This window comes from Oncorhynchus tshawytscha, linkage group LG07 (assembly GCF_018296145.1).
Source record: "Oncorhynchus tshawytscha isolate Ot180627B linkage group LG07, Otsh_v2.0, whole genome shotgun sequence".
NCBI classification, from domain to species: domain Eukaryota; kingdom Metazoa; phylum Chordata; class Actinopteri; order Salmoniformes; family Salmonidae; genus Oncorhynchus; species Oncorhynchus tshawytscha.
This window is the reverse complement of record NC_056435.1, coordinates 45,624,234-45,743,148: the sequence shown is the minus strand read 5'-3', so window position 1 is coordinate 45,743,148 and position 118,915 is coordinate 45,624,234. Positions and strand designations below refer to the sequence as shown.

General features: G+C 43.2%; 2 protein-coding genes across 2 annotated transcripts; both read left to right on the top strand.

Annotated features, from left to right (window-relative positions):
* Positions 1-7,751: 7,751 nt before the first annotated feature.
* On the top strand, positions 7,752-93,727 carry LOC112254637 (guanine nucleotide-binding protein G(i) subunit alpha-2). Its single transcript, XM_024427362.2, has 9 exons — positions 7,752-8,573; positions 72,920-72,962; positions 77,281-77,422; positions 80,592-80,752; positions 88,417-88,545; positions 90,600-90,729; positions 90,922-91,075; positions 92,408-92,622; positions 92,798-93,727. The coding sequence occupies exons 1-8, from the start codon at positions 8,456-8,458 to the stop codon at positions 92,596-92,598; spliced, it is 1,068 nt and encodes a 355-aa protein (XP_024283130.1). The 5' UTR covers positions 7,752-8,455; the 3' UTR covers positions 92,599-92,622; positions 92,798-93,727.
* Positions 93,728-105,274: 11,547 nt separating this feature from the next.
* Positions 105,275-109,036, top strand: LOC112254636 (PAK4-inhibitor inka1). The gene is made up of 3 exons (XM_024427361.2): positions 105,275-105,437; positions 105,541-105,578; positions 107,933-109,036. The coding sequence occupies exons 2-3, from the start codon at positions 105,576-105,578 to the stop codon at positions 108,902-108,904; spliced, it is 975 nt and encodes a 324-aa protein (XP_024283129.1). The 5' UTR covers positions 105,275-105,437; positions 105,541-105,575; the 3' UTR covers positions 108,905-109,036.
* The last annotated feature ends 9,879 nt before the right edge of the window (positions 109,037-118,915 follow it).

Below are 118,915 nucleotides of genomic sequence, written 5' to 3'. Positions count from 1 at the left end.
TATATTTTAATACATTGCTGGCATTTATTGTACTGTAAACAATGTTGCAATAAAAACAATATAATAACATTATTATTTTTAATCATCATGATTTTGGAACTTCTAAATCTGTCCTATTGCACCAAATCTGTCCCTCACTATGACGCTATCTACAATAAAATGTATAATACACATATTGCTTCATACTGTGCATGCCAATCACGGCCGGTTGTGATACAGCCTGGAATCGAGCCAGGGTCTGTAGTAACGCCTCTAGCACTGAGATGCAGTGCCTTGACCTCTGTGCCACTCGGGAGCCCCATCCAGATTACATTTTCAAATTCAGTTCTCTGGTACTTTGCCAGCCAGGAAAGGTAGAGAAGATCAGTTAGAATGAAAGGGTCTCTGTGGTAAAAATAAGCTTCCGGCGGTTTCTGAAGCCAATGTAGCATGTTGAATGTCACATAGCATTTGAACCGTTTTGGCTATAAGCTATTCCTGAACGTATAGACTCTGGAACATGGACGTGCCTTCTGTTCCCCTCAAAGGCTGCACAGGACATGTTAGAAGGGAGTGTCACAAAAAGGGCAATTTGGCCCCCATAAGAAAATAGTTGAATAGCCCTGTCATCACTCCCTATTTAATCTTGCTCTTGTGACTGACTGGGTTCGAACCAGGTCTCCTGCATGTCACAGCACCAATATAACTACCTGGGTTCGAAATCAGGCCTACTGCAGAACAGTAAGAGTTTCTGTGGCAAACAAAGCAGACAGATTTGTGCACCCCATTTAATGAAAGTGCAACAGAGGTAGATTGGGGATCCATGCACTTGTGTCCCAGAGAGTCTAAGAATGCAGCCAAATTCATAGAAAGAAAATAAATGAAACATGCCACATTGGCTTCAGAAATCAAATCTATTATTAGGGTTATGGCAGGATGAAGTTGGTGAAGAGTAAGCCTCAAATATCAGCCTCAAGTATATATTTAGTGTACACATGAATCTCAGCCAAAAAAATGTTTTGTGTAATGATGTAGGCTAATCTTTATAGTTGCTGTCATATCATAGTTCCAAAAAAAGAACACTACTTTGACTGCCTGTCTGTCTCCTGAGTCGCTTAGCCAATGTTTGCTATGATGATGAAAAAATAACATTCAATCACTAATTAGACAGCGTGTCTGTGGGCTTGTTCGACATTGCAGCCGACAGTGCAGGCAACTGCCGACTAACTGATCTACGAATCACCTTGCATCATAAATAATGACTTATTGGTATTTGTAGATCAGTCAGTCAGTCATAATTTAGCCATGATACATCACGGTTGTGATGCTCTGGAACACAGCCTGTGTCTTGCTGTGTTCCACATCTGGGCAGCCGAACATTCTAGGCAGCCGAGCGTGTATCCGGACCAGTGAAAAGAGTCTGACAATGGGTGTTTCTTTTGCATTGCCGGTGCCATAGTTATGCCATATGCTGATATCATGGTGAGAGTGAATAGCTGCATGTAACTCAGCAGCTGAGAAGAACATGAAATCCCTAGACTGCCTGTTTATGTTTGCAATACTGACAACTATGTTTGTACCAACATATTGATAGTGTATTTTGTGTAAAACATGTACATAGCTGCATGTAGCCTACTCCCCTCCTGAAAAAAGAAAAAAAGCAGAGCACTCTACCTAGACAGTTGAGTGGGCACTCAACTATATAAAAAAAATCCTGCACATTCTCAGAAATATCCATATTGGGATACAGAAACTCTCTATCAGTAGCCACTCCACATATTTAATATAAGGTACAATCATTACCGTACTTTGAAATGTAGGTGGCGGCAATGTGCTGGCGGGGATTCATTAGCATATGTGGAGGCATGGTCTAAAATATCTTGTATTTCTGCCAACCATTAATGAAAGTGTTTTTATCATTATGGTTTTATCATTATGTTGATGAAGATTGACCAACTTGTTTGTCCACTCCAGTTCTACAATTGTTGTAAAAGCTTGTGAAAATCAAGAGCTGCACTCTTAGGTAACTGTGTGTAACAGTTTCCTTCTGTGGACGAAGGATCGGACCAAAGCGCAGCGTGGTTAGAGTTCAACATGTTTAATAAAGACCATAAACGTGAACACTACACGAAAACGAAACTGTCCTCTCTGGTGCATAGACACAAAGACAGAAGACAACCACCCACAAAACCCAACACAAAACAGGCTACCTAAATATGGTTCCCAATCAGAGACAATGACTAACACCTGCCTCTGATTGAGAACCATATCAGGCCAAACATAGAAATGGGAAAACTAGACACACAACATAGAATGCCCACTCAGCTCACGTCCTGACCAACACTAAACAAAGAAAACACAGAAGAACTATGGTCAGAACGTGACACTGTGCCTTTTCCAGTAATTTAATAGCAGTTGGCGACAGGAAGTTCCTGGTTATTTTTCAATAAGTTACTGTCAGCTTGCTGTAACTAATTATTGTAAAATTCACAGTAACTTACTGTGGCTGATCTCTGTCACACACTGACCTGATGGTGTGGCAGAAAGGTCAGTTTGCTGTCAACCAAGAGGTTAAGGCCAAGTCTGGCAAAGAATGCTTAGTAGTTGTCAACTAATATTAAGCTATCTTGTAATCAGAAATGTTCAGTGAAAGTAAAGTCAGTTGGGTATCGTCGGATGGGGCCACAGTGTCTCCCGACCCCTCCTGTCTCAGCCTCCTAGGATCAGTCTGTTATATCTGGAGTATTTCTCCTGTCTTATCCGGTGTCCTGTGTGAATTTAAGAATGCTCTCTCTAATTCTCTCTCTCTCTTTCTTTCTCTCTCTCGGAGAACCTGAGCCCTAGGACCATGCCTCAGGACTACCTGGCCTGATGACTCCTTGCTGTCCCCAGTCCACCTGGCCATGCTACTGCTCCAGTTTCAACTGTTCTACCTGTGGCTATGGAACCCTGACCTGTTCACCGGACGTGCTACCTGTCCCAGACCTGCTGTTTTCAACTCTCTAGAGACAGCAGGAGAGGTAGAGATACTCTGAATGATCGGCTATGAAAAGCCAACTGACATTTACTCCTGAGGTGCTGACCTGTTGCACCCTCTAGAACCACTGTGATTATTATTATTTGACCTTGATGTTCAAATTTTCATAGATGACCAGCTTGGCCATGTTCTGTTATAATCTCCACCCGGCACAGACAGAAGAGGACTGGCCACCCCTCAGAGCCTGGTTCCTCTCTAGGTTTCTTCCTAGGTTCTGGCCTTTCTAAGGAGTTTTTCCTAGCAACCATGCTTCTACACCTGCATTGCTTGCTGTTTGGGGTTTTAGGCTGGGTGTCTGTACAGCACTTTGTGACAACTGCTAATATAAGAAGGGCTTTATATATATTTTGATTTGATTTGATATTCCTTTCGTCAAAGATCTCAGTGTGCAGAAATATGCTTCACTCACTTTCAGATACAGTACCTGCCATATCAGTTAGCTAAGAGGAAATGGAGTCACCTGATCAGTAGGCATACAGCAGTGTAGAATATAGCATCTAATTGATATGATCTTAATAGCTGACATTCAATGTCTTAAGGTTTTGAGTTCCGATTCACTGATTAAGGTCAATAATGCATCCTGAGCCAATTAATAAAAAATTGTTCTTTAAAAAAAAAAGTAATTTCATTCTGATCAGAATCGTGTGCACAGCCAAGACCACAAGGGGAGACTCAAGAGCCATAAGTGGGTTGCTTATGCATACTCTGAATAAGAGCTTTGACAGTAAAAGAAATGATTCTTTCTCTACTTGCTTTTTACAAATGGTAAACAGTGAGAGCAATGTTGACAGGTCTCTTAACATGATGAGTTAGTCTTTAACAAGCTGAAAAGTATACTGAACAAAAATACTGTATGAACGCAACATGCAACAATTTCTAAGATTTTACAGAGTTATAGTTCATGTAAGGAAATCAGTCAATTGAAATACATTAATTCGGGCCTAATCTATGGATTTCACATGACTGGGAATACAGATATACATCTGTTGGTTACAGATACCTTTTAAAAACAAGGTTTGTTGCATGGATCAGATAACCAGTCAGTATCTGGTGTGACCACCATTTGCCTCATGCAGTGTGACACATCTCCTTCGCATAGAGTTGATCAGGCTGTTGATTGTGGCCTGAGGAATGTTGTTCCACTCCACTTCAATGGCTGAGCAAAGTTGCTAGATATTGGCGGGAACTGGAACATGCTGTCCAGAGCATTGATCCAGAGCATCCCAAACATGGTGACATGTCTGGTGAGTATGCAGGTCATGGAAGAACTTGGACATTTTCAGCTTCCAGGAATTTTGAACAGATCTTTGCAACATGGGGCTGTGCATTATCATGTTGAAACATCAGTTAATGGTGGCAGATGAATGGCAAAGAATCTCTGTGCATTCAAATGGCCATCGATAAAATGCAATTGTGTTCGTTGTTCATAGTTTATGCCTGCTGTCATGATCGTCGTATTGAGGAGACCGGCATGACAGGCGGCTCTGGCAGCTCCTGGTTGGCTGACGGCTCTGGCGGGTCCTGGTTGACTGACGGCTCTGGGCGGGTCCTGGCTGACTGACGGCTCTGGCGGGTCCTGGCTGACTGACGGCTCTGGCGGCTCCTGGCTGACTGACGGCTCAGGACAGACTGGTGGCTCCGATGGCTCAGGACAGACTGGCGGCTCCGACGGCTCAGGACAGACTGGCGTCTCCGGCAGATCCGGACTGGAGGGAGACTCTGGCAGATCCAGACTGGTAGGTTCCGGACTGCGACCCGTCGTGGTAGGTTCCGGACTGCGACCCGTCGTGGTAGGTTCCGGACTGCGACCCGTCGTAGGAGGTTCCGGTCTGTAGACTGTTGCTGGACGCTTTGGACTGGGTACTGTTGCCAGACGCTCTGGACTGGGTACTGTTGCCGGACGCTCTGGACTGGGTACTGTAGCCGGACGCTCTGGACTGGGTACTGTAGCCGGACGCTCTGGACTGGGTACTGTAGCCAGACGCTCTGGACTGGGTACTGTAGCCAGACGCTCTGGACTGGGTACTGTAGCCGGACGCTCTGGACTGGGTACTGTAGCCGGATGCTCTGGACTGGGTACTGTTGCCAGACGCTATGGACTGGGTACTGTTGCCAGACGCTCTGGACTGGGTACTGTAGCCGGACGCTCTGGACTGGGTATTGTAGCCGGACGCTCTGGACTGGGTATTGTTGCCGGACGCTCTGGACTGGGTACTGTCGCCAAACGCTCTGGACTGGCGAGGCGCACTGTAGGCCTGGTGCATGGTGCAGGCACTGGTGATACTGGGCAGAGGACACGCACCTCAGGGCGAGTGCGGGGAGGAGGAACAGGGAGTACTGGACCCTGGAGGCGCACTGGTGGCCTGGTGCGTGGTGCCAGCCCTGTTGGTACCGGGCTGGAGACACGCACCTCAGGGTGAGTGCGGGGAGGAGGAACAGGGCATACAAGGCTCTGGAGACGCACAGGAAGCCTGGTGCGTGGTGTTGGCACTGGTGGTACTGGGCCGAGGACACGCACCTCAGGGCGAGTGCGGGAGAAGGAACAGGGCGTACTGGACTGCTGAGGCGCACTATAGACCTGGTACGTGGTGCCGGCACTGGTGGTACTGGGCCGAGGACACGCACCTCAGGATGAGTGCGAGAAGAAAGAAGGAACAGGACACACCGGGTTGGGAAGGTGTACTGGAGACTTGGTGTGTAGAGCCGGCATCAAATCTTCCGGAACTTTAACACAAGTTTCAGGATGAGTACGAGGAACTGACACAGGTGGCATCGGACAGCTAACACGCTCCTCAGGGCGAATGCCGTGCATACTACGACAAAACAACAGCTCTCTCTTCACTCTCCTCCAATTTTGTCAACAACTCATCGAATGTCTCATAATCTCCCCTCCGTTCACTCTCCTCCAATCTGTCCAATAACTCCTCGACAATCTCCGACTCAACCCTCAACTTCCCCCCCTGCCTCTCGGGCTTCCAGCCGCGCTGCCATGCTGCCTCCTCATACCGGCGCCTCTCTGCTTTCGTTGCCTCCAGCTCTGCCTTGGGGCGGCAATATTCCCCTGGTTGTGCCCAGGGTCCTTCGCCGTCCAGAATTTCCTCCCAAGTCCACGAGTCCTGCGATCGCTGCTGCTGCCTTTTACCACGCTGCTTGGTCCTTTTATGGTGGGTTATTCTGTCACGTTCGTCGAATGGAGGAGACCAAGGCACAACGTGATATGAATACATGTTCTATATTTAATGAAGAAAGAACACTAAAACAAACTTACAAAACAACAAACGAACGTGACGCTATGTATAAACAGTGCAGACACAGGCAACTTGACATAGACAATAACCCACGAAATACCCAAAGAAGATGGCTGCCTAAATATGGTTCCCAATTAGAGACAACGATGAACAGCTGCCTCTAATTGAGAACCAATCCAGGCAACCACAGACATACATAAACACCTAGATGGTAAAAAAAACTAAACCTACAAAAAACCCTAGACAGTACAAAAACACATCACCCATGTCACACCCTGACCTAACCAAAATATATAAAGAAAACAAAGAATACTCAGGTCAGGGCGTGACACATGCCCATGCCATAACCTCACAGTCACCATGGGGCACTCTGTTCATAAGGTTGACATAAGCAAACCGCTCGCCCACATGACGCCACACACGTGGTCTGCGGTTGTGAGGACGGTTGGACATACTGCCAAATTCTCTAAAAAGACATTTGAGGCGGCTTATGGTTGAGAAATAAACATTCAATTGTCTGGCAACAGCTCTGGTGGACATTCCTGCAGTCAGCATGCCAATTGCACGCTCCCTCAAAGCTTGAGACATCTGTGGCATTGTGTTGAGGCACAAAACTGCACATTTAAGAATGGTCTTTTATTGTCCCCAGCACAAGGTTCATCTGTGTCATGATCATGCTGCTTAATCAACTTATTGATATGCCACACCTGTCAAGTGGATGGATTATCTTGGCAAAGGAGAAATGCTCACTAACAGGGATGTAAAGAAATGTGTGCACTAAAATTGAGAGAAATAAGATTGTTGTGCGTATGGAACATTTCTGGGATCTTTTATTTCAGCTCAGGAAACATGTGACCAACACCTTACTTGTTACATTTATATTTTAGTTTAAATACTCCACTGAAAAGACTTGTTAGGTAGACCTAACAATGTGCGTCTAAAGAGTCCATCAAATGTTTTTTTGTTATAAAGCCTTGAATCACTAGTTTAATTTGATTTCCCCTACAATAATGTATTATGTTTTCAAGACTAACTCAATCGATTTGTCCTTGTAGAAACGTTCACCCTAATGAAATTGGCCTTATACTATCCATTGACATGAGCAAAATGTAATTGGCAATAACGAATAGGCTGTGATAAATTAAATGAGATGAATGAGTAAATTAGATATTGTATTAATACTGTATTAATCATCTTTTAAATTTATCACTGACGACAATTTCATTAAACACTACATTTCCCATGAAGCAAAGTAAGTGGGTGATTCGCACTGGGTCGTCACTAGTTAATACAGCCATAAAGTAATAAACCCCGCCTATTTTTACAATGTTTCTTCTTAAAATCTGATTTTAAACCTAACCCTAATCTGAACACTAACCTTAATCACACTGCTAATCGTATGCCTATCCCTACATTTAAATTAAGACAAAAATCACATTTTTAGCATTTACTTTGTGGCTGTGTTATCTATAGTGGAAACCCTGGCACTTTGCTGACTTGGGAGGTGACTGAACTGTCTTCGGTTTGTTGGGCAGAGAGGAACTTCACAGCTGCTACGGGTGTGGTTTTTAACGTCATAAATCTTAACGAAGAGAATAGTGCATAACATCACTCACACACTGAACGACTAAATTATAACTCAGAGGAAGAGGAGCAACATAGCTCTGCGTCACAGTGGTTTATTGAATTTTGGTTCATTGCAAATTGGCATCGGAAATCGATCTGCTCCGCGGTCTTCACAGCTGGAATACTTTTGCTGAGGTTCCGTGACCCTTTTTCTTGGTCTAAAACGTGAACTTAACTGATTTTATTGACGCGCCCTCAAAATAAATTGTTGTTACTCAAAGTTTGTGTCCTCGTAATGACAAACGACATTTTTTCTGTCGGCTTGGATAGAATGTTCAAAAATAGGCCTTAAACTTGGTTTACAAACGAGGAAACATCTGGAATAGAAAAGTGAATTCGGATTAAATTTAATAAATCATTTGGATGCTGGTTTGTGGGTGAATCAAACTTATTTTCCAGTCGTATTTCTCAAAGAGGAAGTTGCATTTCTCAACCCCACAACACTGGACTGGGAACTATTTAAAAAAAAAAAACCACTCACAGAAATAGAGCCCTAAATAGGCTACATCATTTTTGTGTGATATCGTTCCGATAAACAGCAGTCCTGAAGCGTGCACTTGGAACCATGGGGTGTACAGTGAGTCAGGAAGATAAAGCCGCGGCCGAGAGGTCCAAAATGATTGACAAAAACCTTCGAGAAGATGGAGAGAAGGCGGCGAGAGAAGTGAAACTGCTCCTTTTGGGTATGTACCACCAAACATTATATTCCTTGTCTAAATCGAAATCCATTCAATGAAGATTCGCATGAACGTTGCATTGTATCCAGCTTTACGATCGTGAACTGGTAATCTAATTTGTTGCGAGACATAGAGGAAATGATTCATGGTAAAAGCTTTGAGGTAGAGTGTGTGTGTGACGAGGAGTAGGCTAGGTAAACTCACTAATCTCCCTCATTAGCCATTTTGATGTAGCTACATGCCCGAGACTTTGTCCCATTTCAGTGGAGGTTCTCTAGCCTCCAGTGCACAACTGGAACAGATTAATCAGAACCAGTAAACATAAATCTGAGCCTGCGCTGCTGCTTCTGTTATAAATCAGAGGATTGCCTCTCACCGCGGGAATTGTCTTAACTCTCCAAGTATTCAAAACAGAAAACTTGCTGTCAACGCACAATAGGCTACTTAGGCTATGTCAATGTTTAATTACACTCAAGTAGCAGGCAATACAATCTAGCCTATCATAAAATGCCTTCAAAAAAAGTGTTTGCTGATTGATTCCCATAATGAAGCCTAAAGGTGTAATCAATCACTAGCCTACAACTAACAACTGGATCGTTCCATGTCATTTCAGCAAGCCATGACACCACCAATTCAGATTGTTCTGAAATCGTTTCTGTAGTTAGAAACAGATAAAATAAGCATTCTGGCAACATTATTTTGATGAAATATAATCTGATCTCTGAGAAATTACACTAATTGCTTGCACCCAAATTGGCCATTTTATTTATAAAATGTATATAATATTCAGTAATTATAGTACCTAATATTTGGACCAAAACGTTTTCTAACAATGAGTAAGAAATTAGGAATATATATCTATGGACATCCCACCCCAACAACGAGTATATAGTATCAGTTATCTGTCTGACAACCCTCACGAAAAAAGATTGCATTATAACTGCAGTATGATGCAAATGTTGTGTCCAGAATAACTGCAGTTCAAATGTAGTATGCAGCAGATATTTTCCAATTATTGCGTCCAAAATTCCACTGTCGACTGCAGGTACTGCACATTTTGTTTGTTTGTAGGGAAGTAGAATGGGGCTGCGGCTCTGTGTGTTTTCATTCATCCAATATAATGTATTCTCAGTGAATTTGTTAGTTTTTTTCCGTCTTGTTCAGAGAAATGATTCATTGAAGTTGTTAGGTACATCTTGATATTACCAGATTCTGACCACTAGATGGTGCTTTTCCTGCTATTATGGTGATTCATAGGGATAGTTAACCAAAATTACAAAAATGCCATATTTATTTTCTTACCCTGTAAGCATTTCATGGAGCAGGTATGATGGCAACCAATGCTTTGGTTTTGTTTACCTGGCCACAGTTTCAAATGCAATTTTTTTGTTGCAATTGTGGCACTAGTCATTTGTACCTAATTTGAAGTATTTTTGTGCTTCATATCCAAATAATCTATAAGTAAGATAATTGAGCTACACAATACATTTGTAGATACTTTAGGATGATTTGGACATGAAGAGTAAAAATTCTAATATAGGTACCATTGAATTACATTGGATTTGTGCCACAAATGCTAAAAACCATATACTCGTTCTTGGGGTAGTATTTTTGGGGATTCCACATGTATAATTCGTTAGGAAAAAAAAAAGTTTGGTCCAAATCGGATGTTAGGTACTATATTTATATGGGGCGGCAGGGTAGCCTAGTGGTTAGAGTGTTGGACAAGGTACAAATCTGTCGTTCTGCCACTGAACAGGCAGTTAACCTTGGCCGTCATTGAAAATAAGAATTTGTTCTTAATTGACTTGCCTATTTAAATAAAGGTTCATTTTTTAAAAATCCAATAAATTAAAATGAAGAACAATTGTGCAATCAATTAGCTTAATTTCTCAGAGATCAAATTATATTCAACAAAATGATGTTGCAGGATTGCTAATCTGAGATGGTGGGCGTTGAAATACTCTTTCTCGTGCTTTTTGTGGTGGAACGACCCCATGAGGTCTGGCCTCCCCTCAACATTTTAAACTAATGAAGAGAATATTCTAAATTGCTTTCATAGCTCTCTGGCTGTGCCTATTAATGACGAAGCCATTACATCCATAATGAAGTTTTCAGACCTCTCCAAGCAATGGCAGATCATTCACCTTATGTTGTCTATGTTGGTCCTATTAATTAATGATTAACGGCAAGCAATAGACTCTGGCTAACAGTATTGCAGTCTGTAAAGTGCTCACTAAGTCAGAGAATTGAACCATTTATAAGTCACTTTAATTTAGGCAAGATTTTGTAATGTTGTCTGTACCATTGTTCTGTTCAAGTTGCCTCTCTAACTCATAACACCACCACTTGTTGCAATCAATGTGAGCCGCATGGTTTTAAAGTTGTGTGTCAAAGCTTATTGACAGTGACTTTGGTGGTTGCAGGTCAGGTGCTTCGGGAATTACAGAGTGAAATAAAGCTGTGGCCACCTTGGGGCACTGTAATAAAATATTTCATTAACGATAAGTGAGTGGGTGTGTTTGCTGGGTGTGTTTGCTGTTGAAAGGACTTGAACTCCTTTATCCCCTTCATAGAGGACTTTCCTGAGCGTGACAGAGTAGGGACTGTCGTGGTTGACAAGTCATTTGGATCCTCTTTTGAGTCAACTTTTGCATGACTCTGCTCTGAGAGGTTTTTGACAGAGGTCATATCATAGCCACCCTCACAACCCCCCATGCTGAACAGTGAAGTCTTGCTTGCTGTGTACTTTGCTCCCTTTCTCTGTATTGCTTTGACAGAAACACAGGGCTCCTGTTGGGAATGTTTTGAATAAGCTGGAGCCCAAACAGCCGACCAAATCATGTGCTTGAGCCAAAACAAAATACTCTGTTAACATGGTGGCATGAGCCCCAGAAAATAGGCGTATAACTCAAAATGCTTCCTGGGAACTGAACACTGAAGTTAAAGGGCATCCTGGGATGTTGTTTAGCAGTAAACTAGAAACAAGGGGTGGTCCCACTGTATTCTTCTGCAACTCCCATTTTCAACCAATCATAAAGTCACATACTCTTTTTTAAATTTTTTATTATTTTTTAAATATATTTTTTATGAAAGCCATCTGACCAATGAGAATACATGACAATATGAAAAAATTAATAGATATTATCATCCACATACACTTCAATAATGGTGCACACGTGCTTTAGCATAAATACCCTCTGGAATATCAACATGTAAGTCCACACGGGATAAGAAACTTCTGCTTTCCCGTACCCTGATGAACTAATTCGCTCTTGAACCCATCCCATTGCCCGTCAATTCTCTGAATTTTCTAAGTGACCCCAAACTTTTGAACGGTAGTGTATGTGCTTATCATAAACATTAACCGTTTGCAATGTCTTATTATTGATATAAGGCATGTCTTTAGATCATTGGATCCATCATCACAGATGGGATCCCGCCCTCTATGAATTCATAGATTTCAACAAATATTTGTAACCATGTTTATAAATGACATATAATCTACATATGAACCTTGTGTCAAATCAGTCCATTAATGGTCGGTGGATGTGTGGCTAACTGCCACAGGGCATGGGCAACAGTGCTGTTGTATAAGACATGGCTGTTTGTGCCTGGATGATAATGACTGCCCTGATTATGACTGAGTGGGCTGCTGTTTGTATACTGTTCCCAGCACTGACTGTAGCCCCAACACATGTGCAGACCCACAGACAGACACACATGTGCAGACCCACAGACAGACAGACACACACGTGCAGACCCACAGACAGACAGACACACACGTGCAGACCCACAGACAGACAGACACACACGTGCAGACCCACAGACAGACAGACACACACGTGCAGACCCACAGACAGACAGACACACACGTGCAGACCCACAGACAGACAGACACACACGTGCAGACCCACATGCTTGAAGACGCCAGGGAGAAACCTCTTCCGCCTGTCTGTCCGTGATATGTCTTCTGAACTACCCTCCCCCCGTCTATCCCATCCCTTCCCGTTCCCTGAAGCAAACTTTTTGAGATTAGGAGAGCTGTGGGGCTGGAGATGAAGGATGGAGCCAGCTGCTATTTTTGGATCTATGGCAGATAGAACAAAATGATGGATCTCTTTTCTCCTAGAAGTGGGCATAAGGGCTGTGGAGGAAGCAGGGATCGCTAACCAGACACTACTACGTTACTAAAGAACCTCAGCTGTGACATGGGTGTTCGCATGCATGATTTAATGCAAGAGAGAGGAGTTTATGCCTCTTCAAGGCTCCAGTGTTCATTAACAGGAAGCACACATTTAATGACTTCCCTTCAGATTTTGGACTTTGATCGACGTTCAATCTCCTCCCTCCAGCAACATGAGCCTCTGTGAATTCTGTCATTCTCTCTCTGTTTATTTTTCTTGTACTTTGATTTTTCTAACCTCATATTTTCAGTTCAACTGGGATGGACATTTCCCTTGACAGATTCTTCCTCTCCCTTAAATTGTGTGTGAGAGCGGCAGCTTGGTCTTCGTGAACATCTGTACAATTCACTGGCTTGACTGTAGACACAAACACGGTTCTCTCTCTCTCGTATTTATTTATTTATATATATATATATATATCACACACACACATTGCTTATAGGCATGCTTAGCCATGAATTTATGTAAAAACAGACACATGGTTGCATGCCCACACAATATGGGCAGGGTATAGTAAGTGATGTCATGTGTATTTAATACTCAAGAATGTTTAAAAAGTGTGTGTTTGTGTACGTCAGAGAAAGATGCAGGTCTGAAGTTGTGTACTGTGTACATCCATGTTCCTCCCCAGCTGTCTGCTGAACAGGGATGATATGATAAATGAAACAGGGCAGAAACAAAGGATGGCTTCTTTACAGGAAATGACAAAAGTTGTTTTATTGGACTATGGGACGAGGAATGCAGATCACGTTCTCGAGGCAGAAACCTTGTCTATTTAGAGTTGGGGAAAAAACTGATTATGGCAGCCCTGTTATTTTTTTTTCCATTGGTAATGAAAGGATTGTTACTTTTATGACATGATACACGTTAACATGGCAACTAATAGTAACGATGTAAGGTTGCTATACTGTATTGCCTCTGCAATGACACTACATGACTCAGTGCTCATTAGTTATAGTAAACCATAAGGACTGAAACTAACTTGACCGGGCTTTTGTGCTTCTAGGCCAAATGTATCAGGCCTTCTGTTCTGTGTGCGAGTACTGTGGTGATGGGACTCAATTTATGATGCAGCGCTGATCATCCATGTTTTAGAGATGTGAGTATGCACCGGTGCTGAGCCTTTTTTACAGACCACCGTTGCTGCTCAAGAAGGAGGGGACATCTGATGTAAGCTTGCTTCAAGCAGCAATTACTTCTCTCTTCCTCCCCGGCCCTGACTCTCCTGCCCACAGACAGGGAAAAAAACACATGACACCAAGTCAGCATTCATTCTCTCTTCCTATTTTTATCCAGCCTTTCACAACATCTCTGGGTTTCTGAGGCTTTCTGATTGGGGAAAAAAACATGATAGTAGGCTAACATTACATACATACCATTTCTATTTTATATTTATAAGCTTTGCCTATTCGATCTGGTTACTAACATAGGCCTATGCTATTGCACCAAATTCTTGCCTCAAAACATCCAATCTGTGCTTCAGAACCAAAAAGTTGTGCGTCTTGACTTTAGACCAATGACGGGTGCGAATATCCCAATTAGTGACCAAAAAGCACTTGTTTCATTTTATCCAGTTTAGTAAACTGCAACGGACACATCTGTGCCAGAACAATAGGCTGCCAGGCGATTTCATTGATCATTTTTCATATTTCAGATAGGCCTAGTTTGGGTGGCTACTGGCTATTTCAAAAGATAGATACAACATCACACTGCGGCAGGTAGCCTAGCTGTTAGAGAGGTGAGCCATCAACTGGAGGGTTGTGTGTTTGAATCCCGGGTCTGATGTGAAAAACTCTGGTGGGAACTGAGCTTGCAACCGAAGGGTTGCTGATATCAAATCCTAGATGCTATTGTGCCCTTGAGCAAGGCACTTAACCCCTCACAACAGAACCTCCACTGGGTGCCCAATGTGGCACCTCTCCAAAAAAACAATGTTTATGTATGTGTGTCTTTTGTAGGGTTTAGGTTAAAAGCAGAAGTCAGATTTCAGTTGGCCCTCGTGTACAATTGACGAATAAAATGATCTTAATCTGATCTCTTAATCTCCTGCTTGCTCTGGACTCCAGAGACGTAGCATGATATCCATAGTTGCTTATTGGCTGTTAACATGGATGGCTTTCTGCTAAAATGCAGGTGTAAAACACAGTTTATTTCTGTATCTTGCATTTTGAAAATGCATCACTATTTACGTCTGTAAAGACAGGCTACAGTTGTGTGTGCTTCCATTTGCTTGAGTAGGGGGTCACAAGCTTTGAACAATTCCTTTTTGGGGAGTTTTAAAAGTGTGAGAACCACTAAGTCATTGATTTCTAAGGAAGCCTAATGATCCAGTTGGGGCTTTGAAATGGACTTATTATTAAATGGACTAACCCTGAGCAGTTGACCTGCAGCACTGCCTGACCTCACCAACCCATTAGGTAAACCTCTGTTTACAGCACAATGTGGATTCATGGGCTCTCTATGGGCTCTTAAGAGGCCAGGGCATCTACGTTGAACAAAAATATACATGCAACATGTAAAGTGTTGGTCTCATGTTTCATGAGCTGAAATAAAAGATCCCAAAACTGTTCCATACACACAAAAAGCTTATTTTCAAAAATTGTGCACAAATTTGTTTACACCCCTGTTTTTGAACAATTTATTCTTTGGCATGATAATCCATCCACCTGACAGGTGTGGCATATCAAGAAGTTGATTAAACAGCATGATCATTACACAGGTGCACCTTGTGCTGGGGACTATAAATGGCCACAGATGTCTCAAATTATGAGGGAGCATGCAATGGGCATGCTGACTGCAGGAATGTCCACCAAAGCTGTTGCCAGAGAACGTTGTTTTAGAGAATTTGGCCGTACGTCCAACCATCCTCACAACTGCAGACCATGTGTAACCAGGCCAGCCCAGGACCTCCACATCTGGCTTCTTCACCTGCGGGATCGCCCTTTTGTGGGGAAAAACTCATTCGGACTGGCTGGGCCTGGCTCCCCAGTGGGTGGGCCTGATAGTTTGGTGTTTTTCTAGATTGCAAGAACTGATATTTATAGAATGCAGAACGGTGTAAAACTAGCCTACATCTTGGAATTCCAGATCACTGATCAAAGTAATCTAAGGACAACCCTGGACAACCTAGAGGAAATCCCTCAAGCCTAATACCAGAAATAGTTGCCACTTTCTATGCCTCAGCAGGCATTGATTTCTGCCCTCAAACTGATTTACAGCTTGAGCTGACATTTGCATGTGGCTTATTTCCCTATCTATGACCAAGTCCGTGCACTCCCTTATCTATCGCTGTGAAAACACTACACCAGCCAAGTACCAAAGTTTGACGCACATACCTCTCCCTCTCTGGGAGTGCTTTCCCCCAGAACGTGACATCAATTGTTGTGGCTGTTTGTGTGTGTGTTCTTCCTCTTAGAGAATAAAGGAGAAAGCCGACTGCTAGAGGATAAGATGTTTGCTGAGCAATTTCCTCCTGTAGGATAAACGGATGTCATTATTTCTCTAAATGTTTTGATTTGAGTCTCTTCTACAGACCTACTCCCAGGAAATAATATTGATCACAGTGAGGGGCTGTATTGACCTGCCTGCTGGTGGTGAGAGCTAGCATCAACTGGAGCAAGGCCCAGGCAAGAATCTGAGAAACGACATTGGTGTGATCTTTTGAGCAGAGTGGTAGTGACTCAGAGGCATGGCTGCCATCCTCATTTGGGACCATAAACCTGCAGACTATTGTGTATGTATTATACAGAGCCTTCAGAAAGTGTTCAGAATCCTTGACTTTTTCCACTTTTTGTTATGTTACTTCCTTATTCTGAAATGTATTTCCTCATAGATTTTTAAGCAAATGTATTAAAAATAACAAACATGCCGTCTTTACATAAGTAGTCAGACTCTTTGCTATGAGACTTGAAATTGAGCTCAGGTGCATCCTGTTTTCGTTGATCATCCTTGAGATGTTTCTACAACTTGATTGGAGTCCACCTGTGGTAAATTCAATTGATTGGACATGATTTGGAAAGGCACACACCTGTCTATGTAAGGTCCCACAGTTGACAGTGCATGTCAGATTTAAACAAACATGTCTGCAGCTTTGAAGATCCCCAAGAACACAGTGGTGTTTGGAACCAACAAGACTTTTCCTAGACCTGGCTGCCCGGCCAAACTGAGCAATCCGGGGAGAAGGGCCTTGGTCAGGGAGATGACCAAGAACCCGATGGTCACTCTGACAGAGCTCCAGTGTTCCTCTGTGGAGATGGGGGAACCTTCAAGAAGGACAACCATCTCTGCAGCACTCCACCAATCAGGCCTTTATGGTAGAGTGGCCAGACAGAAGCCACTCCTCAGTAAAAGGCCCATGACAGCCCGCTTGGAGTTTGCCAAAAGGCACCGAAAGACTGAAGCATGCTGGTGGCAGCATCATGTTGTGGGGATGTTTTTCAGCAGCAGGGACTGGGAGACTAGTCAGGATAGAGGAAAAGATGAACGGAGCAGTACACAGAGATCCTCGATAAAAACCTGCTCCAGAGCGCTCAAGACCTCAGACTGGGCCGAAGGTTCTCCTTCCAACAGGACAATGACCCTAAGCACACAGCCAAGACAACGCAGGAGTGGCTTTGGGACAAGTCTCTGATTGTCCTTGAGTGGCCCAGCCAGAGCCCGGACTTGATCCCGATCGAACATCTCTGAAGAGACCTGAAAATAGCTGTGCAGCGATGCTCCCCATCCACCCTGACAGAGCTTGAGAGGATCTGCTGAGAAGAATGGGAGAAACTCCCCAAATACAGGTGTGCCAAGCTTGTAGCGTCATACCCAAGAAGGCTCAATGCTGTAATCGCTGCCAAAGGAGCTTCAACAAAGTACTGAGTGTAGGGTCTGAATACTTATATAGATGTCTAAAAAACTGTTTTTGCTTTGTCATTGTGTGTAGATTGATGGGAGAAAAAACTATTTATCAATTTTAGAATAAGGCTGTAACATAAAATGTGGAAAAAGTCAAGGGGTCTGAATACTTTCTGAAGGCACTGAACCTGTTAGAGCCCTTCATAAACCAGGTTAGTCCCCCTCATTACAGTTGGTAGCAGAGTTCTGTGGGCTGGAGCGTAATTACAGGACACTGATTACACAGATGGAGCAGTATTTCTCTGGAAGGAGTCGGTCGGGGTCTGTTTGCCGACATCAACAAAAGTCCCTCAGTATGTCTGCTGCTCTCAGAGACTCAGCCATGACTGCGAGCACCAGCAGAGATGGCAATAAAGATCTAGTAAAATCAGTCTAATCTAATGTTACATTAATACTGTTCACAACCAGGCGCTGAAATTATAATGCTTTAGGGGAAGACCTGTTCACCATCAAGTAAGCTCCAGAAGGGATACAGTGCAAGCTGTAAGAATAAAGCCTGGTCCACACTAGGTCTCAGTGTGGGTCCACTAGGATCTCGCAGGCAGCACCATCCACCCTGCTCCCTCTAAGAGCACTGATAACAGGATGGAAACATTACAGCTGAATCCCCTACTCTCTTCTCCTCCTTCACCCTCAACTTCTCCTTCCCTCTCTCTGCCTCAACATACACCATATCCTCACTGGTCTCCCTGGCTGCTTCATAAGAACACCAGAATAACATCCTCGCTATTTCAGTTTGGAGAATAGGCCACAGGGACAATGTGGGCTTGCTGTTTAGCCACTATGCAAAGACATGAGAAAGCAGTAGCAGGATCTGTACTAAACACACGCTCTGGTCACACTGGTATGTGAGGTGGTGTGAGAGGAAGGAGCAAGCAGAGACAGATCACAGGGCAATGCCCTTTATCTCTGATACTGTTTGTGTGAGGGCACACACAGACAAGCCTGTACAGGAACTGTTGAGTCAATTCTTCCCATGTAATGTGCTGTTTTCTATTGTCAGAAAATAAACTAACAATCAACTGGGACCGCTGGTTGGCATTCTTCTATATTATTACACAACGCAAGAGAGAGTAAAGATCACATCTGTTACAAGAGCAAGAAGAGATTTTGTTTGGCCCATAGGCAACGCTCTACTAAAACTCTGCTTTACTCCACTGTTCTGTGTTCTGTCATTGGCCCTAGGACGAAATAAGCATTTGTCTGTTCCAGATATATCCCTGGCTGCCCTGCCTGCCACCATAAACTAGCATGACTCTTTCAATCTGTCGACCACTCTGAAATCAAAACAGATTTGCCAATAGCTGCAAACCACCATTGAATCCCAAGTCCAAGACCTCTTTAGCATCACAGCAAACGTTTCCTCATCAGATTGTTTACATTCTCTCGCTCTCTCTGCATGCGTGTCCATGCCATTAAACACACGTAGAAACCCCATAAGCTCCCTCCACTTCCTCCCCTCATTGGATTAATATCATCACAGTTTGATATCCTGCATGGAGATATGATGTAGGATGTTTAATGTGGTCCTGGGTTCCCCTCAGGTCACACTGCCCTCTGTGTGCTCCTCCATGCCTGTAGAAGTGAGAGGAGTGGTCAGTACTCCTGTGTATAGCTCCTGGGCCCGGGGTGTGAGCTGCACTGTTTTATCAGCAGGGTGGCTTTGCCAAACTGCTGCCATTGTTCACAGCTCTGGCCTAATCTGATCTCCTCTAGTGTTGTCTTTTTTCCCCTCCAACACAATCACTCTGAAACTCCTTTAAATGTGTGTGTGTTCTGTGTCAGAGAGAGCTAGAGGGAGGGGAGGTTGGAGAGAAAGTTTAAGTAGCCGCCAGGCTGCGTTCTTTCTGTCGACTTTATAATGGAGCAGAACAGCTCACTTAGATAACCTCTGGAAACATTTTAAAACATGTGTTACTGTGAGTGTATATCTGTTCTTTCCCCACTGTCTTGGTGGGCCCCTGATGCTGATGAACCTGTCAGAAACCTAACAGAGGAGTTAGTAATGTGCTCTCTCTCCTCCTTCCCCTCAACCCTCTCTGAGGGAGCATTTTAATGTATCCGGTAGAATAACTTTAGCCCCACCCGTAACCCTAACCTTAACCTTGATGAAACTGTGCCACCTACACCTCTGCTCTGAGAAGTCTTTTGATCAGCTAAAACCCTTCGCTAGTGTCTAGTATGACTATTATAACTGTTTTATAATGACTTTTCCTGGTCAGGTCACATGGTCAGGAAAAATCCAGGGCACCAAATATTATGGGGACCACTTTTCCAGTCTGTGTTTTGTTTCTAGAGCTCTCATTGTTCATACTGTGCGGATACATAAAGCAAGTTGTGTCCATCTTGTACCAGTGAGGCTCCACATTGCTTCGGACAGGCTTGTATGGTGGTGGTAGATGATGGTAATAGCTGGGCTGTCCCTGGGAGGTATGCTTGGACTGCAGCAAGACAGGGGGCCTAGGTGTTAATGTTGTGACAGCTGACCCATCAGGACGGTAATTGAATGTCAATTTAGTTTTGATAGTGCAGTCCTGTGGTAGGAGATCCTAACATGACCTACAGCTATCCAATGTCTGGCAACTGGACCAGTTAAGACCATTGGGATTAATACAGGAAGGAAGTTAGCCACTCATCATACCTTTCCTTCCAGCTCATGTTAACCAGAAGAATCCCTTTCCTGACTTGTCACTTTCTTCTGTTTAGAAGATTATAGTATAGGACACTGGAGCTGTGGGGCTGTGTGTGCTCTGGCCAGTGTTTCCCTCCTTGTGCTAAACACCTACTGGTTATGCACCCCTGCCAAATGACCTAATCATTATAAATATTCCCCCGAGGCTGCAATACATCCATTTAAGGGCACAACATTTTACTTTGGTTGAAATTAAATATGGGATTTTCTATGTGTAAATTACTTGCTACATCCAAACATTATGTTGGCCTTCCAAAAGGAACCAAAGCTCCCCTTGCACTGTGAATTAAGGTCCTCCCTGGATAGTTTTCAATTTCATGGTTGTAGAGTAAGATGTGCACATATGGAGAGGAAAAGAAGCCCCAAACCATCCGCATGCATGAGCACATCTTTTCACTACGTTCTTTTTCTGTTCGCCTTGACTCACATGGAAGCTATTTTAAACTCTTAATTAAGGTTGTTTTAATATCTTCCTAGGCCAGATGCCGATAAGAAAGCACTCTGCTTTATTACCTGAATATTCATCTCAAGTAGTAAGCTTCCTCTACATTCCCCCCTTCATTTGGATTTTCTTTTTGATCAGCCTTGCATACCACCTTCAAGGCTTTTCACTCTCTCTCTGTTCCACATGAGATTTAAAGGCTATAGCCCAAAGCAGAGTATTTTGTGGAGCCGGTGGAGTGATGTCATTTCCTGTCCCAACCCCCCTCCCCCATGTCTGACTTCCTCTTTCGGCTGGCTGCAGTAACGAGAAGTAGATGCTTATCCTTTGTTCCGCTGGCTCAGGAAACCAGCACACCCATCCTGTGTCTGTTGGCTGAGCCATGCAGAGCTACAGGCTGGCTCTGACTGACAGACACAACTACAATTAAAAGGAGAAAGAGTGTTTTAAGTGCCATTAGCTTTTTAGCCCTCACATAAAACACCCAATGACTCAGTCTATCCAGTCTGAAACAGCTGTCTGGCTTCTCTTCCTTAGTGTCTGTTTTACTCGTTTCTATTCTCCCATCTTTGGAGTAGACTATCATTTGACATGTCAACCCCAAACATCTCTTCCTCTTTGTCAGCGTTGTCACTGCCCGTCTGCCTCGTTTCCAGTGTTGATATGTGTGTGTATTACTTAGGGTCAATGGCCGGACCACAGCTGGATAAACTTCCTAGATGTGCTTTGCTAAACTCTTGACCCTGAGGTCACACAGAACTCTCCTGTCCCCTGGTCTTTTGCACTAATTGTTTTTCACTGCCTCCATGCGCTCGCTCATGATTCATGAACTATGTCATATATAGCCAGGGCTGTGGGCAGTACTGTATGTATAGGGTTCTCCAGTCATTTTGTGTATAGAACCTAACATGAAGTTGACTCCTATTTGACAAGTGAGCAGTCTACTAACAAATCCTCTTTTGCCCATAATTGAGACCTTAGTCTTTAGTTAGTTCCTTTAATGAGAACTCCCCCCAGGCTATTGATGATTTAGGAAAGAATGTGGGGACCCTAAGAGTTTTTGTCCTTGGGTTTGCTCTTTTGTTTTCCACCCCATAAAAGCAGCTCTTAAAACGGTGGGGAGCCTGTAGGGAGCTGTGTGGGAGGGCCCCATGCTGGGCCTGCTCCCCCATTTGGCCCAGCCCAGAGTGTGTAGTGTGTGTTTGGGAGGGTCGGATGGCAGTCTGACAGTGACTGATCCAGACAGTCAAAACTCCTCCACACATTGCATGGTCAGTATTGGCCTGAGTTCTGGACATCTGGAGATGCAACAGAAAAGTCCCTCTGAGTCTGAAGCATGTGATGCCTAGTGTAACACACACACACACACTTTTGTTGGATGATGTTGAGTTGGTTAGAGAGACATTTTTAAGGAGAAGCAGTGCTGATAATTGTGTGTTATTACCTGAGTTTTGGTGGTGAAGAGAGAGGTAGAAAAGGCTGAATCTGTGTCTGAATAGCAGCGTTATCTACACGGATTATGTGTTGTCCTAGGAAGGCTTTAATTAGACGAGCTGGCAGGCAGGGGGCTACAGGTACTCTGCCAACCCAGCTGTGTGTGTGCCTGTCCCCCGCTAGCGCCACCCAGAGGTGTGTAAGGGCCACCCAGAGGTGTGTAAGGGCCACCCAGAGGTGTGTAAGGGCCACACAGACAAACCCCTTTTCTGTGTGCTCCGGTTTATCGGTAATGTCTCCTCTTTGATCTCAGCCTCAAATGGACACACACAGAAACCTTCCAACCCAGGCTGGGCCCCTGTCCTATAGGCCCCAGGTTGAAACCTAACCCACTTCTTCTCGTTTGCCATGGATAGGAGGTGAAGGGGTCAGAACTGTGATGGGAAATCCACTGGAGATTGACACGGACTCTGAGCACAGATCACTACTAGTACTCACTCCCTCCAAAACAGTTGAGAGCTACTGAAATGTGATCCACTACATGTCATGAAAACTATGCGTCATCCTTTAAAGTAGCTGAGCTCTTTGAATCTGGACTTTGCACTTGCTTTTCTTCCATAATCTAGATGTTGGCGTTTCAGGATTACAACCAACCATGAAATGCCTTTCTCTCACTTACTCGTTATACTGCAGGAGTTGACTAACATCGTTGAGTAACATCTTGAAAGCCTCCCCCTTTTTCCTCCAAACATAACAATGGATATTATGGCCAAACAGGTCCAGTTTTGTTTCATCAGACCAGAGGACATTTCTCCAAAAAGTATGATCTTTGTCCCCATGTGCAGTTCAAACCGTAGTCTGGCTTTTTATGGAGGTTTTGGAGCAGTGGCTTCTTCCTTGCTGAGCGGCCTTTCAGGTTATGTCGATTATAGGACTCGTTTTACTGTGGATATAGATACTTTAGTACCTGTTTCCTCCAGCATCTTCACAAGCTCCCTAGCTGTTGTTCTGGGATTGATTTGCACTTTTTGCACCGAAGTACGTTCATCTCTAGGACACAGAACGCATCTCTTTCCTGAGCGGTATGACGGCTGCGTGGTCCCATGGTGTTTATACTTGCGTACTATTGTTAGTACAGATGAACGTGGTACCTTCAGGCATTTGGAAATTGCTCCCAAGGATGAACTAGACTTGTGGAGGTCTCACATTTTTTTTTCTGAGATCTTGGCTGATTCCTTTTGATTTTCCCATTATCTCGACCAAAGAGGCAGTGACTTTGAAGGTAGGCCTTGAAATACAGCCACAGGTACACCTCCAATTTACTCAAATGATGTCAATTAGCCTATCAGAAGCTTCTAAAGCAGTGACCTAATTGTATGGAATTTTCCAAGCTGTTTAAAGGCACAGTCAACTTAGTGTATGTAAACTTCTGTCCCACTGGAATTGTGATGCAGCGAATTATAAGTGGCAGCATCATGTTGTGGGGGTGCTTTGCTGCAGGAGGGACTGGTGCACTAAACAAAATAGATGGCATCATGAGGCGGGAAAATGATGTGGATATATTGAAGCAACATCCCAAGACATCAGTCAGGAAGTTAAAGCTTGGTCGCAAATGGGTCTTCCAAATAGACAATGTCCCCAAGCATACTTCCAAAGTCGTGGCAAAATGGCTTAAGGACAATAAAGTCATGGTATTGGAGTGGCCATCACAAAGCCCTGACCTCAATCCCATAGAAAATTTGTGGGCAGAACTGAAAAAGCGTGTACGAGCAAGGAGGCTTACAAACCTGACTCAGTTACACCAGCTCTGTCAGGGGTAATGGGCCAAAATTCCCCCAACTTATTGTGAGAAGCTTGTGGAAGGCTACCCAAGATGTTTGACCCAAGTTAAACGATTTGAAGCAAATGCTATCCAATTACTAATTGAGTTTATGTAAACTTCTGGCCCACTGGGAATGTGATGAATGAAATAAAATCTGTGTTCTTTTTTCTCTCTTCTGTTATTCTGACATTTCACATTCTTAAAATAAAGTGACCTAAAACAGTAAATTAATACTAGGATTAAATGTCAGAAATTGTGAATAAATGAGTTTAAATGTATTTGGCTAATGTGTATGTAAACTTCTCACTTCAACTGTATATTTCCATGTTAAAATGTTATGCAATGCATTTTCTCCCTTGTTTTTTTATGGTAGCTATCTCTGGTAGGCCTACATTATTATCAAATAGCCACAGTCGCCTACTTTGCCATTGTTGAAAGTTGTGAAAATCTGTGCAACTTTCAGCGTGCATTTACTGTGAACACACCGCTTTAAGTTACAGATTTTTTTCACAACTTTCAACATTTTTTGAGGGAACATTGGTAACAACTCAGTATTGAGCCATTCCAGGCAGGCCGTGTGTGTGTGTGTGTGTGTGTGTGTGTGTTTACACAGGCAGCTCAAGTCTGATATTTTCCACTAATTGTTTTCTACACATCAGATCTTTTTTAGAGCTGATCTGATTGGTCAATTAGTGAAAAAATATCAGAATTGGGCTTTTAAGTGCCATCATACTCATTCACCACTCTCCTCTCTGCTCGCTTATTCTAACCCAGCCAGCATATACATCATCGTCCCCCAGGCATCTCCAGACTAGTTACCCCCATTGAGCAGACTTTAAAGTATGACGTCTCTCTCTACACATAGCTCTGTCTCTACTTGTTCTAAGGAGATGTTACTAAACAACGGGTCATCACTTGGAACTAACATTTTTAGACAGGTCAACATTCACAAGGCCGCAAGGCCAGACGGATTACCAGGACGTGTACCGCGAGCATGCGCTGACCAACTAGCAAGTGTCTTCACTGACATTTTCAACCTCTCCCTGTCCGAGTCTGTAATAACAACATGTTTTAAGCAGACCACCATAATGCCTGTGCTCAAGAACACTAAGGTAACCTGCCTAAATGACTACCGACCCATAGCACTCACGTCTGTAGCCATGAAATGCTTTGAAAAGCTGGTCATGGCTCACATCAACACCATCATCCCAGAAACCCGAGACTCACTCCAATTTGCATACCGCCCCAACAGATCCACAGATGATGCCATCTCTATTGCACTCCACACTGCCCTTTCCCACATGGACAAAAGGAACACCTATGTGAGAATGCTGTTCATTGACTACAGCTCAGCGTTCAACACCATAGTTCCCTCCTAGCTCAGGACCCCTTGGACTGAACACCTCCCTCTGTAACTGTGACGCCCCCAGGTGGTGGGGGTAGACAACAACACATCCACCACCCTGACCCTCAACACAGGGGCCCCTCAGGGGCATGCTTAGTCTGCTCCTGTACTCACTGTTCACCCACAACTGTGTGGCCGCGTATGACTCCAACACCATCATTAATGACGACATGATGTTGGTAGGTCTGATTACTGATGACGATGAGACACTCTATTAGGAGGAGGTCAGTGACCTGGCAGTGTAGTGCCAGAACAACCTCTCCCTCAATGTCAGCAAGACGAAGGAGCTGATGGAGGACTCCAGAAAACGGAGAGCCAAGCACACCCCCATCCCCACTGTAGTGGAGAGGGTCGAGAGTGTTAATTACCTCTTTGTCCACATCACTAAGGAATGAACGTGGTCCACACACACCAACACTGTCGTGAAAAAGGCACAACAACGCCTCTTCCAGTACATCACTGGGGCCGAGCCTTAAGACTGCTAAATAGCTGCCCCGACTATCTGCTTTTACCATTTTTGCACTAAATCTTTTGACTCCTCACATACGCTGCTGCTACTGTTTATTATCTATCCCGTTGCCTAGTCACTTTACCCCTACCAATATGTACATATCTACCTCAATTACAATGTTTCACGGCACATTGACTCTGTACTGGTACCCTGTGTATATAGCTAAGTTATCATTACTCATTGTCTATACTGAACCAAAATATAAACGGAACATGTAAAGTGTTGGTTTCATGAGCTGAAATAAAAAGTCCCAGAAATGTTCCTTATGCACAAAAACTTTTTTTCTCATATTTTGTGCACAAATTGGTTTACATCCCTGTTAGTGAGCATTTCTCCTTTGCCAAGGTAATCCATCCGACCTGACAGATGTGGCATATCAAGAAGCTCATTAAACATCATGATTATTGCACAGATGCACTTTGTGCTGGGGACAATAAAAGGTCACTCTAAAATGTACAGTTTTGTCCCACAACACAATGCCACAGATGTCTCCAGTTTTGTGAGCGTGCAGTTGGCATGCTGTTGCAAGATAACTAAATGTTAATTTCTTTACCATAAGCCGCCTCACCTCCAACGTTGTTTTAGAGAATTTGACAGTACGTCCAACCGGCCTCACAACCGCAGACCACATGTAACCACACCAGTCCAGGACCTCCACATCCGGTTTCTTCAGCTGTGGAATTGTCTGAGACCAGCCACCTGGAACACTGAGGAGTATTTCTGTCTGTAATAAAGCCCTTTAGTTGGGAAAAAGTCATTCTGATTGGCTGTACCCTCCCAGGCCCACCCATGGCTGCACCCCTGCCCAGTCATGTGTAATCCATAGATTAGAGCCAATTTGTTTTATTTATTTTTATTTTTTTTAATTGCTTGATTTCCTTATGAACTGTATTGGCCCTCAAACCATCACGGTCACCTAATAATCCCCAGTCAAATAATTTATATTTTGGCGTTTAGATTTTTGTTCAGTATATTTATTCCTTTTTCTCTCTGCATTGTTGGGAGGGCCTGTAAGTAAGCATTTCACTATTAGTCTGCACCTGTTGTTTACGATGCATGTGACCAAATAAAATTAGATTTGATGATTTGATCAGTTCTCTGTTTGACAAGTAGTATGGAGCTGTGGCTCAGGCTATTGTTTCTTCATCCTATATAATGTACTGTATTCTCAGAGATAAAAAAAACGTATTTACTTTCTTCTGTTCAGAGAACTGATTCATTGAAGTTGATGGGCCAGCAGCATACCACCCTGCATACCACTGCTGCCCTGCTTCTGAAGCAAAGCAGGGTTGGTCCTGGTCATTTCCTGGTTGGGATACCACATGCTGCTGGAAGTGGTGTTGGAGGGCCAGTAGGAAGCACTCTTTCCTCTAGTCTAAAAAAATATCCCAATGGCCCAGGGCAGTGATTGGGGACACTGCCCTGTGTAGGGTGCCGTCTTTCGGATGGAAGTTAAACGGGTGTCCTGACTCAGGTCATTAAAGATCCCATGGCACTTATCGTAAGAGTAGGGGTGTTTTAACCCCGGTGTCCTGGCTAAATTCCCAATCTGGCCCTCAAACCATCACAGTCACCTAATAATCCCCAGTTTACAATTGGCTCATTAATCCCCCTCCTCTCCCCTGTAACTATTCCCCAGGTCATTGCTGAAAATGAGAACGTGTTCTCAGTCAACTTACCTGGTAAAATAACGGATGGATAATGGGTTTTTGTCCTGTCCTACATTCTGATTTTACCAGGTTCTGACCACTAGATGGTGCTGTTCCTGCTGTTAGGTGATCATTTTTTTTAAAGAATCCCCCCCAATTGTTAAAGGGATAGTTACACAAATTACACAATTATATATTTGTTTTCTTACCCTGTAAGCAGTCTATGGCCCAGGTATTACAGAAACCCATGCTTTGGTTTTGTTTACCTGGCCACTGTTTCAAATACTAACTTGTTTGCATTTGTTACAAATCCAATACAAGTCAATGGAACCTAGTATTAGCATTTTTCACACATTATGTCCAATTCATCCTAAAGAAACAAAAATGTATTGTGCCACAAATGCAAAAAAGTTAGCATTTTGAAACAGTGGCCAAGTAAAAAAAAATATAAAACAAGCATGGGTTTCTGATACTTGGTCCATAGACTGCTTACAGGGTAAGAAAACCAATAAGTAATTTGGGAGGACAATCCCTTTAACAAAAATCACCTAATGGCAGGAACAGCACAATCTAGTGGACATAAACCCAACAACTTCAATGCCAAATGTATTTGAACAGGGGGGGAAAACATCACCAAATTCACTGAGAATATGCTACATAGGATGAAGAAACAATACTCCAAGCCACAGTTTCATACTACTTGTCAGACATAGAGAAGTTATACTATGTAGTTGTTGTTGGGGTGGGATTGGCGTGGGGGGTTCTGTGGATGGCTTTTGACCACTTCTTTGGATTCCTCATGTCTTACTCATTGTTAGAAAAAGGTTTGGTCCAAATAATATAATTATTGAATATTATATGAACCCTATAAATTTAAAATGGACGATTTGAGTGCAAGCAATTAACTTAATTTCTCAGAGATCAAATTATATTTCCCCCCCAAAATATATACTGAATACTTATCTTATGTTTCTAACTACAGAAACAATTTCAGAACAATCTGGTGGCTGTCATGGCTTGTTGAAATTAAATTGAACGACTCTGTGGTCACCTCTTTGGCCTCCTTTCCTTCCAGTTCTCTGCTGCCAGTGACTGGAACGAATCACAAAAATCGCTGAAGCTGGAGACTTATATTTCCCTCACTAACTTTAAACATCAGCTATCTGAGCAGCTAACCAATCGCTGCAGCTGTACATAGTCCATCTGTAAATTGCCCACCCAATCTACCTACCTCATCCCCATATTGTTTTTATTTACTTTTCTGCTCTTTTGCACACAGTATCTCTACTTGCACATCATCATCTGCTCATGTATCACTCCAGTGTTAATCTGCTAAATTGTAATTACTTTGCTACTATGGCCTATTTATTGCCATACCTCCTCACGCCATTTACACACAATGTATATAGACTTTTTTTCTATTGTGTTATTGACTGTACTCTTGTTTATTCCATGTGTAACTCTGTGGTGTTGTTTGTGTCACACTGCTTTGCTTTATCTTGGCCATGTCGCAGTTGTAAATGAAAACTTGTTCTCAACTAGCCTACCTGGTTAAATGAAGGTGGAAAAAAAAAAAGGTTTTAAATTAACCGGCACCAGCCTTGGCTCACATTGAGACAAGAGAAAGAGGCAGCTTTTGTGAATGGAAGAGAGAGAAAGGAGGGGAGAGGAGGGATAAAGGGGGCAAGTGTTGGAGCGGGGTAGGGTGCAGCTGAGCTTCTGGGTCAGGCAGGCACACATCACCGTGGGCTTTATTGTGATTCGTAATCATGTGGTTTTACTGTTTGCTGCTCTCCCACACTGGGGCTATTTTTAGCAGGAGGATACTGGGAAACCCAAAGAAGGGGGGAACTAAGAGAAAGGAAGAGCGAGGATGGGGGTGGCTTTAACTCTCCCAGGCAGCTTCACCCTTAGAGAGAACAGGGAACACTACAGACACTTTTTCTGAATTCCAAATGGACCTCTAGCCTGTTGTGTAGAGGCCGGTGTATCCCAACTACCTTATCAGGGGGCAAGATGGAACTATGTATTGATATGTTGCTAATATTACCTATCCAACCTCTTTCATGAAGTACCTAGGGTTAGTGGGTAAGGTTAGGGGTACATTTGGAATTCCGCATCGGAGTGTGAGAGTGAAGGGATATGGGGTACCAAGGTTTAGTTTAGAAGACAGAATAGAGTTGTCACCCACTGGTTGTGATGAAGTCAGATATGAAGGTTATGAATTATGTTGGCATTCAGTTAAATTGGTTCTCCTGTCCATAAGCACAGACACGTGCTGTATGACTTGTATGTTTTATTGAATGTGTGTACTGTAGAGCCGGACGGCCCCACTGAGTACTATAGATCTCCTGCTATGCTTGGTAAATCTGCTGCATTCTCCCCATCGGGACTGTAGGACTATGGCGCTGACACCTGATATCAACACAAATCATTAGCCAGCTTAACGACCACATTGCTTACTGTTTGTGTGTTTTGTTACAGGCTTAGTTTTTTTTCTCTCCAAATATAGGATATATTTGTTGTCTTAAAGGGGGAAGGGGTTACAGGCTTAGTTTTTTTCTCTCCAAATATAGGATATATTTGTTGTCTTAAAGGGGAAGGGGTTACAGGCTTAGTTTTTTCTCTCCAAATATAGGATATATTTGTTGTCTTAAAGGGGGAAGGGGTTACAGGCTTAGTTTTTTTTCTCTCCAAATATAGGATATATTTGTTGTCTTAAAGGGGAAGGGGTTACAGGCTTAGTTTTTTTCTCTCCAAATATAGGATATATTTGTTGTCTTAAAGGGGGAAGGGGTTACAGGCTTAGTTTTTCTCTCCAAATATAGGATATATTTGTTGTCTTAAAGGGGGAAGGGGTTACAGGCTTAGTTTTTTCTCTCTCCAAATATAGGATATATTTGTTGTCTTAAAGGGGAAGGGGTTACAGGCTTAGTTTTTTTTCTCTCCAAATATAGGATATATTTGTTGTCTTAAAGGGGGAAGGGGTTACAGGCTTAGTTTTTTTTCTCTCCAAATATAGGATATATTTGTTGTCTTAAAGGGGGAAGGGGTTACAGGCTTAGTTTTTTTTCTCTCCAAATATAGGATATATTTGTTGTCTTAAAGGGGGAAGGGGTTACAGGCTTAGTTTTTTTCTCTCCAAATATAGGATATATTTGTTGTCTTAAAGGGGGAAGGGGTTACAGGTTTTGTTTTTTTCATTTATTTTTTGAGGTTGGACTTTAGCACGTACAGCTCGTTAGCATGTAGAGCGCACCGACTGGTGTCACCTTGTTAGTCAGTATGTGTTACACCTGTGATGGTCCAGGTGGCACAGTGCTCCAGTTGTCTTGAGCGATGTGGAGGGTAACGCCTTGAGTTGGCTTTCCCTATTTTGATTTCTAGAACAACAATCCTTTATTTGGATTTCCCTGTTTTGCTCCACCTTTTTGTTTTGCTTCCAGTCTTTAAGTTTGGTGTTGTTTTTTCTTTTGTTTACTTCTTCTTGGGCAAATTTAGTGGGTGCTCATGGTGGGTGTCTTTCAGGTTCCAGTTGTTGTTGCTAGTGAACTTTCAGAGGACACCCCCATGAGTGTCTTTCAGAATCCCTCTTAATATCCCCCACCTGTTTTGGTTGTTGGTCAGTGACTGTTAGTTCCCTCTTCTGTTTGAGTGACATTTTTGGTGTTCTTGGAATGTTTTCTGTTTATTTATTTGCATATCTACATGTATGTGTCTGAATAGATTTGTATTCATTTGCATGCATTTGTGTGTGGGTGCATGTGTGTGAGGCAGGACAGTGAACTGAGTGGGTCAGGTCTTGTGCTGTCTGTGAGTGTTTGTTTGACTGATGGAAGTGCACTGGCCAAAGGCTCTGGTTTCCCGGGCCCATGCTGACTGAGAAATGGCTCTTTCATTCTACTTCCTTAGGAGACCCACACAGGCATCGCCTTACCACCCTGCGAGAGAGCGACTGAGGGTTTGAGAGAGAGCAAGAAATATGGGGAGGGAAAGAGGGGCCAAATCAATGTTCCCCAACTGCAAATAAACAGGAAATAGAGAGGGTGGAGGAAAGACTGGAGGGGAGTGGAGGAGGGGCCATATGGCTTGCGGAATGCTGGTTTCTTGTGGTGTGGTCTGTCTTTTTGTTGGTCTGTCTGTCAGTGCTGCCAGCTGTCTTGAGGCAAGTGGACAGCTGGTCTCCATGGACTTTTCCAAAGTCCTGTCTCTGGCTTCAAGTCCACTCATGCCAGTCTAATTGTGGTCCGCTGGGCTTCATAGCCAAAATGTCCTCTATGTTCTGAATAGCTGCTCCATTTGTTCTGCTCTGGACTGGCTCTGTGGTCTGAAGTCCCACTGACCTCCATCATATATTCAACTGCAGTATTGTATCAGTCTGTGAGGCAGTGTTGTATCCTACAACAAAGCCATTCATTCAGCTAGTGAGTGCGTCAAAGGTAAACTGATAATCTGATGTGAATAGGCTCCATGTAAACGTCTGGATTCGATAATAAAGCGAAGTCCAGACAGATGCAGTAGTATGCATTGAGTGTAGTGTAGTCTGTCTGCCAACCCCTGGCAGTTGTAGATGTTTGATTTCCTGTTTTTCTTCAGTTCTGTGGTTGTAGTGCCTATCGTACCTGTTTTGAACTTTTCAGACAGTGATTGAAGTGCGTCTGTTTTCTCTGTTCTACTAAACTTTCCAACTTAATGCTGTTGCGTGAGACCTTCTGCTAAACGCACACACAGACCCACAAATGTGCACTACTTCACAGCCGGTGATGTGGTTTATTTCTTTAGAGTAGATGATAGTACATTTTCTGAAGTGCTGATGTGCGGTTATCATTGATTCTATGTGATGGAGACACACAGCCGTGCAGTGTCACTCTGACCCCACCAGAACAGAACCCTGCGTTAGGCCAGACACACAGGATGACAAATTAACTGCTCTTTGCACTGGAGGTTGATTTAAAGACTGAGAAATGTACCATTGAGGTAATTGAGTTAAAGCTATACTAGAGTTAGGGAGTACCTCTTCCTCTCTTCTTCACCTCCCCAAACATCATCTCCTCCCTTCCTCGTCTCCCCCTGCTTCTAAATACAGGCCGCCTCCTCCCTACAGCCGGAGTGTTTTGTTAACATTGTCACCATGCAATTACAGCCCTGTGCATGCAGTTCCACCCAGGCAATGTGTAACCCTGATGTTTTTCAATGCTCTGTCTGCCTCAGAATTTCAGAAGATGAGATGAGCCACGTGGTGGTTTAGAAGCGAAGGCTAGGTGGTTGGGAATTGGACGTCCGAAGGCAAGGGAAGCAAGGGGCTAGAGTCCTGTTTTAACTACCAAGGCTAGGGGGCTGTGGTGTTGGGCTGGATCCTACCTCTATAAGTAGACCAGAGAGAAGGCTACAGTATATAGTGTTCACAACTGTTAATGATACAGGAGTGAAAGTAGAAAGAACTCATGTAGATTGCAGAGAAATTGAGGGAACTAGGAGAGAACGTGAGAGAGGAAAAAAAGAGGAAGCGAGACAAGTATGACAGTGGTGTCTGACTGAGCCGTGGAGCAGGAAGAGCAGGGCTGAGCCGAGAGAGAGTGCCAAAGTGAAGTGGATCATGTAAATATGTTTCCCAAGCCAATAAAACCCTTTGAATTGAATTGTAAGTTATCGCTTGACACCCTGCTGACGCTTGACCCATCGCTCTCACTTGACTTAAACACTGACTGAACCCAAAGAAAGGGGAGGGAAATGAGCACACGGAGAGACTGAAGCCATTCATATTAAACAATATTACTTCAAATGTTTGTTCACCTTAAAGTGGTTTGACACATTCCCTTTGATTGTACGTACTGCTGAGTTCACTTGATTCTGACGGGGAGCCACAATGATGCAACAGTATGGCATCCCACTGAGACCCAGGGTCTATTAGGAGTGATATTAATCAATAGGCTGATCCTGGATGATGCCAGGTCTACACCACACATCTAGGGGTGGCAGTGGCACACTGATTTCATTTGGCAACACAAATACAATTTATGTATTCATTCCAGTGTGCTCACTTTAGGCCTACCGCATTAACATTTCACCACCTTTTGACAGAAATGACACTGTCAGTAGGGATCTAACTTGACATTAGTTTGTTGGCGGATCAAGCTGTCTGTGACCTTCTGAATGAAAGTAGAGGAGGAGGGAGAAAGGAGGAGGAAGGAAGGAAGAGAGCAGAGATTACTCCGATGCTTGGGACTCAGATGCTTACTTGACATTAAATGAGAGAGACAGACACACACACACACACACACACACACACCAGACCAGAACAAGTGTGTGTCTGACAGACAGAGAGATTATGTGCTGAGAACTGGAGTACGTTTTTGGAATATGTGTGCCTTGGCTCAATAGCTTCATGCACTGTTTTGTGTTTTACATGAAGTTTGTCAATCGAAACGGTGATCTCAACGTTGTCTTAGCATGTGTCATTTACGAAGGTGGGAGTGATAGATATAAGTTTGACTTCTTTTTCCCCATTTTTCCCAGGACAATTACATTCTGTTGCGAGAGATCTGGAGTATAGATACTTACTGTATTGTAGACGTATATTCCCTTATTTATTTTGGTGAACATACTTCTCTACTCCCTTTCTGAGAACTGTTTGTAACTAATGAATATGTTCGAAACTAATATGGGGTAAAACCTTTTAAGAGCTCTCCATGGATGCTGTGAGGGGTTGCGGTTGTATCATAATGTAAGAGAAGGATATATGTTGCATGTGAAATCTCATTCTATCTGACCTGCTCTTGCTGTCTGTTGTGTCGGTGTTTAAGCAATGCCCAATTTAAAGTCCCACAGAGGGACTGCTACTGCAGTGTACTCTTCTTCCTGTTGACTATGCCAGAAAAGGGAGGGGACGGTTGGAGAGTGTGTGTCTTAAAACTCCATATCACTCAGAATGACACAAGCTTGTCTTATAATTTCTTCTCCAATTCATCGGTCTCACACAAGCCTATTGTAAACCAGCTCATTTATTAGAATGTCATATTTTATTTTTTATTTCACCTTTATTTAACCAGGTCGGCCAGTTGAGACCAAGTTTTCATTTACAACTGCGACCTGGCCAAGATAAAGCAAAGCAGTGCGACAAAAACAACAGCACAGGGTTACACATGGGATAAACAAACATACAGTCAATAACACAATAGAAAAGGTATATGTACAGTGTGTGCAAATGTAATAAGATTAGGGGGGTAAGGCAATAAATAGGCCACAGAGGTGAAATACTTACAATTTAGCACTGGAGTGATAGATGTGCAGATGATGATGTGCAAGTCGATATACTGGGGTGCAAAAGAGCAAAATAAATTAACAATATGGGGATGAGGTAGTTGGGTGTGCTATTTACAGATGGGCTGTGTACAGGTACAGTATATTAGCTGTTCTGAAATTTCATTTGATATATTTCCTTAAGTCAAATCTTTAGATTGATGTTGGCATGTGCTTTATGTCCAGGCTTCTGATACATTCTGAACTGTGCTCTATCCATGCATAGTTTCAAGATTTTGCCAAAAATGTATTTATTTGACTTCTGTGTTATTTCTTTTCCAACCTCCACTTCCCCTCAGCAGTGAGATACAGTGTGCCAGGCCAGCACTACAGACTGGTCTGTCTTCCTCTTGAAGAGACACAACACCAACTTTAGAGGATGTAGAACTACATAGACTAGAGCCTCTATGACAAACTCTCAACTGACGTACAATTAAGCCTCTCGGATAAGTTTGTTTGGGGCCACTGAGGTGGTGTTCTGAAAAATAAAGTGGGCTGAGTGAGTGTTCTGTAGCAGAGCTGGCAGAACGTGTTGACTTCTTCAGTGTTGTAACTGTGTATAACAGTATCTTCATGTAAAACCAGAGACAATTGAGATGAGTACTTCACTTGTCTTTGTTCACTTTCCTATCTTCTCTCTCTTTAAGACTACTGTACAGTTCACTCACTCCTTTGTCCTACACAGTATCAGGCCTATGGAACCTCTAGGCTGTGCAGCTCATTAGGAACACTGATGAACAGTATTGATAAGGCTGTCAGTTAAGGACAACAAAGATGTCTCTTATCACAGCCTTTCTCTTACATGTTCCCCTCCATGTGTCCAGAATGCTCATAGTACAGGTTGTCAAGGAAGAATACATCTGCTTTGTCCGCCCATCTGTTCTTCAATATTAGAGTGCTAGCTGACCGTGCCTGTGTGCAGTCTCCTGTTCAGTGGGGTGTTATTCTGGAGGTGTGGAAAGGCTTTGGCACCAATGGGTTTCACTACATGTGGTTGCCATGGCATTTATCGCTGTGACTGATTTGTGTTTTGAAAGCAAACGGGTCTGTTTTGGCCCTCACCAGCGGAAGGGTAAGAAGGTGACAGTGGGACAGTTGTTTCATGAAGATGTCTGTCTCTGTCTGTCAAATCAAATTGTATTTGTCACATGCTTGGTAAACAACAGGTGTAGACTAACAGTGAATTGTTACTTACGACTCTTCCCAACAATGCAGAGAGAAAAATATACAAATAATAGAAAGATAATAGCACAAGGAATAAATAGACAATGAGTAATGATACTGAGTCGATATGCAGGGGTATGAGGTAATTGAGGTAGATATGTACATATAGGTAGGAGTAAAGTGACTAGAAGGAAGCGACACTACAGTAGACTTGATGACCAACAACGACGAGACGGCCTACAGGGAGGAGGTGAGGGCCCTCGGAGTGTGGTGTCAGGAAAATAACCTCACACTCAACGTCAACAAAACTAAGGAGATGATTGTGGACTTCAGGAAACAGCAGAGGGTAACACCCCCCTATCCACATCAACGGGACAGTAGTAGAGAGGGTAGTAAGTTTTAAGTTCCTCCGCGTACACATCTTGGACAAACTGAATTGGTCCACCCACACAGACAGCATGGCGAAGAAGGCGCAACAGCACCTCTTCAACCTCAGGAGGCTGAAGAAATTTGGCTTGTCACCAAAAGCGCTCACAAACTTTTACAGATACACAATCGAGAGCATCCTGTCGGGCTGTATCACCGCCTGGTACGGCAACTACTCCGCCCACAACCGTAAGGCTATCCAGAGGGTAGTGAGGTCTGCACAACGCATCACCGGGGGCAAACTACCTGCCCTCCAGGACACCTACACCACCCAATGTCACAGGAAGGCCATAAAGATCATCAAGGACAACAACCACCCGAGCCACTGCCTGTTCACCCCGCTATCATCCAGGAGGCGAGGTCAGTACAGGTGCATCAAAGCTGGGACCGAGAGACTGAAAAACAGCTTCTATCTCAAGGCCATCAGACTGTTAAACAGCCACCACTAACATTGAGTGGCTGCTGCCAACATACTGACTCAACTCCAGCCACTTTATTATTGGAAAAATTTATGTAAAAAATGTTTCACTAGCCACTTTAAACAATGCCACTTAATATAATATTTATATACCCTACATTACTCATCTCATATGTATATACTGTACTCTACCATCTACTGCATCTTGCCTATGCCGTCCTGTACCATCACTCATTCATATATCTTTATGTACATATTCTTTATCCCTTTACACTTGTGTGTAAAAGGTAGTAGTTGTGGAATTGTTAGGTTAGATAGATTACTCGTTGGTTATTACTGCATTGTCGGAACTAGAAGCACAAGCATTTCGCTACACTCGCATTAACATCTGCTAACCATGTGTATGTGACAAATACATTTGATTTGAGGTAACAGGGTAGATGATAATAAGCAGTAGCAGCAGCCTTCAGAAAGTATTCACACCTCTTGACTTTTTCCACATTTTGTTGTGTTACAGCCTGAATTTAAAATGGACTAAATTGAGATGTTTTGTTATTGGCCTACACACAATACCCCATAATGTCAAAGTGGAATTATGTTTTTGAACTTTTACATTTAAAAAAAAATAAAAAATATAAAGCTGAATTTTCTTCAGTCAATTCAACCCCGTTGTCATGGCAAGCCTAAATAAGTTCAGGAGTGAACATGTGCTTAACAAATTACATGATAAGTTGCATGGACTCACTCTGTGTGCAATAATAGTATTTAACATGATTTTTGAATAACAACCTCATCTCTGTACCCCACACATACAGTTATCTGTAAAGTCCCTCAGTGGAGCAGTGAATTTTAAAAACAGATTCAACCACAAAGACCAGGGAGGTTTTCCAATGTTTTGCAAAGAAGGCCACCTATTGGTAGATGGGTAAAAAAAAAAAACATTGAGTATCCCTTTGAGCATGGTGAAGTTATTAATTACACCTTGAATGGTGTATCAATGCACCCAGTCACTACAAAGATACAGGCGTCCTTCCTTACTCTGTTGCCGAACAGGAAGGAAACCGCTCAGGGATTTCACTGAGGCCAATGGTGACTTTTTAACAGTTAGAGTTTAATGGCTGGGATAGGAGAAAACTGAGGATGGATCAACAACATTGTAGTTACTCCACAATACTAAACTAATTGACATAGTGAAAGGAGGAAGCGTGTACAGAACATGCATCCTGTTTGCAACAAGGCACTAAAGTAATACTGTAAAAAATGTGGCAAAGCGATTCACTTTTTGTCCTGGATACAAAGTGTTATGTTTTGGGCAAATCCAATACAGCACATTACTGAGTACCACACTCCATATTTTCAAGCATAGTGGTGGTTGCATCAAATAATGGAAATGCTGGTAGTTGTTAAGGTATTGGGAGTTTTTCAGGTTAAAAAATAAAAGGTATGGCGCTAAGCACAGGCAAAATCCTAGAGGAAACCCTGGTTCAGTCTGCTTTCCACCAGACACTGGGATATGAATTCACCATTCAGCAGGACAATAACCTAAAACACAAGACCAAATCTACACTTGAGTTGCTTACCAAGAAGACAGTGAATGTTCCTGAGTGGCTGAATCTATGACAAGCCCTGAAAAAGGTTGTCTAGCAATGCTCAACAACCAATTTGAGAGCTTAAAGATTCCTGAAAATAATACTGTTCAAATGTTGCACAATTCATGTGTGGAAAGCTCTTAGTGAGTTACTCAGACTCACAGCTGTAATCGCTGCTAAAGAAACTTTGAAAAAGTATTGACTTGGGGGGTGAGAATATTTAAATGTTCAATACATTTGCAAAATCGTTCTCACCCATCTACACACAATACCCCATAAGGACAAAGTCAAAACATGTTTAGACATTTGCAAAAATGTCTAAACATGTTTTGACTTTGTCCTTATGGGGTATTGTGTGTAGATGGGTGAGAATTTATTTTTTAATTTTTTTACCCATTTTGAATTCCAGCTGTAACACAACAGAATGTGGAACAGGTCAACGGGTGTGAATGATTTCTGAAGGCTCTGTATACTCCAGAATTGTATGTTTACTGTTCCGATATTGTCTATTCTATATGATGTCTATGTGGACTGTATTCTGTTTTTTTTGTATTGTCTATTGCAGGCAGCACCTTTCACTAAGGCAAATTCTGGGTATGTGTAAATGCACTTGGCAAATAAAGGTTATTCTGATACATCTTACTGTTGTCACAGCTGATAGGCTTTAAACACAACACACACACACACACTTTTTTTTGTAGAATGTCGTAGCTTTACTTTTGCCACGTGACATTTCATAGCCATGCCTGTTCCACTTCCTCATAACATTTCAAGATGTACCCTTGTGGTCACACTGAGTCACACAGCCACTAAAGGTCAGCTGCAGGATGTGTGTAAGAATGGACCATACTATCCTCTCAGCCCTTGGCCTTTGTAGTTAAAGTGTAGAGTCCCCATCTGCTCCTCAGCCCAGAACACATCTGGTATTAGTTGTGTGGAGAGCAGGCAGTAGCTAACAGCTATATAACAGCCTAACGGTCTGGAGCTTCAAAGAGCCCATGGTTACTTGCACTGAAATCTGATCTGCATTTGGGATATTTTTACACTCCATGTATTCCACCGTAGTCCCTGTGCTGTGGTGTCTTTTGTAGTGAACCACTGTCCTAAACTTTGGTGTGCGTTAGAATTCACCATGGACTGTGTGTTCACTGCCTTGGCTTTTCTACGGAGTCCATCTCTGACTCTGTCTGAGGCCAGGGCCAGCGTTACAGCTGCAGGTAGAGAGGGATGTCTAAAGTAAGTGGAAGGAACAAAAGCAAATCAAACAAAGATGCAGCTAGTTAGTGAGGCTTTAGAGGTCCAGGCGGTTCAGGGGCAGTGTGCTCAACACAAAGAGCTCTCTGTCAGAGTGGTGGCACAACCCGCTCCGTATTCCTGTAGAGTACTCACACACGCCGCAGGGCTTACACACACACACGTATTCACTCGCTCTCTCTCTCACACACAGACATGAAATTAAACATTGAGTAACCAGAGACGAGCACGGTGAAAGATATTTGTGTTTCAGTGTTACATATCACTAATATGTGAACTATATTTTTTGATGAACAAATGTTTCATTTTGTCATTATAACAAGGTGAACATCGTTGTGGAAATCTGTTGAAGCTCAAGTCGATTTCAAACCCCACAATGCATTGCTCTCTCTGGGCTGGTTAGCTAGCTAGCAAACTTAGCTACACATAATAATACCATAGTCAATATCAGCACGTGTAGTAGCTAGCTAGCTGTAAAATTGCCTAAACAGACTCCTAAATTGATAGTGCAGTTCATCTCACCGGGTTCAACTTGCAGTTCCTCTCTACCAAGAGCGAGTGTCGAGTACGTTGAATAATTTGGTACAATGTTTAGATTGAGTACATCTAAGTCAAATATATACTTTGTTATGAAGGGATGAATGTGTTCTCGACATTTATGCACATACCGTCTATTGACTGATTTGGTGATCTGGAGTGCAGGTAATTGTTTTAAAAGTGTTATGAAATGTGTTATTGTGTTATCTCCAGTGACGAGAACCATGTATCTATGACGCGTTCCTACAGGATTTCCTGATTTCACAGACAGACACTTAGAAGTTAAATCACTGATAGAACATAGGCTTTCACCAAATTGACAGGGATTTCATGATTTGTATTTCTGGGGGTGGATTATCTGAATGACCAACACAGCTTCTTATACTTCTTAATTGACACCTCTCCCTCTGTCCATTAGCAACACACTTACCGTCAGGCTACTTTAAGTGTTATTACTCGTTTAACACTGATAAGTTGTCACTTCCTTTAAGGGCAGCGTGTTTCCCTGATCACAGCTGTAATAAAGGCCCCAAACTTAACCTAAGCTGAATTACACCCTGGCTTCTGTTAGCCTAATATGCTGCTCTGCTGAGCTAAGCTCCTCTCTAGCCCTGGACTGGCTCTCCCTTCCTCCCTACTGCTGGGGAATCCACCAGTAACTCCTAGTATTGTTGATGCAGGTGGCTAGGCTTTCACACAGCACACATGCTAAAGCTCTGCGTCATCCTGCCCAGCTGGGAAGAGAGAGGACTATACTACTGATCCTGGATCTGCTATAGTTGTATCTCTATCCTGCCCCCTCGGGGCTCCTCTTCGAGCACTTAATCGCTCGCTCTCTCGCTCTCATGGACCGGAGGGAACAGTAACGGGGGCTTATCCATAAACACTAACCTGCTACCGATGTTTGTTTTATTCCACTCTGCTTTATTACTCCAACCACTAAGCCTCTGTTGGGCCCAGAGGGCAGGTATACACCAACTAATGACCAGGAAAACACCAGCCAGGAGACTGCCTCAGAAACCAGTCTCAAAGTTCACAAAACAAACTTTTCTCTGAGGCTGAGAAGATGACTTAAGTGCAGTTTTATATCTTGAACCACGTCTGTGGGGTGAAATGAAATGGACTTTCTGTCTGCGAGAGGATTGGTTGCCGTTGGAATGTGTTGCATCACGGTTGTGTTGTCAGGGGTTTAGTGCTGTGCAGTTGACCCAGTGAAAATAGGAGTGGGAGTGGAGCATATGGTGTTACTGCTGTTGTTGTGGAGCCAAGTGTGGGCCTGGGCCCAGGAAGGGAAAGGGGATGAGGCAGGCAGAGTGGGGTGGCCTGGCCTGAGGGGACAAAGCCAGGCAAAACAGGGCAGCCCAGCAGTGTGACTGAGCCGTGTGCCCAGTCGGGGCCTCGTAGGTGGAATGGACCTTTTATTCTCAACCCCCAGCCTATGTGACGGAGCAGGCAGGGGAGACAGTCCAACAGTCTGGGACTGCAGTCACACACCCCGCTGCTTTGTCCTGCAATGCTGTCTGCAGTCACGCACAGATCTGATCTTGGAGGGTGTCCATTCGGATACATGTACATGTAAGGGTCAACTGTGATGGTTGTGCATGCTGAAGAGCTGTGCCATGATCCAGTTGGGTACTGTGACATTGAAATTGTGAACTCTGAGAAGCTATTTTCTAACACTGACATTTTAGTCATATTTACCACCATGACAAGTGTTTTATGCTTCTTTGAAACAAAGTGGTCATGATGTGTGTTTTAAGTCAGGGTCGTGTTCAGAAGGAAACGGCATCATAGAAAGTTCAGATAAGAGCATATTGCTCTGTGTGTAGACAAGCTCTCTCCTTGACATGTCTGTCTGCAAAGTTGTGAACATTGCACCCTCCTGAACATGACACACGATGAAGGAGGGATAGAGGGTTTCAAACCCACTCAAACGAAAACTCACTGAAACAGCCCTGGAGGATAGATACTGCAGAGAGAAATATCTAACTCCTCTGTCAGTTCAATTTGACCTCATGATTTATTGACCAGACTTATGCTATTTCATTCAGTGGCTTTGGCTGGCCCTGCGCAGCTTTCATGATGTTGACACGTCTCAACAATGAATTATTTAATTCAGCAAAATGTGTTAGTGAGCCCCCTCAGTCCTGTGTATTCTGAGGGAGATGTTTGAGCCATTTGAAAATCTTCCCACCCTCTTTTTATTTCCTGTGTTTTTTTCAACTGACTTCACATGGAGGGTGTTACCATGGCAACACGCAGTAAAAAAAAAAAAAAAAACTTCCTGTCTGTGGTAGGGCTGTTACGGTGATCGTATTACCGTCACACCAGCGGTCACGAGTCATGACTGCAGTCAAATTCCACGTGACCGTTTAGTCACGTGGCATTTAGTCACGTGGCAACTAGGCATCTCCAAGCTCTGATGCTGCTGATGGTCATTAGTAGCCTACCAAACGTGTGAACTGCCTGGTACTCAGCACTCTATTGTCCCTCTAATCACTCTGACATCAGTGCAAATGTATCAAAAATCAAATCAAACCCTTTATGAGAGCCCATGAGCTCATGTTGCACAACATTTCTATAGGCTATGCAACTGCGTGAGCAAACAGAGTGATGGCCTCTATTAAAAAGAGGAGGATCTCATCAGCTATTTATAAACTATGCCTACTATATTTATTTTTCAATGTTCCTAATATTTAAGCACATTGCATATATTTACAACAGGAGTATAGCCTACCTGGCTGGCATGAAAATGAACCACAGGAAAAGCGTCCTCCATTCGCTATTTAGGTGCAAAGATGACATGTATTTTTTTCCCCTGCCCCTGTTTCGACACCGGTGCATGATAATGGTCCATTCTAAATGAAAACAAATTTCACACATTATTTAGTATATGTAAAGACCAGATTAAATCAAGAATAGTCTGATGGGTGACAATATTAGCCTATCACTTGTGAATGATGCCCAGCTTGTGTGCAGTAAGACAAGAAATAGTCCAAAATGATTCTGAAATAGACTACATTTTCTTCATGTCATGTTTCTTTAGACCTGTCTAAAATAAATAATGGGTTTATTGTGATGGTGTAGGCTATATTACATGGATTTATTAGACTTTTTAAAATGTAGATGTTCCAAAGGTCTGCATCAGTGGTTTGTGGGCTAACGGAAACATGCAGACTCTCCTTCACTGCAGCCGAGGTGAGTAAGACATTTAAACGTGTTAACCCTCGCAAGGCTGCAGGCCCAGACGGCATCCCCAGCCGCGCCCTCAGAGCATGCGCAGACCAGCTGGCCGGTGTGTTTACGGACATATTCAATCAATCCCTATACCAGTCTGCTGTTCCCACATGCTTCAAGAGGGCCACCATTGTTCCTGTTCCCAAGAAAGCTAAGGTAACTGAGCTAAACGACTACCGCCCCGTAGCCCTCACTTCCGTCATCATGAAGTGCTTTGAGAGACTAGTCAAGGCCCATATCACCTCCACCCTACCTGACACCCTAGACCCACTCCAATTTGCTTACCGCCCAAATAGGTCCACAGACGATGCAATCTCAACCACACTGCACACTGCCCTAACCCATCTGGACAAGAGGAATACCTATGTGAGAATGCTGTTCATCAACTACAGCTCGGCATTCAACACCATAGTACCCTCCAAGCTCGTCATCAAGCTCGAGACCCTGGGTCTCGACCCCGCCCTGTGCAACTGGGTACTGGACTTCCTGACGGGCCGCCCCCAGGTGGTGAGGGTAGGCAACAACATCTCCACCCCGCTGATCCTCAACACTGGGGCCCCACAAGGGTGCGTTCTGAGCCCTCTCCTGTACTCCCTGTTCACCCACGACTGCGTGGCCACGCACGCCTCCAACTCAATCATCAAGTTTGCGGACGACACAACAGTGGTAGGCTTGATTACCAACAATGACGAGACGGCCTACAGGGAGGAGGTGAGGACCCTCGGAGTGTGGTGTCAGGAAAATAACCTCACACTCAACGTCAACAAAACTAAGGAGATGATTGTGGACTTCAGGAAACAGCAGAGGGAACACCCCCTATCCACGTCGATGGAACAGTAGTGGAGAGGGTAGCAAGTTTTAAGTTCCTCGGCATACACATCACAGACAAACTGAATTGGTCCACTCACACAGACAGCATCGTGAAGAAGGCGCAGCAGCGCCTCTTCAACCTCAGGAGGCTGAAGAAATTCGGCTTGTCACCAAAAGCACTCACAAACTTCTACAGATGCACAATCGAGAGCATCCTGGCGGGCTGTATCACCGCCTGGTACGGCAACTGCTCCGACCACAACCGTAAAGGCTCTCCGGAGGGTAGTGAGGTCTGCACAGCGCATCACCGGGGGCAAACTACCTGCCCTCCAGGACACCTACACCACCCGATGTTACAGGAAGGCCATAAAGATCATCAAGGACAACAACCACCCGAGCCACTGCCTGTTCACCCCGCTATCATCCAGAAGGCGAGGTCAGTACAGGTGCATCAAAGCTGGGACCGAGAGACTGAAAAACAGCTTCTATCTCAAGGCCATCAGACTGTTAAACAGCCACTACTAACATTGAGTGGCTGCTGCCAACACACTGACACTGACTCAACTCCAGCCACTTTAATGATGTAAAATATATCACTAGCCACTTTAAACAATGCTACCTTATATAATGTTACATACCCTACATTATTCATCTCATATGCATACGTATATACTGTACTCGATACCATCTACTGTATCTTGCCTATGCTGCTCTGTACCATCACTCATTCATATATCTTTATGTACATATTCTTTATCCCCTTACACTGTGTATAAGACAGTAGTTTTGGAATTGTTATTTAGATTACTTGTTGGTTATTACTGCATTGTCGGAACTAGAAGCACAAGCATTTCGCTACACTCGCATTAACATCTGCTAACCATGTGTATGTGACAAATAAAATTTGATTTGATGTGTGGAAGCCAGGAGATGCTAAATGTGTTTGTTAATTAACTGTCAATTACTGTGAGACCGGCAGTTATTTGCTTGACAATCACCAGCTGACAAAATGTCATGACCACCACTGCCCTACCCTGTGGTTGACTGCTTCCCTTGGGCTCCTCTTGTGATCCTTCTCAGAAGCGTCTTTGTACTCTTCTAACATTGATTTCACACTGTATGGCTCATCAGCATCTCCATCCTCTGTCTAGTGTGTGCTTATGTTATGATTATGCTACATACTTCTGCCTCACCATGAATGTGCACTGTGCCGAATGCATTGGTTAGACTCTTGTGTTTTGCTTTTGATGAGTATCAAATGGATAGATTCGCTCTTGATTCGCTCTACATGACCCCAAGGTCAGTACCAGTAAGACAGCTTGACCTTCTTTTCATATATCTCTATTTAATTTCATGGTGGTAGCCTACAGTTAAACGCCTGCAGAAGATAAATTATCTATACTTTTCAGTATTGTCTTGGGCTACAGCGATGGAGGGGGCTTTTCCGATGTAGTCTTTCTGTTAACAAACAAGCCTTTTTTTATACATCACAGGTCCTCTCACTCAGCTTTGTCACCAGGCCACTTCCCACTGTTATTTCTCCAGTATGAGACTTAATGATATGACCGAGAGCGTTATGTTAAGCACTGCCAATACACCTTTCCTGTTTCAGAAAGGGCCACAATGTGTGGGCATACTGAGTGTCTTATCTAAAAATAGACCATTAGACTTTTTCATTTTCCATGAATTTAATCCTGCCCCCTCGTCCTGCCAGTTTACAGCAGTGAACACTGGCTACTGCGCTGCTTTAAACCACTCCCAATGTCAGGCACAATGTCACACACTACTTTGACAGAGGTAAAAAATAAACACCTAGCTCTAGCTAGCCGATTTAATCTGAGAAATAACAGGAATGACGATGATGGAGGAACAGAGGTCCGATTGAGTGCCCAAAGTGACATCTGTCGGTAAGGCATTGTGGACTATTTTTATTTTATTTAACCTTTATTTAACAAGGCAAGTCAATTAAGAACAAATTCTTATTTACAAAGACGGTATACAGTCATTACTAAGGAAGACCTGAAGGGAATCTGCAGGGAATGTTTTAGTCAATGCCCTGCCCTTACAGCTGTGGGATATTTAATTAACATGTTGATTTGAACTTTCCCTCCACAATGGCCATGAAAAGGTTCATGGATAGCATTGAGTTAGGGATTATGAAGAGTTTTATATGGCGAATGTGAGCGGGTAGAAGTGTGGTCTTTCCTAATAGCTTAACTCCAGTCTTTATATCATACAGACGGGTCCTTAATCTCATCTGACCTCTTTCCTGACAGAGACAACCATGGTGTATGTCTGGTAAACAGATGATATCGCCTCTCACTAAGCCTACTCTGACTGTCAGCATATACAAACCTACTGTAACACAATTTAGTACCGAACACAATGTCTGCTGTCACACAAAATTCTTAACACATGGTCCGCTCCTGTTATCAAATAAAATAACTGGTTATTGGTCACATACACATATTTAGCAATAGTGCAGCAATATCTAACAATTCACAACAATACACACATCTCAAAGTAAAATAATGGAATTAAGAAATATATAAATATTAGGATGAGCAATGTTGGAGTGGCATTGACTAGAATACAGTATATACATATGAAATGGGTAAAACCGTATGTAAAAATGATTAATGTGACAAGTGTTCCATGTCTATGTACATAGGGCAGCAGTCTCTAATATGCAGGGTTGAGTAACCAGGTGGTAGCCGGCTAGTAGGGCAGGCTGTGCACCCCTGGTGATGCGTTGAGCAGACTGCACCACCCTCTGGAGAGCCCTGCGGTTAAGGGCGGTGCAGTTGCCATACCAGGCAGTGATACATTCTGACAGGATGCTCTCAATGGAGCATCTGTAAAAGTTTGTGAGGGTCTTAGGGGCAAAGCCACATTTCTTCAGCCTCTACACTGTGTGGGTGGACCATTTCAGATTGTCAGGGATGTGTACGCCGAGAGACTTGAAGCTTTTCACCCTCTCAGCTGCCACCTGTCTACCTAAGTGGAGTAAAGGAAGGCGAGCTCTTATTATTGCTGACAGGATTCCCCCAGTCTCAAAGGCATGTCAGTTTTCACCATATGTCAGATTTGGCCTCTTCTGGTAGATGTTGTCCTAACATAAGACAACATACCGGTGCCACTTTAATGTCAGATCACATTTCTGGAACTACCTTGCATTAAAGTAGCAACAATTTCTGATATGTGTTCAGGTGGGCCTTCAAACTTCAACAGACAAATGACAAAAATCATGAGAAGTGCTTACCAAGAAAAACTCCCAGAAGGACTAGTTTGAGCTAAAAAGGGAGTTGGAGCACTCAACAAAAGCTCACTTTAATCCATTGTACAGGATGCAAACAGGCAACTGACGTTTCAACTCCAAGCTGACATCTTCCTCAGAGTGACCTAACCATTGCACTTAGCTCTTATTTATAGCCTAGTGTCCCATTGAGACGCAACAATGTAAGAAAATAATAATGATATGTAAATAGGTAAATTCCAAATTATAGCACACAATAATATTTATAATAAGATAAATAGCGTGTCTGGTTAATCAATAGGCCATGTCAAAATATACATGGGTGATATTTGGGTGTCTGTGAATCTGGAGACAGGCAACAACATTATAGAAACGAGGACAGTAAACAGTCAAAATTTAGCACCTTATGATCCACAGTCTGAGTACTGCCAGAATGCCTATCTTTTGTTTTAGTTTTCTGATAATCACTGACGTCAGTGGGCCATAATGTTTAATACGCACTTTATACGATATGTCTTTGGACTATTCTGGAGTTTGGCCTCAGAGATCAGGCGCCCTTTCACACATTTTTTTAACCTTTATTTAACTAGGAAAGTCAGTTAAGAACAAATTCTTATTTTCAATGACAGCCTAGGAACAGTGGGTTTAACGGCCTGTTCAGGGGCAGAACGACAGATTTTTTGGGGATTTGAACTTGCAACCTTCCGGTTACTAGTCCAACATTCTAACCACTAGGCTACCTTGCCGCCTCAAATAAACTACCTTCAAAACATGAGTTTACAGCATTAGGGACCTGAAGGTCTCATAGAAGTGACTGGGTTTTAATATCACATTTGAATAAGTTCTGTTGAGATGGTGAGGGATGATGTCTTCTCTTGGACCACCTTGGGCGCATCAGCCGGCGGCTCCTTTTTTCTTATCGGTCTTGAAGGTGACCATTTTCTCCGGTGGTGCCAGGAGAGGTTCTGATCGGTGGGCTGTGAAATCCTTGATGGAGACCACTGGCAGCCTCTGTTGCCTTGTCTGACCTTTGATCAATGACCTTTCAGTTTAGAGTACTTAGTGTGTGTGTGTTTGTGTGTGTGTGAGAGAGAGAGAGAGAGGCTCGTGTTGTGCACTATGAATGTTTGAATAGTTTGAACTCAATATTAGGAAGGTGTTCCTAATGTTTATTACAGTCAGTGTATATTAGAGTGGATTATCTGTAGAAGACTTTGAGACTAGAACGGGTTTAGTATTCTGACAGGAAGAGGAGCATGATTTAATAGTCAAGACTTATTCTGCATATCTGCGTGTCCAACTGAGAAGTTGATCTAATACTATCCCTCCAGTTCTCTGCCTAGCATGTGGCAATGCCATGGCAGCTTTTGTTTTCCTCTTCATTATTGTGCCAGTTACAGAACTGCAGGGTCTTGGAGTTCAGTTCAGTGTTCACCATTACTACGCACTCCAACGTCAAGGTATTACACAGTTGATTGACTGATTATCAGAGAGCTTATCTGAGCTCTAGAGTAATTTGAACTGGTTACACTGTACTGTAGGACAGGTTATTTGTGTTTTGATGGGAAATGTTGTCATATGAGCCAAGTGTAATCACCATAGATCATTGCCTTTTGAAGAGATATACCCATGATGGTCTCTTGAGAGAGAAAAAGAGAGACTGCTAATGGAGCTATGCATCAGTTGTACATTATCTGCCGAAATTGTTGCCACCCCTATTACTAGCCTGTTCAACCTCTCTTTCGTGTCGTCTGAGATTCCCAAAGATTGGAAAGCAGCTGCGGTCATCCCCCTCTTCAAAGGGGGGGACACTCTTGACCCAAACTGCTACAGACCTATATCTATCCTACCGTGCCTTTCTAAGGTCTTCGAAAACCAAGTCAACAAACAGATTACCGACCATTTCGAATCTCACCATACCTTCTCTGCTATGCAATCTGGTTTCAGAGCTGGTCATGGGTGCACCTCAGCCACGCTCAAGGTCCTAAACGATATCTTAACCGCCATCGATAAGAAACATTACTGTGCAGCTGTATTCATTGATCTGGCCAAGGCTTTCGACTCTGTCAATCACCACATCCTCGTCGGCAGACTCGACAGCCTTGGTTTCTCAAATGATTGCCTCGCCTGGTTCACCAACTAATCAAATCAAATCAAATCAAATTTTATTTGTCACATACACGTAGGGTCTGCTGTCCGGACCTCTGGCAGTCTCTATGGGGGTGCCACAGGGTTCAATTCTTGGACCGACTCTCTTCTCTGTATACATCAATGAGGTCACTCTTGCTGCTGGTGAGTCTCTGATCCACCTCTACGCAGACGACACCATTCTGTATACTTCCGGCCCTTCTTTGGACACTGTGTTAACAACCCTCCAGGCAAGCTTCAATGCCATACAACTCTCCTTCCGTGGCATCCAATTGCTCTTAAATACAAGTAAAACTAAATGCATGCTCTTCAACCGATCGCTACCTGCACCTACCCGCCTGTCCAACATCACTACTCTGGACGGCTCTGACTTAGAATACGTGGACAACTACAAATACTTAGGTGTCTGGTTAGACTGTAAACTCTCCTTCCAGACCCATATCAAACATCTCCAATTCAAAGTTAAATCTAGAATTGGCTTCCTATTTCGCAACAAAGCATCCTTCACTCATGCTGCCAAACATACCCTTGTAAAACTGACCATCCTACCAATCCTCAACTTTGGCGATGTCATTTACAAAATAGCCTCCAATACCCTACTCAACAAATTGGATGCAGTCTATCACAGTGCAATCCGTTTTGTCACCAAAGCCCCATATACTACCCACCATTGCGACCTGTACGCTCTCGTTGGCTGGCCCTCGCTTCATACTCGTCGCCAAACCCACTGGCTCCATGTCATCTACAAGACCCTGCTAGGTAAAGTCCCCCTTATCTCAGCTCGCTGGTCACCATAGCATCTCCCACCTGTAGCACACGCTCCAGCAGGTATATCTCTCTAGTCACCCCCAAAACCAATTCTTTCTTTGGCCGCCTCTCCTTCCAGTTCTCTGCTGCCAATGACTGGAACGAACTACAAAAATCTCTGAAACTGGAAACACTTATCTCCCTCACTAGCTTTAAGCACAGGTCAGGTCGCTTGGCCAGGTCGCAATTGTAAATGAGAACTTGTTCTCAACTTGCCTACCTGGTTAAATAAAGGTAAAATAAATAAAACATTTGCAGTGGCCCATCATGCATCAGCAGCCTCCAGTGAACACATTTCTCTTTTCCTCTGTCTCTCTCTTCATTTACATTACATTTGAGTCATTTAGCAGATGCTCTTATCCAGAGCATAGTGTATCATCTCCTTCCTCTCTCTCTCTGTCAGTTGATGTGCAGTGTTGTTACAGTAGCTTTACCTGTCCACCCCTCCCAGACCAGACAGAAAGAGGAAGCTCAAAGTCAGATCACTCCTGATGCATAGATGACAGTGGAACATGTTCAACCCTTATTTTCTTCAATGAACTATCGTTAAAAGGCTTCTATAAGCGAGGGAACAATCTCAAGGTATGCACTTTTTTTTTTAAAGCCCAGCACTCACAATTGATTAAAGGTTTTTGGGATCTCATGATTGTGAATGTCACAGAAAGCACAGTGGTCTTTTACAAAAGCATGCACGTACGCACTAACACCTTCTTTGTTGTGATTGTGACATGTTGTGCTGGGTTCTTGGGTTCTGTGCCAGAACATGTTGTCCCCACTGTATTTGGTAGTAACACTTTACCCTGAGATGAAAGTTGTCTATTTGCTGTAGCAGGCCTCCAGGGCCTACGTTGGCCTGAAATGCCTGCTCCAGATGTTTATGTTATTACTCCAACAGGGCCGTTCTCACAAACAAACATTGAGCTAGTCAGCATCCATTATGGATGAATCTTTTCCATCTGTTTCTCTCCAATTAGCGGTGTGGTCTTACATATAGGGTTGATAAATCACATCACACTTCATTTGTCACATGTGCCAAATACAACAAGTGTAGACCCTAAAGTGAAACGCTTACTTACAAGTCCTTAACCAACAGTGCAGTTCAAGAAGAGTTAAGAAAATATTTACCAAATAAACTAAAGTAAAAAATAATCAAAAGTAACACAATAACATAACAATAACGAGTCTACCGGTACTGAGTCAGTGTGCGGGGCTACAGGTTAGAGGTAATTTGTACATGTAGGTAGGGGTGAAGTGACTGCATAGATAATAAACAGCGAGTAGCAGCAGTGCACATAACAAATGGAAGGGGGGCGGGTGGCCAATGTAATTGTCCGGTGAACATCAGCAGTCTTAGGTAGAAGCTGTTCAGGAGCCTTTTGGTCCTAGACTTGGTGCTCCGGTACCGCTTGCCGTGCAATAGCAGAGAAAACAGTCTATGACTTGGGTGACTGGAGTCTCTGACAATTTTATGAGCTTTCCTCTGACACCGCCTATTATATAGGTCCTGGATTGCATGAAGCTTGGCCCCAGAGACGTACTGAGCCGTACGCACTACCATCTGTAGCGCCTTATGGTCAGATGCCAAGCAGTTGCCACACCAGGTGGTGATGCAACCGGTCAGGATGCTCTCGATGGTGCAGCTGTAGAACTTTTTGAGGATCTGGGGACCCATGCTGAATCTTTTCAGACTCCTGAGGGGGATACGGTTTTGTTGTGCCCACTGTCTTGTTGTGTTTGGACCACAATAGATCGTTGGTGATGTGGACACTAACGAACTTGAAACTCTTGACCCGCTCCACTACAGCCCCATTGATGTTAATGGGGGCCTGTTCAGCCCGCCTCTTCCTGTAGTCCACGATCAGCTCCTTTGTCTTGCTCACATTGAAGGAGAGGATGTTGTCCTGACACCACACTGCCAGTTCTCTGACCTCCACCCTATAGGCTGTATCATCATTGTCGGTGAGTACAGGAGTGGACTAAGTACACCGGTCAGGTACACACCCCTGAGGGGCCCCAGTGTTGAGGATCAGCGTGGCAGATGTGTTGTTGCCTACCCTTGCCACCTAGAGACGGCCCGTCAGGAAGTCCAGAATCCAGTTTCAGATGGAGGTGTTTAGTCCAAGGGTCCTTAGCTTAGTGATGAGCTTCGTGGGCACTATGGTGTTGAACTCTGAGCTGTAGTCAATGAACAGAATTCTCACATAGGTGTTCCTTTTGTCCAGGTGGGAAAAGGCAGTGTGGGGTGCGATTGAGATTGCGTGATCTGTGGATCTGTTGGGCCTGTATGCGAATTTGAGTGGGTCTATGGTATCCGGGAGGATGCTGTTGATGTGAGCCATGACCAGCCTTTCGAAGCACTTGTGCTACGGGGCGGTAATCATTTAGGCAGGTTACCTACGCTTCCTTGGGCACAGGGACTATGGTGGTCTGCTTGGTATTGGACTCAGTCAGGGAGAGGTTGAAAATGTCAAGGTCAGACACTTGCCAGTTGGTCCACGCATGCTTTCAGTTTTTTAAATTTATTTAACTTGGCAAATCAGTTAAGAACAAATTCTTATTTTCAATGACAGCCTAGGAACAGTGGGTTAACTGCCTTGTTCAAGGGGCAGAAGGCAGATTTGTACCTTGACAGCTCGGGATTCGATCTTGCAACTTTTCAGTTACTAGTCCAACGCTCTAACCACTAGGCTACCAACCACCCCGAGTACACGTCCTGGTAATCCAAATGGTCCCGCGGCTTTGGGAATGTTGACCTGTTTAAAATGTCTTGCTCACATCGGCTACCGGCTACAGTCTCTCGTGCTTGCTTCAGTGTTGATTGCCTCGAAGCGAGCATAAAATACATTTAGCTCATCTGGTAGGCTCGCGTCACTGGGCGGCTCGCATCTGGGTTTCCCTTTGTAGACCATAATAGTTTTCAAGCCCTGCCATATCCTACAAGCGTCAGAGCCGGAGTAGTACGATTCAATCTTAATCCTGTATTGTCGCTTTGCTTGTTTGATGGTTCGTCTGAGGGCATAGCGGGATTTCTTATAGGTGTCCAGATTAGTGTCCCGCTCCTTGAAAGTGGCAGCTCCAGCCTTTAGCTTGATGCGGATGTTGCCTGTAATCCATGGCTTCTGGTTGGGATATGTACGTACGGTCACTGTGGGGACTACGTCGTCAATGCACTTATTGATGAAGCTACAACACTGAGATCACTGTAGAAGTTATATCGTACTTAACATTAGACCTGAGGGCACAGGGTAGAGCTGGGCGATATGGACAAAAAGTTACATTGCGATAAATTGACACCATTTTTCTTTAAATATAAATACATATGTTTTGTCACATACACCGGTATGGTGCAGTGAAATGTGTTGTTTTAACAAGGTCAGACATAGTAGTACGGTGCCATTGGAGAAAGTTAGGATTAAGTGTCTTGCTCAAGGGCACCTCGACAGATTTGTTTTTTTTGTCTGCCAGGATTAATTAGCTGCTGTCCTGCTCCTCTCAGACTTCTATCAGCACCCTCTCTCTTCCCCTCTACCCCCCCTCTCTAAAATCTCCTGTTTCTCCCCAGTCCTTTACCCTCTCTCTCTTTCCCTGCCTTCCCGATGCCCTTGCCCCCTCTACCCACTCTCTCTCCAGTGGATAGGAAGGCAGGTGGTTTAGAGAGATGACCTCCTTCACATCCCCCTCTGTCTCCCGTCAGTCTCTCTAATTAGACTAACACCTTGTTTCCTTATTATTTTAACAGGGCCAGCAGAGAAAGAGGGTGTACTTGTTTGTGTGTGTACGTGTCTGTGTGTGTCGGGAAGGGCCAGGGGAAGGGCCAGGGTAGCTGTAAGACCGGGGGCCCGAGAGGAAAGGCTGTTGACAGGGGAACTGAGAAAGATTGCTTTAGGAGAGCACAACTTAAAAACTAACTTTAGAATACTTTGGGCGATGACAAGAAAAAGCCAAATGTTCCAGTTTGATATGTTTATATTATGTCATTAATGAACAGAGATGATAGACTGGCACCTGCAATTTCAGAAATTCGGAAACACATCCGGAAAGACATCCGATCTCATCTCCTTCTTTTTCTCCTTCTACTTTCACCACCCTCCCACTTTCGTCCACAGTTCCAGGCACAAGTGACATAAGCGGTTGCTTAGGGCCCCCAGCCACTTTCTATCTCTGTGACATTGCTTTTGTCTAATAAACCTGGGTCACTGAAAACCTGACAGTCACTCAATTAGCCATGTCAGATTACAATTTTCAGATTGGTTAATTAGTCTAGCCAGCTATCTAAACTTAATCATGGCTGAATACCGACCGGGCACTCAGGGCACTTGCCCAGGGGCTCTGAGCTCCAGGAGGTCCCCATTTGATTTTGTTTGTCATTCTCTCTACCATATTAACACGGCATAAGTCATTACAAAATGTGTAGAATTGCAGAAAACTTGCTTTACAACAGCGACATTTTCCCTACACCCCATGGCAATATGTGTAGAATTATAGGAAATGAACTTTAAAACTTAAATTTATCCCTCCACTGTCAAGAAGGGGGCCACCAAAAGCCTAGAACCGGCCCTGTCTGTCCATCTTGTGGACTTTATGAGATGGGTGGGTGTCGTGTTTTGACTGCTCCAGAGTTGTGAGGGAGGACGATGTCTGTGGTTGTCTGTGTTTTACTTTCTGTTGATGACCAAACATTACTGTCAGGAGTGTTGCATGTACAGTCACATATACATCATCTTTCTCTCTCTTCTTGCTTACTCTCATTTACACCCATTTCCAGTCCCTCTCCTGTCATCCTTCCCAGCAGCAGTTGTCAGTGTGCTGTCCAGACTTGCTCTCTGCTGGCCCGGGGGGTTGTAGCCATCGGAGGAGAGAGAAGGTCTCCCTCCTTCTGGCCCTCAGATGGGTCATAGCAGCCACGCCCCAGCCCTGTGTGTGTGTGTATTGATGCCCTACAGCATAGATTCAACAAAGGATCTCCCTCCCTCCATTTTCTCCCTCCCTGCAGCCTGGAGTAGGAAGTGGCACTGAGCCATCCATCCAGGCGGGGAGGGAAGCAGGGAGAGAAAATGTCTCCCTCACAGGTCTGCTGCTGCTGTATGCCTCCGGTGACTTCACAGACCTCCGTCCACTCTGGGCAGGAAGGTACACAGCCTGTGCTAGAGAGAGGAACTTACTAGTTTCTACTGTGGGTTCGATTTGATTTAGTCCAACGTATCGATGCGGTTCGATATGACTCAATGCACTTAACAATTGTTTCATGAACCAATTCATTTTCCATTCTAAGTGAATATCTGATACTGATGGATTTAGGAGCTGATCTAGATCTGTCTGAGCTGAATTCTCTAAGCTGAATGGCCGTGTGTGTGTGCAATTTCTATTTTTGTCCCCTCACTTTTTATCAGAAATTCTCATCACCCACTGACTAACTTATCATATAACAGATTAAAATATTTTGAGCTATTCATGTCATTATTATTATTTATTTTTAAATTATCAATGACATGCATAGCCAATTAATATAACACAGCTTTGGATTTCAGCCTGTCTCAAAAGCCTGTTTGGAACTTTACTGGAGAGCTGCTCTCTTCTCCCGTTCTGACCAGGGGAGAAAATATTATTGCTGTCCTTGTTATGAAATTACACCTTTACCCTGTTCATGTAAAAATGACTAAATGCACTGATTTTGTTTAAAGCAGAACTACCCAAAATATTTAGTACTGTGAACATGGCAATCGAAAAGCCCCAATCAGCAGATAGATGTGCAATCAGCAAGATGTGAGTTGTGTCCACTCCGGTAACCTGCCCTACACAGCTCCACTGGTAAAATACAGCTCATTTGATAACAATGCCACAGCAAATTATATTGGTTGTCCATCAATTAATAAAGCCTATAATTTAATATTGCAAAGCCATTTTACAAACAACTGAATGCTGAAGGTGCCGTGCAGATGTAGCCTCTGAATATTAGAACAGGGATAGGGGGTAGGCCTACTGTACCTCTCGTTGGCGTAAACAGCTGCATTTCACGCAGTGTGCACACAGTTATCTGACTTGTAGATCAATGTCATATGCAGTTACCGATATAAGAGTTTGGTAGGCTGAAGGAGAAGACTCATCAATTCAGCCACAACATATTAGAGGTATTTTCGGAATAAAGCAGAAAAATATAATAGGACAAAATAATTAGTGAACCGGCGATTCGTAAAGTTTGAATCAGTTTTCTTACGGATGCATGCTTCATTTGGATCGGATTGGGTTCCCGCGTTAAACATTTGAACCTGGGCCCGATATTGGTGAATCGTTAAATCCTTAGATAGCACATCGCTTGGTAAGTAAAATATGACATTCAAATATCACTCCCCGCAGAGACGCCAGTATTCACCAGTCAGCGCTTTAGAGAGGCACAATAAATGGGCCTCAGATGAGCCTAACAGCATTCAGTCCTCTCTCGCGTGGATATTGAGGTAACACTTCATAACCCTGGGGCTTTCTTTCTCTCCTCATCCCTCTGATTGATTGGTTCTTTGAATCACAGGGCATTTGAAAGTAGCTATAAAATATCATTGGAGGTGTTCCATGGGTCAGCTAGATGCTGCAGGTCAGATATTGCATTCACCATATCTAATCTCATTACCCATCCTTTAGATGCTGCAGGTCAGATATTGTATTCACCAGATCTAATCTCATTACCCATCCTTTAGATGCTGCAGGTCAGATATTGTATTCACCAGATCTAATCTCATTACCCATCCTTTAGATGCTGCAGGTCAGATATTGTATTCACCAGATCTAATCTCATTACCCATCCTTTAGATGCTGCAGGTCAGATATTGTATTCACCAGATCTAATTTCATTACCCATCCTTTAGTTTTAGAGTAATCTCCTTTAGGAGTGCTGGGCTTCTTTACAACCAGAACCTGTACATTCACCCCCAGTTCTGAGACAGAAATGATAGGACCGAAGGGAACCTTCATCCCATAGTTGATTCAAAGGAAATAGCGAACTAGTGGCTCGCCAATATTCAAGTCTGTTTTAAGCTATTGCCTTACTGTGTGTCTGTAATAACAAAGATCTGTGTCATATTAAAACATGAAGATTGAATAACTGCCTCCATCCAGCCTTCGTTCCTTGTGGCACTAATTATTTGACCAACAAGAGTCTAGGTTTTATTAACTATCCAATCCACTGTCCCCGAGCACTGCAGAACTCATCTCTACTGCTACTACAATAACAAGCCAATAACACACTCAGCTCAGCTGGCTAGTCCTGTCAGACAGTATAAAGATTGTTTAAATACTGTAAATGGAAGAACCATCACAGTGTATTTAAAGGGCTGGGTAAAAAGGATCCCATATCACGATCATTTACACAATACCACAGTATGCGCTAAGGATGAGAGACAAGCAGCTCTTTTGTTCAATAAATTGTCAGTTTGAGAAGGTTAGCTCTTGTTTGCTGTAAGGCAACCTAGTAAATATTACTCAGGTAAAGTGGTTACAACAACATTAGGCTTAACATGTTTGGGCATGTCGAGAGAGTGTTGTGGAATTTTGAAATCCAACTGTTTATTGTTCACATCCATAGGGATAACAAACACATTACATATCCCAAGCCTAACAGTATTGCTGCATAAAAACTACCAGCTTTTAGTATTTAGTATATTGGATAATTTGACTGAATCCAAAGAAAAGCCTGATCGAATAACTGATCAAATCAGAATTAGAAAATGCCTCTGAACTGAAAGTATTGTGGGCGGGAGGGTTAGTGTTGGACTAGTAACCGAAAGGTTGCAAGTTCAAATCCCCAAGCTGACAAGTTACAAATCTGTCGTTCTGCCCCTGAACAGGCAGTTAACCCACTGTTCCCCGGTAGGCCGCCATCGAAAATAAGAATTTGTTCTTAACTGACTTGCCTAGTTAAATAAAGGTTAAAAAAAAATTAAAAAATTCCTCTTAGAAGTTATTCAATCTACAATGGGAAATTGGTTTGATCGCATAAACTTGGATAATGTCAGATGAAAACAGATTATATTACCAGTGCTATCACAGTAGTACAGTTCATGCTAAAAATCCATGGTTTCTTTTGTATTTGCATTTATTCTTTGTTTATACAGGTGATCCCACTGAAAACGTTTCACAAGGGAGAGCTGTAACAAGAAAGACCGAAGCAATCAACAAAAACTATAGTGCTGCTACTTCCAATGCCATTCAGATTATAATGCTGCTTCATTTTAGGACCGGTGTCCCTGACATTGATTTGGGGTGGCAGGTAGCCTAGTGGTTAGAGTGTTGGACTAATAACTGAAATGTTGCAAGATCAAATCCCCGAGCTGACAAAGTAAAAGGTAAAAATCTGCCCCTGACCAAGGCAGTTAATCCACCGTTCCTAGGCCGCCATTGAAAATAAGAATTTGTTCTTAACTGAAGGAAAAATACATTAAAAAAAAGCCTAGGACTACAAAGTATACTAAATGGAGATTCTCTATTGAAATAGCTTTTTAGTCCAGGACTAGGCTTAATCTATGTCTGGGGAAACTGGCCCAAAGTCAACTCATTGCGCTCCCTGTTCCAGACTTGTAAATAACTAATATGTCTTGTCCACCTCTGTGTCGGCCACTAAGTGATGCAGAGTCATTCGGCGAGGCTGCTTTGTTAGTCACAGATGAGGACAGTGAGGGGATGTGAGGTGACTGAGGGGATGTGAGGTGGCGGTGGCTATAAAGGCGTTGGCCTAAATGACAATCAACAGTAGCATGTGCCCCCACACTGCTGCATTTGTATGTCCCTCTCAGTTCCCACAGGACACACAGGCCAGAGCCAACACCAACATCCTGCCATGGGAAGCAAACACACTCAACCAAGGCATCATTTGAATGTTGGAGGATATAAACTCAGCAAAAAAAGAAACGTCCTCTCACTGTCAACTGTGTTTATTTTCAGCAAACTTAAAATGTGTAAATATTTGTATGAACATAAGATTCAACAACTGAGACATAAACTGAACATGTTCCACAGACATGTGACTATCAGAAATGTAATAATGTGTCCCTGAACAAAGGGGGTAACAGTCAAAAGTAACAGTCAGTATCTGGTGTGGCCACCAGCTGCATTATGTACGGCAGTGCATCTCCTCCTCATGGACTGCACCAGATTTGACCGTTCTTGCTGTGAGATGTTACCCCACTCTTCCACCAAGGCACCTGCAAGTTCCCAGACATTTCTGGGGGGAATGGCCCTAGCCCTCACACTCCGATCCAACAGGTCCCAGACGTGCTCAATGGGATTGAGATCCGGGCTGTTCGCTGGCCATGGCAGAACACTGACATTCCTGTCTTACAGGAAATCACGCACAGAACGAGCAGTATGGCTGGTGGCATTGTCATGCTGGAGGGTCATGTCAGGGTGAGCCTGTAGGAAGGGTACCACATGGAGGAGGAGAATGTCTTCCCTGTAACGCACAGCGTTGAGATTGCCTACAATGACAACAAGCTCAATCCGATGATGCTGTAAAACACCGCTCCAGACCATGATGGACCCTCTACCTCCAAATCGATCCCGACCCAGAGTACAGGCTTCGGTGTAACGCTCATTCCTTCGACGATAAACACGAATCTGACAATCACTCCTGTTGAGACAAAACCGTAACTCGTCAGTGAAGAACGCTTTTTGTGGGTTTGTGCCCGTAGGCGACTGTTGCCGGTGATGTCTGGTGAGGACCTACCTTACAACAGGCCTACAAGCCCTCAGTCCAGCCTCTCTCAGCCTATTGCGGACAGTCTGAGCACTGATGGGGACTGTGCGTTCCTGGTGTAACTCGGGCAGTTGTTGTTGCCATCCTGTACCTGTCCCGCAGGTGTGATGTTCGGATGTACCGATCCCGTGCAGGTGTTGTTACACGCGGTCTGCCACTGTGAGGACGGTCAGCTGTCTGTCCCGTCTCCCTGTAAGCTCTGTCTTAGGCGTCTCACAGTACGGACATTGCAATTTATTGCCCTGACCACATCTGCAGTCCTCATGTCTCCATGCAGCATGCCAAAGGCACGTTCACGCAGATGAGCAGGAACCCCGGGCATCTTTCTTTTGGTGTTTTTCAGATTCAGTAGAAAGGCCTATTTTAGTGTCCAAAGTTTTCATAACTGTGACCTTAATTGCCTACCATCTGTAAGCTGTTAGTGTCTTAACGACCGTTCCACAGGTGCATGTTCATTAATTGTTTATGGTTCATTGAACAAGCATGGGAAACAGTGTTTAAACCCTTCACAATGAAGATCTGTAAAGTTATTTGTATTTTTACAAATTATCTTTGAAAAACAGGGTCCTGAAAAAGGGAAGTTTCTTTTTTTGCTGAGTTTAGGATGGTGATACAGATATGAGAGAAAGCAGTTTGTGTTAAGCACAACTCTAAATCCTCTTGCCTTGGAATAGTGGGACAAAAAGGGAAGAGCTTTTTTGTTTCCTTTGTGCCCATGCCCTGTGTTACATCATCCCTCTCTAAATAAACGGAAGCTCCGGCACTTAACTCCTAATGCCTGGCCATACTAAACACAACTCTCTGGGTTACATATAAGAGGGCCCAGAGTTTTTTTTTTCTCTCCTGACAACCTGACTTGACCAAAAAAAGGCTTGGAGCTTTTCCTGCCCTATTCATGTAGTAATGTGCTGTTTAGACAGAGTATAATGCTGTGTCACACTAAACAACAGACAGAGGATGCATGGGACCAGTCACAGTACAAGAGTATTGAGGGAACCTGGCTGCCCTGTGGCAGATGTGGAGGTGTTCAGCTCCAATTGTCACCACCCTCTAATCATGCTGCAGAGCTAGCTACATGCCAACACACCCACCGGCATATAGGCATCATTCACTGAGCTAGTGAAATGCTAGGCTAACAGGCCCACAGTTAAAGCTTAGTATAGGCTTCATTCACAGGCAGTGCCAAGTGAGGGTTCAACCCAGTCCACTACAGAGTTCTGTACAGAACAAAAGAATCCCTTATAAGCTCCTCTCCTGCTGACTCAATCACAACCATCTTTCCATCTGAGATGCTCTCTGCTATACCAATGGAATAGCGAGGCAATGACCCCAAAACATGACCCTCCCCTGAAAGATCTGAGAGATGAACAACTCAATCACATTCTCGCTGCCTCGAAGTGAAAACCTTTTCCCAGGCATATTGTTGGATGCGATAAATAACTATAGTAGTACTTGCAGGTGCAGTATAATGTCGAACAAGTCTTTGAAAAACACTTTTCTCAGAGCTTGAGGAAAGTCTCCATCGATACAATACTTTCCCCCACAATCATTTGTCTGTTAGCTCTTGGTAAGTTCACTAGACTGAACAGACAAGCAGGACAGACCGTGTCTCCTTGGTACATCTGGCATTGAAACTACATCACTGCTATTATTCCTCCTTTCATCAAACCTGTGAATTGATTTTAAGTGCTGTTGAGTAATTCACTGCCCTCTATTAACACCCATAGCAATGAACTATTATTAGAAACCTTGTGGATATGGATGTTCTGAAATTAATCCAACGCTGGATGCTTTGTTACAGAACAAAACCATCAGCCTGTTGGTAATACCAGCAGTCAGTTAGAAATACCAGCAGTCAGTTAGAAATACCAGCAGTCAGTTGGTAATACCAGCAGTCAGTTGGTAATACCAGCAGTCAGTTGGTAATACCAGCAGTCAGTTGGTAATACCAGCAGTCAGTTGGTAATACCAGCAGTCAGTTGGAAATACCAGCAGTCAGTTGGAAATACCAGCAGTCAGTTGGAAATACCAGCAGCCAGTTGGAAATACCAGCAGCCAGTTGGCAATACCAGCAGCCAGTTGGTAATACCAGCAGCCAGTTGGTAATACCAGCAGCCAGTTGGTAATACCAGCAGCCAGTTGGTAATACCAGCAGCCAGTTGGTAATACCAGCAGCCAGTTGGTAATACCAGCAGCCAGTTGGTAATACCAGCAGCCAGTTGGTAATACCAGCAGCCAGTTGGTAATACCAGCAGCCAGTTGGTAATACCAGCAGCCAGTTGGTAATACCAGCAGCCAGTTGGTAATACCAGCAGCCAGTTGGTAATACCAGCAGCCAGTTGGCAATACCAGCAGCCAGTTGGTAATACCAGCAGCCAGTTGGTAATACCAGCAGCCAGTTAGCAATACCAGCAACCTGTTGGCATTACTAGCAACTTGTCATTAATTACAACGGGCAACATATTGGTTATACCGGCAGCCTGTTGGCAGTAGCGAACCACAGGATGGCAACACAAGTGGCCATATTTTTCTTGACTTTTCTAGCTACAGTTGCTCCTATGATATAATCCTTATTTACCAAGACCTGAGGCCTCATCAGCCCTGCTCTTATTGCTGTTCATGGCCAATTACTGTTATTCAGCATCATCAGAGCACTAATCAATGAGTCCCATGTAGGCCAATAATAAGGACCGTAGCCTCTTCCTAACCACCCAGTGTAAACACTTTCATTAATGAAAGCCTGCTTCCTCCCTCCCTTGGGTCAAATACATAGATTGTTGTTGATTTCTTCCTCTACCTCATGGATAGGGCTGCGGGTGTCACGAAATTTCATCAGTCGGTGATTGTCAAGCAAATAACTGTCTGTCTCACGGTAATTGACCGTTAATTAACAGAAACACATTTCGCATCTCCTTGCCTACAAGACACGAATGCAGACCTTTGGAACATCTACATTTGAAAAAGTCTAATAAATCCATGTAATATAGCCTACACCATCACGATAAATCCATTATTTATTTTAGACATGTCTAAAGAAACATGATATGAAGAAAATGTAGTCTATTTCAGAAGAACAGAATAGCATACTCTGAGTTGTCCTTATGTGAGGTCCTGATCTGGCTATGCCATATGGCTGTGGGCTACACTAGGTCTTTTAGCAGACAAGATTTGCTTAGAATTCTGTGGCATTATTTTATAGTACAAAGAATACAATTGAACATAGCTGAATAAAATAGAAAGGATATTTTCTCCAAATGATTTGAGTGAGTGCGCACATGTAGCTATTATGTGTTGAGCGGTTAACAAAGAAATAGGTATTCCTATATGCTTAATTTATAGATATTAATGTAACTTTAGTAGTTCTACAAATGTTAATACATTGTAAGGCTGTATGATGCTGTAAGTTGTTTAAAAGGCATGAGCTCTGCTTTGTTTTTTGCGCAGGCTGTACACACTTCATCAGTCACTCATTCACAATTTGACCAGCACTTGATAATGCCTTAAATTTCATGGAGGAATCCCCTTTGTGTGGCCGTAATGGACCATAAAAGAATCCATGCCTTTTGCGGCCAGTGGCCGTTGTGCCCTTCTCCCTAAGTGCGGCACGCTTGGAAGCACCTCTCTCACATGGCTTTCCATCACATGATCGGGTCTTTCTCACAGGCTACAAGTGAAGACAGACACATTATCCAATTCCAAGGTGCATATTGAAGATATTGGAAGAACTGTCCACATTTTACTTTTCACCAGCCAACAAGATGAGTAGGCCTAATGAACAAGATAAACACTAGCCTATGTTAATCTACTATCCCCCATAGTACAAAAGTCAACCTATTCTATTCTGTGCAAGAAATAAATATTCCAAACATAGTCTGGGACAGTTGTGGGATGCGATGGATCCCAAATTAATACAACCACTAGCATCCCCACAAAAATGTATGAAATGTGGCTGACGCAACAGATCAGAATGTTTAGCTTAAAATGTTGCTAAACTATTAGGCTATTTATTCACATTATAAGTGCAGCAATGTGCACTATAGGCTATAAGTGTGAATGTTCCATTAGAGGAAAAACACCATTATCAAAAGTGACCGCAAATGTGATTATGCATGTAATGCTTTTATTATAAAGGTGCATTTTTATGGTGAAAAATGATCTTCCCCAAAATTGAAACTTGTGCTGCTTATGTATGCCAGTTAAGCTCTACACCCCTTGTAAAGCGGATTAATGTGCTTAATTTTAAGAAGTTATTTGGCCACTGTAGTTGTGATATGAACCTTATCAAAACATATAGGCCTATGGGCTGGGCTAGGCTAGATGAGGTGTGCAATTATGATTCACAAAAATGGTTATTTCTTATGCTAGGCATCATTCACAAGACCTATATAAGTGATATGCTAATATTGTCACCCATCAGACTATTCTTGATTTAATCTTGTCGTTACATATATACTTTACATATACCTTTACATATACCTTTACATATACATACACCTGTATCGAAACAGGGGCAGTGGAAGAAATGCATAATCTATGCACTTAAATAGCAAATGGAGGACGCTTTTTCCGTGGTTCATTTTCATGCCAGCCAGGTGGGCTATAATCCTGTTGTAAATATAAGCAATGTGCCTAATATTAGGAAAGTTGAGTAAAAATATAATAGGCCTAGCTTGTAAAAAGCTGATGGGATCACTCTGGCCATCACTCTGTTTGCTCACGCAGTTGCATATCCTATAGAAATGTTGCACAACATGAGCTCATGGGCTCTCTAAGTGTTTGATCAGATTTTTGAAAACATTTGCATTTATGTCAGCGTGATTAGAGGGACAATAGAGTGCTGAGTACCAGGCAGTTAGCAAGTTTGGTAGGCTGCTAGACTAAACGGTCACGTGGAATTGACTGCCTTCATGACTCGTGACCGCCAGTGTGGCGGTAATACTGTCACCGCACCAGCTCTACTCGGGATCAATGCGTTCTCCCCTTATTTTGCGATTAGTGGTGTAGCTCTGTGGGCTGGGTGCTCATAGGGGACCTGTGTGCTATCAGGTACCTCATGATTTAAACATCTCCTATATACAGACAGCTCAAGTTCTTCTCCTAAGACATGGATATTTGTTTTGAAAAATATACAATATTAGTTTCCCCCCCCCAGGACAGATGATTTAAGTGGGTGTGTGAGTATGAGCTTGTTTGTTTGTTTCTGTGTGGTGGGGCTGTTTGTATGTCTGGATTGTACCCATGTTCTGTAGAACAGCTCCTAGCTAGACTAATATTTTCAGAATGAAATGTGATTGAAACTGGTGAGCTGCCTCTCCCTGGCTGCTGTGGTAATGTCAGTGTTCCGTGTTGTTTTCTCTCTACCCTTCATAGATCTGGCCCTGGGTTTGTACTGCTGCGGCTGGGTCTCATTTATTCCAGTGGGCACCCTGGCGCAGCCACCCCTGGCATAGCACATCCACCCCTGGCACATTCTCCTCTGTTGGTTGTGCTCCCTGCTTCTGCCTCTGCACCCTCCTCTCCTGCCAGTCCACACTGGGCCTGATTGATAATGAGGCAATTTCCTGGGTCCTGGTCCGTTTTCCTCACCCCCAACTCTTATTTTCCCCTCTTTCATGCTTTTTGGAAAAGGGCCTCCCTACTCAGCTTCAGTCAATGGATGTAACCACAACTATCTCCTCCATTGCCTGGTTGCTAGGCAGCGGGCAGTATTTGTTTTGCTCATATCCCTGGAATTTTCTGGCCTCTGTAAGTGGAGCTTGATCCCACTGTTCTCCCCCCTCCATGGGAAACTTATGTTTACATTGCCAGAGCATGTGAAATAGATACAGTGAGGGGAAAAATTACATTTGCCCACTGACAAAGATATGATCAGTCTATAATTTTAATGGCAGGTTTATTTGAACAGTGAGGAATCAGCCCAGAACTACACGGGAGGATCTGTCAATGATCTCAAGGCAGCTGGGACCATAGTCACCAAGAAAACAATTGGTAACACACTCCACCGTGAAGGCCCGCAAGGTCCCCCTGCTCAAGAAAGCACGGCCCATCTAAAGTTTGCCAATGATTCAGAGGACAACTGGGTGAAAGTGTTGTGGTCAGATGAGACCAAAATGGAGCTCTTTGGCATCAACTCAACTCGCCGTGTTTGGAGGAGGAATGCTGCCTATGACCCCAAGAACACCATCCTCACCGTCAAACATGGAGGTGGAAACATTATGCTTCGGGGGTGTTTTTCTGCTAAGGGGACAGGACAAATTCACCGCATCAAAGGGACGATGGACGGGGCCATGTACCATCAAATCTTGGGTTAGAACCTCCTCCCCTCAGCCAGGGCATTGAAAATGGGTCATGGATGGGTATTCCAGCATGACAATAACTCAAATCACATGGCCAAGGCAACAAAGGAGTGGCTCAAGAAGAAGCACATTAAGTTCCTGGAGTGGCCTAGCCAGTCTCCAGACCTTAATCCCATAGAACATCTGTGGAGGGAGTTGAAGGTTCGAGTTGCCAAACGTCAGCCTCGAAACCTTAATGACTTGGAGAAGATCTGCAAAGAAGAGTGGGACAAAATCCCCCCTGAGATGTGTGCAAACCTGGTGGCCAACTACAAGAAATGTCTGACCTCTGTGATTTCCAACAATTTTGTTGTTGTTATTCTGTCTCTCACTGTTCAAATACACCTACCATTAAAATTATAGACGGATAATTTCTTTGTCAGTGGGCAAACGTACAAAATCAGCAGGGGATCAAATACTTTTTTCCCTCACTGTAATAAACAATAAAACATGAACAGTAAACATTCTTTTGGAACTTTTGTGAGTGTAAAGACATTTCAAATGGCATATGTCTATACAGTTTTAGCAAATAGTTAAAGTAAAAAGGGAAAATAAATAAACATAAATATGGATTGTATTTACAGTGGTGTTTGTTCTTCACTGGTTGCCCTTTTCTTGTGGCAACAGGTCACACATCTTGCTGCTGTGATTGCACACTGGTATTTCACCCAATAGATATTGGATTTGTTTTTACATTTTTTTGGGTCTGTGTAATCTGAGGGAAATATGTGTCTCTAATATGGTCATACATTTGGCAGGAGGTTAGGAAGTGCAGCTCAGTTTCCACCTCATTTTGAGGCTACAGTATGTGCACACTGTAATGAATACTCAGGGAGAAAAAGGTGTAGATTCACGTGCAGAGCGTGGCAGGTGTTTATTTCGCCTTGGAACCGTGGGCACAGGCAATGTTCATACACAGGTAGGCAAACAGGCAGGTGAATCAACTAGGACTGAAGGCTATAACTGGTTCTCACAAACGAGCTAGGAAAGGCACAAACAAAGTGAACTGAACTAACAGAATGAACTGAACTAACAGAATGAACTGAACTAATTAAGGAGCTGATGAGACCAGGTGAGTAACCAACACAGGTGAAATCAATGAACAAAAATGAAAGACAGGGCTACGTTCCAGAACACAAAGAAACAGGGCTACGATCAAGTACACAACATAACAGAACACAAGGTTGACTAAGAAAATAAATACAGAACTTTACACACACTGCCCAGTCTTCTCTTGAGAGCCTGGTCTGCCTACAGCAGTTTCTTTACCTAATTGGTATGTCAAATTTGATATTCCTTTTGATAGCATAGGATGCCCGTTTTGCCTTGTCTCTCAGATCGTTCACAGCTTTGTGGAAGTTACCTGTGATGCTGATGTTTAGGCCAAGGTATGTATAGTTTTTTGTGTGCTCTAGCGCAACGTTGTCTAGATGGCATTTGTTTTTTGTGTTCCTGGGAACTGGACATTTTTTGGCACACCATTATTTTTGTCTTACTGAGATTTACTGTCAGGGCCCAGGTCTGACAGAATCTGTGCAGAAGATCGAGGTGCTACTGTAGGCCCTCCTTGCTTGGGGACAGAAGCATCAGATTATCAACAAACAGTAGACGTTTGACTTCGGATTCTAGTAGGGTACTGTAGACAGTTCTAGTGCCCCCACCAATTTGTTGATATATATATATATATATATATCAGCTGAAATAGACAGCAGCCTTCAATATGGTAGACCAATCCGAACTCTCCTCTCGGCATGTCCAGCCCACTCATTATCTCCAATCATGACTAGTGGGAAGGTTGCTAGCTTTTTCTGTGCCTTATTAACCAATAAGGTTTGTAATTTAACAATCATATTTGTATTTACAGATGGCATACAAGTTAGTTATTAATGCAGATGAAAGTTCACATGTTCCAGAAGGCATTTCTGCCCAAAAAAAGCATTTTGATAAAACATTTTTTTCCGTTCAAACATCTCTCCTGTGAAGTCGTGACTTGCGCCTAGTTTCCTGAATTGGGTCACATTTGTCATTGTTGTTCATTTTCTGAGGTTGTCTGCTTGACATTTTTAGGTTTGATAGGGAAGCTGAGAGGTCAAATATACTGTTCAGGTTTTCTACTTCCAAGTTTACAACTTCAGTATTACTGGGGAGGGTATGCTGTCACCTCCGGTTAGGTGTTTGTCCCCCTGCGGTTCAGAAACCCTACACGTGTGTCAGCTCCCCTAGCTCTTGAAAATCTTCATTAGAGCAGTGGATGAATGGACTGTTTTATAGTGATACAGTACCTCTCAATCTCACACCATAGGAGGTTTTCCTTGTCAGTATGTGAGGTCAAGCGATGCACCCTCAGTCTTACACTCAGCACACAGTGAACAGTTGTGCTGCCCTGCAGGGAGAGTTTCCACACTGTGTCTGGAAGGATTCTGGGCTGTGGAAGCACCATATGGGGGATACAGTGTGTGTCTGTGCTACTGTCATCATGCTTTTATTACAGTGGAGGGACGCTCTCAATGGCCCTATATCCACTCACACTTATCCTCCAGTCTGAGTTCCTCTGTCAGGCAGGAAGACTAAACATCCTCCTCATAATAGCTTTCCTCTGCACAGCTTTAATCTGCTCAAATACCAAAGGCTGCTGTGTTGAAAAGAGGCGGTCAGAACCCAGGCTCAGATTGTTTCCTCTTTGTAGAGTGAAAGTGAATATAGTCGGAATGGGATGAAGGCTGTTTGTTGTGTTAGAGAGAGGGAGTAGTCCCCTATTGGGGCTGTCCCTGGCATTCCATCTGGAGAGGGGGAGGGGGAGGGGGAGAGATGGGTAGAGCAATGATATCTGCAGGCCAGTCTTCAACAACAGCCATAACACAGCTCTGAGAGTCCGTGCTGATAGAAGCCCACACTTGAATCTGTTGAATTTGATGCAATTGAATTCTATTAAATTGTACCATTTAAAAAGACCTGTTCTAGTTGAAAAATCAGATACCACAAGGCGTGAATAGGTTGATGTGGCTTACAATGTAGCACAAATTACTTTGGTTAAGTGTGTGTGTTTGCTCTAGTCTAATGTATTATTTTGTTTATGTGTGTACATTATGTGCTTGCACGGATGCCTGTGTATGACTCAACTGCATGTGTGCATGCAACTATGTGCTGTGAACATCATAGTGGTCTTTTGCATGTTGGCAGGTACATGAAATATTCAAGGTCTTCAGTGCAGTGCTGGCTCGCCTGCGCATGCGTCCGTACATTATTAATGCAGGGGAATGGTTTAGGAGCAGCAGTGTGATAACACACCACCATGTCTGAGAGTGTGTGTGCAGGAACTAGCTACCTCCAGCTTAACCAGTTAGGCAGTTTTTCATTGTCATCAACTGGCATTCCCTGTAGGCAATTTGGCTGTTTTTCCACATAAGCAAGTAAGGCAACGTAGTGTGAGTGTTATTTTTTTTTTTTTTTGGGGGTTAGCTCCGCTTTAATGTTGCAGATAGATTGTAATTGTTTGCATAATTTCTAATTTATGTTTCTCAATCTTGTTTTCCTTTACACTACCACCCCAACCCAGATTGGAGTAAGCTAACAGACAACAATACTTCTACTGCCACTTACAGCTATTTTGGCTCACATCTACAGTACCTGTAGTTAAAGAATTGACATATTCATAATTTCCTCTTCAAGTTCTGGATTTTCACCCACTGCGGCCAATACACCATTCATTCTGATCTTAACTACAACCCTCTGATGTCCACAGATGAACCCATCTTTCCTAGTATAGTGCCATTTTGCTATTTCCTTTTGCATTACATCCCTCCATTTTACTATGATGTGTTATGAGGATCCTGAACCTCCCTATTTGTAAAATTTCTGCCGATATTGCCCTAAAAAGAAATACTTGACCCAAGAGTATAATGATATTTCCCATTGACTGATCGTGGTTTTTAAGATCCCCTAACAATACAGTTTGCAGATCTGAACCCTGATATTGTGACATAAAAAGCAAGCAACTATGGACAGTACCAGAAAATATGTTCTATTGATTCTGTTTCCTAGCGGCAGAGTCTGCACAAGGCTGACTGTTCAATGCCCCATATATTGAGCATTCATTTTATAGAATAGCTTAAATTGGAAAGAACCGATTGATGTGTCAATTGTTGTTTTATGTCAGTTTATAGAGCCTATATGCCAAGTGATCTTGATGGGCTTGGTCTTTTTCACAATGTATTGCATCTTAACGTTACCTTCACATATCAATTAGATGTGTATATATAAAGCACCTTTTACATCAGCCGATGTCACAAAGTGCTATACAGAAACCCAGCCTAAAACCCCAAACAGCAAGCAATGCAGGGGTATTTTAGCAGGAGGGCACGCACAATCTATCAAACCCACACACACACACTTACTAACCTCGTACTCATATACAACAGAGGTCAGTATGGAAGGTATCCGTCTATAGGAGATACTTGTGTGTCCAGTCAATAGATCTCCTCTCTTGTTGTCATAAACCTCAGTGTTGTACTGTCATTACAGCTCATAATGTTCTCTGCTTTACTGGACAAACTCCAAAGGTTCTATTTACCATCGTCAACATGGCGGCAGGGAGAGGGACAGCGTGAGAGAAAGAAATGGGGCAAGAGCAAGTGAAGGGCGAAAAATATGTTGCGTGTATTTGTATGTGTGTGTGTGTGTGGGGGGGGGGGGCTAGCTGGGTTCAGTCACATCACGCCTCTGTGTTAACAGGTCTATGAACTCTCTGGGAGTGTGTTTGCAGCTTGGCTCTATGTAACCACTGGACCCACAGTCTGTAGCACTCTCAATAGGCAACCTGGTAGCATTCTGTCCCCCCCATTTATTTCTATAGAATATCCTGTCGAAAAATCAACATTGGAATCGGCTTTTTATAAAGTTTCCTTACAGTGGACTGTATAGTGCCTGCCTGTGTACAAAGCCTGTGGCTCTAATCTACTCTAGACAATATGTTATTGTTGAAGGATTGTGAACATGCTCAGACAGAACCATGGGTTATGGGGCTCACATCTCATATGATTTATTCATAACGTATTATTGCTTCAACCCCACCATGCACTTGAGAAAATACAGATATGAATCAGTATAGAGTGTACACACACAATGGGCAAGTGCCCAAACATGTGTATACACACGCACACTTTCCACTGTGTCTCTGAGTCACTTCCCTCTGTGTTCAGTTAGGAATAAAATTACAATTTCAATTCTCGCTCAAGGCTTGGAGCCTCCATTTCTCCTCCTCTTTCTTTATTTCAGCTTATCAACTCAGCCCACATACTGGAGCAGATCAGTGCAGGGTGACTTTCTAACTGTTGGGAGCTGAGAGAGTGGCTTCTTTAGAATGGGTAACGGAGCAGAGGATGTGTCTCTTAGATTGGCCGGTTAGCATGGGGACTATAAGGAGGTTTTAAATGGAGAGAATTCACCCAGTCTGACTGTGTGTCTGCTCTGTATTCACATCACTGTTGTGATGGAATGGAGAATGTCAGTGGCTTGTGTTGTTGGTGGGAGATTATGGTTGCTGTTGGGTAATGTGCGATCTGACACACAGACACACACTTCATATAAACAGTGAGTGTTGTTGGGTCAGAGTGACCATGACCCTAGTGGTGGACTGCGGGTCATTTAGCGCTGTGTGTTTAGTTAACTACTCAGTGCTGCTGTCCTCTAATCCAGACAGCCAACTACTTAACATAACAGTACAGCAGTGAAAAATATCCCAATGAGTTTCTTATCGACCCTGAACATGAAACAAGCAACATGACGTCATCTGAAAGAACAGGCCCATATCCTGTTTGTGAAAAGCACTCCAACGTTTTAATTGAACGCTAATGATGATTAAGTGCCTTGTCTCAGCGGCTGTGGAGAGGGAGGGTTACAATACGACGGCTTCCTCTGAAGTTAACACACAGGCCGTGCTGTTGACGCAGGAGTTATTGGGTGTAGGAAACTCTGTGAAACCCTATGAGACAGAGTGAGGCACCCACTGAGTGGAGAGGGGGCATCCAGGCATAACGATACTACCGTTTATATTATGCACTACTGTAGATTGACATGACTGTTAGGCTGTAACTGGATAGGGGGCGACTGGAAGGAAAATGAAAAGAGACGGATTAACTCAGAGAAAGGAAGGAGAGGGAGAGATACATGTAAGTGTTAAGGCCTGAGGAAGAGGAGGGGGTTTATATGTGAGGTGGCCTTGCTTGCTGCCTGTTTACATTTCTCCTAATGGGAGTGTATTTTTAACCTCTGGCTGTTTTTGTTCTTTGTGCAGGTGCTGGAGAGTCAGGGAAGAGCACTATTGTGAAACAGATGAAGTAAGTAGAGCTCCATGCCTGGCTGGCTGTCTCCGCATTGTTTTGTTTTGCTGCTGTTCCCGTCAAGCATGAGCAATTAGCCCAATATCACAACCTGACTCTGATGTCATTGGCAACACAAGCAGACAGGGACAGTACATTCTTAAACTAGTTACCCAGAATCATCTACATATCCTTTCTCATGCTATAATCTATACAAGGTGTCCCCAATTATATTCTGCCAATTCTATTCTTCAGCGGATGATAGGGGGGCCGGAACATAATTATAAATCATTTTTACACTACAAATTGACCACAAGAAGCCCAAAGAGATGTCACATTTGACAAAAACATAATAATTTAAAACCTTGATTACATTGGGATACGATCACATATGCCTCATTATCTATGCATGGGAATACTTGGGAATAGATGTTCTAATTTAAAATCACTTTGAGCTGATTTCCTGGTCATTTTACAGTCTGTAATGTCCCCTCCCCGAACAATCTCAGAAAACTTGGGGGGCCAAATCCAATCATTTGGCCTGCGGGCTGCCTATTGCAGAACCCTATCTGCATTGACCCATCTTGCACTAAACTTTTTGACTCATCACATACGCTGCTGCTCCTGTTTATTCTCCATCTGTTACCTAGTCACTTTTCTCCTACCTATATATGTACATATCTACCTCAATTACCTCATACCCCTGCACATTGACTCTGTACTGGTACCCCATGTATATAGCCAAGTTATTGTTACTCATTGTGTATTTATTGTTTCGTGTTATAATTTTTCTCTCTGCATTGTTGGGAAGGGCCTGTAAGTAAGCATTTCACTGTTAGTCTTACGGCTGTTGTTTACGAAGCATGTGATTTAAGATAAGATAATTTTCTGATTTAAGATAAGATCATTTGTGATTTAAGATAAGATTTGATTTGATCTATAAATTGCATAATACTTCCTATACTTACAGTCGTAAGCCTGTTTCTTTCTCAACGGTTACTTAATGGGTTTGAGATCTCCCCGGGAATGGGCAGCCGCACACACACACACACACACACACACACACACACAAAAAGGTATGGACCAGAGGAGTTTTTCTCACCATGATTAATGCATTGACTCCTTCCCTGCTAGCTCATATTCCAAGGAGCTACTCTGACAATAGAGTATACAGCTATCTTAAGTCTACGCTGTACAGGATGCTTCCTACTAGACACGCTGGATCATTTGGAACCTATAGAGAAGATACAGGTTAACCTGGTAGCAGATCTGGACCTGTATGTTCTGTAGCACATTACTCACACTACTGTCATGTTTTTCATGCCAAACATTTATGCACAAACTGGAAAGCACATCGAATAGGTTAGTTACTGGTTGGTGCCCTGTGCATCTGAATATCCAGCCAAACACACGCCCCTGTTTTGTGTGGCCTCTGGCTGGGTGTACTATAACACCTACTTCACCTGTTCTTGAACCATGCAGTTTTTTGAGGAGTGCTGGGGTAAATCTGTAGGACTTAAGCTGATGGTTATGAGCACCTTGGCTCTGGAGGCAATGTTGTCTCTGTATAACCCCACTGCTCAATCTCACAAATGAAAACACACACACATTTAAACCCTCAATCCCTTTCACAGACATTCTTGAAGACAAACACAGACGTTACTGCCTGGAATAACGAAACACACACACACACCTTCCCCCCACATACACATCAATGCAAGCACACACAATTATCCTTTATATATTCACACACTCACACACACACACTCTTCAATGGTTGAATTATTCCTCCACATTCTCGTCGTGCCATGCTTTCAATCCCTTTTTCATCCACTCACACAGATCAATTCAACTGACGCTATTAAACCATTTCACATTGGATTAATAACACACACACACCACACACACACCCCTGTAATACATGGGCGAAACACTGTCAAAACCATCCTGATGATGAAATCACCCATTAGCCAGTAACTTGTTTTGACTTGAAAATGATTTGTATTATACTGAACAAAAATATGAACACAACGTGTAAAGTGTTGGTCCAATGTTTCATGAGCTGAAATAAAAGATCCCAGAAATGTTCCATTTGCTCCAATTTTGTGCACAAATTGTTTATATCCCTGTTAGTGAGCATTTCTCCTTTGCCAAATAATCCATCCACCTGACAGGTGTGGCATATCAAGAAGCTGATTGAAAAGCATGATCATTACACAGGTGCACCTTGTGTTGGGGACAATAAAAGGCCACTTTAAAATGTGTAGTTTTGTCACACATTACAATGTGTCAAGTTTTAAGGGAGCATGCAATTGGCATGCTGACTGCAGGAACGTCCACCAGAGCTGTTGCCAGATCATTTAATGTTAATTTCTTTACCATGAGCCACCTCTAACATCTTTTTAGAGAACCGGCCTTACAACCGCAGACCACGTGTAACCACGCCAGCCCAGGACCTCCACATCCGGCTTCTTCACTTGCGGGATTTTCTGACTGTAATAACGTCCTTTTGTCGGGCTAAAAAAGATTCTGATTGACTGGGCCTGGCTCCCCAGTGGGTGGGCCTCGCTCAGAAGTGGGTGGGCCTATGCCCTCCCAGGCCCACCGATGGCTGCGCCCCTGCCCAGTCATGTGAAATCCATAAATTAGGGCCTAATTAATTCATTAATTTCAGTTGATTGATTTCCTTATATGAACTTTAAATCAGTAAAATTGTTGCATGTTGCATTTTATATTTTGGTTCAGTATAATTGCCTTTTAGTATAAATAACTTGAGGGCTCCACTAACAAGGAAAAGGCTTCATCCTGATTTGCTCGGAATTTCAAAATTTAACTTAGATTTCAGAATAAAAATGTATTCTGCTGTGGTTCTTCTTGACTATTACTATTATGAATTTGCAGTCTCATCTGGAAAATGTCTGTTTCGGCATGAAATCTAGTTTTTTTTACATTTTGGGGAAATTGAACATGACTTTAAACAAATAAGTCTCCCTGGTTCAACTCCAACCTCCCCAGCCAGCGTGTGTTGGTGTGTTGTCTTCGCTGAATTGTAATTGAGAATAAACACTTTGTGAGCTCATGGGGCGGCAGGTAGCCTAGTGGTTAGAGAGTTGGACTAGTAACTGAAAGGTTGCAAGATCAAATCCACAAGCTGACAAGGTACAAATCTGCTCTTCTGCCCCTGAACAAGGCAGTTAGCCCATTGTTCCTAGGCCGCCATTGACTTGCCTAGTTAAATAAAGGTCAAAACATTAAATTAATTCTTTAAGTCCCATTTGGACTTCATCCTAGCAGGCTCCCTTTCATTCCAATTAGTTTGATTGAGAATGCCTCACCGCAGGGCCCAATCCATGCTCCCAGAGGGAATTGGTGTGACTAGACGGGGTAAAATATTTGTTTCATAGCGTAGGAGCTCCTGTCTTGGCCTGGCCACTTTTTACTATCAACATATTTGTTCCATCTCCCTCCTCCATACTATAGTCTATTTGTTTTAGTTGTAGTGTTCTCTCAGCAGAGACCGGATCTTCCCCCACAGACCAGTAACATCAGTCTGGAATGAAGTATTCAGTATGCATAGTACAGCCAATGATTAAAGTAGATAGTACTTGTTTCAATTATTAAATACATGCTCCGGAACTTTGGCGACTAGTAAACCTCCAGCTTTCACACATGCATAATATATGAGCAGAATTACTGTTTAACCTCAATTAGCCACGAAATCCCTAGTTTGAAAGCGACTGTTTTCTGGAAGCTGTGATGCACCATTTTCCCTACATTTTCCCACATGTGGGCCCAGCCCCTTAGCAATTTGAGTTTCAGCCAATAAGCTTCAACCCCTCGCCATATGAGTGAAACCTAGCAAGAGGCTCATTATGCACTCACAGTAGAGCGAGAGAGCGAGCAATGACATGGTGCAAATATCTGCACATACACTAGATACCAAAGGTATATGGACACCTGCTCGTTGAACATCTCATTCTAAAATCATGGGCGTTAATATGGAGTTTGTCCCCATTTTGCTGCTATAAGAGCCTCCACTCTTTTGGGAAGGCTTTCCACTAGATGTTGGAACATTGCTGCAGGGACTTGCTTCCATTCAGCCACAAGAGCATTAGTGAGATCAGGCAGTGATGTTGGGCGATTAGGCCTGGCTTGCAGTCGGCATTCCAATTCATCCCAAAGGTGTTCATTGGGGTTGAGGTCAGGGCTCTGTGCAGGCCAGTCAAGTTCTTCCACACCACTCCAGCTAACGCTTGGCTATGGAGATTGCATGACCCACCCCTCTCTCCCTCCTGTTTAAATGACCCAACTCCTCTCTCTCTCCTGTGTCTGTCAGGATCATCCATGAGGATGGCTACTCAGAAGAAGAGTGTAAACAGTACAGAGCTGTGGTCTACAGCAATACCATCCAGTCAATCATGGCCATCATCAAGGCAATGGCTAACCTCAAGATCGACTACGAAGAGGCCGCTCGAGCGGTAAGACACACACACACACACACGCGTCTGAGTGCATCCACCTGAGCAGCCACTGTTCTCTCTGCATACACCCCACTGCTGCTCTAAAAGCCAACCAGCCCTTGAACCGCTCCCACTCTTCTCACAAAACAGACTTCTCCACTTTATCCCTCTTCTCTAGTCCAGCTCTAATCTGTCTGAAGTGAGACGGGGAAATGATCTATGCTCAAGTATCTCTTCTTCCTGAAGTGCTATGTGACAATAGCCTCCAGACAGATTAGAGTTTTGAGTAGTTTAGCCTCCCAGACCTTGTATGAGGCGGAGTGAGTGAGTACCATCCAGTGATGTGCCATGTGTACTCAGTCCTGCTGCCCATGTGTGTCATTAGACTAGGGGGACCACTGCAGAGCTAAGCTGCCTGTCTGCCCAGTGGGAATTACTGAGAGATATGATACAACAATAAAAAACTATCCATGTGTTCCTAGTAAGAGCCAATTATAGTCATGCCCCCCATGTCTCTCCCAAACAAGATTTACAGTTCCTCTCTATGCAAATAGGAATCTTATGAAATATTTTCCTGTTCTTCATTTTACCAACCAAACAGAAGTATTATTAAGTGAGCGATCTGCTCACTCTCTCGACCAAGTCCAATTTTGGATTTGATCAAGTGTTGAGATAAAGACCTCATTTTGTACTACTTCCTGTGCAGAGGAGGTGCAGAGGAGGTATGGAGAGGGAAGAGTGTTCCGCTGGTATGTGTCACAGTTGGTTTATTGGAGGTAACTAGCTCTGCAAGACATATTCCTGCTACAAATCTCTGCAGGTCTGTCGGTGTCTCTCAAAATGATGAAAAAACAAATCAGAACTTCACAGCGGTGAAACTATACCAGTGTTATATATTATAACCTAACCTGATTGACATAATGAATTCGTAATGATAATGTTGTACACCGTAAGACGGGCTACATTCTCCAACAATGGGCTTTGTGGATTATGCTGCTTTACTAGCTCTAAACAGAGCCATGATTAAAAATCCTACAATGTGATTTTCTGGAGAAAAAAAATCTCATTTTGTCTGTCATAGTTGAAGTATACCTATGAAAATTACAGGCCTCTCTCATCTTTAAGTGGGAGAACTTGCACAATTGGTGGCTGACTAAATACTTTTTTGCCCCACTGTACATGGTGGTTGATAAAGTGATTTACATTGTATGGGACTAATGCATCTCATTCACTACCAATGTACAGCACCCATGCCTATTGAGATAGGCCTTTTGTTAAGTCATTTAGGTGTTAATAATGATGGAGTAGGAATAAGCTGTAGGCTGTACACACACACACACGCTTGCTCATCTAATACCACTCCCAGTGACTGTAGTGCTGAAGGGGGCAGGGCTCTCTCTATAGTCCCCCACTGCAGTATATCTATCAGGTGTATTCACTGCTGCAGCGGCTAACTCAGCCACGCTAACTTCCTTTACAAAGCAGCTCCCCAGGGGTGAGACTGCAAGAGGGAGTGCTACTCAAAATGTTCTGGTGTCTTACTCTCTTGGCCTGATAGTGTAACGGTTTTCTTGTGTCGAAGGAGAGGCGGACCAAAACGCAGCGTGGTGATTAGTCATGGTTCTTTAATAAAGAAACTATACATGAATAGACTAACAAAACCAAGAAATGTGCAAAACCAAAACAGCCCTATCTGGTGCAAACACAGAGACAGGAACAATCACCCACAAAACCCAACACCAAACAGGCTACCTAAATATGGTTTCCAATCAGAGACAATGACTAACACCTGCCTCTGATTGAGAACCATATCAGGCCAAACATAGAAATAGACAAACTAGACATGTAACATAGAATGCCCACTGAGATCACACCCTGACCAAACAAAACATAGAAACATACAAAGCAAACTATGGTCAGGGTGTGACAGATAGTTTAATTTATTACATGTTCTGTAGATTGGCTGTTTTAAAGTATTTGACTTAATGTAACAACAGAGATCTGCGCTAGTTTTCATTTTACACACATAGTGTTGCAAAATTCCGGTCACTTTTTAAAAAATTCCCAGGTTTTCCAGAAATCAGGATTGGGGGATTTCCGCAATGAGGAGGGAATAAGCCGGAAAACCTTAATCCTCCAACCAGGATTACTGGAAAACCAGGGAATGTAATTTTGCCACCTATTCACACCATACTGTTCTCTCTTATTGTGCACACCTTAAGGGCTCTTGAAGGGAGGAGGTGGGCTCAGGTGACATAGTCTTGACACGATACAGGTCATCCTCCTTCATTCGCCATAAAACTAGTCTGTTTATCACAGACTTTAATGACAACACAATACACTCACTCAAGTACACACTCTATTCCTGTGAGCTACTTTAAAGAGGCCTTTATCACCTGGTGTATTTGTTTTGATTCCTCTTCTTAGAACCGCCTCCATCACTTATTAACCAGTTCATGGGCTGGACTGGGTTAGACTGGGGGTGGACTGGGCAGACACAGGTTAACCAGCTGCATGGAACTTAGGCCAGCATGTGTCCTCTCAGTCAATGCAGCTTTAGGAGTATGTCCATCTTTTCCCTGGGAAGCATCGATGCATGGAGGGATGGTCAAGAGGGTTTTGTGGGCAGTGCACTAAAGTGATGTGGGAGCTGTGTAATCGGCCCTTCTGATGCTCTGTGTGTTTGTGTGTACATACTTGCGTAAGTCAGCGTGGGACCATGCTAGGGGAAAGCTATACACCACATTATGTGTGTAAGTCAGGGCTGAGACCTGGCGGAAACCTGCCTGTGTCTACAGGTATAATTACCTCAGTCATCCTGTTCTCATGGACCCTTCCAGAGGGGTGCTGTGCCCTGGGGTGCTCCCCTGTGGCTACTCTGAATGATGAGTCACCTGTATGGCTGGCCCGAACACACACAGACACACACGCGCACACACAGAGCTCTGAGAAAGAGTGAGGACAGTCTCTCCAGTGGATAGGTATGATTACTGTGTTTAATGGTTCTTCTGTTTGTAGTGCAGACTGTCTAATTGTGTCCTCCAGTCTAATTGACCTTGTGAGACCTGATCTATTACTGTCTGCTTTACCATGGCCAAGTTTATTAACGTTGATTAGTTAAGGTCTCTTGTCTGTTCCACTTGGTCTGACTCATTCCTAACCCTGTGTGTGTCTGTGTCGCCTCCAGGATGATGCCCGCCAGCTGTTTGCCCTCTCAGGGGCTGCTGAGGAGCAGGGCATCCTGCCAGACGACCTGTCCAACGCCATGCAGAGGCTGTGGGGCGACGGAGGGGTGCAGGGTTGCTTTACGCGCGCCCGCGAGTACCAGCTCAACGACTCGGCTGCCTAGTGAGTAACGACCAACACCACTCTGCCCACTTGGCTACGTACTTCTGCCAGGCTCATAGTCTACTTTGTCATGGTCCTACTCTTTTCCATGTTACCATATAGTACCTGTAAGGCTGTACCCAAAGATATGCAAGATATGCAATTTTGATGTGTGATTTCTAACTTTTAAAACATTTTTGGGAAACTACCAAAACATAAATGGCCTACCTGTAACTTACTCACACTCTGTAGAATGGAACTTTTGGAAGACCATCGAATTAAAGTTTGTCATGTGCGCCGAATACAACAGGTGTAGACCTTACAGTGAAATGCTTACTTACAAAGCCTAACCAACAGTGCAATTTTTTTTAGGAAAAAATAGGTATTAGGTAAACAAAAGATAGGTAAAGATAAATGACAGTTAAAATAACAGTAGCGAGGCTATATTTTCAGGTGGTACCGGTACAGAGTCAATGTGCAGGGGGCACCGGTTAGTCGTGCTAATTGAGGGATTACAGATAAAGTCGGAAGTTTACATACACCTTAGCCAAATACATTTAAACTCAGTTTTTCACAATTCCTGACATTTAATCCAAGTAAAAATTCCCTGTCAGTTAGGATCACCACTTTATTTTAAGAATGTGAAATGTCAGAATGATAGTAGAGATAATGATTTATTTCAGCTTTTATTTCTTTCATCACATTCCCAGTGGGTCAGAACTTTACATACGCTCAATTAGTATTTGGTAGCTTTGCCTTTAAACTGTTTAACTGGGGTCAGACATTTCGGGTAGCCTTCCACAAGCTTCCCACAATAAGTTGGGTGAATTTTGGCCCATTCCTCCTGACAGAGCTGGTGTAACTGAGTCAGGTTCGTAGGCCTCCTTGCTCACACACGCGTTTTCAGTTCTGCCTACACATTTTCTATGGGATTGAGGTCAGGGCTATGTGATGGCCACCCCAATACATTGACTTTGTTGTCCTTAAGCCATTTTGCCACAACTTTGGAAGTAATGCTTTGTGTCATTGTCCATTTGGAAGACCCATTTGCGACCAAGCTTTAACTTCCTGACTGATGTCTTGAGATGTTCCTTCAATATATCCACATAATTTTCCATCCTCATGATGCCATCTATTTTGTGAAGTGCACCAGTCCCTCCTGCAGCAAAGCACCCCCACAACATGATGCTGCCACCCCCGTGCTTCATGGCTGGGATGGTGTTCTTCGGCTTGCAAGCCTCCCCCTTTTTCTTCCAAACATAACAATGGTCATTATGTCCAAACAGTTATATTTTTGTTTCATCAGACCAGAGGACATTTCTCCAAAAAGTGCGATCTTTGTCCCCATGTGCAGTTGCAAACCGTAGCCTGGCTTTTTTATGGCGGTATTGGAGCAGTGTCTTCTTCCTTGCTGAGCGGCCTTTCAGCTTATGTTGATATAGGACTCGTTTTACTGTGGATATAGATACTTTTGTACCTGTTTCCTCCAGAATCTTCACAAGGTCCTTTGCTGCTTTTCTAGGATTGATTTGCACTTTTCGCACCAAAGTACGTTCTTCTCTCAGAGACAGAACGCATCTCTTTCCTGAGCGATATGACGGCTGCGTGGTCCCATAGTGTTTATACTTGCGTACTATTGTTTGTGCAGATGAACGTGGTACCTTCAGGCGTTTGGAAATTGCTCCCAATGATGAACCAGGCTTGTGGAGGTCTGCATTTTTTTTGGACTGAGTTCTTTTGATTTTCCCATCATGTCAATCAAAGAGGCAATGAGTTTGAAGGTAGGCCTTAAAATACATCCATAGGTACACTTCCAATTGACTCAAATGATGTCAATTAGCCTATCAGAAGCTTCTAAAGCGATGATGTAATTTTATGGAATTATCCAAGCTGTTTAAAGGCACAGTCAACTTAGTGTATGTACATTTCTGACCCACTGGAATTGTGATACAGCGAATTATAAGTGAAATAATCTGTCTGTAAACAATTGTTGGAAAAATTACTTGTCATGCACAAAGTAGATCCTAACCAACTTGCCAAAACTATAGTTTGTTAACAAGAAATTTGTGGAATGGTTGAACAACGAGTTTTAATGACTCCAAACTAAGTGTATGTAAACTTACGACTTCAACTGTATGTACATGAATGTATAGTTAAGGTGACTATGCATAGATGATGAACCGAGTAGCAGCAGCGTAATGCAAATAGTCCAGGTAGCCATTTGATTACCTGTTCAGGAGTCTTATGGCGCAGAGGTAAAAGCTGTTGAGAAGCCTTTTGGCCTTTTGTCTTTGGCAATTTTTAGGGCCTTCTTCTGACACCACCTGGTGTAGAGGAACTGGATGGCAGGCGGCTTAGTACCAATGATGTACCGGGCTGTACGCACTACCCTCTGTAGTACCTTGTGGTCGGAGGCCGAGCAGTTGCCTTACCAGGCAGTGATGCAACCAGTCAGGATGCTCTTGATGTTGCAGCTGTAGAAACTTTTGAGGATCTGAGAACCCATGACAAATCTTTTCAGTCTCCTGAGGGGGAATAGGTTTTGTTGTGTCCTCTTTACGACTGTCTTGGTGTGTTTGGACCATGCTAGTTTGTTGGTGATGTGGACACCAAGAAACCTGATGCTCTCAACCTGCTCCACTACAGCCCCATCGATGAGAATGGGGGTGTGCTCGGTCCTCCTTTTCCTGTAGTCCACAATCATCTCCTTTGTCTTGATCACGTTGAGGGATATGTTGTTATTCTGGCACCACACTGCCAGGTCTCTGACGTCCTCCCTATAAGTTGTCTCATCGTTGTTGGTGATCAGGCCTACCACTGTCGTCTGCAAACTTAATGATGGTATTGCAGTCGTGCCTGGCCATTCAGGCGTGGGTGAACAGGGAGTACAGGAGGGGACTGAGCACGCACCCCTGAGGGTCTCCAGTGTTGAGGATCAGCGTGGTAGATGTGTTGCAACCTACCCACACCACCTGGGGGCAGCTCGTCAGGAAATCCAGGATCCAGTTGCAGAGGGAATTGTTTTGTCCCAGGATCCTTAGCTTAGTGATGAGCTTTGAGGGCACTATGGTGTTGAACTCTGAGCTGTAGTCAATGAATAGCATTCTCACGTAGGTGTTCCTTTTGTCCAGGTAGGAAAGGGCAGTGTGCAGTGCAATAGAGATTTCATCATCTGAGGATCTGTTTGAGCGGTATGCAAATTAGTGAGTTTTGGGTTTCTGGGATAATGGTTATAATGTGGGCCATTACCAGCCTTTCAAAGGACTTCATGGCTACGGATGTGAGTGCTACGGGTCTGTAGTCATTTAGGAAGGTTACCTTAGTGCTCTTGGGCACAGGGACTATGGTGGTCTGCTTGAAGCATGTTGGTATTACAGACTCAATCAGGGACATGTTGAACATTTCAATGAAGACACCTGCCAGTTGGTCAGCACATGCCCAGAGCACATGTCCTGGTAATCCGTCTGGCCCAGCGGCCTTGTGAATGTTGACTTGTTTAAAGGTCTTACTCATGTTGGCTACTGAGAGCTTGATCACACAGTCGTCCGGAACAGCTGATGCTCTCATGCATGTTTCAGTGTTACTTGCCTGGACGCAAGCATAGAAGTGATTTAGCTCATCTGGTAGGATCATGTCACTGGGCAGCTCACGGCTGTGCTTCCCTTTTGTAGTGTCTAATAGTTTGCAGGCCCTGCTACATCCGACAAGCATCGGAGCCAGTGTAGTACAATTCAATCTTAGTCCTCTATTGGCGCTTTGCCTGTTTGATGGTTCGTCAGAGGGCATAGCAGGATTTCTTATAAGCTTCTGGGTTAGAGTCCTGCACCTTGAAAGCGGTAGCTCTACCCTTTAGCTCAGTGCAAATGTTGCCTGTAATCCTTGGCTTCTGGTTGGGGTATGTACGTACGGTCACTGTGGGGGCAACGCCCTCGATACACTTATTGATAAAGGCAGTGACTGATGTGGTGTGCTCCTCAATGCCATAGTACCATTAGCTCAGCCACTCTCCATGTCCCCCTCCTAGATCACAAAACTTAATGGGTTCTGTTAAAGTAGGCTGGGCTGTGATTTTACTGGATTTACCTTCTCAATCTGGGGCAAAGCAATCAGGGGGAGTTTTGCGGAAGCAGCAGCATCACACTAGATCAGCAGGCTCTGATTCTAATGGCTTCACACCACAGTGACTCCAAAATTCCCTCCTCCCGTCCCCCCTCGGTCTCCCATCTCTATCTTAAGGGGATTAAGAGATCAAGGCTGCATGCGCTATGTGTTATCACTTTGTTTAGGAACCAATTGGTTTATTAATGGGGGTTAGTCTGACTCTGAACTTCCAGGAATTTTCACAAACCTAATTTCCCCCGAATCAATTTCTGAAGAGAGGACCAGTTCCTGACATAATAGATTGGATCAATCCACTTTGATGATGGGAGTTAAGAAACAACCAACATGTTGTTTACAAAAATATGACTTTCGCTTGTTTAGAGAGCGGTTTTGAATTCACCTGTATAGTCCCTGAATATGCCTGAATATGCCTGAATATGTTTTCTATGTTGTTTTTTCCCTGTAAGATTTTTTTATGGCCAAGACAAATTAGAGGTGATACCAGACAAGGAAATGCTATTGTCTAACTGCTGCTAGTGTTCATTTAATAGTTAAATTTGATGTTCTAAAATGTCTTTCCTTTGATTTAGCTCACCAACAATATTTCTGGACATGGGTCTGAATGTAGTTTTAGTTCTGTTCTGAAACCTCTGTGTAGTTCTCTGTGTCCAAAGTCTGACTGCATTGGGACAGCCTGCTCAGCTCCCACGCTAGTAGAGCTGTCCTGTCCTGTCCTGTCCTGTCCCGCTGTGTGTGGAAATAGCATGGAAATGCCACCGAATAGCAGTGGGAGCTCTGAAGTCAGGGTGGAGGACATTGTGGTTTCACAGTGACTGCTCACATATGCAGTCACTCCCTCTTTCCCTCCTCCTTCTCCCTCTCGGCTGGCCATGAGGCAGCCATCAGGAAAATGTAGCCTGAATGAGGGAGTCACTGGGGTATCCAGGGATTGGTGGCAGTTTGTGGTTGGCACCGACCATGTCACGCCTGGTTGCAGCCTTTTAGTCCAGGGCTATTAAAATCCTGGCTTGAGGTCTGCAGTACTGCTGCTTTTCTTTTCTACTCTACCAGGCTCTTGATTGACGTCATTGATTGGCCAGAGAGATCACTCACCTGGTGTCCCAGCTCTGACTCTGTCCCTGAAACCAGCAGTGCTATGCATCTTTGCGCCCAGATTCAAGGATCTGTGCTCTGGTTCTCACAGCGACCAGTCAACAGATGCTACAGTGTAAGGCTATGCTATTGTCCCAGGTTAGTCCTTTATAGTGACTCCCATTGTAAGTATTCCTCTATGTAGAACAACAACAGGTCTCATGTCACTTCCATTTAGGTCTAGTCATGCTTCTAATGTCTGACCCCAACACAGCCGTTCTGCATGCCGCAGGCTGTCAGCTCTCTCTGGAGCCTCTCCACAGAGCCGCTCATTAACATTGAGGCCTTTAACTGAGTCAATGTAATGTAGTGCTCCGTCAGTGTAATATAGTGCTAAGTTGTTGGTCTAATGATGAAAGAAAACACACTAATACTGCAAGGCTCTCTCTCCCCAGTGCTGCTGTAGCGTGGTGTAGGTTAGAGTCCCTTATCACCGGGCCCCATAGGGCCCCTCAATCACTCTATATGGAAATTTTGAGAAAACACAACACATCCCCTGATTCCACGATTCCTGATACACTCACCATCTATGTGACTGGAAAACCACTTGTGCATGTATCCCCACCTGCAACAGAGGGAGAGTGTTGTACTTGTTCTTAGGCGAGTCCATTAGACACAAGGCCTCTTGGTGAGATTGCATGGTGCCAGGGAAATGGGCTCTAAATGCACAACAGGATAGTGTGTCACAAAAATGATTGCCTGGCATCCACTAAATATTAAACGAGCAAAGGGAGCGATATTGTTCTCGCTCCCCCTTTTTGTATTACCAATCTAATCATAACATTTTAATCCCTCGCTCGCTCACTCTCCCTGCTCTTATTAAAGCTCTGGCTTTCTGGTAAGCGTACTGTTGTGATGACCCCCAAGAGGTTGTGAAGGCGGTGATGAGGATTTACATTATTTCATCAGGCCTCTCCAGAGCACTTTGACTACTGAAGTTAGAGAGACTTCCTGTGTGCTTCAACAATATCAGCCTCCAGACTGTCATCTATCTCAGAGCACAGGGAGAGGCCCGATCCCCTCTCAGCAGGCTAGAATCACTCCTACAGCTCCACTACTGTAACTCACCTCCTCTCCAAAGGCCAAATCCATGAGCAAATGAATCAAAGCATAGAGCTAATAACCACAATAATGTTTAACCATTGCTAGAGGGAGGAGGTACAGGGGAAGAAGGAGGGTTTGTAAATTGTAACTGTAAGCCCACAGGATTCAATTAAGCTCTGGATACTAGAAATCGAAAGCTCATATTAAGCAATGTTTCAATATGTGAATCCCTCATAACAAAGGAGGCCTTTCTCTGTGGGGCGTGGGATTAGAATCCTTCAATCAGAGACGTTGGTTTGTGATGAAGGAAGGAGTGTGTGTGGAGAACACTTTTAATATACGCACAGACTTGTTTTAGGCAGGATTATAGCGAACACGAACACTTTGTTTTGTGATGAAATGCTGTGCCACGATATTGATGTACAATCTTCTGTGTAAACCTCAGCTCAGGGCACACTGTTTATAGAACAGTCTCTAGAACTCAACCTCTGCAGGTATAAACACAGAGAGGGAACATGAGAATGTGAGGGTGGTAAATCGTGTCAGTCTGTAGTCCAATGATAGGTGAACATGCCGGTGACTGATGGTACCATACAGTGACGAGGCACACCATCCAGAACATCTTTTGTAAGGCAGAAGAATAACTGTGTGATTAAAATGTTGAGCCATTGATTTGATCCAAATTGTGAAGCCCATATCACCCACTAGTCCCAGCCTCCCATCCCCCGTCTCCACCCAGCCATTCAGATAGAGGCATCAGAGGGCCAGGAAGTGGCGTCAGACAGCCAGGAAGTGTCCTCTATATTCAAATAACATAACGGCCGCTGCTGCGAAATAAATGAACAGACAGCTGTTTCCAAACAAAGATTTATTGCCATGAATTTAAGGCCTTAAAAAACATTGAATTACCTTCTGGCTGACCGGCTGACGCCACATGAGAGGAATCTGACAGTATCTGACAGGGCCCGCTGCCCTGGCTGTCTGCAGCGCTATGACTAGCACAATTGTTTTCTCTCTCAACAGGCGCAATCAGATGGTTTTCCAGGGATCAAATGCCATTGTCATTTGTGTGTGTAAATGTGTTGAGTAAGGCTGTCGGCATCTCCTGGCAGATTGAGTGCTGATGTGTATCATATCCACCATAGATTGGGCACTTCAGATAGTCAAGCAAATAGAAACTGATGAGTCTCTATCCACTTAGTGGTGAGTTTATATTGATGATGGTTAAATAAACAGATCGCACCAATACCATTAACAACGTGGCCACACCAGTGGTGCAGAGTTGGAGCCCTGAAACCCTGTGACCCTAGGCTTTGTGAGGGTCCACCTGGTTTTTAATCTGACTGTTGTGTGTATCTGTATTCTGACGTGTGTGTTGTCCCTGTCAGCTACCTGAATGATCTAGAGAGGATAGCCAAAGCAGACTACATCCCCACACAGCAGGATGTATTGCGGACCAGAGTCAAGACCACCGGCATCGTGGAGACACACTTCACCTTCAAAGACCTGCACTTTAAGTGAGTGGACCGCTGACGTACTAGTGTGTGCGTGATTCATTTTGAACCCCCTGCTCGTACCATTGCCCAAACGCAAAATAACCTCTCTGTTTCTTCTTTCCTCTCTGTCTTTCGGAGTGAAGCTAGTGATGTTCATTCCTCCAAATCACCATTTTGTCTGGTTGTTACTTTGAAAAGACAATTTCCAGCTGACTAACCCTGTCTGGTTCTCTCTCTCTCTCTGTCTCTGTGTGTCTCTGTCTCTGTGTGTCTCTGTCTCTGTGTGTCTCTGTCTCTGTGTGTCTCTGTCTTTGTGTGTCTCTGTGTGTCTCTGTCTCTGTATTTCTGTGTGTTCTGTTTGTGTGTGCATCGGTGTGTCTCTGTGTGTCTCTGTTATTCTTTGTGTGCTTTTAGTTTGTGTGTGCATCGGTGTGTATGGTGGGAAGGTTGTGTGTCTCTGTGTGTCTCTGTGTGTCTCTGTGTGTCTCTGTCTCTGTATTTCTGTGTGTGCTGTTAGTTTGTGTGTGCATCGGTGTGTATGGTGGGAAGGTTGTGTGAGAGTGTTGATGGACTGGTTGACGTGTTCACTGGCGGTGACTTCAGAAATCCATGTTCATTTGAATGTGGGAATTGGATCCATGCCTCCATTACTCCTTATCCTTGATACCGTAACTATTTCTCAGTCGTCTATCCATGTCTTAATTATAAAATACTGAGGAAATTCCTGTTTAAATCTCAATACCCCCACCACCTTTACACATCAAATGGAATAGAGGCTTCCAAATGGAGTCAGGATACACTATTTTCAAAGCACAAGCCTGCGTGTCTGTCTGTCTGTCTGTCTGTGTTTGGGTGTGTTTTTACACAAACACAAATAACAGAACGTTCCGCTGCCTGCCCTGCAGCAGTGTTAGCTAGTGTTTATCTGGTCTGATGGAATCAGGTTACAGTGAGTGATATTAAAGCTGATGAGAGCCCTGTTGAGGTGAGTACTACTCATTACAGCCCTGAACATTACAGCCCTGTGGTAATGAGCTGTACTTACTCAGTCTGCCAACACATAGCATAGTAGCACTCCATTACATAGGAACTTCACACAAATATCAGCTGAATTTCTAGCAGGGCTGACGGTACAACAACTAAACCGACAGTCTGTCTGCTATTTGACAAACATCAGACTTCCATGCCACTGTCTCAGTATTTATTATTATTCTCCATGTTTTGAAATGCCTTGGTGGTGGTGATTAGTAAATATCTCAGATGGGTTCCACAACCCAGACTGGAACTGGGAAGTGGGCATCCTCTCATCTCGCCCACGTGCCCGGTCGGTGGGTTGGTCGATGTCCTCATGAAAAGTAATGCAGGGCTCAATCGTGTCAACAAACAAACATTACTAGATCGCCTCTCTCAGCGCCTCAGACCCATCCGTCTGCAGCCTGCCTGCCTCATAACCACGGCAATGTCACTGTACCAATATACCAACAAAATGCCAGGGTCTGTGCAGCAAAGGGTCTTGCCCAATGGAGACAGAGAGAGACAAAAAGAGAGACTGAGAGAAAGAGAGACACAGATGGGGAGAGAGAGAGAGCGGTAGAGACAGAGGAGGAAGACTGAATGCAGTGCACATGGAGAGAGAAGGTCGCCAGAGGAAGGCTAGCTGATCGGACTACAGAGATACCCTCAGGCCTCCCCTCTCCTCCAGGCCCAGCCTGAGTTAATGGAGAGTGGGAGATCCTCCAGGAATGTCAAATCATCATGGTGCTTACATGTTTTTGGTGTAATTATAGATCCCAATACGGAGGTCATGAATGGCCCTGCAGAAAACATCCCCTCCTGTGTTTCCAGATCCAAATAGACCAAATAGGTTTAAGCAACATTGGGGAGGCTCCTGTAAAAAAATGAGGGGGAGCCAGCGCCATATTGTTTACACCTATCCACTTATTCCAAATCTGCACACATCAAAGGAGTGACAGGGCTAGACTAGAGGTTGATCTGGGGGTTGCGGGTGGGCATACAGCACCACTAGTAAACAGCAGTAAAACGGTGACCCTAACTGTCTCCTTGTGTTCCTGCAGGATGTTTGACGTGGGTGGCCAGCGTTCTGAGAGGAAGAAGTGGATCCACTGCTTTGAGGGAGTGACAGCCATCATCTTCTGTGTGGCCATGAGTGCCTATGATCTGGTGCTGGCTGAGGATGAGGAGATGGTGAGGAGGCAGAACACTGTTGTCCTTTAAGTGCCACTAACTAGATCTCTCTTATCACTTTAAATGATATTTTATTTCTAAAGTAAATTGCTTCACATTCATTTTGATTTGTCTGGATCAACTGGAATTAAATAATGTTTTGTTTTCATTCCCTCCCTCCCTTGCTCTCTCTCTCTTTCCATCTCTCCATAGAACCGGATGCACGAGAGCATGAAGTTATTTGACTCTATCTGCAACAACAAGTGGTTCACAGAGACCTCCATCATCCTGTTCCTCAACAAGAAGGACTTGTTTGAGAAGAAGATCACCCACAGTCCCCTGACCATCTGCTTCCCAGAGTACTCTGGTAAGACCGTAACACAACTCTGCATCCCCTGAATGTTCCATATTCTCTTGTTGTTGGCAGTGTTTGTATGTTGACATTCTCATGTTAGACTAGGAGGTATAGTTTTTACCAGTAGAAGAAATCTAGTGGCAAGATGTATACACTACAATACCAAACGTATTTGGACACCTGCTCATCAAACATCTCATTCCAAAAATAATGGACATTAATATGGAGTTGGTCCCCCCTTTGCCTCAATAATAGTCTCTACTCATCTGGGAAGGCTTTCCACTAGATGTTGGAACATTGCTGCGGGGACTTCCATTCAGGCACAAGAGCATTAGTCAGGTCGGGCACTGATGTTGGGTGATTAGTCCAATTCATCCCAAAGGTGTTTGGTGGAGTATTGATCAGGCTTCTGTGCAGGCCAGTCAAGTTCTTCCACACCGGTCTCGACAAACCAGTTCTGTATGGACCTCACTTTGTGCACGGCGGCATTGTCATGATGAAACAGGAAAGGGCCTTCCCCAAACTGTTGCCAGAAGGTTAGAAGCACAGAATCGTCTAGTATGTCATTTTGTTTTAGTGTTAAGCTTTTCCTCCACTGGAACTAAGGGGCCTAGACCGAACCATGAAAAACAGCCCCAGACCATTATTCCTCCTCCACCAAACTTTACAGTGGACATTATGCATTTGGGTAGCGTTCTCCTGACTTCCGCCAAACCCGATTTTTCCGTGTGCGGCTGCTCAGCCATGGAAACCCATTTCATCAAGTTGCTTCTAGAGCTGATTGGAACTTGGTAGTGAGTGTTGCAACCGAGGACAGATTATTTTTATGCGCTATGTGCTTCAGCACCCACCAGTCCCATTCTGGGAGTTTGTGTTGCCTTCCACTTCGCGGCTGAGCCTTTGTTGCTCCTACACGTTTTCACTTCACAATAACAGCACTTGAGGGAGCTCTAGCCGGGGCAGCTCTAGCAGGGCAGAAATTGTATGAACTGACTTGTTGGAAAGGTGGCATCCTTTGACGGTGCCACGTTGAAAGTCACTGAGCTCTTCAGTAAGGCCATTCTACTACCAATGTTTGTCAATGGAGATTGCATGGCTGTGTACTCGATTTTATACACCAACTGGTGAGACTGAAATAGCCGAATCCACTCATTTGAAGTAGTGTCCATACTTTTGTATATATAGTGTAGCTTGACAAACCCCATGAATCCCATCGGTAGAGCAGGTCCACTTCTCCACCTGACACTAGTTTTCTCCTTGCATGACTTGTGCAGACTCAGTAGAACAACCTATCTAAATCTATGGGCACAACACTTCTGTCTTAACCTCCTCTCCTATGCCCAGGTCCCAACAAATTTGAAGAGGCACAGGCCTACATCCAGACCAAGTTTGAGGACCTGAACAAGAAGAAGGACACCAAGGAGATCTACAGCCACTTCACCCAAGCCACCGACACCAAGAACGTTCAGTTTGTCTTCGACGCCGTCACCGACGTCATCATCAAGAACAACCTGAAGGACTGTGGTCTCTTCTAGAGCGAAGCCTGAGGAAGAGTCAAGGTGAGCTGCTACACATAGAATAGAGCACACACATTTTACAAACACATGCTCATGGACTACACACTCACACACACGGATATATATGTGTTCGTAAATGTACAGAAACCACCACTTAATGTTCTTTGAATGCAACTTAAAGGTGAATCTTGCATAAATTAACCTCTCCCTTTCTCAGTCTTCCCTCAGATTACTTGAACAGCTCTGATGACCAGAAGGAAGGATGGGGAAGACAGACTGCACTGGCCAACCACGATTTCTGCTTTTATCTGCTTTTTTTAAAGACACCTAAGAGACTGAGAACTCGGAGAGCCTTGCAGAATTTCAACGATTGCTGATCCAGTTGCTCATAATTGTTAACTCTTTCAGCTAAGACCTTGAATCAAACATTTATTGTCTTTTTTGTTTTGTTTTTCTTTGTTTATTTTCAATTATTCGAGGAGAAAATGGAAAAGTTTTTATTAAATGCTTTCATGTTACTTTACAAAATCTAATGTGCAAATTCCATTAAACTTTTAATCACATAAGGCATATTTTTTTAAAGAAGCACAGGCATGAATAGAGAATATGAATCGAAAAGGGAGTGCTTTTTAAAATAATGTTTACATATGTTCCTCATTCATAGCTGAACCGCATATTGTTCATGCATGACACAAGATATATTAGCTCTGTAATCTGCACAGAATATTTTAACATTCCTTTTAGAAAATCGAAATAAAAAAATATAGAAAAGTAAAAACGAAAAAAATCTTCACAACCAGGGGAAAGAATAGCAAAAATTCTAACTGATATTTAAAATGTGTACTTAACATTGTTGTTTTTTTTAAGTACCATTTACATATCTTTTGCAGTATGTTTGTGCCTACACTTCAGTTTACAACTGATTCTTAGATATACTTTTTCAGTACTGTTTGACCGACTGTATGCATACATTTTTCTTCCATTTTCGTCAAACCATCTTAAGGATAAATAGTTCATAAGGAAAGACAAAATCTAATTGAGAGAGAGGTTAGGGTTTGTGGTCAATTTTTAAATGCTTTAAAAGTCCTTATGATTATTTAATTTAAATAAAAATAGCACCTGACACACTTGCTTGTGTTTTCCTACACATTGTTTAATTCATTTTTTTGGACAAGTTGTTCATATAATACTACAAATATAGTTTTATTCCACCAAACCAGATCATTAAAGGCATGTCAGAACTATTGGTGTAATACAACCAAAATAAATCCTTATCCCACAATGGAGAAAAAAGCAGCCGAAAGGAAGAGAGACTAAACAACTTTTATTGTTATTGCTGAGCAGAGCTACATGAGTGCACACAGTAATCTCTTGTGGAGCGGTCTACACAAACATAACGGAGAATCTGTCGGGACTGAACGTGATGCATAGGATAATGAGCAGCAATAGTTCCGGTGTTTGGGTTTTCCGTCACTGGTTATTTGGACAAATCATGATTTTGCAGGTGTTAGCATATTTTGGGAGGGGGGGGGGGGGTTTGGCCCGTAACTTATAAAGAGAGAGGGTGGAGCTCATTGTTCCGCACCTCGTTCTAGCAATTCTTGAACTTCACATTGACCTGTAATTGAAATCAAAATTACGCTAAAATGCCTGACTGCAAACATATGAATCCTCTTCAGGCAGGACCAGATGGTGTAAACAGCAGATAGATTACTGCAGGTCGTTGATGGTGGACGTCCCCTACAGCCAACGCTGTTATCCTGTGGTAGAGTTGAACAGTTAACAGCAGCCTGAAACTAACCAAAAACATGTTTTAGATTTACTTCACATTTAGGCCTGAAAACATTGGATGAATTATTATATTTTCATTAATTTTAGAAGATTATTTGTTTCATATGAATATTAAAGCACCGCTTTTTCCTGGATCTTGTGCCTTCCCAACAAATCTCTGAGAGAACAGAATTGATAGGTTACATCTCTATCAAGCCTGTGCCTTATGCTGAGACTGTACTGTAACCCATTATAGAGTTTTCCAAAGCAATGAACCATCAGCTTGTCTTGTATGCTGACTTTAGACAGACCGAGGGTGCCATCTAGTGAGGCCTAGGAGAAACACTTTCAAAAGTAAGCCCATGCTGTTCCACATTCTTAGTAGGATCAGAGAGGAAGAGGTGAAGTGAGAGGATTTACTCTGCCCAAAATCTCTCTGTGTGAGAAACCCTTTTTCGTATGGAGGTCTATGTGAGTATGTCGAATCAATTGAGGCTTATTTGATTGAATAGAAGTTTTGTAATGTTTAGTCTGTTACAAATGTACTGATATACAGTGGGGCAAAAAAAGTATTTAGTCAGCCACCAATTGTGCAAGTTCTCCCACTTAAAAAGATGAGAGAGACCTTTAATTTTCATCATAGTTACACTTCAACTATGACAGACAAAATGAGAAAAAAAATCCAGAAAATCACATTGTAGGATTTTTTATGAATTTATTTGCAAATTATGGTGGAAAATAAGTATTTGGTCAATAACAAATGTTTATCTCTTATATACCCTTTGTTGGCAAAGACAGAGGTCAAACGTTTTCTGTAAGTCTTCAAGGTTTTCACACACTGTTGCTGGTATTTTGGCCCATTCCTCCATGCAGATCTCCTCTAGAGCAGTGACGTTTTGGGGCTGTTGCTGGGCAACACGGACTTTCAACTCCCTCCAACGATTTTCTATGGGCTTGAGATCTGGAGACTGGCTAGGCCACTCCGACCTTGAAATGCTTGTTACGAAGCCACTCCTTCATTGCCCGGGCGGTGTGTTTGGGATCATTGTCATGCTGAAAGACCCAGCCACGTTTCATCTTCAATGCCCTTGCTGATGGAAGGAGTGGTTTTCACTCAAAATCTCACGATACATGGCCCCATTCATTCTTTCCTTTACACGGATCAGTTGTCCTGGTCCCTTTGCAGAAAAACAGCACCAAAGCATGATGTTTCCACCCCCATGCTTCACAATAGGTATGGTGTTCTTTGGATGCAACTCAGCATTCTTTGTCCTCCAAACACAATGAGTTGAGTTTAACAAAAAGTTATATTTTGGTTTCATCTGACCATATGACATTCTCCCAATCTTCTTCTGGATCATCCAAATGCTCTCTAGCAAACTTCAAACGGACCTGGACATGTACTGGCTTAAGCATCGGGATGTCTGGCACTGCAGGATTTGAGGCTCTGGCGGCATAGTGTGTTAATGATGGTAGGCTTTGTTACTTTGGGTCCCAGCTCTCTCCAGGTTATTCACTAGGTCCCCCCGTGTGGTTCTGGGATTTTTGCTCACCGTTCTTGTGATCATTTTGACCCCACGGGGTGAGATCTTGCGTGGAGCCCCAGATCGAGGGAGATTATCAGTGGTCTTGTATGTCTTCCATTTCCTAATAATTGCTCCCACAGTTGATTTCTTCAAACCAAGCAGCTTACCTATTGCAGATTCGGTCTTCCCAGCCTGGTGCAGGTCTACAATTTTGTTTCTGGTGTCCTTTGACAGCTCTTTGGTCTTGGCCATAGTGGAGTTTGAAGTGTGACTGTTTGAGGTTGTGGACAGGTGTCTTTTATACTGATAACAAGTTCAAACAGGTGCCATTAATACCGGTAACGAGTGGAGGACAGAGGAGCCTCTTAAAGAAGAAGTTACAGGTCTGTGAGAGCCAGAAATCTTGCTTGTTTATAGGTGACCAAATACTTATTTTCCACCATAATTTGCAAATAAATTCATAAAAAATCCTACAATGTGAAATTCTGGATTTTTTTCTCATTTTGTCTGTCATAGTTGACGTGTACCTATGATGAAAATTACAGGCCTCTCTCATCTTTTTAAGTGGGAGAACTTGCACAATTGGTGGCTGACTAAATACTTTTTTGCCCCACTGTAAGTGGATGCACATGGCATTCTGGCAACTTTGAGAAAAACTACTTAGTTGTGCCTGTTGTTCACACGCGTATCTGCCCTCTTATTGGCTAGAATGGTCTCACCTGATCTCACTTGCCTTCAATCATTAAGGACATTTCCATTGTTAGAGCGGTCACTTGGCTATCTTGTCAATATAATAGATAATCTTTGGTTGGATGCAATTGGAAACCATCGACCCAAATGTACCTGGTCATTCTCTATGGCTCCATTTTGACTCCCTTCTGTGCTCAGTTTGTTCATATCTTCCATGCTCAGATAACATAATACACAGTAATGTGTGAGTTAGTGGTAAACGTTGCTTTTTAACAAGTATGTCTTATAATTCACAACTTGGTTCTCTAATGGCACTTACGTCGGTCTCCTTTGATGGACATTCAGGCACAACTTTTGGTCCCTAACCATAGGTATTAACATAATATACTTATTATGGACTGTTACAATACCCAAACCCCTGCCGAAAACCTTGATGCTTCCATGGGAGAGCAGATCTTGTGAACTCTACATTGAGGAGGGACAGCAGAGAGATGATAGTCTATGGGTCTCCTATTGTAAAAGGTTTTCCTTCACATACAGCTCTGTGTTACAGTGGTGTGTACCATGTCTCCACAGGGCTGATCTTACTGTAGCAGTAGGAACACTGTTGGTCCAGGGGACTACATAGATGTAGGCCACAGCCTCCGTGTGATGCTGCCATCTGACACAGAGAGTGTGATCTCAAACATGGTGTGGTCATTGAACCCATCCATCACATAGGAGAACACATTCCTGGAGAACAGACTCATCCCAGTCATCAGAAAATGGTCCACTGCAGCATCTGTGATGAATGCGATCATACATGCTCAGATATGCAAACAAATAATATACTTTAGATTAACAAAAAATCTTAAACTGATTTAGCCTGAGAGTGTGCTGGGGAATGTTGGTGTAAACAGTAAACTCCATACACAGGGGCATCATGCAATCCAAAAATATGAGTGGGCACAAAGTATGTGAGTGGCTGGAGGGTTGTCTGGATGGGGAGAAATTTTCCATTTTTCAAACACATGAAACAGATTTCCTGCAATCTAGAGAAATGACCATTGTGCTGAATTTTTTTTCTTTTTTTTCTGCATATTTAAGCACACCTCTTGAGATGTCTATCCACCAGACTGTTTTTTGTTTTTAAAGAAATGAATAATTCTTCTTTGCAACTCTACTATAATCTGGGTAAAGGTTTGAAAGGAATGTGAGTCTTATTCAATGCATTTAGTTATTGCTTGCTTTTCTAAAGTCTACCAGACTTGCCAGCAGGTATGCCAGCTAAGATAATTAGACAAGCTAGCTACTCTAACTTGACTGATACCCTGAAATGGCTTCTTGGTATCTAGTTATGAGGCTGGGAGACTGGGAACTTATCTGGGCTTCATAAAATTGCTAAGTGACTAGAAGCATTACAGAGAGAGAAAAAACAAACAAAAAAATATATGTAATACATTTTTTCAAGACAAATCTGAAGGGGGGATGTGCCCCTGTGACACATATGGACATGACGATTCTGTAGTTACACACGCACACTGTGTACCGTTAGTGATGGTGGTTTAGAAAGTTGTTGTCTGCATCAGTGCAGCTGAGTGAGTGCATGGGGAGCAGTGTAGACACTGGGTCACACAATGTAGCATTATCATTTACATTCTGGCAGGAGAGGAGAAAATGAATACACAGTAGATTTCACAGTTTACATCCAAAACTACATTATCATCAGAACAGCTGATAACTTAGATCTGGAGGCGGCCCTGGCCCACAGTGTTCTATTGGTCAGAACCTGGAACACTCCGCTACAGCCAGCGTCACGGTCAATATACTGGACACCAATGAGTTCCCACCTTTCTACTCCCCCTAAGTATTTGTTTAAGTAACACGACTTCACTGGGCACTAGACTTAGCCAAATAACCCTTATGTTTCTTATGGATATTGATGATAGATTACATTAGGTCATGTCTATGTCCAGGAGTTTTCCACATTATGTGACCATGACTTTAACCACTACAACTTGGGTCCATAGTTTTTTCCTGATTAGGTTACATGGTCTGAAGAAACTTGGATGAAATCATGTGTGGATTGCAGGGCCTAAAATCCTGACTCAGGGGGAGGCAGCGTAGAGAGGACACGGGTCTATAATGTTAGAGTAATGGTGGTCATTAGGACAAGACAAGCATCATACAGTCTGACCTCCTTCACTACAGATGAATGACCACCCAGAGTCTGTATGGTCTACTTCATACAGTCTGATCTCCTTCACTACAGATGAATGACCACCCAGAGTCTGTATGGTCTACATCATACCCACCATCATTATCCCTGTCAGACCACAACCTAATTATCAATGATGATCTGTGTTATTGGACAAAGGTTGGGGATAATTGGGACCTATGGTCTTAGCTGAATTACTTTAGAACTGCTTTGAATCAGTGGACAGCTCCAGGTAAACCTGATAATGACACAATGCATAACATTTGATGTTCTATGACTATTAGTGTGTATTGTTGTGCTTTTAAAATATGTTGTGTCTTGATAAATCAAGTGAATCTTCCTGCCAGGTGAACAACACTCTAGACTACGCCAATAACTTCCAGTATGAGGCCACCATCTTGGCTACATACACAGGCACCCCTCCTCTCGCATGTTCCCTGGGTGTCTTGTACACAGTACTCCATCATCTATGTGGAAGGTTACATCAAGGTCACATGATGGCAGTGATGTAACCCAGTCCTTTCATCTGTATCCAGCCCAGGTGCTGGTGACTGTGACCCCACTCAATAAGTTTGACCCAGGGTTTCTGACTGTGTTTCAGTGTCTCAGAGGGCACCAGGCCTGGTATGGCAGTGGGGATGGTGGGGGCCAGAGACAGACTGGCCCTTTGACATAATCCACTACTCCATCACTTCAGGAGAGGCCATGTTCACTATGGACCCTGAGGGAGGTGAGGCTACAGCTGAGCACACATGGACCATCACCTAAGATTCTTAGGTTCCATAGAAACAGTCCAACAGTTAACATCCATCCATATGTTGCATGTTCCAACCTGTAGAGTGACCTATTCTCTCTCTCCAGGGGAGCTGTATCTGGGTGGAGAGCTGGACTTTGAGCAGCAACAGGTGTATGTAGTGGGGGTTCAGGCTGAGGACGATGACCAGGGTGTGGACCGTACCAACGACAAGTGGAGTTGATGAATGGGCAAAGAGCTAATGCACCCTTGTACATGTATCTAGTACAGTATAACCGAATACATCCTTTCAGACATGTATCTATACAGTATAATACCATAGCTTAAATATGGTACCATCCTCTGATAGGACAAGAGACAGGAAGAGAGACAGATTTAAGTGAAAATGTCAGTTAAACATGGAGAACGTAATTTAGGATTCAGCTCTTTCTGTTTTTCAAAGCATCGAGGATATTATAAAACATTGATTTTCATGACATAATATCGAAGAGATAAAAATCTGACAATTCTCATCTTGAAAGTTAGATCTTTCACAAAACTATAGAGTACATCAGGGTTGGTGAGGTTAGTGCTGACAGTGGCTATAATATCCTCGGGTCCTTGGTTTTCAAAGATTCTGGGAAACTAGTGTCACGTTCGGACCTTAGTTCCTTTGTTTTGTCTTTGTTTAGTATGGTCAGGGCGTGAGTTGGGTGGGTTGTCTGTTAGTTTTTCTATATTTTCTATTTCTGTGTTTGGCCTGATATGGTTCTCAATCAGAGGCAGCTGTTTATCGTTGTCCTTGATTGAGAACCATATTTAGGTAGCCTGTTTTCCATTGTGTTTTGTGGGTGGTTATTTTCAGTCTTTGTGTGTCTGCACCAGACAGAACTGTTTCAGTTGTTTCTTTGTTGTTTTTGTTGTTCAGTTTTGATTATTATTAAATAAGATGAACACTAACCACGCTGTGCTTTGGTCCTCTCCTTCTTCCACCCAAGACAACCGTTACAACTAGACAGAAGAGATTTTGGTTAGACACACTTTCTACAACTTCTACATCTGACGAACTCAAAATTGTATCATAAACCCTAGAAATGAAACCTCTTAAGACTGGGCGGCCGCTAGCCTAGCGGTTAGAGCGTTGGGCCAGTCATCAAAAGGTTGCTGGTTCAAATTCCTAAGCCGACAAGGTGAAAGGCACTTAACCCTAATTGCTCCTGTAAGTCGCTCTGGCTAAGAGCTTCTGCTAAATGATGTAAATGTACATATAAATGGGAGTGATAGGGCTCCCGAGTGGAGCAGAGGTCTAAGGCACTGCATCTCAGTGCTTGAGGCGTCACTACAGGCATCCTGGTTTGATCCCAGGCTGTATCACAACCGGCCATGATTGTGAGTACCATAGGGAGGCGCACAATTGTCCCAGCGTCATCTGGGTTTGACCGGGGTAGGCCGTCATTGTAAATAAGAATTTGTTCTTAACTGACTTGCCTAGTTAAATAAAGGTTAAAAAAAGTATAGATAAGCATTCAGAAGGCAAGGTCTTGATCTTGATCCTGACTGTTCCGGTGTAGTTAGCCCCTTGTCTGTCTCTCACAATCATAGACAGCATCAACTTCTGTTCAACAACATCACATGAGGAGGAAATCATTTTGATAAAACAAACGTTTAAAACCTGCCATTATACGTAAAGATCAACCATGTCACTCCCTCACCCTTGGTCCTCTGCGGTAGTTAAAGGGTTTGATAGAGATGATGTGGAACGGTTCTTTGGAGTTGGTTAGGACTGATAGAAAACTGCAGCACAAACACACAAACCGGAAAAGGTATTAACACTCACTGTCTAAACCTGTACTAAAGGGAAGGGAAAGGGGATACCTAGTCAGTTACACAACTGAATGCATTCATTCAAATAGGACTATGTATTGGTACAGTAATACAGTTGTGTGTATATTACAGAGAGTGTGTCATTGCGGACTGGGCCGGAGGCCAGGACAGTGTAGAGAGTCACAGGAACAGGTTCTCTGGGACATGAACCTCAACTGTACACAAACACTCATCAGACCATCAATAAATTACAATGTCCCTCTTAACAATACATTAACCTTATAACCTTGTAATAACATTGTAATAAACATGTGATAGCCATGTAAACACGGTGTATAATGTATGTGTAGTGATTGAGGTGAGGGTGTGTTACCAGGCAGCTGGAAAAGAGGTTCACACTGTGACGTGTTCTCATCCAACACACTGATATGGAAGGTCTGGTCTACATGGCCTGATGCAGTGACCAGGCCCAGACAAACACTCACCCTGCTGTCCTTCTCATAGTCCAGAGAACCGTTCAACACTATCTATACGTACACAATATTAGTCACAAAATATTTCTCTTCACTAATGTCTCATTTGTTCATGTGGAAAACAGGGGTTAGGGTTAAGCAGGGGTGTGGATTAGAGGCTAGGGTTAAAGTTAGGGTTGAAGAGACATGATATTTGACTAAATTGTCTGTTCCGACCTGGACATTGAAGATACCAGAGACGTTAATAGGGTTGACGATGGGCGTCTCAAACACTGTTAACTCTGGGGTGAAAAGAGAGGATGTTGACTGTAGGGAGAACTGGAGCTCTGCAGCAGAAACTCTACCACCACACTCCTGGAGGGGGTACTTTTCTGACACAGACACAGAGGCAGGGAGGTCTATGAACCCTAGAGGGAGCCACAGCACAGTGACCACTGCTCTGAATACTAAACAGAACATTTAGAGCTTGTGTCGACAATACAGCATGAGGTTATTGCACAGAACAGAAATACATAGGGCAGGGCTACTGATATATTATACTGGCATATTATATGTGTGATTTTAGAACGTGAGGAGGAAAAAGAGTAACATACTCTTCTTGTTCACCTGGGATGAGTGTTATGGCTTGTGGTGCGGTGGCAGGAGTGGACTGGCTATCTGGCATTTCTGGCAAATGTCAGATGGACTGGACCCTTTTTGGCCCAGGGAGCCTGTCTAACTTGGGAGGAGGATTTGCTAATTTGGTTAAAGGGGGGACACGGAAAAAATGGGCCGGTGTCAGGGCCTCGAGAAAAAATGGGCCAGTGTGGGGGCATCATGGGAAAAAAATTGCCAGTGTTGGAGAAATGCCAGGGCCGATTTCTGTTCCAAATCCGCCCCTGTGTGGTGGGGGTGGTGGTTGTGGTGGTTGTGAGTGTGATCGTTGTTAGGAGCAAAATGCTAAATATCTGATTACTCTCTAATATCTCTGGATAAATGTGAAGACTAAAATAGTTATTTCGAAGTGCCATGTGATTCAGGTATAAAATGTTGCAGGCAAATCTATACAATTATTTTCAGTGTGCATATTTTTTGCTGTCAATCCAGCATAATTTCTACCGTGCTCAAAATAACTAAAATCTGACTTCAGCGAGTTCAAGACAACTGATAACTCAGGAAAAAACTAGATCTGACTGGGAAATATGTTTAGAACCGTCATCCAACAAGCATTTCGCTACACTCGCAATAACATCTGCTAACCATGTGTATGTGACCAATACAATTTTATTTAATTTGATTTGATTTAAATGAGGCTGAATGAACTGTTTCGCTGCCAGACAAGGCTCCGCTGATAGCCAGGTGTAGCACTGGTAAGGTGTTGGGACTGCTGTTGGGACAGTTTTATGTAAGCCCTAACAGTTTGTGGGCACCGTTTATCATTGTTATAGTGCAATTAATGTATTGTTTAGTGTTGAGCCCCCCCACAAAAATGTGTTTGCCCCACCAAGATTTACATGCTAAAATCGTGTGTGCCTTTCCAAATCATGTCCAATCCATTGAATTTACCTCAGGTGGACTCCAATCAAATTGTAGAAACATCTCAAGGATGATCAATAGAAACAGGATGCACCTGAGCTCAATTTTGAGTCTCATAGCAAAGGGTCTGAATACAAATGTAAATAAGTTATTTCCGTTTTTTATTTTTAATACATTTGCAAAAATGTCTAAAAACCAGTTTGCTTTGTTATTATGGGTTTTGATGAAAAAAATATATTTAATCTATTTTAGAATAACGCTGTAATGTAACAAAATGTGAAAAATAGTCAAGGGGTCTGAATACTTTCCGAATGCACTATACTCCACCTCAGATATACAGTACATGACCACATCAACTCTGCCTGGTCTTGCCACATGTATGATCCTAAAATCAATATTAACTGATAACATGTTCTATTATCTAACAATCACATTAACAGGAAAGAGATTGGGAACATGAAAACTGCATATTAATTTATGTATACTGTATATATAATCCATTAGAAAGAAAGGCCTGGATGTTCCTAAAAATGAATTCACATTTCGATTGGTCATAAATACAGTAATGGCCACAAACCCATTCAAAAGAAGTGGAACAGTGTAATTACTTAGGCCTAATGCATTTAAAGAAAACAGCCATAATTGATCCAAAATGTAGATGCAGTGGCATTTACAGCTGCTATTACGCACATAAAAACATTTATAATTGAAGTGTGCAGTTGTTAATGGACATTTTTTTCAGAGACATTAAATGATGATGATGGACCCTTTTATAGAAAGCAGTGGCCCTTTTCATAACACATCCAAAAGACCCTAAAAGCATCTTGTGAATTACTTAATTAAAACATGGCACATCATTATAAAATCAGCCCCATGGACATTACAAGATGTCATTGAGGTGGCTGGGGCTGGTTTTAGTACATTAGAATAAGCATTAGAGGACGGAATTGTCAGGCATCTGGAGAACTAGGTTATACATTGGATTTTGCACCATATGAAAAAATATGTGTGGACTAAATGTGTTGAACTACTCACTTCCAGAAAAACCTTCACACGGACATGAATAACAATACATGACAAAATGGTGCAAATGGGTGACGACCCATTGACTGTAGGTGATTATCACCTGCTCAGTGGCTTTCAGCATATATCTCACTAGATGGCGACAAATGTGTCCCTATACATTTCTATCCCTGTGGCAGCCCTCGTGCTTTAATTTTCAAACATTTAATTAATCTGTAATTTCAATCATTTCAGTCATGTTTGTTTGCAATATACTTAAAGCACTTAGCTATGTGTTTAATGTACTTAGACCATAGATTACATTCCGTTGGATCCTCCACAACATATAGGCCAGATTTGACATTTCTTTTAGGGCTGATTTAATTTTTACCAGCGAATTGTGTTCCATTTGCTTTAATACCGTAAAAGCACAATGCAGCCTCACATACTTTAAAGATTGAGCAGTTTCCCATTTGGGATTGCTGGTTCCACAGGGGTCTTCCAGAGAATAATCGTCGTGACAAATTGAACTCGTGACCTCAGAGATGCCCGAAGAATTTCTCAACCTATATTTATAGTAGGGGTAAAATAAAAAAACGGCATGTTTAGTACAAAAACATGACACAAATATTTATACACATCTGTCATTGATAAAAACATTGTTGTTTTAGTAAATGCATAGGCTCCATTTTTATGACAAAGTATTTTTTTAAATATCGTAAACATAGTTCCACTTTGACATTATGGGGTAGTGTGTGTAGAACAGTGACACAAAGTCCATTTAAATTAAATTTAGGCCACTGATGACAAGCGCATGATGTGTGAATGTCTAGATAGAAGATTATGATACAGATGTGTGTAGCAAAGAGGTGGCGACTAGCTAGCTATTCGCTTGATCAGATTTCAAACTCTGATTGGCTGCTTCACTGCTTCAGAGATGCGACGCTCTATAACTGGCTGGAGAGCGCACGCTGGAGAAAACGAAACAGATAAAATCACTACAACTTCACCGTGCGCCTTCAGTCACGAGGATTCATACCAACAGCTGTGCGCAAAATTCACTTTATGGGAAGACATCAACCCTTTAGGGATTAATGTCAAACTGGATTCAACGTGCCATATCAAATGTGAGTATCAACAGACTAGTTATACAATTCTGAAGGAGTTTGCTCTTACTATACTTCTAGACTAAAACGTACAGAAATTAACCTCCTCTTTTTTCTATTTTAGGAGTTAATTGTCACGGTGATGCTGAAATAAATCAAATGGTAAGTATTTTTCTCTTCTGTAACCCAAGCATAGATTATCATGCAGTAGTGGACAATGGCATTTTAATTGTTTTATGCACAGTCTTATCAAATTGACATTATTCTGTGCGTAAAACTACAATGAATTAGATAAACTACAGGCCTGCCACATTTTAAATTAAATAGGCGCAATGAATTTATAAACGCTAAATTAACTGTCAATTCCTGAAATTATGGCGTTATACACCAGCATACGGGGACAACATCTGCTGGGCAACGCTCTGTCCACAGACGACGTTGTCCCGCATAATGACTATAGATCCCCATGCCCAAATGCCTCTGCTGAGTGGTGCTATCCGCTGCAGGCTATGCCATGTGTCGGGTAAACAAAGAAATAGCAGTTTGTAAATGTGTTCTAAATTTAGGAGGCATATGGTTGTTGAATTTGCTGGATATGATTTAAATGTTCTCAGTATGGAAAGGGCTCCATCATCATTTCCTTCCTAGTTGTATTTAACTTTACTCTTGAAAGTAGATATGGTGTTTAATCACTTTGTCCTTTTTGGACACATGTTTTTGCATCCCTGCAGGAAGTTTATTATACTATAGCTAAATTATAATGGTTCATCTAAGTCAGACTTTTATAGGCAGTGGTGTGTCTTTATGAGAGTACCACACAACCTGTGTGGTGGCTGCGGACTCCAGTTCCTGTTGCATCTAATAGTGTTGTCATGAGAGCAAACAGAGGCTGAAGGTCTTGGCACATTAACCTGTGTCTCAGAGGGCTTCAGGTCTCTCCTCCTCTGGTCTGCTAAACATTTCTCACCTCATTGTCAGATCACCCCCCCCCCATAAAGGGCTTGAAGGTGAAGGTCACATGCCATCATGACAATTGTAATGCCATTTGGTACTGTCAAATGGTATTATCACTGACATGAAAAAGAGTTAATGGATCCTCTCAATGTTTTATTTTGAACTAACAGTTACAATCTCTTCCAGGGCCACATGATTTACTCTTCGATCCCACTTTTTTAAATATCAGTGTGTGTGTGTTTTGTTGTGTAGCCCACCTTTTTCCTTCAGAGGTAATGTTGTGTAGCCCACCTTTTTCCTTCAGAGGTAATGTTGTGTAGCCCACCTTTTTCCTTCAGAGGTAATGTTGTGTAGCCCACCTTTTTCCTTCAGAGGTAATGTTGTGTAGCACACCTTTTTCATTCAGAGGTAATGTTGTGTAGCCCACCTTTTTCCTTCAGAGGTAATGTTGTGTAGCCCACCTTTTTCATTCAGAGGTAATGTTGTGTAGCACACCTTTTTCCTTCAGAGGTAATGTTGTGTAGCCCACCTTTTTCCTTCAGAGGTAATGTTGTGTAGCCCACCTTTTTCCTTCAGAGGTAATGTTGTGTAGCCCACCTTTTTCCTTCAGAGGTAATGTTGTGTGGTTCACACACTTATGCTCGGTCAACCCTGTTTGATTTTGAGTGTAAGCCGACGCTGCTCACTGGTTGGTTTGGACAAATCAGAGTGGGTCCCTGTGAATCAGAGGGAGAGGAAATTAGAGCATATGGTCTTTAGTATGTCACAGCTGACTTTCATATGCAGGCACACAGCACTCTTAAAGAGACACACACCATTATACCTACATCCTGTGCCTTGAACTACATCAGAGAAACCTCAATCCCCCTGCAGATCCCCCTACAGAAAAGTAGCCATAATTTCCACAAGACTTCAGCCTTTATATTGCAGTGTTAGGAAGAAGGGAGACTTGTTTAATATTGTTAAAATAAAACCTCAAATACATTATGGTGTGGGCGGGTGATGGTTGTGTTACACACATTTAGGCACAGGTGTGGTGAAGTAAATGAACGTACAGTAGGTGTGGTGGGAGGTAACTTTGATATTACATTTGGTGTGGGTGGATCTATATGAAAACTGCTCAAGTGTGGTGTGATACAGCAGGACAGGTAGGGCATGTTTTATTGTGGCTGTGTGTTGCTGTGAAAGTTCAACATTAGAGAAGACGTGTAGCTCTTTCATACAGTTGAAACGATGCAGCAGTCACCCAATCAGCAAGTCTGAGCCTGTCCGACAGAGCCGGTCTCTATTAGAGTCATCAACAAATGCAGTGTGCTTATTAGAAAGAGTTCACCAGACTTCATAAAGAATGTTCAGTCTATCAAACATCTGCTGCAGGCTGGACATTATTTACAACATGCATTATATCATTTTGTATTCACCGGCTTAATAAAAAATATTTGCAACAACAAAAGAATAGCACTCAACCACTAACTTTGTTTTCTTTAAGTGAACATAGTAATGTGTCATAGTGTGTGTGTACCAGCCTGTGTCTGACTCTGTGTACTCTCTGTCCCTCCCAGCTGTGTCTGCGCGACTCTGGAGGCTGCCTGCGGGACCAGATGCACTACATGATGAGGTCCCTGCAGGACCTGAAGCACTTTAGAAGGACCTGCCCTGCTGCTGCCCCTGCAATCACCCCTGCCCACCGCTCTGCAGTGGCACGAGCCTGCTATCAGAGGGCACTTCAGCTGGAGCGCCGTACCCGTCTGCGCATCTCTGACGCTAGTACGGCCAGCACCTATGACTCAGCCTGCTGTCTGGCCAGTCCTCTGGAGGAGGAGGATGCAGGCAGCCGGCTGGGTCTGGGCCTTGGCCTGGGTCTGACCTCCCCCAGTAGTGAGAAAAGTCTGGAGTTTGACTCTGGCTACTCTGAGGCTTCCTGGCAGAACGAGGGCGTGGTGCTCAGGAGGACCAGGAATGTACGGGTGTCCTCCTCTGCCTGCCTCCGCACCAACCTGGCCCCCAGTGGCCGGGTCCGACCCAAATCCACATCAGACGCATCCCTGGAGAGTTGGACCTCATTCGAGGCCAATGACCCTGAGGACTGGACCACATCGCTGCTGACGCGGGGACGGAACAGACAACCTCTGGTACTGGGGGACAACAGCTTTGCTGACCTCATACAGAACTGGATGGACCTACCGGACTTCCCCGAACCAGCAGAACTGAAGCCCAGCTCTGGGTGCAGACTGGCTCGAGGCTTCTTGGTCAACATGAGGCGGAAAATAGCTGGCATGTCAAAGAGTGTAGAGGAGAGGGTGAGAATGAGGTCCTCAGATTCTTCTTCTCGTGTGAGTCGGACAGCTATGGCCCCCAAACGACTCTCCTGCCCCCTAGGGGTGCAGGCCCCTGCCCTGCGCCAGTCCCCCTTCTTCCACCAGTCCCACTCTGGCCTTCATGATCTAGACACAGACTTCTATCAATTCACTGCCCTCATGCAGACTGGCAGCAGACAGCCTATTATCTGTAATGACATCATTGGCTACATCTGACTCCAGGTCAGCCACTAACAGACTCTCATTCTGAACAATAGACAATGTTTCACAATATTTTTTAAAATGGTATCGCTATGTTCTGACTATAAGCTGCCAAAAATAAAACATTGTATTATTTGAAATTGGAAATATTTGTTGTGTCATTAGCTATGTTTCCATGAACTTTTCCATCGTTTTTTTTCATAGAAAATACATTGCCTTCAGAAAGTATTCATATCCCTTTGACTTACAAAGGATGAAATTGCTGTTATTTTTTAGCCATCTACAGACAATACCCCATAAAGACAAAGTGAAAACATGTATTTACATTTTTGTGCAATTTACTGAAAATGAAATGCAGAAATATCTAATTTACATAAGTATTCACAACCCTGAGTCAATAATTTGTTGAAGCACCTTTGGCAGTGATTACAGCTGTGAGTTTTTCTGGGTAAGTCTCTAAGTCACCTGGATTGTGCAACATTTGCCCAAATATTCATTTTAAGCTCTGTCAAATTGGTTGTTGATCATCGCTAGACAACCATTTTCAGGTCTTGCCATACATGTTTCAAGTATATTTAAGTAAAACTTTTAACTCGGCCACTCAGGAACAGTCACTGTCTTCTTGGTAAGCAGCTCCAGTGTAGACTTGGCCTTGTGTTTAAGGTTATCCTGCTGGAAGGTGAATCCTCTCCCGCAACGGAGTTAGGAAGGACGCCTGTATCTTTGTGGTGACTGGGTGTAATACACCATCCCAAGTGTAATTAATAACTTCACTATGCTCAAAATATTCAATGTCTTTTTTTTTTCTTTTTTTTTACCCATCTACCAATAGGTGCCCTTCTTTGCGAGGCATTGGAAACCCCCCATGGTCTTTGTGGTTGAACGTGTGTTTGAAATCACTGCTCGACTGGGGGACTTTACAGATGTGTATGTGTGGGGTACAGAAATGAGGTAGTCATTCAAAAATCATTTTAAACACTGTTATTGCACACAGAGTCAATGCAACTTATAATGTAACTGTAACAGTATAACTTCCATCCCTCTCCTCGTCCCAGGGACCCTCTGCACACAGACTACATTCACCTTCAAAGCATCGTTACCCATCGCTCCACAAAAGCCGCGGCCCTTGCAGAGCAAGGGGACCAACTACTTCAAGGTCTCAGAGCGAGTGACGTCACTATTAGCGCGCACCACGCTAACTAGCTAGCCGTTTCACATCCTTGTTTTCATCACTGAAAAATATAAATGGTTGAGTTGGATATAGTTGAAAAGCTTACAAACAGGGTTGTCAAACTATTTTGTCATTTCTTGAAATAAATGTTTTTTAATAAAAGTTATGTCAACCAGCTTTGTGCTACCATTTGAAAGAGGAAATTAAAAATGTATTCCCATTTCAGTACATTTATCAGCCAAAACATGACACCCACCCTGTTTTCAAGAGCATGTTGTCTCAACCAATGGCGGGCACAACACAAACACCTCCGATTATGTGAAATATGGTCAAAGGCACACAAACAAAATCTGTGTTTACGTGTTTAAAAAAAAAATTGCGTTAAAGGTTAAAAAGTGACAGTTAAAAAAATATAACATTTTAGAAATTATAAATAGTTTGCCAAACCTGTTTTTAAGCTTTTAAATTATATCATCCTCAACCGTTGATCTTTTCCAGTGATGAAGACATGAACGTCTCATGGTAGGGTGGGGTATGCAAAACTTGGAGCACCTCTATCTCCTAAATGTTTTGGCATTCAGGTCCAAAACGTTACTTTCTGACCACTTCTACCATGGAAAAATATGTATAGAAAGTTTTGTTCAAATCAAAAGGGGTGCGGTCAAAAAGGGATTGAAATCAAATTCAACAACCCTATGTTGTTAATTAGAAACATCTAGAACTCAAGGCAAATTGCATCAAGAGTGGTAGAAATCACGCCAGCTTGAGAAACCATTTGGACCATTTAGTCACCAGAATACTGTTTTTTTAAACCGTTTTTATCATTCCCGTTATCAAATAATTGAAAAATAAAATGAAAGACCACAAAGATTTCTTTACAAAAGTTGGAATAAATTATATTTTCTCATCTAATTTGCCCTCATTTGTAGGGTGGCAGGTAGCCTAGCGGTTAGAGTGTTGGGCCAGTAACCAATATGTTGCTGATTCGAATACCTGAGCCTACAAGGTGAATAATCTGTTGATGTGCCCTTGAGCAAGACACTTAACCTTGATTTTCTCCTGGGGTGCTGGCTAACCTTGTAAAACCACACATTTCAGTGCATATATTTATTTTTCATGTATTCCCTCAGGGCATATATTTGACTCAGTTTAAACACAATGTCCTCACATAAGTGGAGGCTGCTGAGGGGAGGAAGGCTGATAACGGAGTTTGATGTATTTAATACCATTCTACTCATTCTGCTCCAGCCATTACCAGAAGCCAGTTCTCCCCAATTAAGGTGCCACCAACCTCCTGTGTCTCACTGCTCCACTCCACTATATTACCCTACCCACAGGGACTGAATATATCCCAGAGAGCGTAAAGAGGACAACCACGTTATTTACAGACCGTGGGGAGTATTAACACAAATATCTGCCTGCCTCAGCCCCAGCTGCATCTGTCTTATGAGCAAATGTCTCATGTGTCCAAACAGAGCTATGTGAGGAGAAGTTGAGCAGAGCAGCTGTGTTCAGATTTAGCAGAAGTTTACTCTTCTCCTCATCCCTTGCTTTACTAAGCAGGGCTCTCACTAGCAAACTAACAGCCCACCACCTCCTTTATCCAGCTCTAATAGTCACTTGGCTGCTGGACTCACAGGTAGTGACCACTCATCCACAGTCATTGGCTAATGGAAGGTACCATTTGTTTCCACTCATTCAGTAAAAAATGCTAACTCACTCAGACAGGATACAGACAGAGGAAATCTACACCAAAATAAGATATACACTAATTTAGGGTTTCCTCTATAATTATTATGTCCAGTTGAATGATAAAAGTACATTGACAGCATTAAGAAGTAAAGACGAAAAGAGTTTCCAGCATAGATTCTCACACATTCTCCCAGAGTTCCATAGGGGCAAACAGCTCCACCAATCACATGTGATAAGGAGGACTCGGGGATTAGAGAAGAGAGATGACTCTCTCTGGGTGTCGTTTATCTTTGCCTGTTTATCTAGGTTTCCTACAAGAAAGCCAGCCAGGCCCATTCTACCTGAGGCAGCTGTGATGAGGTGAACCTTTATCCTCCAATGTCTTAAGTTTCTACATTGAAAAAAAGTACGGAAAAACTTGTGATGGCTGAGAAAATATTTTTATAGAAACATGCTCAACAAAGAACAGGCTGGATGACAGTAGATGGTCTAGTATTTGAAGAAACGAGGGTTTGAACTTAGAAGTTTGTATGGATGTATACTGAGTCCGTATAGCTTCCTTTTTAGAAATATTGGGTACCCCGGCTACTAAGTGCATCAATCTGTCTCCAACTCTGGGAATCATTTATAGAGGGATAAGAGATATAGAGAGATGAAGCTGTAGAGTTGTGGAGCAAGCACATTTTACTGAGCCTACTTTACACCAACATACAGGTTCCAAAAAGTTTTCTTTGTTCCTCCACTTGACTTGGTCTATAGATCATAGTTTGAGTAGGTAGATGCTTGAGGTGTTGTGCTTTTTGCTAATTCAGAATAAAAAAGTGTTATGTGCTGATTGTAGAAGTCATTAAAGGTGCCACTAATGAGCCTGGTCCTCTTATCAAAGTCCTTATAGTGCCATGCTGCACAGGGGGCTCACACAGGAGTGGATGACAACTACTAAACTGAGATGAAGCTGTCGTGCCGTGTCTCCCTCACACCAGGGTTGGGTAACAACCAGAGACGTCTACTCTACTGTATGAACTCTGGTCCAATGAATAGTAGTATCCAATGTAGTTCAAATGCAATCATTTCAACAATACACCATTCAATTATCCTTGAATATCTTTAATAACATTTACATTTGAGTAATTTAGCAGACACTCTTATCCAGAGTAACTTACAGGAGCAATTAGGGTTAAGTGCAGTGGAAGTTGCTGAGGGGAGGACGGCTCATATTTACGGCTGGAACTGCGCAAATGGAATGGCATCAAACACATGGAAACCAATTTTTGGATGTATTTGAAACCATTCCACCTATTCCGCTCCAGCCATTACCACGAGCCTGTCCTCCCAAATAAGGTGCCCCCAACCTCCTGTGGTTAAGTGCCTTTCTCAAGGACACGTTTATAGATTTTTCACCTAGTCTGCTTTTCGGTTACTGGCCCAACGCTCTTAACTACTAGAACCTGCTGCCCTAATAAGACCCTACAGATCTGTGATTACAATAGTAATATCATAGTAATCATAAGAAGACTTATGAGTGGTCAACTCTAGCTTCTCTACACAGCTTTATCATTACTGGGCTTCTGAGGACTGTCAGTGAGACAGCCAGGCGGGCAGACAGACAGGTGTGTGGATGCCGGAGGTGTGATGGTTTAGAGATCATTCGATGCCATTCAGGTGAGAGGATGAGGGCAGCGAGCGATCAACTCGGGCAGATGATCTGAGGCAGCAAGCCTGAATCAGACAAATAGACAGACCCCTGTTAAAGTTTGGCATGTTCCTCATTCTTGTGGCTTTACAGTGTCGGGGTAGACCTATTTCACCCAGAGCTTTTCTAAACTGCAGTAGATCAGTTTGTAAGGAGAAAAGGGTGAAAGCCAGGTATAATCAGTAACCCCCAAACCTGAAATGCACCAACACTCTGGGAACAGTATAGACACAGACCGGATCCTAAACGGGCTCTGTATTTGAATGGCTTCAATAGGGGCTATCTGAGCAGGGGGTGGACGAATTGTCTTTGTGACATCAAGTGGACAAATGTCGCAGAGGGGATGGGGGCTCAGATGAGAGGTGTGAGCAGCAGGGGGGTAACTACTGGGCAAAGGGAATGGAGATGTGCAGCGCTTAAAGTGGACTGAAATAGGTACTGATACTTGTTGTGGGTGCTGGTATTCTTTATATAGTTAGGTGCGGGTAGAGTCAGTATTCTATAAGAGGAGCCGGGAAGTCAGGCAGTACAAAACAGTTTGTAACAGCTCAATTAAAGCACTGGATATTCAAGCACTGGTCATGCTCTTCACAGAGAGACTAGAAATGAGAAGAGAGGAGTTGGGGTGGATGGTGACAAAGAACTTTGTAGCGTACCTGACAACAGCCCCTCCAATCAGCCCTAGAGCTGCTCAGCCATGGTAATGATTGTTACCACTTTTAGTCTGGGATAAAGGTGTGAAGGCCATAGTCAGTTAGCATTTAGCATACCTTTGTCTCATACCTCTGTGCAGTTCTTGAGTGTGCTCAGGATTTTGCCTAGTTCGAAACTCAATTCAAAACACAACATTTAGATTCTACTCGCTATGTGTGGTTTTCATAGAAAACCAATATAATAATTAAGAAGGTGCTTATATTTAACACATGTACAAGTGTGTATTGTATTTCTTTTCTTTTTTTGCATATCCCAACTCCCCCTGAGAGTTATGGCGAGGGTGTCCTATTATCAGTGGTGACCCCGGCGCAATGAGGGTTAAGTGCCTTGCTCAAGATCCCATCAACACATTTTTCACCTTGTTGGCTCGGGGCTTCAAACTAGCAACCTTTTGGTTACTGGCCCAACGCTCTAAATGCTCTGCCGTGGTTCAAAACAGCAGTTGATATCTTGTGAAGACAGGGACCGTCGTTTCTTTCTCAATTTCCAAATGAGAGTGGAAAGAAGTAATAAAACAGTTCAGTCATGGCGTATTTACATTTCACCGTACATTGGAAGCTGCAGACGCTGATTACACCGAAGATGACTGCATTTTATGCACATTATTAAAATATGTCACCTAGAAGTCTGACTGTCCAAAAAAAAACATAATGGTGGTAACATTTTTTGTCAGAAGCCCTGGTTTTCCTTACCACTTCCAGGGAATGTGGCTTGGTGTCAGGATCAGAGATGGAGGGAACATGAGGGGGATAAAGGAGCATGTCTGAACGCATCCCACTGTGCTGGCTACTGGGTGTCAACAAGCTAGAACTAGGCTAAGCAGTTGTCTCAACATTGGGGTGGCAGGTAGCCTAGTGTCTAGTTACCGAAAGGTTGCTGGATTGAATCCCAGAGCTGACAAGGTAAAATTCTGTCGTTCTGCCCCTGAACAAGGCAGTTCCCCGGTAAATAAGAATTAGTTCTTGACTGACTTGCCTAGTTAAATGAAGGTTACATTTACAATTAAATAATAACATGAGCCTGGCTGTTTGTCGTGCTCTTTCTCCAGAATACTTATCTATAGAAAGTCTGATCCTACTGTCTATGCTTCTATTAAATTCATTATCTACCTCTTAACCAACTGTTCATAAACATCCCTCTCTGGAATGGAAATGAATCAGCCAAGTGTAGCAGCAGTGTTCCTCAGTGAGAATCATTATCGTTCAGTAAACTCAGGAGGGTCAAAAAACATCCTGTGGCCAAACATGTGGACAACAACAACACCATATGTACAGTAATGATCTCACAGGATGTCTGTTATATTAGAGAAAAAGTAACTGAGGACAACGTAGTTGAAGAGTTAGCTTTTGAATGCTAGAAAATAATGATGACCACAGTGGGCTTGCAGACTCTAAAGCAATATAAGGATAAAAAAATGAGTTGGAGCCCTGCCCAGTGGTGAGCTTCCCACTATCAGACCCAGACAGACAGACTGAGGATTAAGGATATATCTGCCACTGGGCTAGACCACTTCTGTCTCTGATAGAAGGTATAATCAACTCTTTCTCCCTCTCTCGCTCCCTTCTGTCTTGGTGCCATGTGAGAAGAAGTGCACACACACAGTGACACATACACCTACACACACATGCAAGCGCGCACGCAAAAACACACACACACACACACACACACACACACACACACACACACACACACACACACACACACACACACACACACACACACACACACACACACACACACACACACACACACACACACACACACACACACACACACACAACTCCTTCACTAGCTAATCTTCCACAGAGAGAGCGTGGTAGGCAGGAAGTGGATGGGGGGCAGGGGAGAGGGGTGTGGGTGGAGTCAGTCAAGGCTGGAGTCTGAGAAAGGATGACAAAAGCTGAAAATGATTAATGCCCATCTCTCTCTATGAGAGGACTGGGTAAATAAAATCAATCAGAAGGTGCAGTCAGCAATGAGTCCTCACTCAGCACACAGTAATCACTCCACATATTCACAGACACAGCCTTCACAGCATTGTCAGGACTAGAGGAGTATGGTATATCTAATTTTCAGCCTAAAATTGTGCCTTTAGTTTTATTATATAGTCTTAAATCATGTTAATGGTTATTTTTCTTGCCATCAAATAAGAAAAAACGTTATCTTATTCATGAGAATTAAATGTTGCATAATGAAATAGCCCTAATCCATTTGTAAAAGAACAGACTTTTTAATATGTTCTACTTTTATGATCTAGTGACAACACACAGCTGTACTCCTCTAAATGTCATGATGTGTCTTAAACCTTAACCATGAGGTTCATGGGAAACATAAGAGGGGCTGACACACACAGAGAGAGGGAGCATCCCACAAGGCCTTGGCTTGCATGGAGCCCGGCCAGCCTGCCTGGGTTCTCATGGCCGTAACGCAATGAAGGCCAAACATGACCCCTGGGGTCAAACCCCTCTTCCTCTGCTGGGCCAAACAGGTTCTTTCACAGGCAAATAAGACATGGCTCAGTATAAATACGACCTCTGCATGTACAGCCGTGCTAAAGGTCGAATCACAGTTGATGTAGGAGTCTATAAATCAGGTGAAGGTTGTGTGTTTTCATGCAGTGCAGTGTTTTTTGTGTTATAGTGAGTAGATTCATGTAGGAACACTTTGCATGATGGACATTATACTCTGTTTGCATGTACAGCAGTGGAGGCTGGTGGGAGGAGCTATAGGAGGACAGGCTCATTGTAATGGCTGGAATGGAATTAATGGAACGGAGTAAAACATGTGGTTTCCATAAGTTTGATCTGTTTGTTTATTCCATTCCAGCCATTACAATGAGCCCGTCCTCCTATAGCTCATCCCACCGGCCTCCTCTGATTTACAGTAAATGCTTAATTAGCAGTGTGAGAATGGTCTGATTTTCTCAGGATCAACACATGCTCACTTTCACACTCTTCACATATGCTGCTGCTACTCTGTTTATTATATACCATGATTGCCTAGTCACTTTTACCCCTACCTACATGTACATTCTGTATTACCTCAACAACCTCGTTACCCTGCACATTGACTCGGTACTGGTACTCCTTGTATTGCCTCGGTATTGTTATATTATTGTGTTACTATTTCGTTTTTTCTTTAGCAAATATTTGTCTTATTTTTAACTCTGCATTGTTGGGAATCGGCTCATAAGTAAGCATTTCACGGTAAAGTGTACACCTGTTGTATTTGGCGTATGTGACCAATACAATTTGATTTGATTTTGATTTTAGATGTGGGCCGCTCTTCTCCAAAAACCCCAGCAGTCACGAACAGAGACTAAAGCACAGCCGCTGCCAGCCACAACCATGACGTCTCCAAGCATCGGAAAAAGAGAAAAAAACACCACAATAGAGGAGCACGGAAAAAACATGAACTTCTCTGGAGACAATTAATGCCCCTTCTGTTTCCCGCTCGATCTCTTGTTTATAAACTCACATAAAACAGAGCCCAGTTCCGCCTTTGTCTAAGAAAAGAGATGTCCAAGTAAGACTGTCATGCAATAATAGACAATTGTTGGAAACAATGGCACAAGCAGAGCATATCACATCGTTGTGTAGTCTGTTTTTGTTTGTTTGTAAAGGGAAGCTTATTGATGGCAATTGGCCCATGCAGTATCAATGCCAAATGACCATTGAATACAGTAAGAAATCACAGTTTGACATGTAGGAATTCAGTGCATTTTATACAATGATCAACTGCAGTCACATAATGAGAGTCACAAAGAGACCTCAACCCAAGCATGGAAAGCTGTGAAACACATATGGAGAGAAGTTCGATGCATTCCTCCATGCCCCTGCTATAAGAAGAAGCTGCTGTCTGTGTGTCGCTCTGTGTGTGTGCTCAAACAGGAAAGGACCAAACTGTAAGACATACTGTTTGGAGAGACACACTCTCACTGCCAAACACAAATGTCCACATTCTCCCAGTCACACAAACAGAGTCACCAGAATCCTCACATGCTTTCTCTCTCCAAAACACACAGACTCTGAGGGGTAAAATCAATAAATCAGCCTCTTCTCCCTAGTTCTTGTCTTTATACCCAGCAGGACCTGTAGAACTGAGCTCCAGAATATTTTGTATTATTGCAGCCACCATACCACTATAAACATTCCCTCTCCAATCACAACATATGGGCAAGAGTAATCAGGTACTCGAACGGACATCAAAGCTCGATCTTTTAACCAGAGATTTAAAAAATAATAATAATACTGTAAAACTATTTGGTGGAATGTGATTTGTGGCTGCCCGAATGGGCAAGTTAAATTGTCTTGAAGACAACGTTCATTTGCTTTGACTCTAGTGTTCCATTTGTACATGTGCATTTGCAGGGCACAACAAAAAAGAAACCAAGCCGAGTATCACACCATTTTTCTTCCTAAATTCCCTTTCCCTTCTTTGTTTCATTCAATCATGTGTGCTAAGTGAGCACACAAGCTCCAGAAATAAATGCCTATAAAAACATATTTAACTGATGGGATACACAAGCAAAATTCCTTGCCTAAATGACGACAGTTTTATTACAAGTTCTATGTGCACTGGTTGATTGAAGTAAGAAAATATGTGATCCAACAATGAGCTGCAATTTTTGAATAATTGTGTCCAATCTATTTTCCGCTGAAGGTACTTTGCAAACTGCTAGTACCGTTTAGAATTGGTTAGCCTACACTATAACCCCCCTAAACATACAGGTTCCACGCTGAAAATATGCAAAAAC

Excerpts from the sequence above, each read along its gene's own strand:
- LOC112254637 (XM_024427362.2), top strand. The coding sequence starts at position 8,456 with ATGGGGTGTACAGTGAGTCAGGAAGATAAAGCCGCGGCCGAGAGGTCC. Across the intron at positions 80,753-88,416 it reads CTCAACGACTCGGCTGCCTA|CTACCTGAATGATCTAGAGA; the intron begins GTGAGTAACGAC and ends TGTCCCTGTCAG. Across the intron at positions 91,076-92,407 it reads CTGCTTCCCAGAGTACTCTG|GTCCCAACAAATTTGAAGAG; the intron begins GTAAGACCGTAA and ends TCCTATGCCCAG.